Consider the following 115,455-nt stretch of genomic DNA (forward strand, 5'->3'; position numbering starts at 1 on the left):
TTAAAATTGCAACCTAACCTTTTGAATTATATGATATGCACCTTTTCTGTATTTAACAAATCGGTTTTCATAAAAAAAAAAAAACATCAGTTTTCAATCAATTTACAATGTCACAATTAATGTAATGACCTATTTGAAGAGTTTCAGTCAGGCTTCAGAGCTCATCATAGCGCCCAAACAGCTCTGGTGAAGCTGAAAAACTAGTCCATGCATTTGTTACTTCAAGGCTGGACTGTTGTAAGTCTTTACTATCAGGAAGTCCACAAAATGCAATTAAAAGCCTTCAGCTGATCCAAAATGCTGCAACAAGAGTTTTAATGAAAATTAAATTGGCTTCCTGTTAAATCAAGAATAGAATTTAAAATTCTCCTTGTCAGGTATAAAGCCCTTAATAATTAATTATACATCAGAGATCTGATTACCCCATATGATACTTCGCTCTCAGACTGCAGGTCTGCTGGTGGTTCCTAGAGTCTCTAAAAGTAGAATGGGAGGCAGATCCTTTAGCTATCAGGCTCCTCTCCTGTGGAACCAACTCCCAGTTTTGGTCCGTGAGGCAGACACCCTATCTACTTTTAAGACTAATCTTAAAACTTTCCTTTTTGACAAAGCTTATAGTTAGAGTGGCTTAGGTTACCTTGAGCTATCTATTTAGCTATGCTGCTATAGGCTGCTGGAGGACACCAAGATATATTTTGCTCACTGCTGAGTTCTCCTACTGTTCTCCAATGTAAAAAAATGCAACAAACAATGTGCATTGTTTGTTGTTATTTACAATTTTCAACTTTGTGTTCTCTAAAGAAAAGGTGTAGATGGGTCAGCTGCCATTATCGTATAACATAGAAATGATTTCTGGATCTGTGCTTTTTATCTGTCATTGCTCTGTCTTCTCTAACCCTAACGCCCAGTAGGTCAAGGCAGATGAGCCTGGTTCTGCTGGAGGTTTTCCTCCCTGTTAATGGGTAGTTTTCCTCTCCACTGTCGCTTAATGCATGCTCAGTTTGAGGGATTGCTGCAAAGCCATGAACAATGCAGACAACTGTTCCCTGTGGCTCTACGCTCCTTCAGGAGGAGTGAATGCTGCTTGTCAGACTCAATACAATCTACTGGGTTTCCCTAGTAAGGAAACTTTTTGACCAATCTGTCTGATTTGATTGAATTTGACTTTGCAAAGTGCCTTGAGATGTGTTGTGAATTGGCGCTATACAAATAAAATGTAACTGAATTGAACATTGGTCTATATTGTGAAGAATTAAGTTTACGTCAAGCAGCAGAACCAATTTTCCGTAGTTGTTTTCCTTAGGAGCCAAACTATCAATAACTCATATAAAACAGAGAGTAAACATTGTAATGTTAGCCTAGCACTTTATCAAAATCCTTTCATGGATTAGTTGTATCAAGTCAGATGTGTATCTATCTTTATACCCTTGTCACACAATTGTACCACCTGCCTTTTATTTTATTGGAGTAGATGAAGAGCCTTATGTACAAAATACTCAAGCATTCAATTCCTCTATGTGTTTGACGTAATTTGATCAGTGTACCAGATTTCTTGCACGTTTAAAAATTGTTAAGATAAGCCAGGTGAGAAGAATGCAGCATGTAGGCTGTGCAATACCGTGTGATGTGTAATTTACTGCACAATAAAGTTACTTACTTTTCAAACACAAGCAGTGATTACATTTTACACATTATCAAAACAGATCTCATATCATACAATGGCTATTCGTAAATTTCTCTGATCAGTTCCACGGGAAAAAAAATTATGATTGGGACACAAGTAAATGAGTTAAGAGTATTGCCTCTACTAGTAAATGCAATAAATCAAATGGATATCTTTGTGTGTTTTATCATTCAATGAGGCAGGTAGGTGATGCAACACAAGCCAATACAAGGTTGCTTGAACAAAACTGAAACTGTACATACATATCTGTTTTTTTGCTGCAGGTTTCCAATAGGCCACATCTCACACTTTGATATGAAGGTCATCTTATCTATTTTATGTGTGCTTCTCCAACCAAGCATCTGCACTTAGCGGGTTCTATTTTTCTTTTAAAACGGATATTAGATGTGATTTCAGCTCCATTTCTAGTCGGGAAAACTCATGCACAGTGCTGTGAGACAAGCGTTTCCCACATGGCAGATTTCTTCTTGTGTTATAAAATTTAAATGTTTTAAATTATCACACACATTTCTATACCAGAAAGAGATCAAGTGGCCCCATGTTTAAAAGATTTTTCCATCTAAACCTAATAACTGGTTGTGCCACCCTTGCAACAGCTGCAGTTATAAATTCATGATAACATTCAATGAGTCTTTTACATTTCTGTGGAAGAAATTTATTCCCTCTTGTTTGCAGAAATTTCTTATTTCGGCCACAACATATGGTTCAAGAGCATGAAAAACCTGTTTAAGGTGACATTTTCTATTTGGGTGTCTGTTTAGACGTTAACTAGGCCACCTTTAATCCTTCATTTTAATCGACATTTTGAGGGGGACTTCCAGGTTTGCTTAAGAACGGTGTCCTGCTGCAAAACACAAGTATGCTGCAGTTAATATCATGAACCAATGGACAGAGGATTTCCTTCAGGATTTATGATAGAGAGCAGAATTAATGGTTCCATCAATTATAGCAAGTAATCCGGGTTCTGAAGGAACAGAGCAACCCCAGACCATTAACACCACTACCACTGTGTTTGACTGTAGGTGTACCTTTTGCTGAAATGGTGTGCTAGTTGTGCACCAGACGTAGCAGAACCCACCCAAACCTTCCAAAATCTGCACTTTTATTTTGTCAGTCCACAGAATAGTTTCCTAAAAGCTTTGATGAGTTATTTTTTAGATCCTCCAACATTTTTGAATAAGTAACACCTTGGTAAACACTTTTGTGAGCCGACCTTTTGAAAATTGAAACAGCATAACTCAGAAAAAGAAGGAAAAAAAATAGTTTTAACAATTGGCACAGATTGATTGGCCAAAAGGTGAGGTGGAATTATGCATCGCGGTTTTACCAAGAAATTTCATTTACCAAGTTTCAAATTTTAAAAAATACCAAAAGTACCCAGCTGTTAAAATTTTAAGTGAGAAGTTTGGAGCTTTCCTTCCCGCAGCAACTTCAAAATCCAAAATGGCTGCCTTGTATTCAAAGCTCGTTAACAGCCACAGCCAATTCCAACTCCTTTGCATTTCTGAAAAAGCTATCTCATTAAATTACTCGTACAACTTCTTTTCGTGAACATGTTGCCACGGAGTTTGATTAATTTGAAATAAATGGATAATATTACATTATTACAAGCTTAATATTGTTTAAGCTTGTATCGATAATAAAAGACGGTGTGGTGTATGCAGGTCCATTTATTAGATCCAACTGGTTCTCTATCGTAGCGCACATAGTCATCAACATTTCATCCCAATTTACTGTTTCAAACACATTACATTTGTATTTACTCTGTAAATAATTTTTACCAACATTTCTTTTGAATGTCTGTAAAGACAGCCCAAGTACCACCAGTACCACAGTCTCTTTAGAACTGTGGATTTAGGGGATTCCATGATTCAGCCGGTTTGGCACTAACCAGGTTTAGATGTGACTCATTAAATTAAAACTCAGCTTTTCAAAAGATGTTGCCAGTCACAGTTAATTCACAAGACAGGAACTAATGGTGTTTATTTTTTGCACATAAAGCCACTTTGATTTATGATGGCTTTTTACTCTTAACAGCTGAAATCATCCTTTGATAGCTACATTTTATATTCTCTCTGTCTACGTTTGTCTGACATTACAATTTACTTGATGATGTGACACCTGTGAGTCTAACAAAAACAGAAATATGTAGGGGGGTTAAAAAAAATTCACAGCACCATAGGTTTGGGTAAAAATTCTGAAAGGAAACAACAAACAATTGAAGTAGACTTTAGCCTTTCTGTCCTAATTAAAAATATAAAGTATTGCTCAAATGAAAATCTATCAATGTCAATGAATGTTAACTTGACTGAAATATTTGCCTATTTACTGTCAGAATTTGCCACAACCTCTTCCCTCTGTATACTGGGGGAGGTCTGGAAAATAAATGTCAGTGGAGGCAGGAAGCTGGAAGCTTAACAGAAGCATGAACCCGTTATTTTGATCTGTCCATCACCTGTCAGTGGCAGGCTACTATGTAGAGTAACAAATACGCCTACATGTGGAATTGTAGTGGCAGACCTCCATCCCATCTTATTTCAGTGATGCAAAATAATATAAGCCTTTAATACATGCAAGTTTGGAACAGTGCAAAATGATTTTTGGCAGACATTTCTCCGTCCATCTGGGTGTATTATCCTCACAATGCATACAAATACCCTGCAGGATTCAAAAGCCCATAGTTCACACTAAAAGGAGTCATTACCACAGACAGCACCATGACCGGACTGCTTCAAACACCTTGTTTGTGGTGTGGCTTTTCTCCAGATGCTCAATTGTAGCATGTTTCCACCCCTCAAAAATTAAAGCACGGTACTCTCTGGTTCAACTCAGCCCACCCCTTCCCTGTTTAATTTATTGTTTGGAGAGAGAATCATCTCGACACGAGTCACAAAACATGTTATTTTCAGCAGATAGACAAATCTTCCCTTGATAACATCTTCGCTCCACTCGGCTTCCAGGTTGTAACTGCATAAGTCCTTTTAATGCAAGGGAAGGGGTGCGGAAGGATAACATCAGTTTGCCTGAACCTCCGACTTCATGTCATTTCAGCACCATTTCATCAGCATTCCTGGAACTTTGCTCTCAGTGTGGGAGGAATAGTTACCTTTGCTGAGACTCAAATAAAGGCAGTCTAACCATCAGATCATGGATTCTCTGTTCTAAAAAGAAGAGAACATATCCAGTTCCAAATTTAACTTCCTCATGCCATGTTACCACAGATTTCAATGTATGTTCTTGGAATTTGATAGACCATCACAAAGAAGTGCATAGTTGTCAAGTGAAAGGAGCAAGATACATTTTTTTTTTCTTCAAATTTACAAATACAGTCCTGAAATATGAGGTGCGTTTATATTCAGTGGCTGTAAGTCAACACTTTATAAAACCGCTTCATTTACAGCCACATGTGCTTTGGAGTATGTATCCACCAGCTTTAGACATCTACAGATTAAGAATTTCTCCCATTTCTCGTGTTTCAAAATTACTAGGGCTCAGTCAGATTGGATATAAAGCTTAAGCATTTAAAGCCTTGCCTTAGATTCCTAATTTGATCTAGATCAGGACTTTGACTGGGCAATTCTAACACGGCTGGAAGGTGATCCCGGTTTTGTTAAGGATCGTTCTCTTTTAGTTCAATCCAGTTTGCGGTGGCGTGCATAATAGTAATACTGCACTCCTTAATATTCAACTGATTCTCTCCTCTGAGCTGTGGATTCCTGCAGCTCCCTCAAAGTTAGGTTCCCAGTTGTGTTATGCATTTTTCTTAGTTTTGAACTGAGATGTTTAAAGATTGGGATATGGATTATGTTTACCCTGACGCTGTTTAGACTCCCACAACAACTCTCTCTCTGACCTGTCTGCTGCATTCAGGTAACGTCCCTATGAAACATCTAGCAATTTCTGATTTCTGAAATATTACATATTATGAAAAGTGTCAAGTGAATACTTTTTGAAAGGCACTGCACATGCCCTATTCAGATGGAGCACCAGAATCTGAGCCTCGTCCGTCTTGCTTGAGAAACAAATTATGATGTTCTCATTGAAGGTCTTACATGGCCATGCTGTGTCGAGTGTTCACATTGAAGAACATGAAGAGATCATCAGTGTCACCCACTGCTAACTGAATCCAATATCCGACAATTTGAAATAACCAGGCATCTTGTAATGGCTGTCCCAGTGCTTCTGAGTCAACATTTGAAAGACAGCACAACCTAAAGCTTTGCTGAATACTTGGCCTCCTTCTGTCAGTGAGATGAAGGCGGACGCCGTGGGCTGTCATAAAGAAAACACACTGGGAGGGAAAGTGTCATGTGCTTTATGTAGGAGCAAAGGGTTTCACTGAAGGTTGGGAAATTGCTTTAGATGTGAGGCGAAATCCTATTTAGACCACACAAGCCTTTTCCCGAACATTTTTAAGCCTTCGGTTTTTATTTATAGCGATATGACATCATGAGTGCTCTTTACACTTTTTACCGGTTTGACCTGGAATGTTCAAACCATTTATTGCAGGAAATATTGTTGCAGCGTTCTTCTGAGCAGCTTCCAAGTCTTCAATATGTGTTGAAGTCCCTGTTATTTTCTTGAAGAGAAATTTACTTTCTGAAAAAAAAAATCATTCTTTCTCACCTGTAGAGATTAGGGATGTAAATCACCAGCGTAGTCACATTATTTGCAGATATAACAAAGTGTATTATGATGAGATATTATCGGCCCATCTAACACTATATTTACCTTAAGATCAACTCACTATATATATATATATATATATATATATATATATATATATATATATATATATATATATATATATATATATATATATATATATATATTAGGATGCACCCCATTTATTCCCACCTAAAGAGCATTGAAACCAAACAGAGCCATATTATTTAAGATAATACATGATTCAAACCTGGTTACCATTGTCAAGGATGTTTGCTGGAACCTCAGACATTTAGTTTGGTGCTCCTGACTGCCGAAGTGAGACTGAACACCATAGTTGCATCCACAGAGCTGTCTGAGATCTTCGCAAAGAACATTGTAGCAACTTATGAGTCCCACAGGGGATTTAAAGAAGCTCTAAATTAATTTGAACTCAGACATTGTTGAGGAAATAATCATATTTATGAAATATGTGATGAATTAAGTGTCTGTATAAAGCACACAGACTTTTTACCTAAGAGTGATTTTTAAATGTTCACATCTCATGTCAAGATCACTCTGTGTTCCCTTTAATGTCACTCGGCCAAGGCAATAACTCTTATGAGTTCACTAGGCAACTCTTAATGGTGGCCTAATGGTTAGAGCACAGAGCTTCGGTCGCAGAGGTTCTGAGTTCAACTCCCACAAGCTGCCATTCTGGGACCCTGAGCAAGACCCTTAACCCCCAATTGCCCCCCAGGCGCCGCACAGTGGCAGCCCACTGCTCCCCAAGGGGATGAGTTAAGATGCAGAAGTGAATTTCTCCATTGTGAGGTCAATAAAGTTCAATTATTATTAAATGGCGTCAAGGGTGTTTGTCAAGAATGTCATATGGTGATACGATTTATTAAGATGTAAACAACTGTCTAGAATCCTTATATAAACCTCTGTCCGTATTACCTTTGGGGAGAGACCAAGAGAACATTCTGTGGAGTTGTGAGAATTGTTTTTGAATGGCATATGTGAATAAACGGTCTCTCTGGAGAGCCTGGACCACCTATGAAGCCTGGTTCCTGAAGTATTTATTTATTTATTTTTTTGGGGGGGATTTTTTGCAGCTCTAGTGGCTCGCCTTTTCTGAAAGTAGGCTGACAGGAAGGGGGGCGGAAGAGGGGGAGAGACACGCGGCAAAGGACTGCGGACCGGACTTGAACCCGGGTCGACCGCGTCGAGGACCAAGGCCTCCGTATATGGGTCGCGCCACCCGCTGTGCCACAAGCGCGCCCCCTGAAGTAATTTTGTTGATATATTTAAGAAGAGATTTCTGCCTGCTCCTGCACCTTTTCGGACCACACTATTCAATAGCACAGAAAGTACTCTACAAGTGGAGGACATTCAAAACTACTGCCAACATGCCCAGCTCCGGTTGTCCAAGCAAGTTCAACCCGAAAACAGCTACAAGATTTAAAAAAAGTCTCCAAATACCCAAACATGCCTTTACAGAATCTAGAGCATATGCATGTTTATACAGTCAGAAAAAGTCAGTGCAACTTCAACTTTCATGGGAGGTTTGCTAGGAGGAAACCTTTGCTGTTTAAGAAAAAAACATGAAGACGAGACTGATGTTAGCCAGAGAGAATGTGGAAAAGATTTAGAACCTCTGTAGAAAGGTACTTTGGAGAGATCGTTGGCCATATCTTGATCTCATACAGATGCTGTTGGGGGACATGAAACGCGCTGTACATCCAAGAACCCCCCTCAGGAGTGGCCCAAACCTTCATCAGACCAAAGTCAGAGATTAGATGGCTACCAGAAGCTTCTCATTGAAGTTAATTCAGTTCAAGGGGAGGATCGCTGACTGTTAAGGGGTAGGGTATCCTAAGTTTTCCCTCCACTAGAAAATCCTTTTTTGTTGATATTATTTATAATTAATTAAGAGTAAAACAAGTCTCTGCATCTAAGAAATCTTGTGAGCTGGTCCTTTGGGGCTGAAAATACAGAACTCAACTTGCTGGGCTCCTTCATCTGTATTCACCCTCTGCAATGTTTTGCTGATAGTTGCCTTCAAGGCTCTGCAACCTTGTAACTATGGCCAACCAAAGGCCATTCCATAGCAACCTGGCATCCTAAATCTGTTTATCTGACAGTAAGTAGACTCTGACGTCATTAATTAAAGCCCCAAAAACAACTCTGTGTACAACAGCTTTTTTTTTTTTTATTAATACAGGCTAATCTGGAACTGGGGATACTGTAGATATTATTTTTAATTCAAGGTTAATTAACCAAATAAATAGATTGCACATATGAATATAAAACAAGACGCAAATACAAAGCTTGTTTTAACAATGGCATATTTCCTTCATAAAAGCCTCTGCACAGTCCAACCTCTGCTACAACTGTGGTCATTTGAATAGCATTTACAATTACACATTGTTGGCCTGCACACGGTTGCATCCCCCGTATCAGGAGTTTGATGCAAGCTCATGCTGGTTTTTGAGTAATATTAAAAGCGTCTGTGTTTTGTGAACACATATCACATTTCCACCACGTTTCACACAAGTAGCTGTCAGTTTACAATTCTTGTGCAAAGTTAATCAGTGCTGCAGTGAAAGGCGTCAGTAGATTTGAATACTGGCTTCACATAAATAAATGGGAATAGGAGTTCATGAGGGAAATGATAAAAATCGGTCCTCAGAATGACGGGTAATTGTCAGTCAAAACGTTGCCGATCCCTATGAATCCACGCTGCTTTTGTCTTCCACGTTGATGTCGCATACGCCATGAACCTGTGTGAGCTGCTTGCTGTCCAAGGAAGCCAGTAATTTCCTCGGTCCGGGAAGGCTGGGGACAAAGTGCTGAGCGACAGAGACGGATTCTTGGCTGCCAATATTTCTGCAGGGGAGAACAGGAAATGACAGTAGCAGTCACAAAAGAGAAAGATACACCAGGTCATAAAAAGAAAAAAACTTCAGGATCAATATTAAATATATGGTTTTCTGACTCACCCAAATTCAATCTTTCTTGCAGGTAGAAGGCCTAGTCCTTCTATGTGAAATATTACTTCTTTCAGCACCCGGGGTAGAGGGTTCGTAAAAGAAATCTCCACTTTCATCTCCTTCCCTACTACAGCCTTCCCGATTGGCTGTGTAAAGGTAGACACAACAAAATCAGAGCTGGAACTGGGTCTTCCGTTTAGCCATGGTTTCATGACCTTCTGTGTTTCTTACCTTGATGATGAGATCTGGGGTCCTGAGTCGGAAGCTGAACTGGGTGACCAGGACTTGCTGTGTTTCTCTAACCCTACCTGAAAGGGTTAGCATCAGGGCACCCTGATCTATCAGCTGGTCCTTGTACATTTTGTACTCCATTGCCCAGGTCAACTCATTCTCTGCAGGCAGAAATCGGGCAGAGAGAAGAGAATCAGTACTTAGGTTGGCAGGCTTAAGTGGAACTGCAAAGCTTTGGTCTGAATTCCACATTAATTACCCACATCGTTGACCCCAGTTCAGAGGGGTGAGTTCTTTTAAATCTAAAGGAGGACTTTTACCCCGAAGTAAAAAATGGCAGACAGACAAGATTGGTAAGCTGGACCTCCATGACCGTGTTTAGCTGTTCCGCAGCAAATACTGGGACATAATTGTTCAAGAAACATAATAGAAAATAGAGAAAACTGAACAGCTTCATAAATATGATCCAAAAAGACTATAAAGATGTCTACGCAGCACCTGGACATAATAAATACAAATTTTCTGCACTCTTAGGGACTCCAAGTACACAAAAAATGTGTTTAGGGGCGTAAAAGTGGATTTTGCATGATATGTCCCATTCAACTTCCAACCAGGATGCCACCCTGATATGTTTCCTATGGAGGATGAGGTAAGATAAGATAGTCTTTATTGATCTCACATTGGAGAAATTCACTTGTCACATCAGCTGCAGATGTGACATTTCACATCATGACAAGTGAATGTCACACCATTCCTTGTTAGTTTCCCCCCCACACAGCATTTTCCTCGTGGGCTAAAGCGTACAGTTTGGATTTCAACTGACTAGAGCATTTTTATCCACGTATCCGCATCACAAGTTGTGGCACACTTCAACCATGATTATTCCTTCCTCTTAACAGCAATCATGTCAACAGATTGTCCCACCTGAGCTGCGGATCTCACCAGCTCAGGTGGTAACTCCCTAGAGTTATCAAGGGACTCCTTGCTGCGTCTCCTTGCCTGACTGTCAGCTTAAGTCATGGCTTGATGAGATGTGCCATACCATTTCCATTTCCTGGATTTAACAGTACTCCATGACATGTCTGAAACTTAGAGTCTTATAGGATATAGTCTTAAAATCTGAGCTCACAAGAAACCCTTTTACCAAGCAGCTGTATTTATATTATGATGAAAGTACACATCTGTGGACTTTGAAGACGATTGCTTGCTTTCAAATTTTATTTTGAGTGTGTAAGAGTAAAGAGGGCTGAATATAAATACGCACCACACTATTCAGCTTTTTAGTTCTAAAAAAAGTACGGTTTTCCTTTCACTTTACAGTTATGTACCACTTTGTGTTAGCGTATCATAAATAAATAAAATTATTAAGTTTGTAGCTGCAATGTACCAAAATGTAAAAAGGTTCAAAGTAAATGAGCACTTTTGTAAGGACTTTACAAAGAACCCCAACTCACCCTCGTTAGGCAGTATTTCCACATCTGCTTTGTCCCTTTTCACTGTGGCCTTGTGGACTCCAGTGTAGTACATGACGGCTAGCTGGCTGTGCAAGGTAATGTTACGCTGCTCCGAGCTCTTGTTCCTCAACTTGATGGTGAGCTCTGCATCCTCCCCCATTTTGGGACCATCACCCTCCAGGAACACTTCCAACGTGACATCTTCTGTTGTTGGAGATGGGAACGCGGCCGCCTTTGAGCCATAGCTACAGGCAGTTTCCACGGCAATACGTTCCTCCTCAGAGCCTGATAAAGAAAAAGACCTTTTAGGCAAATCCAAAATACACTTTGGCAGTTCATTAAGTTACATGAGCCTGTGGCTTGAGCCTGAGTCGTATTTCTTTGATAGTTGGTGCTTTGACTTTACCTTCTGGGTGCTTGTAAAGGTGCGTGATATCAAGGCGTTCATCTGAGCCCACAGCTTTGGTGCTGATGGCGTGACCCACAATGTTCTTCTCGCTGTAGATTTGTCTGAATGTGCCATCTGTGGTCTTCTGCCAGTATATTTTATCACTGTTCACCTGAAAATGTGCAGCAAGAGGTATGGGACTAGATCAGTCCTCGATAAATATGGCAATTTTAAACATCTTTTTTATTTAAAATCTATAGATCCAACAAACCTCAGCAAACACAAAGGGGCTGTCATGCTTAAGGTAGACCTGACCATTGCGGACAGCGGTGAGTGAAGCCGGGCCACAGCAATACGTGCCCTGACTGGTTTCCTGTGGGGTGGCATCGACAGTCTGCCAGCCTCCGTAGCCATGAGGCAAGTCTGGACGGGCCATCCAGCAATCGGTCCATACGTGGAAGTTCCTGCAGAAAAAGGCAAATGGACTAAACAGAGCAGTTTGGGGGTGTTGTGAAGAAACAACGTGTATTATAGAGCGGGTAACGAGGCATACCAGGTAGAGTCTGCGTTCAGGTGGGTTATCGGCTCAAAATTCTCATCCAGGTAAACATCGGTTGTCAAGGAGACGTCGGTGTCGTGTGCAGAGCTGAAGTTGGTCACTGTCCGAGCAGGAATACCCAGACACCGTAACACTGAAGCAGCACACCGGTGGTTAGTATCACTGCTTCTCACAGATTGTTGTAGATCAAACAAAAAGAACGCATCAACTGACCTGTAGTGAAGACACCAGCAAAGACCCAGCACTGGCCGTACTTAACGGGTGTTCCCTTGTTTTTGTAGTATTCCTGCAGGATTTCCACACTTCCACTCCACACTGTGGGGGCAGTTCCAAGTGAATAGTTTCCATCCCACCTTCCTTCCAAGACACCAAGGTCGTCCGGAGAGTTTACCTAGAAATCGAGATATAATTATCATTTATTTTGATTTAAAGACATATTTCCGCGTTGCGCCCAAGTTATTATGAGTGTCATTACTTTTTTGACAGCTCTGAACTAGACGATGCTGTTTGTAAATGGCAAACTGGAAGTGAGTGCTGCTCACCCCGGTGTCATATAAAAGCATTGATTTAAGTCAAACATTCAGACTCTTATAGCTTTCTGGTGATGAAAGGGCATTTAAGTATGCAAATGCAAGAAGTTATTTTGGAATCTGGTCATTATAAAATACAGTTCATGTGAGGAAAAGCGAACAAAAGAGAATTAAACAGATAAACTGAAGCCACCAAAACCCAGCCTGCAATGACTTAATCAAAATTCAAAATGTGTGTGGGTGTGGCATTGCAATGTCCTGGCATCTGGACCAGGGTACAGCACGTCTTTCTCTAAGACTGTTAGAGTTTGGGCCAGCGACCCTGCAAGGATTTGACATAGAAAGTGAAAGCACAGAAACTATTGTGTCATTTTGCAGAAACTATGAACCTATCTCCAATCACACATGGAGCAAAATAGCTGCTGTGACTAAAGCCATGTTTTTCTATCAGAGTTTGGGAGGGAATGGCTTTCAAAGAAGTTGGAATGGGGACTTAATGTAAATAGTAATACATATATATATATATATATATATATATATATATATATATATATATATATATATATATATATATATTTTTTTTTTTTTTTTTTTTATCAAACTGTATATTGACATCAAACTGGAACAAAGACTCCATTTGAAACTCTGACACCTAAATACAAAGCTTACCAAATTAAGATAATTAACAAAAATAGAGCCTATTAAAATTAAATGTGCTTTAATAATATGTATAATGCAGATCATCCCAGAATCTTCCTTATGGATGGCTGGATGGGTTTTAGTATTCAATGGGTAAAAATGAGTGCATGTAAAATGCAAAACAGTTTAAAATGGCGTTATTTAACATTAAAGCATTCAGCATATCCAGAGAATGTCTCTACACAGGAGACAAGTCTGAAAAAATATACTCAATGCTTGAATCTTCCAGCCCTCGGGCAACCTTGCTTTAGAAGAAGACAGGGTTCTGAAGTGGAAATCACTCCTCAGGCTCAGAAACACTTCTAAAGACCATGGGGAGTAAATCTCACTGTTGTTCACAACCGAATGTCAAAACTCTGCCTTGCAAAGAACAAAAACTGGCTCAAAAAACACCACATATACAGTTTAAATGCTGTTTTCCTTTGGAGGTGTAGCTGTTCTGATGCTGGACTTTCTTTCTGTGCAGTAAAAAGAAGACTGCTCCTCATCTGGTTGTCTTTGGTAAGTCAAACTTTAGGTCTGTACACAGTGAACTATTTTGACGCAAAGCTACAAAAGTAGTAAGTGGAATGGGTTTGTCTGGAAAACTGAATATGAAAGAAGAGGGTGCATTGGATTAGCTGTTTTTCTCACCATGGCTGAGAGGATTCGTACCACATTGACTGGGTCCCCCCACCCAGAGTTTGGAGTCCGACTCTTTTCCAGTAGAAAGACGCAGACAGCAAGGATCCCATCACTAAACTGGGAACAGCACAGAACACAAGGTGGTTGTGATGGTTTCAGCTGTTCGCTTTGCCAAACAGTGATACCGCAGACAATCCCGCAGCCCCCTTACCTGCCCGTAGTCCCAGGTCCTCTCTCCAATCTGATGCTCTGTGCCGTAGTAGATCCGTCCGACATCATTAAGGACGCACTCCTGCCTCTCTGCTTCAGAGTCCATGTAAACCAAGTCATCTGGGAGGTTGAGGGAGAAAAAAATTAGCCAAAATGTGTAGACCTCAAAATATTGCATAACATAAAATGCCCAAAATCCATTCAGTCGTTAGTTTAAACTATTTGGCCAGTCAGTAAATATTGTACACAGAGCCTGCCATAGACCAATTTGGACATTTATGATGTTTTATTTTGGGCTTTCTTGTCACTGGGATTATGCTTCATCCTATGCTCCAGACCGCTTTTGAGCATTTTGTTTGAATTGTTGCAGAGCAGATGTCCTAATTATGCATCATAGAGAAATGTAGTGCTGTTGCTGCGACCGGATGAAAAGCCTGTGAGACGTTCTTCGAGGCACAAAGGCCCACACCGTCACAGCCGATATAGGGTAAAACGTCTTTCAATGGGTTAAACAGTTTTTTCATTTTGTAGTTATCACTGCTTACATTTTTCATCTAGAAATATAGGAAACATGGTATTAATAGCTGTCTGAAAAAAGAGGACAGGGCGGTTGCTGTGTCGAGGTTCCCATTCTTCACGGTGGTAACAGTGGAGCAAAGATACCTGTCTCAAATTATTTTCATACTTACAAGTTTTAGTAGGATTTCCTGGAATAGAGCAACACTATCTAGAGCATAATTACAAACCTTAAGGAGAAGGACACATGGCCTCCAGGTGGATCTAGGTGAACACTTTGACTAGAACCCCTCTAACACATAAATGGGCCCTGATCTTTGATTTTACCGCTTGCTATATGTGTAAGGTGCTTATCCTGCTGGAAGGTGAGCTAGAAAGTCCTCTCCAAACATTGTCCCATATTCAGCTCTCAATTTTCCCTGTATTCTGTGACCAGCATCCCTGTTCTTGTTGAGAAAAAGCCTCCCCGCATCATGAGACTGCCAGTGCTATGTTTTACGGTGGTTGATCTGCAGTCCCAGTTTCTTCTCTCCAGTAGTTCTTGCATATAAGCAATAGGTGACATTTTGGTCTAACCTGACCAGAGCACTTTTGTTCCCATATACTAGATGTTCAAAAGCTTTGGATAGTGCATTAGTCTAACTCTGCTTTATTCTACTACACACATATAAAAGTGTTGGTGTACTTACAGTAAACTGTAGTGTTGCCATACTGTTACCACTACTACCTGGGTGACATCTGTAAGTAATTTGTTGCACTCTGTTTTATGTAGGGCTATCAGACTAAAGGAGGAATGCACATTTTTAAATATATTTTTGATAACCACGCTGCAACTTTGTGTTGGTCTGTGACATAGAAACCACAGAAACGTGTGGTACATTGAATTCATACAGCGCTCCTCTAATCATACAGACAGGTGAAATTTGAGATCACTCCATCGGCGGTGCCAAATTGTCTTGCATTACCGTCACACCAGGGGTTGAACAGCATGTAGATGTCGTTGGCAGGGTCGCGTGTAGAAGTGTACGGGCCGTTGGCACAACTCGTTCCCACAGTGAGCTGGTATCTGCCGATGACGGCTGTGGGCGGGGAATTCACCGACAGCTTTAGCCTCCTGTCCTCCTGCTTGACGACCGTCGCCTCCCAGCGACCGTCCTCCAGGTCCTCCACGAGAGGGACAATGACATGGGTTCCCTTGGACACTTCCGGGAGGAGCCCTAAACGCAAACAAAACATATACATATAGATGTGTGGAAGGTATTAGGGATTTGCTAACATGTTGAAACACAATCAAAGCTTTTGTTTGGTTCAGCTCAGTTAGGCTGTTGCACCTTTTCACCCCCCATTAAAGCCACACCTGAATACCTTTTGTGTTTGGATAAACAGCAACCAAACGGGCAGTATGCTGAAAAAGGTGCACGCACGCACGCAGGCCTACACGCATGCACGCTGTGACAAATTAACCTCAGAACTGCTCTCCTAAAATGTCTGAACAAAGCACGTAATCTTCTCCAGGCTAGTATTTCTGTGCTCTTATGCACCTCATTGATCTGTTTAGACACTGCAGGTCTTCCGAGGCATCTTCTTAAATTAAATTCTGTAATACGCCTTTGAAAGCTGACCGAACACAGTGTTTCTCTCTTTTCTTCAATAAATTCCCACACAGTTTTGTAGCTTAAGCCTTGTGTAGTGTGGAAAAACTGCAGCTTTTCGATTACTCCCCCCCCCGGTTTCCCCCAAGGGTGTGAGCTTGTCTTAATTAGCTGTTTTCAAATACCAGGAGAAAACCTGTTTGCTATGTTTCAGACCGGTCAGGAAAGGCTCCGTGTCTTCTCTACTTCAGTGATGGACAGGCAGGTAGTGGAAAAACAGAAAGTTGCTCGCGGTAAAATGAATAAAGCAAATGAAGCAACCTTTGTGCCTGAAAACACATCAGCTGCTGGATTACAGTGAGAAAGAAGCGGGAACACTGAAGGGAGACACACAACAGATTGAGCCGCCGACTCACAGTATGGCAGCAGTTGTGCGCCACTAGGCAGAGGAACAAAAAGGGGCTTTCTGCTGGGAAAAATCATTAAAATGGACACCGAGCATTGCAGAAAAACAAGCTGGCCGAAGCAGCAGTCTGGTCAGCGAGGTCTGAAAGTGCTTGGAAAGGTTAAAGTTTTTTTTTTTTTTTTCTGTAATGCCTGAACGCTGTTCTGAAATCTAGATACAGTGCATAATGAAAGTTTGCATGCTCCTTGAACATTTGCATATTTTCTGACATCCCGACCACAAACTTCACAAATGATTTTGCTGGTAGAATCATACTCCAAAAAGGCTTGCGGCTGTAATTGCAGCAATACTGAGCAGATGTTTATTGGTTAAAAAAAAAAAAAAGGAAAGCAAATTTTGTCCCTCCATTTCCTGATTTGGACTACTTTGTGTTTGTCTCTCACAAAATGCCAAAATGAATACAATAAAGGTTGTGAATGCAATATGGGAAAGATGGACATTTCTGCAAGCCACAGTATTTTCTATGTTTTGATTTATTTATTTTTTTCACAAAAATTGTTGGTTGATTGCTTCAGATTGAGCTATAAATGACTACCACCATAGCGACTTGACTACTATGGAAAAAAAAAAACACCCACACCACCTACCCCCAAATGGTAAAATCAGTATTTGACAGTGCGATGGAAGATGTGTGTAAGTAGAATCAAAACTATTCCCCCTCTCTCCTGACATCCATCAGTAAGAAACTGCTGGCGGGAGTCCATTACCTGTCCCATCAACCAAGCAAGACTGTAAATAAAAATACTCTTTTACAAGACACCCAGTAAACTTTCTTCATGCACGCACACACACACAGATCTGTGTTTTAAATACAAAGTGAGGACCCTGCCTTGGCTTCGATTAATTTTCAGCCCTTTCTATGGTCTAACACTAAACCTAACCTTTACCAATGTATACTAAACCCTAATGCTAACCCTAATTGACACCTTAGTCCTGAACCTAACCCCTAGCCCCCAAAAATGTGAGGACCAAGATAAGGTCCTCGCTTTACAAGTAAAATGCACACAAAAAATTCAGCTGCAAGTAAAAGTACACACACACACACACACACACACAGCTCTAAAGCCTAAATGCCAGCTTTGCATACAGCAATACTTCACATCCTCATGTCCTGTCTCATAATCCACCGACACGTCCATCAAAAGATTCAGAGAACACATTTATCTTCCCAGGGCTGGATTACCTATTTTGTCCGTGGCATTTTTTTATTTTTTTATTAAGAGTCTGTAAGTGCACAATTGAGGCTACCTCTCACTTTTACCACGTCAGATATTAAATGAGATTTGGAGCCACTCCGGGCTGTTAGTGGGGGGGTTTCGAGCCTCTGAAAGCAGCACAAAGCGAGGCAGAACATTTAGCTGTCAGTGCCTTTCACCTGGGTTTTAGAAATAACTGTGTTTGTTTTTAACATGGCCTGTGATCTGCTTTCCTGCAGGGTAGCTTGTTTCTGAGAGCGCAGAGTGCTTGGAGTGAGTCCTGCCTGCTGCAGCTTCTGCAGGAAGCAGAGTTCTGGTTGAACAGGGATGTGGCTGAATGAACATTTTGAATGTATAATCCGCCTTACTATATGGAGCTTACGTCACGAGATGGAGATTCCCCGTAGGTGTTGTAACGTTTATGTGTCATGATTTGGGTTTTTTGTTTGTTTTGCCTTTGGACTTTTCTGGACTTTTCTTCAGCCTGTCACCTCTCAGCCACCAGCCACTATCCAATCAGCTGTGCCCCAGTCATTTAGTCCACATCAACTCCACCTGCTGCCAGTAATTCCATTCAACTACATCCATAACCTTATGTATATCTAAAATATGGACTTAATAGGTTTTGATTATACGCTTCTCGTCTAAGACTTGCAGACAACTATCCATAACCTGTTTTCGTGGATGAGTGCAGGTGATGATGGTAGACTGACAACATGCTGGGCAGCCAGTGCAAGCTCCTGTAAATATCCTACCAGTCCTTTTTATACTGGGTTATGACACCCCTTTTTAAGAGTTAAAAAGTGCTAAAAATATGGTGAAACTTTAATATAGATTACGTGTTGGAAGGAAAATGCAATTCATTATCTGTCCACTAAAAAACACACTGGTGACAGTTGCTGCAGCAAGGAATGAATTGATTTTGTGATCTGAGCATAAATTAAAGACTTTTCGTAAACTTTTTTTGTAGGTTCGGACAATCATGTGAGGGGCAATTAGACCATTTGTATTTTGTAAAGCTAAAGTTCTAAATATGACAGATCTGTAATAGTAGTAGAGCTGCTAGAAAGATTTAAATGAGTATGATGCTAGTGAAGGTCTCTTATAAGAAAGATGGGGGATATTGGTAATTGGGCAAGAAAATGTTATTTATATAGCAACTTTGAAAAAAAATGTCTTTCTCCGGTGCTGAGGAGCTGCTTTAGTGCAACTGTTAGTTGGGCTCCGGCTCAAACACGCCAGAATGCAATGAATGGCTCATTACCGGGCCGCTGCAGAACTCGATGACATGCTGGTTATGACATTGCTTATTTCACTTCTTTTACTTGATTAAATCATCAATAAAAAATTATCTTTGCATTTACTCAGGTTTTCCTGCTTACATGGCAAAAAAAAAGTTGTCTATAATAACCAAACCCTGTCTACACAAACATCAAAACAGCAGTCCAGATTTGCACAAATTGCAACTATTTGTGGAGAAAGGGGGAAAACATGACAGATATTTAGTATTAAGCACAAAATTAGCGTCTGACGTTTGTTAAAACTCAACCCGCAGTGATTAACAGAACACATGTATCTGCTCTATTCACGGAAAATAGGATAATGGGTTTTCAAAGCAAAGGCTTTTCTAATGACCACACACACGCGAACCAAACGGTTAAACACAGCCTTTCAAACGCGTAAGAGCCCAATTTGAAGCACATTAATCAGGTAAAAGCATAAGCACCATAAAATTGGTCGGCGGTGAGCTCACCGGATTGTAGCAAAAAATAGATGGAGTCTGAGGAAGGGGAAGATGAGAGAGGGAAGTTCAGAGACGAGAAGAAACAAGGCAGAGGCTGATGAACAGACAGAGGAAGCCTACAGAGACAATATGCAGGAAGAGAAAAAAGTGGTCCAACGTCATTAAATGAAATCTGTGCAGAACGGGCGAGTGGCTGCTGAAGGAGGCTGAGCTGAGTCTTCTGCATCATTGATCAGACCTGGTGGACAGATTTTTCTTATCTACAATTTATAGAGGTTCACTTGAGAATGAGTGATAAATTGATATTTTCAGAACTCTGTGGCAATAATGTTCAGCTTTGTTTTTGGACATTGGTATTATACCTCTGTGGAGTAATCATGAAGAAAGCGAAAGAGCATGGCATGTTTGAATTCTTGCCTATGAGCTGTTAAAACAAGTTTTAATGGTGGGTGGAGGTGAAATTGTTTTTTTGCTTATTTTTTTTTTAAAAAAAAGGTTAATTTTTCAAAAGTTTGCCAAACAATCCTAAACAGTCCACGCACACAAACACGCACACGCGCATTAATCTGATAACTGAGATTGGCAAAGCACAACATTTGTTCTGACACAGTTTTGCAGAGCTTTATCACTTGATTTATCAATGATGCTTTTTTTGTCTGTTTAATGCCACACTCAACAGGGGGACGTAGGAAGCACCAGAAGAGTGAAGATAAAGAGCTAAACGAGGCAGAGATGAGACAGGAGAATATGGAGAGAAGAGGCTAGCAATTCAGGAACAAGGATATGTATTACTTTTTTGTTGAATACACAGACTAATATTGGAGAACAGGAAAATGTCTGTCACTTAATATTTCCATTAGTTCCCAATCTCTATATGTAGTGTTAGTTTGTCACATATATGTTTCATAATATGAACATGTGTTATCCGCAAAAGTAAATTTCTTTCTACTGAAACAGGACTGAGGACACTGCCTAGGTGAGATTGTCATAACTCATGTTTAAGGGGCAAATTGAATATGAAACAAAAACACGATTTTAAAAACATCCTTCAGATGACTTCATTTGTAAAGTAACACTCACTAAATCTTTTTTTTAATATGTACATGTAATTATGCTGCAATTTCATATCATGCACAAACGAGATGTTTTGCACATATTTATTAACTGTTATTCTAGATTTTTATATTTATATTTATTTATTATATTTATATTTGTAGACTATATTCTGCACGTCTGCAAAACATAAACCCAAAATAATACACATGTATATATGTGCCGCGTTGTTCTTTCTCTGCAAATAGTTGTATTATTTTTCTCTATTCTTTTATCATTACCATACAACTTGCATTTGTTTATTCCACAATATATATTTCTACATTTATTTATGCCAACCGCATGTTTGTCTATACGTAGCACCTGATTCTGTACTCCTTTATCGTGAAAAACGAAACATTATGAGCAAGCCTTCAACCTTTGGACAGATCCATAGCCTTTCCTACAGTAAAAGACATGCCGTAATTATTCCCATCCAGTGTCCCAGCTGTAATTGAGGGGTCTATATTTGTCTGTGTCCTCCAGCAGTTACACAAGGCAGAGGGAAAACATGAGCAGCTCAGTCCAAAACACCTGCTATTGGGAGCATTCATGGCACACTTGCAGCAAAGGGGGTTCTTGGGCTTGCAACAGACTGAATAACTGTATCTTTAAAACACAGGAGCATAGCAACAGAGCCGTTACCAATGGTAACCAAAAGTCCCCCTTCCTCTTCCCCTTCCCCTTTTATGTAAATCTACTGTATGTCGCAGAATATAGGTCCTTGTCTTTCTTCTGAAATCATTTGAGCCACTGTGGGAACCGTGGCTACAAGCATTTAACTCTAGCGGTGCTCAATTAAAACAATTTTAAGACAGTTGTACCGGCATATTTGCTGGTAACCTTACAAATATTACTAAATAAACTGTAATTTACGAAAGTTTGAACGTATTTATAGTTGTTTATTTGCTGTTTGATGCAAATCAAGCTTTGATTTACATTGTCGATTCATGATCTGCAAAAAAAAAAACAGCAAAAAGCTGGTGTTTCTAGTTTAATATTGTATTGCAGCCACTTTAGAGGTGCTTCTGTACCTCACAGTGAAACGTTTGCATCTGCCAACAGGTTAATCCAGCCAATTCTTCTTAAGCAAACTGCTTAAACCTTCGCTGGATGGAAAAGTGGTGTCTCCAAGCAGCCGCTTTGTAATCTTTCTTAAGATGCTCTGTTGGATTAAGATCTTGGTTCGGTTCCTCCCAGAAACTTTGGGGTTGGTCATCATGTATGTTGGTGAAGTCCAGCCTCCCTTCTCTCCTCTCCTTCAGAGGTGGAGGCCTTTTTACTTTCCATCCAAGGAACCTTCACGGTTGAAAATGAGGCTAATGATATAATCATTAGGGGCACACTCGAATGTTGGGGCTCAGCTTGAATGCTTTATTTTCTTCCTATGAAATCTGCTCTTGTTTTTTGGTCACATCTAATTTAGGTCATAGCTTATTTAGTCTGAATCGAACACTTTTATTATCTGTTTTGCTATTGCGTTTGTAACTTTTGTGTTCTTGCTTTTTTATTTTTATCAAAAAAGTTATTTTATATAAAAACATATATTGGATCTCAATGAGACAACTTGTATAAATAAAGCTTAAATTACATACATTTCTTGTCCACATCCCAGGAGTCTGACTGAGGTCTCATGGACATTCCACCTTTTGAAGAGGCTCTTGGAGATGGGCTTTTTTTGTCGTGGAGAGCTACAATCCTCTGTCTAAGCTCTTCACACGTCTTGTTTTTGATCTTGTACATGTTCGGGATGACGCACACAGATGCCAAATGACCCAGCAGGATGCTTGTTCCTTTTTAAATAGGCTGAACGCAAAAGATTGAAAGGATCTGTGATACTAATTAAGGTTAAACACTTAATCCAAAACATAGCTAGAATACTAAATAAAATCCCAAATGTATTTGTTTAGTCCACTATCGCATGTTAAAGGCATGCAGGTATACCATGAACAAGGCATTCTCATTAGGAAATTAAACATTGTTTCAGTGATATGGAAGGGAACCAGCAACCTTTCATCTGTACTTTCACAGGTTCATACAGATTGTTTTAATTTTAAAAAAATGCGGATAAAGCTAGTGGAAACTGCTCATTTCCTCTGATGTGTTATTTCAGGCAGTTAATGTAAAAAAAAAGCACCCTGAACATACCACCCCCACCACAAAACATGGAGGTGGCAGGATCAGGCTGTGAGAACGCTTTTCAGTATTTATTTAATTTGTATTCATTTGTATTGCTGTAGCCCTAAGAAACGCACCAAACCAAGACATTCCTCTCACTGCCAGCATTCTCTATCTCCTTCAGGGGGACCCCAAGGCGTCAGACGGCCAGCGAGCATCCTGATCAGCTGGCCAAACCACCTCAGCTGGTTCCTTTCAATGCGGAGAAGCAGTGGTTCAACTTTGAGCTCGCCTATGGATGGCAGAGCTCCTCACCCTATCTCTAAGGCTGAGCCCTGCCACCCTAAGGGGGGAGCTCATTTCGGCTGCTTGCATCCAGGATCCCGTTCTTTTGGTCATGATAAAGTATTTCTGATTCTGATTCTGATGATCCCGATCTTATGACCATAGTTGAGGATTGGAACAAAGATGGACCGGTAAATCATGAGACTTGTATTTTTGCATTACCGCAGATGCAGCCCCAATCTGTCTGTCCATCTCCTGTTCCATCCTAGCATCACTCATGAACAAGACGCAAGATACTTAAAATCCTCTTGAAGCAGAGACTGATCCCTGATCCAAAGGGGGAAATCCACCTTTTTATGGTTGAAAAAGTAAAGAGGATTTTCAAAACGTAGAAACAGCTATGTAATGTAATGTAGAAGTTCTTTTGTGTGTTTCAGAGAGCTGACTCTGAAGAGTACAGGAGTGTATAGTAGAGTGCTGAACGATGCCGAACAGATCCTTGAGTGACTCTTTGCCCAGCCAAGACTCACCAACCAACAACCATGCCCAACAGAGTCAACAAACTAGTTTGATCTTCTTGTTTAAAATTCAATTTCTTTGTTATAATTAAAGGTATGGCAAAGCTGGCTAGTGGCTGACACGTTTGTCAATAATTCCTGCATCAGTCCACTGGGAAGTTAAGGAACTGCAGCACGGTCGCTCTTCGCTTGACGTTCAACCTGTGTTGGTTGCCAGTAAAATCCTGGATCTCAATTCAAGTTAAGGCAGGAGATGAATGGAAGATGACCTTCAAGATCCCACAGGAATATTTCCAACATCTAGTTCTGCCTGATGGACTCAGCAATGATACTGCAGTGTTTCAGTCTTAAGTGAAAGATGTACCCAGAAACGTCCTTAATCATTGTGTGTTTGTTTGTCTAGATGACATCCTTGTCTTTTCTAAGACCATCAAAGAGCACAATGAACACATCCCTCTGGTCCTTCAACAAAGAACAACCCTAAAAGCGCTACATCCCTGGGTCTGTTCGATCTCGTCTTATCGGATGTTAGAGATTAGGTTCTTGTCAGATCTCCGCTAGGAATGAAACACGAAATCAGCCCCCTAATGGACTACTTCAACGTTTAGCCATTCCCAACTATGACTGGCCGTATTTTCACCATCCTGATGGGCGTGTTGTCCCTTCATCCTGTTTCTCTGTGCTGTGAGTCATCTTTTCCAACAAAGAACCTCTACTGGTGGGCGTGGCTGCCTTGTGACTGACAGTACACCTGTCAGAAAATACTTCATCCGCCCATGTGGGATTCAAGGAGCTGCAGGACGATCACTCTTCACCTGATGGTGAATCTATGTCAGTTGCTGTTACCACTTTAATCCTGGATCCTGCTGATCCTGTGGTACTCAAGCTCATCCGGCTCAAACCTCGCCAGGACTCCTGCAGGAACTCACACCAAACATCTCTCAATCACCAAAGGGTTCTCCGCTCGCCCTTTGACATCTTCCATCATTTTTCAGACTCTAAGCCACTCGATTATTTATCGTGCCCGGAGAATCCCAGTCCAGAAGCCCCTCTCAGTTGTACTCATTGATCATTGCTGTAATCTTTACAATAAACCTGTTTAACTTACCTGCTGAACTCCTTGTATGATTCTGGTCAGAAAACTACAACAAACATGACAATAAGACTTCTTAGATTTGTATTTGTGAAAAATGTTAAAAGCTATGTATCCTTTCCTTTTGTTTTGCATTACTTTGTGTTGTTCTTTTGTACAAATCCAATTGCTCAATCACATTATTCAGTGAATGCAATGATGTTTGTTGTTATGTGACAAAGTTAAAAAAAATAGTTCCATCAATACTTAAACAGTCTTAATACTTTTGCAAAGTCTTGTACAATATTAAGATACAAAAGCATCTCAGATTTTTTCTTCCGTCCTGCAATTAACCACAAAACAAAAGCAAGTCTGACACCCTCATTTAAGAGGCTTTTAAATGCAAATCAAAAACAAATCAAAGATCTCTCTCTGAGCCACAGGAATCATTATGGGGAAAATATATATCTGCACCTCCAGCTTTGATTCCAAAACAGAGCAATTAGCTGCTCAGCAATTTAAAGTGTACGTTCTTGCTAAATGTCAACTGTGTGTCCGGAAAAGTTGTAAGATGTTCTGTTTAAAACTTCTGTTCTTTTCTAATTGGTTTTACTGTTAATGTTTAATGCTGCTCTCTGTCTCAGATAAGAATGCAAATCCATTTCACAGAGAACAAAGGCATCTAGTTCAGTTATGCTTTCACCACAAATTAATTCACTTTCTGTTGCTGACAGAAAGATCGCACAGAGCTTTAAAATGTTCCATAAGGGCTGGCAATTTTTCTGATTTATTAATTTTTTTTCACTGAATTGCCCAAAACTTGACAACATTTACATTTTGATTAATGTCTGAATCACAGGGTTGTGCATTGGTGCTGTTGGTTGCACTGTTGCCTTGCAGCAAGACTATCGTGGGTTCAAACCCCAGCCTGAGATCTTTGCATGGAGTTTACATGAATGCATGGCTTTGCTCCTGGTACTCTGACTTCTTCTCACAATCCATAAACATAAATGTTATGTTAACTGGCTTCTCTAGATTGCCCTTAGGTGTGTACACAAGAGGGAGCTAAAAGTAAGTGAAATTTTCTTGAAATCATTGTAATTTTCCTTGATTAGAGCATGTAAATAAGACTATTTGCCAATGGAATAAGATTTGTACGCTTAAAATAGGAACAATTCATCTCTATTGTCTAATTTCAAGTGCTGGATATCTAATTATCTAATTTTAGAGATGAATTGTTACTATTTTAAGTGTAGAAATGTTATTCCATTGGCAAATAGTCTTATTTATATGCTCAAATCAAGGAAAAATACACTGATTTCAAGACATTTTTACTTATTTTTAGTTCCGTTTTTGCAGTGCATGGATGTTTGTTTGTCCTGTGTGTTTCTGTGATGGACTGGCAACCTGGGTGTACCCTGCCTCTCACACAAGGACCACTGGAGAGAGGCACCCAGCCATCCTGTATGGACAATGAATGGTATGTCTGAAAATGCTTTACCAAAGCTGACGAAACTTGTTCAGTCATGTTGTTAATTTGTAAATAGAAATGGAGGATACATGTAATTTACACCTGCGATAGACTGGCGACCTGTCCAGGATGTACCCCGCCTCTCGCCCATTGACAGCTGGAGATAGGCACCAGCATCCCTCGCGACCCCACAATGGATAGATATTGTTAGATAATAGATGGATGGATGGATATAATTTACACGCAACTCATTTTTTAAATAAATACTTGTGTGACTGCAAACCTTTTTTTATGTTGTGTAAAATGTCTAACCCTCTCTGGTTGCTGCGGCAGCTAGAGCCCATTATCAAACAATCACGAGTCCTTACATTCATATACATATTACAGTTTTAAAAGCTAGATTTGGAAATGCTATTTGAGTTTCTTTCTAATCTGACCTCCCCCTCCCTGCAGTCAGAGAACCCTCAGTAGTCATGTGTTGCTGTGCACCAGGTTTCAGAGAAGCATGTGAGTGCAGCTTGGGCCAACTTTCACATATGGCTTTTGAGGAGTCAAGTTTAGGGGGAGGCTCGGCTAATTAGTGAGCAGGGGGATTGTCTCTGACAGGGGTGTCATTTTTAGACGGCTTCCCTTTTAAGAAAGCCTGTGCGAGCACGATCACATATGGTGCCCTGCAAAAGCATTTATAACCCTTGAACTGTTTCAACTTAAATGTGTTTTATTTGGGATTTTATCTGAGAAACCCACACAAATTCTAACTAGTAAGTGAAAGTTGAGTGTAAGGGATTTATAATGTTATAAAGTATTTAGTTTTTTTACAAACAAAAAGGTGTGGAGTGCATTTTTTTTTTTATTCAGCCCCATTTACTCCGACAGTGCTGATGCAAACTGGTCCAGCCACATCCTCCACAGAAGTGACCAAACTAGTGAAGGGTCTGCCTGCATGGAATGTAATCTCAGTTTACATCTAGCTGATATGTTAGGGCCTCAGTAGTTTACAAGAGAACGTTACACACAAGCATCATGAAGAAGGTTTGGAGAAGGTTAAAGCAGAGTTAGCTTAGAAAATCAGAAGAACAATCCCCTTCATCTTTTTGAAAATGGTGAGATTATAGTGCAGCTGCAAACCTACCAAGACATGGCAATGATCTAAAGCAGGAATCACCAACCTTTTTGAAACAGAGCTACTAGCCCTTCATACATATGGTCCTTGGGGGCTACCTGGTGCTCACCGGCACCATGTTGGTGACCCCTGATCTAAACTGACAAGAAAAAGGAAAGCCTTTTTCAGGGTCTGACCTAAAAAAAATCCCAAGGCAACACTGGAGGAGCTGCAGCAGTAGCTACCCGCCACAAGCCACTGCTCAGACTGTCATCTGCAGCCTTCTGTGCACCGACTCATCATCCCCCTGGAGCCACCTGCTCATCCTTTCCATAAGTCAGCCATCTAACCTGTTGCATTGCCTACCTGCTTGCTGTCAGGGATCATCCCTGTTTATTCCTTTCTCCACAGTCAGCGACCAGAGCCCTCCTAGTTCCCAGGTGTTCTCATTTCCCCAGCTTGTCAGTAAAACCTTTAAAATGTTTATCTTCCTCTGTATTTGTGGTCCCATTCAGAGACTTGATGGAAAAACAAAACTTATGGGGAAATAAGTTCTCTCTTGATATGCAACATACCCCGAATGATCTGCTGCTGACATTACAGTAAAAAGTGGCCCTAGAAGGTGTTGTGTCAGGGGGTTTCAGTGCAAATGCATGATATACGTTACAGCGTTTTTAGAAAAAAAACATTAAAAGACCATATTTCTTTTTTTCTTCCACCTCACAGTTATGCATTATTTTGTGTTGGGCTCTATTTGATAATTAAGTGACTTCTGAAAGCAATTGGGTGTAAACATTCAATACGGGTTTCTCGTTACGATGTGGCAAATTATAAAGTCTAAAAACCGCAAGGGGTTGCGAACACTTGGGTAAAGCTTACTGTAAAGTCGAACCTGTTTTTAGCTCCAGATGAAGCTTGTCTGTTAGGGGGTCAAAAGGCCGAGATAAGGTTATCCACATCTGGAACGTTTGTCCTCTGCGGATTATCAACTTGTCACTCTGGTAGAGGTCTGTGTGATGCTCCTGAAGGTTGTGCTCTGTTTTGCGTTTCATCAGATCTATCGACTTAACTGTCAGGAGAAGTTCTGTGGAAAACAAAACAAGCACTTTTAAAGTTGATCTTGGGGCTGTACATACAGTATGTATTTATTCTAACTTGCAACACGTGCTTTCTTATTACCATTTAGATTGCCTTCCCCAGTAGTTGGCTTCTCTCCATTCCCCTCCTCCCCTTTATCTGGATCCTCAGCCTCTGTGACCACGGTCTCCGTCACGTCGTCGTCGCCCGGCTGTTTATAACAGCAAGCGCACGCCTTACGCCACCACTGTTGACAGGCGTTCTCCTTCTTAACATCGTTGGCTCCCGGTTCTTCTTTTTCCTCCTCAACATCCTCGACAAATGGAAAAGTGACAGTGGGGAAGCGGCCCACATCAGATCTGTCTCGCACCGGGGAAATCACCGCCGGCATCCTGAGAAGACAGACACAGAACGGAAGAAAATTCCCACGTTGTCATTAGTTAGGCACGAGCTTCCTAAAAGGTAGACGGCTATTTGTCAGAACGGAGACTGCTGCGGAGCGTAATTTTCTTTGTGGTTCCAAGGCACAGCTGATGCTCGAAAGCATCACATCTGATTAAACTACAACAGTTAACTATTCTAATTTATTGTCCAATTAATTTCTGCAGGGAGGAAATTGGCTTTCCTTCGGCGCTGCAGCTGAGTTTAGCTTCATTTTTAATTCTTTGAATCAACACACAATCCTCTGATATGGACTGACAGGTTCATTACCGAAGACAACACGAAAGGTTTTCATTGAAAGGAAGAAACTCTGATCAACTGCGACTATGTTATTTTATAATATCTTTCACCTACAATGATCACTATATAGCAAACACATAATATAGACATATTTCTTATGCTTAAATATAAATGGGAAGTGTGACATGGATGAAAACTGGAGCACTCATTATTTAAATGCTGCCTGGTTATGTTTTTGTGCCTTAGTCTGACGTTTCTTAATCTGTTTGAAGCATCAGTTTATTTGAAAGTGGTGGAGGGGACAGCTCAAGCTCCGAAAACAAGCACTGACTGTCTCTCTACTCGTTCTTTTTTTTTTTTCTTTTTTTTTTACAGAGAGCCTTAGATTCATCTATTGACTTCCTGTCGTCTGTTTGTCCAGAGCCTGTTTTCGTTCCCGGTGTAGATGAAAAACGTGGTCCACTTTTACCTTTCTGTTTAGCCACTGTCACACTGGGTTTTCTTATCTGTCACATATGTAGGCGTATCTAAAAATGTGCAGGACTAAAAGTGAAGAAATGAAGCACATTTTGTGGTCCTGCCATGTCTCTGTAGTGTATTCCTCACTTCTGAGGAGAGCCTGTCCTATATATTGTGTGTAATTTGGGACGAAGATTCGTGTGCTCCTGTGTCAGGACAGAGGAAGTTACTCTTGCCACGATCTCATTCATCTGATGGTAAACAGTAAATGAATGGCACCCACATATGCGCTCAGATTACTACAACCATATATAGTGTAGGTCGTTGGCAACTTAAGGACTAACCAAGCACTAATATTTATAATTTTATCTTTTTATGTATTGATTTTCATTGGGAAGAAATTATCTGTGCAATCATGCATCTCTGGCTACATTTTACCTGAATTATTTTTTCTCTGCTCTGACTATGCTGTTCTCAAAAACATCTTAACATGCCTTAAAAGTTATTACCTAGAGTATTTTTTAATATATATTTTATAAGACAGAAGGTCAGCGCATGACAAACTTTAAAAAACATGTGAAAAGAAACTTCTTGTTACACCTCTGAGTAACAAGAAGTATGCTCAACCTTGAGCATACTTCTTGTTACTCAGAGGTAAACACTGAAATATTCTGACCGAGAGAAGTCAAAATACCTTACTTATAGACTGAGCTCGATAATCTTCTTTTCCAGAAACTATGCTCTTAAGATTGTCCAGACATAATCTCTACTTGATAGAACATTTCTAACTACCCAATTATATTGAATTGCATCTGAATACCTGTCAAAAGTAATGTTTAATTATCTTTTTTTTTTCTTTACCTGTGCAAATTCTCAAATATCCGGGTCAGCAAACAGGCTTAAATCGGAGGCAACCGGATATTGGCTCAGTTTTACTGTTTCGACACTTACGCGGGAGTCTTTTTCATTCTGGCAGATCGCATTTGAGCAACCTGTAGTTGGTGCGCCGCTATTTTTAAAGGACACGGAGGCCCATCCTCCAAGGCACATTCTAAGTCAGATGCAAATCAATGAACCACCCGCTGCTCAGCTGTGGTTTGGGTGTTCTGTCTTTGGGATGAACCAGTTTTTGTCTGAGAGCGTTATTAGGTTTGGAATGTACTGGTATGTTGCATTTTGAGAAAATTCTCCTGAGTTTCTCAGAATCTCCTGACTCATATGGAATGACCATGTTTCTGCTTCTCTCTGTTTTCTCCTCTGTGTTAGAGGCAGTGTTGTTTTTTTATCTGACAATCATTTTGACCGACTTGACAAACGGCCAGTTCGGCTAACCACAATCTTGCAGGGATTTCTTGACATGCCTGTTTGCTCTTTGTTTCTCCTCTGTGGCAGAGGGAATGTTGTGTATGTAACGGAGAACTTGTGTTCCAGTGAGAGATAGGAATCAAAATACAGATATCAATCTTTTTTTCTAAAACTAAAATTCACTCTTAAGAAGGCAGTCTTGTATTTCTTCCCTTTGCTGAGAATGTTTCAGTGCATGTCTCAGTCCCTGAAGGAATACGATGCGTTCCCAGGATGATATGCTTATTGTCTATTTAGGACCACTGTTTCTTAAAGATAGTGAGTTTTTTTGTGTTAGAATTTATTTAACAGCTATCAAATGTAGAAATATCAAGCACTCTCTTCTGTGTGCTTTCTAGCTGAAAAAAAGATAAAGAAACAGCAGCGCAAGCCTGCCCAAATCTGTCTATCTTTCTAATAGCGGCAGTGTTACCTTTCTTGAGTATGATGTGCTTCAATCATTCATAAGGTTCCATCGAAAGATGTCGCTCATTTGGTTTTAAGTAAGGCAAACACAACATATCTATTGTAGCATCAGTGAATCTGTGATTGACCTCATGGTCTGTTGAAGAAAGCTGGGGGTGGGCATTTACCTGCAATAATTAAACCTCTGTTCTGATCTCACTACGTCAAGTCTGGCTTTATCTCTTATCCTGGATTTCTAAATTCCACTTTTGTGAAACAGTCATCTGGTCTATTTCCTGTTTGTTTTGGGCCGTACATGCAAGGGGCTTTTGGGTTTTCGTTTTTTTCATTCACCAGGGGCCATTTATGTAAAACAGTCCTAATAACGTGTGGGACGTTGTGAGGGAAAACTGCAGTACCACTCCGGTCCAGCGGGTGGCGGCAAGAAGACAGCGATCAAACAGACAAAGGCAGAGAAATTGTATCCATATCAAGATTTTCACATTTGATATTTGTTATGCACAGATATCCCCCACTAACTTAGTAAACCTTTTAAAGTGACTTTTTAGCCACGACGAACAGATCCAGTCTGCGGGAAATCACAGATGGTCTGGCCGACTAAACGCTGCAGCAGCAGGGGTTAAAACTGCAGTCTCTCCAGTGAGACCAGCCTGTCAGCAGGCCTCTGCTTCCTTCAAATCCAAGTTGGATTAAATATTGGCTCATAATCCTGATGAACTGACTGCACAGATGAAGTTTGGAGATGTACTTTCTCGCCTAAAAACATCTTACAACAACTTTTTGTGATAAACCGAGGTTATAAAATCGCTAGGTTAGTAAAGTCATCTCCTTACCGCTCCTTACCCCACCCTTGTGACACAGTTTTTCTTGCTGAACGCAACCCACAGAGTGAAACCCATAATATAGTTTAATTACACTCAGATGCTTTTCTGCTTACAGCTAATAAAACATGGCATTTAAGATTAGAATATTACACCAGACCAATGAAATCAAAAACAAATTTAATGCAGGCTTAAAGAAATTTATGCTTAAGGTTTGTAGTTTTTGAAAGCTGTTTTTAATCTGACAAACGAGCCTTATCAGAATTCCTATCATAATTGACTGAGCGTGACTGTATAGTCAGAAATGTTCCAGGAAAAAGAAACTGTCCAAACTGGACGGGGTTGTCAGTCAGCAAGTCACAGATATTTTTCATTCATTATGCGTCAGCGTGTATTTCTGTGTCCCAGAAAGCAAAAACCATCTCAATCTTGTGGCACACTCAGCTGTTTGGTTTTCTAGCAATGATGTTGTTGTAGCGGTGCAGCAGATACACCGTAGACATTTCTTTACAAACAGCACGCATTGTTTCTCGTGTTTTTCCATATTTGACAGATTTGGGCCTTGACTTGGGAGAGAGGTCATCCTAAACCACATTTTCTTGAAAAACTTAAGGTTTAAAGCTCCCTATATTCCACTTGGCCTCTTTTTTGGGGAAAGATCCTTTACTAATGAAAGTTAAAAAAAAAATTCTATTATGAGAAAACTGCACTCCAGCTCCATAATAAGCATCACGCCATCTTGTCTTCCCGTGTCAGCCTTGTGTCTTGACCGACTCTTGAACCAGCTGAAAGCATTTCCCACACACGCGCCAAACATTCCTCTCTGAAAATGTGACAGCCAACCAGGTCGAGATGAAGCAACAAGACTGACAGCGAGTTCACGCCTTATTCACATGTCGATAAGGCTGTGGCGGGCGGCATGAGAGATCGCAGACAGATGCTGCAACGGGGAGGCGAACGTCTCCTCCCAGCTCAGGATTGTGCCGCTCTGCTGACAGACGAGCCGAGGAGAAAACCGACAAAGCAGCAATCTTCCGAGCTACCGTCATGTGTTTTATGAAACAAATGAGACACCTTTATGACAGGAGAGCTTACACCCCAAAGAAACAAAGCTGATACTGTTGATTAAATCATTTTCCCCCCCTTCAGGAGTCATAAATAAGACTGAATATGTAAAATGGACTCATAATCACTTAGCCAGTACACGATAGGTAGCTACAGCTCACTGTTGCTGTTTGCTTTTCATAAAACGCAGTTTAAAGGGTATATTTTATGACACAGACAAGGTAATGAAGGAGCTGTAAAATGCATAAAAGGCGTATCTTGTCCCCGCACATCTTGATGCTGGGATGAGCTGAGTTAAACAAAAACCTTATTGAATTATAACTGTGTTGTACCTGCAATACCCCGCGCACATGTTGGGACGTATAAAAAAGTGAAATATTTTTTTATTGCAGTCTCACCCTATCCACCTTATTCCTAGTGGCTGCTGCTGGATGATTGATTATGTTACTTCCTGTAAGATAGCAGCAGCTGCACCAAAGCAGTGGGTTTTGGTTTGTAGGAGATGTATTAAGATCTAAAAAAAAAGGATGTTCCCACATGTTGTTCACGTGTATTCTGTTAATTCACATGTAAAATGGAAGACCGGCAGCTGCGGACAAAATTAGCTCTAAATTGTTGAGCAGAAATTTTGTAATCCGTGACTTCTTGTTTAGCATGAAGTGACACAGAGGCTCAAGACAAGAGAACATGCCATTTAAATAAAGCAGATGCGTGTTGATATTCACGAGTCAGGAAATGACTCCAAGAAGATGTCTCGCCTCACCGACGGCCAGAGCAGCGATCCAAAAGTTTAAAACGGCCAAAAACTGTGACAAATAAGGCTGGACGAGGACTGGAGCTCATCTTGCCGTCACACAGGGTCAGGGTGGCTGTAGCAAAAGGGTGGCATTTTCGATTGCACACCGTAATAACCATTAGACACACACCGGGAGGTTGTTTGGAAGCGAAGGCAGGAAAAAAAAAAGCTTTTTCTGTCCTGCCGTCACAAACACTGATGTGTTGAGTGTGTGAAATTGATCTAGGACTTTAACTGGACCTGTGCGCTCCGGTCAGATGAGACCAAGGTTGAGCTTTTCAGCAGGAAACACTCCAGGTGGTTGGCTGTAAACCAAGAGATGGACATAGTATGGTAAAGTAAAGTATGGTAAAGAGTCTGTGATGCTGTAGGTCCGCTTCCCTTTCAAAGCTTCTGAGAACTTCCTCAGACTGCACGGCATTGTGGGGACTTTGGAATTGAATCGGCTCATTTCTGGAACATATCACCAAATCACAGAAATGGTTAATCGATCACAAAAATCAACCTTCTGTCCAGGAGCATCTCAGTGGCCAGACCTAAATCCTTAATCCCACGGGATGAGTTGAAGAGGAGAGTCTAATAAAAAATAAAAAAAAATCTATAAACAGTTCTTTAACATTTTCAATAACGATGACGATACATGGGAGCATGTATGGGGTGTGGGTTTATTTGTTGTGACTATTGGCTCTAAAGTAGATTTACAGTAGAGCTAATTTGTGTCATTATTGAATTTAATAGTCAAATGAATCTAGTCAAAGGCTTTTTTTTTTACTTTTATGATGCAAGAACTATGCTGGTTTGGGACCTGCTGGACATATTGATGAGGTTCAAACCTGAGCAATGAGGCTGAATCAAACCGACTTTATGGTTTCTTTCTTTGGTACTTGACCCTTTTATAAAGGATTTTAGTGTGTGTCCATCTGTTGGACACAGTTGGGGAAAAGAATAACTCATTACCTTATTATTTCTATTTAATTTTTAACAAATACATCATCATTTATTATTATGATGATGATGTATTTGTTAGGGCAGTTGGTGTGAGAGAAGTCGATGCAGAAAAACAGGGTTAGATGGAGACAGACGACTCGCTGTGGCGTCCCGTGGAAGGGAACAGCCAAAAGAAGATGGATTTGTTACGGTGTAACATAGTAATTTATTAAAATATCTGAAGCAGAGTCAGCTGTAATGGCCAAAACTATGTGGTCAATAAAAAAGGGTTTATAAATGTATGTGCAATTTTTTTCACTTTGATTCGTTCTTTTCACGGTTGCTGACTGGAGCGCATTGTGAAGTTTGTTTCATCTGTAGGCCCCATCCATCAGATTAAGCGGGCGGGTCCAACATAAGTCCAGTCAGTATAATTGGACTTAAGTCGTCTTGCTGTGCAGGTTAACCAATCATACGTCAACCAATTATATGTTTAAATTGTTTTAGAGTACACTGGATAAACATAATGTTAGAATTATTTTTATTATTCTCTACGTGTTTTATTTTTATTTACTATGTTAATTGCATTTATCACATATTTACTCATTATTATTAGAAAGGTTTTAAGGTTTGAGTTTATTCAGATATTAAAGTGTTTTTCAGATGACTAATATCTCTCTGATGTATTATTGTGTTTGTGTTTATTAGTATTGTCATTTATTTACTGGAGCATCTACCATTATTCATCTTACCTCATTCTATGTGTTTCAACTGTCTCTCTTATCATTGCAGAAGGCCTGCAGAGATAGGACTCTTTTCCAAGAGCTGAACTGAACGGTGTGAACGGCGTTGTATTATCTTGAATGTCACATCATTACGGCGTTTTCTAACTTGGGACCTCCCTGAACACAATAAAGAGAGAGGAAGCGCAGGGTGTGTTGTAACTGAGCACATCTCTCAAATAAAACCAAACTAACGTCTATTGTGTTTTCTTCCCTTTGTTGTTTAATGAATGTTTTAGGTGTTTGAACCTGACACATAATGAAATAAATACATAATGAGATCATTTTAATTTCACCGCTAAATTTAAGGTATTTTATTGTTATGTAATTATGCATTGAATTGTTGACACATGCTAATATTTCTGAAGACTGAATTTTTTGTTTATTTGTTATTCATATTTATTCACAATTCATTATTATTATTATTATTATTATTATTATTATTATTATTATTATTATTATTATTATTATTATTATTATTATTATTATTATTATTTACTCTATGTTTTCCTTTAAAATTGCCTGATATTTTCTTAATTTATAATCATTAGGACTGGGTGATATGTACCAAAAATAATATCTCAATATTTTTCCGCTAAATGCCAGTATACAATATTTATGTTTTTTTTTCCATAAAGTAATTATAAAAAGGCATCTCTGAGCATCTCTGAGCTCATCTCGTACCTACCCAATGGTTCTTAAATCCTATGATCTGACTCATTTTCTGATTCTAAATCTTTTATCCTCCAGTGTGATTAATATGAAATATTTTTTTTCTTTCACTCAGACAGTTCCTCTGCTTTATTCCCACAACGCTGATGTGGAGATTTCTGGCTAGCAATTTAATACCATGGAGAATCTCCTCTTTCTTTTATCAGTGTGATGAATTACGGATCCCTGCAATCTGATAAAGAGTTTATTTCAGTTGTGTGTTTTATCTAAACTGGATAAGTGTTCGGTCATTGGTTATTATTGTCGTTTTTTCCACAAGAGATGTAACTTTTTAAAAGAAACCGGTTGATTTACAAATGTAATGCTCGTTAACAGTTCTCATGGCCATGATTATTCCTTCATTGATGGATTATCTTTTGATTTTGGGCTAAAACTGTATTTTCTTGATTCAAAGCCTTTGCTGTCTCTCTGTTTGAAGTTCATATTGTGTATTTTGATTTTTATTTCTGTTATAAACGGTTGGTTCAAGTGCAGATCAGACTCCCACATCTCATGTTTACCTTACAGTTGATTATCAGCTATTAAAACTGTTGACGCTGATGAGAGGGCTATTGGTTTTGTCCACACTGGATCATAAGTCAAAGTATGCACTGTGATATCTGAAAAGTTTTGAGTCTTCAACTGGGCTCTGACTGCATCCTGAATCTAAAACAGAAACAGATGAAAACGGTCATTGCCTCTGTAAACTAAAACAAAGCTTTTAAAGATAACAACTGACTCATTCCTCTGATGTCTTTCGTCCATCCATGCATCATTTGCTGGAACATTATACTTAATCAGGTGACTGTGTCTGCCCTACAGAGAGCTGCGCTCGCTGAAAATTGCTTAGCTAAACGTTGCCTGGTGGCCACCGGAGTTAAATTAAGTCTGCAGGATGGATCTGCTGCACAACACCTGCCTCAGTGCCAAACATCAGAGCTTGCTGAGAAATTCATCAGGGAACGAAGCTGTATCCACAGGCAGCGATTAGTCTCCTCACCGGGTACCTTATGTCCAGAAAATAAAAATGAAACTTCTCAACGCTGCCTCAAACAATCTGTTACGTGAACGCTGAACTGTTTCCTTGAAACAGTGCGTGACGAGGAGGACGAGGACGCACAGCAGCGAAGAGTGAGACTGTGTGACTCAAGATGATATTTGCTTCAGCCCGTCATCCACTGTGGTACGCGGCAACTAAACAGGGCACAGTTTCAGTGGGTCCCAGCGGTCTGTGCCATATCCATATCAGTAAGCAGATTATTGCCATGCTGTCTTGGAAATATGATTTCTTAGCTCTTATTAAAATATTTATGTGTTGGCTGCATGATATAATCAGTGCAAGGCAAGCTTCAACTGCCCCTTTCCTCCAGTCCTGTTTGTGCCATCGGAGAAAGACTGGCTGGTTTGGGACCCACAGATCATAATCTTAAGGATTCCTTTGAATGGTTTACTGTGAGGTGGGAAGCAGCAAGGATGCTAGTCAGCTCCTCCAAGTCCAGCCCCACAGTTCCCGGCCCAAATAAGTTGGACGTTTCCCTCCTGGTCAGGGACGAGTCTTCATTAAATGGAAGATTTTCTTTATTCGAGTTCAAGTTTAGATCATGCATATTGGTAGGATGCGGTTTGGACTGGGACATTGTCTGGATAAGTGCAGATGCTGCTTGGGTCTGCGGTGGTAAAGAAAGAAATGACCTAAAAAGCAACGCCCCTGATTAATCCACCTACTTTCCAAACCTCGCCTTTGGTCATGAGATATGGATCATGACCAACAGAACGACATGGTGGATACGAGTGGGTAGTTTTTCTAGTTTCACTTCAACGAGTTAAGACTATTTTGTGTAGATCCATCTCATAAAATAATTACAGTTTGAAATCTGACTGAACAGAACACCAAAGGGGTGATTGATTGTGCAAAGCATTGTATGTATATATATATATATATATATATATATATATATATATATATATATATATATATATATATATATATACATCCCTGCTGGCCTGGGAACAACTTAGGATCCCTCAAAATCTGTCTGAGTCTTCCAGAAGTGCATTTTTGAGGTCCATCACTGACGTTGGACTACAAGGTCTCACCTGCATTCTATGTTTTAAGGGGGACATATCATGTAAAATCCACATTTTATCCCTTAAATACACTTTGTTGTTTACTTGGAGGGCAGAAAACGCGTTGGAGTGGATCGCTCTGCGACCTGGACGTGGGGTGGGGTGTGAAGTGCCTCCTTCAGATTTAAAGGAACAGCACTAAAACAAGTTGCTCTCAGACAAACCTCAGAACAGGTGTAAAAAAAGTAGCTGTGGGGTAACAATGACAAGGAATTCAGACCACAGCATTGCAGTTCCACTTTATATAGACCACAACTGAAAGGGGTGGAATTAAAATGAATTATATTTCCCCTTTAAGTCAACACAAAGGTGCTCTGTGGGCTGAGTTGAGGATCCTGGCAGACAAGTTCTTGTGCAGGAAACTCGCTCATCCATGTCTTTATGCTCCTTTCTTTGTGTCATGTTGTCAGGTTGAAAATGAGCCACCCCAAAACTGTTCCCATAAAGCTGGGAACATCAACTTGTCCAAAATCTCTATTGTTGTTCATTTTACTAGAATGAAGGGATCCGGCCTAACTCCTGAAAAACAGTCATGATCCTCTTTAGGCCAAACTTTACATTGGACTCAGTGCAGTCAGACCAGTTCTCCTGTTAAGTGCCAAGCCCAGACTTGTCCATTAGATTGCCAGACCGAGAGGCATTGTTCACTCCAAAGTACATGATTACTACTGCTGTACTGTCCATTGGCAGTGAGCTTTACATCAGTGCGTCCAACACTTTGCATTGCACTTGGTGATAAAAGGCTTCAGAGAAAATTTGAAGGCCACGTGAATTTCAGGGGTTTACGGCTGTAAACTGCAGAAAATTGGCAAACTTCTGCCTCTTTTTTACCCCGGTCTGGGATTTTTTGGCATTCCACTTTGTTGCTGTGTTGCCATCATTGCCTATTGCTCCCACATCCTTTCACTGAGTGACCCATTCTACTGGATTATTTGGATAGGAAAAAGATGTAAGTGGAGAACAATAGATTTTAGAAGTTTTATAAATATTCTTTACCGACATGTACAGGGTGAATTTACGCAGGCGAAAGAGCAGAAGACAGATCCATAGAAACCTGCACAGTTTCATGCCTCTTTAGATGCCAAGCTCGAACCTTCATACATGATTTTAGGCAGATAATAGCCTGGGTTCAGTCTGTCGATACGAACCTGTTCGCACTAGCATAAGCTTTAAATCCAGGCGGCATCTTAAACTGTGAAAGGGTGTGGCCTTTCTATACATTTTACTGGAACACATGAGAACACACTCTTTACAGCTACACAACATGCCAGTGAAACAAACAGCAAAGTAGGGGCAGATTTTGACTGGTTGGAAAATGAAGACACTTCACAATTAATCTGAGGAATAAAAATACATTTTCTCTGGTGTTTTGGTTCTTGAATCAGAATCCGAAGAGCAGATCACATCTAAGAAATCATCTTAGAAACTAGAAGCATTCTGGACACAGCACTCAACCTAAACTTTTGTCCTCATGAGATTTCATCTCTAAAAAACCAAAACACCAATAAACCCTTAAATCCCTCTATGTCACAGATGGGTTTGGCCATTTGGTTTTCCTGTAGCACTATCACAGTTTTTCAGCCGTTCCATTGTAAACAGTGTGAGTTCATTTTACCAGTGAAATCCGCACCTTTGGTCTTTCTTACACATGGAGAAAATGAGACATTAAATATCTTAGATCTTGTTCTGCTTTAAATGCAAATTGCATGTGAAAGTAACCCTGCGACCTGTTATGCTGGCAAAACTCCTGCTGTACCACTTAAATGCTGTAAAACTGAATAATGCTCTAAGTTATTATCAACAGGAAACCAGTGGCTGGAAAATTTCGGGGGGAAAAAATAGATAACGTCTCTTCATTAAAATACACTGAAATAGAGGCTTTGAATTATATTTAGTCAGGGGATGATTTTAACGTTGCTTCTGAAATATAGATGTTTTTTTTATTACAAACGCTTTGGATCTTGAAAGTTTCCTTGTAAATTTGTATATTTACAATGTTTACAAAATGATTTATGCCCAATTTGTTGTGTTCATTCTGAGGAGCATGTCCACTGTTAAAACAATGCAGTTGTACCATCATGCTGTGGGGAAGCTGACCTGGGATAGCGGCATTAATGATTTATGAATACTTTTGCAAGCACAGTATATGTTTTCTATAGGTGTTTACAGATTTATCTGGTATTGGTAAACCAGAATTATTTCAATATTGTTTCCTTATTTACGGTTTTAGATGTGGGTGTGCCTCTTTAAATGAGTATTTGCAACACCTTGATGATTGTCTCATTGGCCCTTTTTATTTGGTATATCTGTTCAGCTGGTTGTTAAAATGAATTGTGAATCAGCCCATCACATCGTAGCAACTCAGTGCATTTGGACATTTTTTGACGGGCTGAAGACTACTTAATGAAGTTCACACTAAGCATCAGATTGTGGAAGTAAGATGATTTATGTCACTTTTAATGTGCCGTGGCTGTTGGTGCCACATAAGGCCGGTCCGAGTATTTCAGAAACTGCTGATCTACAAGGATTTTCACAACTACCGTATTTTTCAGACTACAAATAGCACTTTTTTCATAGTTTGGCCAATCCTGCGACTTATAGTCAGGTACGAATTATATATATCATTTTAAGTGGTAATTCATATTGACCGTCTATATTCACAAGAGGGCTCTCTAGGTTTGTGCAAACTATATCCTGCTATTGGAATACTTAACAATTAATTAAAACATTATCTTATTGACAACAAAGACTGAACACGTTTGTTTGTTGTTTCACTGTTTCAGTATGCCTTCATGCAGGGGTCAACCTCCAAGTACGTTCCATGTTGTTCAGCCGCTTTTGGGTGCAGTTGTGTGATTGAAAAAATTGCTTTACCAGATAAAAAATCTGATTAAATGTAATATTCTGTCTTGGTTCCTGTTTATGATTTGGTTAAAGTTGGCTTTTCCCTGCTTTTTGGTTTATTTGTGTTTTAGGTTCTGTCATAGTTGGAGTTCTGTCTTAGTTTTGGTTTGTGTCTTAGTGTGAGTTTTGAGACTTCTTTTACAGTTATTGTTTTTAGTTTGGTTTCTGATCTGGTCTGTTTTGAGCCTCGGCACTGATGTCTGGTCTAACTACTTATTCTGCACACCTGCCTAACTCCACCCCTGCTGCAATCACCTCTCACCGGTTTCACCTGCTTCCACCTCCATATAAACTGCTGAGACCAGACATCAGTGCCAGGTTGTCCTGTTGCGTATGGGTGAGTCTCCTCCTGCAAATTCTGTGTTAGGTTTGCTTTTTGGATTTTTTGACCCCTTTCCCTCCAGAAACCTGAGCCAGTCTGTCCAGTCTGTTCCTGCCTTGTCTGCCCTGCTCGTTTGTTTATTTTTTGTGTCATCTTTTTGTTCAACAGTCTGTTTGGATTTTTTCCCCTATTTTTTGAGTTGGTTATTAAAGAGCTTTTTTTAAGAAACCTCTGCTGGTCTGGTTGAATTCTGGGTCCTTTTCCTCAGATCATTACATTAAAAGTCAAGTTAGTCTTGGATTGTGTGAAATAAATTTCTAAATAAATGCGATTTATAGTCCGATGCAACTTATATGTTTTTTGCCTGTTTATGACTAATGCGACATATATTCCGAACCTATTTATGGTCTGAAAATTATGGTATTTTTGGATTTACAGGGAAAGATTTTGGAAGAAAAAAAACATATATATATATATATATATATACATCCTTGCTGCTGTCCAAGTAGAAAAAAAAATATTTTAAATGAAAAGCAAAAGTACCCCAAAACATCTCATTACATCCAAGGTATGGATAGCAGCTCTAAACACACTCTAAACAGGTTAAAACTTCAAGCAGATGGGCTACAGCAGCAGAGGACTGCTGCCATTTAAGAACAGGAAAGAGACCACAATTCACAAAGGCTCATTGTAGTTGGAGAACAACAGATGAGTAAAACGTTGCCTGATGAGTCTAGATTTCAGCTTCAGTGTTTCGACGGGTTGGTTAGAATCTAGTGTAAACAGGAAAGCTCAGATCCATTCTGCTTTGCAACGCTGGCTTATTTTGGTGTTAGCATAATGGTGGTCGATATTTTTTTGGAACACTTTGGGCTCATTTAGTATCAACTGAGATTTGTGCCACAAGCTGGCTGTGTATTGTCGCTATAGTGTACCCATCTTCTGGTGAATACTTCCAGAAGCATAATGCAACAAGTCACAAAACTTTAAATGATTGTCAACGAGTTTCCAATACATTGGCAACAAGTTTGCTGTACTCCAGTGGCCTCCACTGGCAATCCAAAGGAGGATTGGAAGAAAGGACAATTTCCTTCAATCTGAAACGTGTTGCCGTCGTGTTGGTAGAAAACAAAATGTCAGAGGAATGTTCCTGAAATTTGGTTGTAATCGATGCCTCAAAGACTTCAATTTGCAACCTGCTTCTAGCAAGTTGTTCCTCATAAAGTAGCCATTGACTGTACATCCTTTGGTTTTTGTGCAGATTGACTCTTTGCAATCAGTTTTTTGTGGGGCTGCATGGATTTGAAGAAATGAATGAATAATTTATTTCAGACAATCCAGTGAAATAATGAAATGAAAACACATACAAACATTATGTATAAATAAGAATATATATAATTATATTAAGAATAATATATAACATCATTTTATGTGTATAATTTAATGATTATGTCTGAAAAGGAGTAAGAAGAAGTGAAACTTTAACATAAGTTAAACATGTGAAAAGTGTTTAACTTATGCTGCAAGGGACAAAAAGGAGAAATCAGGATCAGAGATGCAGAAGGAACAATGGCATCCTCTGCCTTATCTGCAGCACTGCAGCCTGCCTATTAGGCTGCAGTGCCTTGTGCAGAGATGATCAGTAGAGACAGACAGATGTACAGATGAAGCGTGATACATTGGTCCGTGACAAGCTTTTGGTGCTGAAAGTGACGCAAGTGACAACCATCATCTGGTGCCAGAAAAACAAAATAAGCCCTAAATACTTGTTCCCTTTCATGGTGTTCCAAAAGCCCCCAAGTTCTTATTGCCGCATCCCTGCTGTTAACAATATTTAGAACATACAGAAATAATTCAACAGCGACGTGATCAGAAATGTTTTTTTTTCTAACTCTGCTGGATCACACAGGATTGAAACTGATTGAAGAATGTGGATGCATGAGGTAAGCATGGCACATTCTTCCTTTATAAAAAAAAACTGATTATTTCCAGGAAATGATATAAGAATGGCTTCTCGACCAGTGACCGTGTGCATCTGTCCTCTGGGGGCTTTGATGGAGTGGGGGCTGCGGGTGGGCGCCTGAATTATAATCATAAGGTCTGCACCGTAAAGGTGGTCTGGGAGTTTAGTGAGCATGGTTGTGTTGGATAATTGTTGGATTCACGTCATGGAAAAAGATAAAAAAAAAAAAAAAAAAACACTTCCCAGAGGTTGGAAATGCCATTACTAAGATCATAAAGATGAGACTTGATAAAGAAAACGTAAAATACAAAAGCATTTATGCACTTCTGCAGTACAAAATGTTTAATTTGCCTACTTGATGACCAGAAGAACACAAAGCCTGGAGCATCTAAAGGAATCCAAAGGAAACAGCCTTGTTCAAAAACACATGAAGGGCAGTGTGATAAAAAAAACCCAGCCAGGTCTTCCTTGATGGTTTAACAAAGCACAGGAGCAGCTGGCTGAATTTCCATGTAAGTAGTGATAATATCATTGAAATTCATTCAACGAGTGGACCTTGTAGCACAAGGACAGTGGCACTGTTTTTAAGTAAAAAAAAAAAACAAAAAGAAAAGAAAAAAGAATCCATAATTCTGCAGTGAATGAGTCACCTGCTCTCAGTCTAATCAAGCTGCATTCACTAAGCCTCCTAAAAACACGGACTGACGGAAGGTCCCAGATATCCTGAATGAAGCCAGCTGCAGTGAAGGTCTAGGAGAAGAACATTCTCCGCAGATCTACATGTGTTCCCTGTTTCCTGCTGCCATTGGCTCTGAAGGACCCTTGAATCATTAAAAGATAAATGGCACTTCTACCACAGCTACCACTGTATACCAGATGTAAACAGAGGTCCACCGCCTCTTTTAAGCCTTCACATTTTGTCCCCTAACAAGCTTTAATGGAACTCTTTGAGATTGCCTTTGAGAGGCCTGGACAAAGCACGGCGTGACTGGAAGGGGAAAATATTGTTTTTACATTTTGTTTTACAAAGGATGAAGTCTGAAAAGTGCGCCAAATTTTACAAGTACAAGAAACTTCAGAGGCGATCAGAAAACGAAGCGAAATATGAGGCAGCTCTGGGAAAACGTTTGTCGCTGCAAAACACCTGAGACTGAATTTGGAGGCTTGCCCTGCAGCAGGACAACGATCCTAAACATGCAGGCAGAGCTACAATGGAACCGTTTAGATCAAAGCCGTTAATTTGTTAGAATGGTCCCATCAAAGTCCAAATGGGAATTTGTGGTAGGAGCTTAAAATTGACGTTTACGGATGACCTAAGTCTGATCTGGCTGATCTTGAGTTATTTTGTAAAGAAGAATGAACAAAACATTTCAGAGGTGAGACGTGCAAAACTAGTGGCCATACCCTTAGACTTGGGGCAGCAATAGTGGCTGTAGGGGACCTTGATTCTGCAGGGCTCAATACAAATACACGCCTCACTTTCATTTTCATCTCAGAAAAAAATATTGAAAAGCAAACGATGTAGAACATTGTTTCACACTTCCCAAATATTGACCAATTTGTGTTTCTCCATCCCATTAAATTCCAATAATAGGCAGTTTTTGGTAGTGATGAGACCAAAATGTGGAAAAGTTCAAACTGGACGAATCTTCAAGGCAGTTATGTTAACTAAAGGCAAGGCAAGGCAAATTTATTTATATAGCACAATTCAGTACAGAGAGAATGCAAAGTGCTTTACATGATTAAAATATAGGAAAATAAAACAGAATAAAAGCAAGTAGGGATAGAATGTAGAAACAAAAAAGAACATTAAAAAAAGTAGAACAGAGTAACTAGAACAGTCAAAGGCAATTTTAAACAAATGTGTTTTTAATTTGATTTAAAGGAACTCCGGCTTTTTCGCACTTTTACAGTTTTCTGGACGTTTGTTCCAGATCAGTGGAGCATAGGAACTAAATGCTGCTTCTCCATGTTTGGTTCTGGTTCTAGGTATGCAGAGCAGGCTAGAGCCAGAAGACCTTAGTGGTCTGGCCTCTCAATTCTGAGATGAAGATTAAGTTTTGTTCTCTCAACACCATCTGTTGCGCTGATGTTAATAAAAGTCAGATTACGTATCCTGCACAAGGGTGCTGATGCGCATTCCTCATGCACTCATGATCCACTGCCTTGAGGAAACATTTATTGCAATCACAAAGAGGCCACAACTGAATAAAGAGCATGCAGAGGGTCCTTCTGAAACTATCTTTCCATCTGGCTGGGGCTTATCAAGCAAAATCCAGTTTGAAATATACTCTGTGTCTGTTTACACCAATTTGAATGAAGGTTGAGAATTCATTTTAGAAAATCACATCAAATCAAACAAAAATGCGATGTCAAACAAAAAAGAGACACCAGGATATATACAAAATGTACAAAAATGTACAGTGAATGTTTCATTTAGAAGAAAAACAAAAGTTACACCGGCTGTGAAATTTACTTTTAAGGGTAGAAGAGACTCTAAATGAGTCTGAACCAACTCAGCAATAGATCTTTGGTAAAACATAGAATTAAATAAAAGTTTAGGAACAAAGCTCAACAAAAACAGAGAAACTCACTCAGTTCAGTCGGCGCAGAAACGTAACAAAGCAGACCCGAGGAACAGCTTTTCTGCTTGCTGTGAACCTTGCTTTAGGTCAGGAACTCCTTTAAATACTTGGCTGCACTGTGAGGACACACCCTCCTGGCACGGAGACTCAGGCGGTTCCAAAAGTAACATTAGAAATCACTCAGGAATGGTCGCAAGCAACCACCAATAGTTCATAAGAACACAAACACAATGGGACGTAAAACCCTGTTTGCATTCGTTGATGACAGACCACAAAGTAAGTCAGTATCTTCAGATCCTTTTTGAATTAAAAGTCCACAATAAATTCAAATATGAGCATCGTTTCCCGTTTTTAACAATAATGCTGCATGTTGTATAATGCTTCCATTAAAAACTCAAATTAATTTGACTTCATGTGTCTGCCTACTGTCACAGCAGCTTTCATCTTTTAGCCGTCAATGATTATAATTAATACGTGTAATTGTAAGTAAAATCAATTTTCATTTGTGAATGCAGCCATTAGGGAAGATTTCTACCAACAACATAAGCTTTGCTGGATGAAGGTAATATTAAAGCTGACAGTGATGAAGCTGCTGAATGGAAGGAGATCGTCATTAAGGTAATTGTTCCTTCTACTGCGCCGCCCAAAATGGGCCATTCTTCACACCTCTGGCTGCTATGCCCACGTATTAGTCACCGACTGGGTTCAGATTTCCTGGAAGGGAGTGGACATCCTCATATTTGATACAATACTGACTGGTTCCATCGATTTTTTTTTTAACTATATAATAGATCAATCTCTAACAAAAACAGAGCTATTGTGTCAAGGTGTTTTTTTTTTCTTTAGCAAATGTTGGGTTTTTTGCTCAGCAGTGGGTTTGGCCTTAAACTCAACCAGTGACGGCATCTTACTGAGTCATAAACTCTGACTTTGACAGAGAAAGTGAGGCCTGAGGGGCTTCAGATGGCCTTCTGGGTTCTTTTGCGACCTTCTGGATGGCTCGGCGATCCGGTCTGGGAGTAATTACGGTGAGCCGGCCGCTACTGGGAACATTCATCGCTGTTCCAAGGTTTCTCCATTCATGGATATTGGATCTCACTCTATAGTTTGCTGGAGTCCTAAAGCCCTAAAAAAGGCTTTGTAACTCTTTCTAGACTGTAAGATATCAGTGATCTTATTTGTCATCTGTTCTTAAGTTTCTTTATGAGGGCATTTGCAGTTGCTTTTTGAGATATTTTAGCCTACTTCATGCTGTGAGGCAGGTTCAGGACCATTTTGGTTTGCATATTTTAAGATGACAAAACAAAACAAAAAGAAAAATCGAAGAAACCCAGAAGGGAGTATATTATGTAGTGGGCAAGTCAGACTGACCCGTGATTCTGACTCGGCATTATGGACAAAAAAAAAACTTTATCTGAATGTTTATCTGAACTACAGTTTGACATAAAACTATGTAAGCTATTGTAAGTTGAATTCTTTGTATATGTCAAACCTTTGAACGCCTTGTGACGGACTGGCGACGGGGCGAGGTATTGCCTTTCCTCTCCATGACCCAGCCAGGACCGAGTGGAGAAATTGGGATAGAAGCCTTTGAATTAATTTTACTTTGATATTAGGATAATTCAGAAAGATTTCAAATCCTGTCTGTGGTGAAGCAAACACTTAACTCTTTTAAATCTAAAAAACAAAAAAATAAATTATGTTTTATTTTTATTTTTGCCATTTATAGCATGAGTTCATCTCCTAAGCAGACCTTTACTTTTACACTGCTGGAACAGAGAAAACGTATTACCAGACAGTCCCAGTCCCGTTTCCGTGTAATTTATTTCAAAAGTGAATAGCAACATTCAAAACATTTCTGATGATCCGTGTTTAACCTGAAGTCGATGCATTATGTCTTAATCTCTGTAATCAGATTATGTTGTTTCATGTTGAGTCAAAAGGTGTGCCACGTTGTTTTGAATAGGACACTCCCAAGCAGCAGGTTTTCTCTAAAGCAGTTCTGCGTGAAAAAATGCTCTGACAGTATAAAAAATAAAAATTGGATGTGTCGCAACATTGAATTCCTTCCAGTAAAAAGGTAAACAAAAAAAAAACAATGACAGTGTTGCGATATGATGGCAGACTATATGACACACCACGAGGCACGCCTTTTTTTACAACTGATGGCAAACAGGCATTACATCTAATGTCATTTTCCAAGATTCTGCAATCTGCTTGAAATGGTGACATTATTTTAGTAGTAAACTGTAAGCGCTTCTATAGTACAAGGCCTCATAGACGTATTCACATGATCCTTCTCACCATTTGTCACTTTACAACCACAAACTTCAATGTGTTTTACTCAGATTTGATGCACTATACCAACACATAGTAGTGAACGCTTGTGTATGAATAAACATCAGAAATAGGAGGTATTTAACTGTTATTTAGAGTCATTTACGTTGATGCACTTGAATAAAAGCTAATACAACCAATTAAGATCAGAAATGTCTGCCTAAACTGAGTCTACCTGGTTAACTGGAAGATGGATGGAGCCAAATAAAAAGGATAATTGTGAAAGCAAACTAGATGACTGGACAAAAATGTCAGTCGCCAGCTGCATAAAGCCGATTGTTATACCAAAGAAGACCTGTAGACGTAAGGGCAGCGAAAGGTGTTTCTGCAACGGATTGACTCAGGTGGGCTAAAGACAAAAGATGTTCGCAAGATTTTTATTTGTAAGAAAAAGAAAAAAACGACATATAAAAACCACTCCTTTCTTTTCATGGCTACCCGCCACCTTTATGCTCCTTCACATAAAATACCACATTTGTGTTTGTAACATGAATCTATCTGAAAAAGGATAAGGGTTCTGCATGTTTTGTAAGGTATTGTGTGCCTCAAATTAGTTTTGAAATATCTGGCCAGATAGAAAATGCTTCCACAGCTCAGATGCATTCAGGAAATTATATATAAAAAAAAAAAACTGGAAGAACACAAACGAAGGCTTGCTGGAAGGCAATGACACAATGTGTGCTGTTCTTTATTGAATCTACTGTGCAACAGTATATTGTCGTTTAAATGTTTCGGGTAACCGTTAAAAACAGTGAGAACGAGAACTACATGATGCTCCAATCAACCTGCAGGAGCCGTGAGCCAGCATTGCCGCACGCCGATCCATATCCACTTCACACCTCCTCCGTGTTTCTGCATGCATTACGAGACGGGACATCCGTACAGAGCGCACGGACCAAGAAACGCGTTGTGCGTTATCGTGCATTCACTCCCTCACATTAAAACATTTGACTGTAGACTTAAGAGTGAGACTTAGAGTGAGACAGGTGTTAGACGAATCCGCTCTGAACCATCCTGCTGTCAGAGCTCGGAGCGTTGGCTGTGACTGACAGTCTCCCAACAAACAGAGGCACGAGACACTTAATAAACACTTAATAAACAAAATAATAAAAAAAAGAGCGCGAGAGAGAGAGAGAGAGAGAGAAGACTGAGGTTTTCATTCTGCTACCGAACACAGCCGAAGACGGACAGACGAGTGAACGACAGGGCGCTGACGGCGGCGCCTCTGATCAGAGCAGGAGGTCCGTGACGGAGGGCAGCAGCTCGGCCAACTCCGACTCCACGTTGGCCGTCTGAGTGACGGGGTTGCCGCGGAGATCAAGGCGCTTCAGCTTGGGGCAGGAGGCCAGAGGCTGAAGATCTGCCGGCGTGGAAATCTCTGCGAGGTTTGGGTTAATGAAAAATAAAAACACAGAAAGAGGCCCCGCCTGCAACGGCGGACAACACCGGTGTAAATGTTAAGAGCCACGCGTTGAATCCGACGCTGGGATGTGAATCGAGGTTCCCCCCCGTCTAAAAGCGCGGCTGTCACTGCAGAGACGAAGAAAAATAGCCCGGGTGTCATGACCTGCAAACCTCATTAATTCCTCTCCTGCGCGCAAAAGGAAGCGAAGCATGAGGAGGGATGGGCTTTGTGGCAAAGACGTGTCGCTAAGTGTCTCCTCTTCTCTTAATGTGATGCCCCCCCCCCCCGCAGCATTTAATTACTTCAAGTTTCACGTGACATAAATTATGCATGCGCTGAGCTGAAGAGAATGGAGATGAGCGCCGATTTCTACCAACGCTGTCAACAGCGGCCGCCGAGAGGAGAATTCGTTTTACGTCACCCTGCACCAGCTACCCCGGTCTCTCTCTCTCTGACCGGCCCGGGATTTCTTTGGCTTCCAAAAAACGGGGACTCTGCATGCAATCGCCTCCCCGTGGCTCCGCTGCCAACAAAGATCCAGAGCCGGATTGTCTCCAACAGGCCCGCCGCTGCATATTAATCTGAAGGTTTAAGGATACGGTTGTTCTTCAAGGAGACTTCCTCCAGTTTGGGAAGGTGATAAACTCCCTCCAGGTTCTCTATTGAGTTGTTATCAGCCTCCACAACCTGCGAGTTAAGACAGCGATTTAATTGCAAGAAACAGGCAGCCAAAAAAAAAAAAAAAAAAAAAAGTCTCCCCACTGCTCCGGCCCGCTGACGGCAAAGCGAGGAAAACAAACAGCTCCGCTTTAGGAGGAGGCAATTAGACAGGGAGTTGGTGGCGCTCTCACCTCCAAGCACTGCAGCATCGCAAACTGCGGAGGCAGCCGCCGCAGCTGATTGGACGACAGGTTGATGTGAGTGACTAATAACAGCTGGTCCAGGTGGCATAACGTGGTCAGGTTCTGGTGGACACAAGAGAACAAATTGCTTTTCAGCATCTCCTTTGACAGAAAACTTTTTTTTTGTCCCCCTTATTGCCTGTTTAAAAATTCAGGACCAACCCTGTCGGAAATGCTGAAGACTCGCACTTCGGCGTACTCCATTTTCAGGATGGTGTTCTCGATCATGAACTTGCTGCACAGGTCACCGTAATATGCAGAGCGCATGGAGTCCACTTCCTGGACGTGGGAAGGGGAGCGCGCTCAGTCAGTCAGTCGTCTGAACAAACACGCTTAGAGGCCCGCGCGGATGGTACTCACTTTGAGTGTCTGGAAATGAGCGAGGGTCTCCTTCTCGTACCCAAGAGGGTCTAGTGCCCTCATCAGGAGGATAATGGTCAGCAAGCACCCTTCAGAGGAAACCAAGGATGGTTAGTCAGCGTGTGAGGGTGGCAACGCCAGCGGCCGGACACTTTAATAGCTGGTGTGTGTTTTTTTTTCACAGTGCCAGTCAGACGATTACATGCAGTCATTATAGGAATGGATGTCCTGATGTTGGGCTAGGAGTGACGCATTTAGGGTCAATGACTCGATGCAATCTGCTGGGTTTTCCTGAGATAGAAAATCAATTTGAATAATAAACTGAACTTGACTGCTTGATACGTAGGATTAATTGGAATGGAGGCATTTGACCTGTAAAGTGCCTTAAAACGACACGTGTTGCGAATTTGCTCTGTGTAACTAAACTGGACTGGGTTGTTTTTATTCCGGATTTGAAATACTATACACTCGGTTAAAAATTTAGAAATACTAAATCCACTCCCTAATATGTGGGGTAAATGTCTCTTAGGATTGTTCAGCTGATTACACCCAAACGGTACTGGAAGGTGATGGCAGGGAAAAACTACATTCCTTTGTCTGACTTGGACACACTCCCAAACGGGATGGCGTTTCCTCAAGTGTCATCAGAAGAAGAATGTGTCACCAGAAGGGTGTTATCTGAATTTAGCATCTGAACTCTTATGTGTGTCTTAAGTAACTAAATAAACGCACGCATCTAATCCACACAGGGCACATGTCCCAATAATCAAACCTACTTTGTTTTACGATCAGTTGAACAAATTCTTACTTTTAAAAGGCCAAACAATGCAAATATTCAATGAACAAATTATTACTAGGATGTTGCAGAGAAACCAGACCCTTTTTTTTTTCCTTTTAAAAACAGGTTGGTCTTCCGGTACGGCCCTGGTTTTCAATCCTGGTAAGCTTCCAAAAGGTTTAAGGTCAGGTCAGTCCAGAAGCTTAAGCTGGTTTATCCACCCAAGATCAGAAATTCAGGTTTCAGCAGTAGCTGTTGAGTTAAGGAGGAGATGAAGAATTACGAGGTGGTTTTTCCATCCCCTCTGTGGGAATATGCCTGTACCGACAGCAGCAGCACAGCCTGAGGAACAGAGCCAGATGCTGCCGCCACCATGCTCAACAGTGGTACCGTGATCTTTGGTTCCAAAGCCTCGCCTTTACTTCTCCAAACCTTTTCTGCTTGTCACTGTGGCCAAACAGTAAGGAGATATTAAGGCACGCCGGTGTAGAGGACTGCAAATTTCAGTCCCGCTGATATGTGCGGATTTATTTTTACCGGCTTTTCTTTCTTTGCTGGGACCGTCTAAGTCCATGTTGATGTTGATGACAGCGGACAGAGACACCGTTGTCTCAATACGGTCCACTTCATCATCGGCTTGATCCCTGGTGGCTTTCATCTGATGTTGACAGATCGGGGTCAGGGTGGTTGAACTTTGCACACAATTGGGTGTTGCAAGATGACGATGATCTTCAACACACATTAAAAGCTCTGGCCTGACTACACTCTGACCTCAATCCTTTGAAAAGTTCAGGAATTATGATTAAAAGCCAGGAAACTAACCGCTCTGCTATTTCTGAGACAAAAAGTGGCTTAATATCCAGCAGATAATGCCAGGACTCAAGAAACTTTGAATTAAATTTAATTCTTCTCATAATGCTGCATCATGATTTGACACTGGAAAATAAACCCTTTAAATGCATCATTAAAAGCCCACAATGAACTGGATGTTCATATTGACGATGAGCGTTTTGGACGTTACAGATTTGAAGTCTGCACCTACATTTATTCAGGGGCTCCAGTTCTTGTAGCTGGTTGACGGACTGCAGCTCCGACTGCAACACCGAGGTCTTCTCTACAGAGAGTTCGCTCCTACACAGGGAGACGGCGCCATCAGGTCTGCCATCTTAAAGAAATGCATCTAAAACTTGCCTAATTGGCTGCAAAAAAAAACAGTACCTGAACAGTTCGAGGTCTGTAGCAGTGTCCCGGCACCAGCTCTCGCTCCGGCCTTCAGGTGTAAGAGGTTCACAGTGAAACAATGGGAAATATTAATAAAAAAAAGCGCAGAACGTGACAAGTCCAGAGAGTGGTCTATACGTTACCCGTGTACAGGGCACAGTCCCGGTGGGCGTGTTTTTCAGTCCAATGCACGGTCAGATTGTGTTCGTTGGTGATATCGCTTATCGTTCCTGGAGGAAGGTCGCAGATCTGAGCAGATGCTAAGGTCACGAGGGGCACAAGGCATGAATTATTCAGTCCACACGGAGGGGGGGAATAAAATCAAACCGTATCTGATTCAGACGGAAATGTGTCACTTTTGAACGGACCTGCCCAGAATCAAGGTGTGAGTGAGCAAAATCAAACGATGGTCTTATTTCCAGAAGCGAAACACGGTGGAAGAGCAGAGCACAGAGCCAGCGATAGGTGAGAGAAAAGAACTACAACTGTCTGCGTTCAACGGCTCTCTTGGAAAGGACTTGTAAAAAGCAGCACACTGTAATCATTTTAGTGCATTAATGTAATGGGGGAATGCATGTGAAGAAGCAATCGTTTTAAACTCCCCAGTGCAGCATTTACTGGCACCCCTGTGGTCGGTACTTTGTCCAACCACCTTTAGCCAGCAGGACCATATTTAGTCCTAGCTCTTAAATCATGGACTGTTCCTCTTATTCCACTAATTTTATCTCGATTGCCCAGATTTCTGAGTCGTCTTACGATTTTTTTCCTCTTCACCTCAGTCTCCAGGTATTGCAAATCCCTCGTGATGCCGTGCACTAACGATAGAAAACCAACGGTCATGCCATGCGCTGCTTTTCCCCTTATTTATCCTCGGTTTTCCACCAGATGCGCCCGCAGCGCATCTGGTGGAAGTCAAAGCTTAACGTTTTAAAGCACACCGTTCCAGTTAGAAGATCAGTAAAGTTGAGCAAACATGTTTCCAGATGTCGTTGCAGGACAGATGTGGCCTTTTTTTGTTGCATCACTCGGGATGTAGATGGCATCTGAACGTCATGGAGACACGGAAACGCCCTCAAGATATCAGAATTTGCTGCAGTTCTCCGACAGTGAGATTTGGATTTCAAAATATGGATTTAAAAATTAATAATTGTAATTTTCTACTTTTATTAGTGCAGAACTACAAGTACACTAGTGATACTTTTTTTTGTTTAAAAAGGAACATCCGTCTGCCGACTCAGACGGAGATAAAGAGCTCTGATCAAGGAGCCAGCAGAGATAGTATCCTTACTGTGAATGAGTGGAAATGGGGGAACCGCTCATTGCAGCTTGAGTAAAAGCGTGAAATGAGGCTGTGCAGTTATGCTGCACATTTAACCCCAGAGCTGACGGTCTGATGAATAATCAGAGAAAACGTCCAGCGAGGTTTGCTCTCGGCTCACTTTTGAGAAGTCTTGAGAGCCCCGCTCGGGCTGCAGGCGCTTTAATCAAGTGGAGGGGCCGGAGAACGTGCGCCAAGGGGAGTTGTTTATTTCCTCTTTTAAATAAATCACCATAAAACCATTTTCTGGGTTGTTCTCAAACACAACTGTGAATATATAAAGCAACCGGCTTGTCTGTGCAGTTCAGAGACATAACAGCCGTTAAACGTTTCATCTGAAAAACCTCTTCCTGATGACATATGTGCTCTATCCCAGCATCTAAACGTTGAGCCAGACCTGAAGGGGAACGACAAACTAATGTTAAACAAAACCAACATAAAAGAGCAAGAAATGTTCCCAGCAGTGTTATCATTAACAAACAGGCAGCAGATAAAGAAAAGCGTTGGTGCATTAAAAAAAGGATACCCAGACTGGACTGTGTTTGAAGTGTGGGTGGACGCTGCGCCACTCCACTCTCTGAGGCTGGCCGTCAAGGACCAGGAGCAGGACGCCCGACCGCGCCTGGAGAGGAGAAAGCATAAAGACGGGGCGCTAAGCGGAGACATAATACCCGCGATTATCATCAGGCAGACACCCGGAAAGCACAGCAAGTTCGTCCAACTCGCCGTTTCACAACCAACCTATCAGACCTGAATAAGAAACAGCAACTGTAATGCAGCTTTGTGGAGAAAGGGGGAAGACTTGTTGGAGAACGTGTGACCCTACGCAGAGACGTGCAGCACGAACGCAGACAGCGACTAAAGAAAGAAGAGAGATACTGACATTGACAGGCCTGGAGAAGGCGACGGCGACTCTCTCCTCCTCCCGACTGACGTACACACAGCTGATCATCTCCTCACGCTCCGCTGGTAACAAATTCAAAAAAGAAAACACACACGCGTCAAAACTCTTGTTCAAGGAATTACAAATCAAGAGTTCAATGACGTCCTCCTAAAGGAGTAAGGTCTTTACTGTCGTGCCAGCAAGGATGCGAGCCGTCAGGATCGTCCAGATGTTTTGAATTCCAATCAGGTATTGGTTGTTCTCTTTTAGAGTCCCAGCTTTGGTACTGCCTTGCAAAGCTCAGAGGGAAGACATGGCCTTTGAGGACATCTTTGGGTCTTAAAGTTCTTTGGCCACAGATGACAGGAAATGAAAGATCTGATGGTTATGTGGTGGCGGTCGGCATCACTAGGGCCTTAAATAGATCTGTAACAAACCTTGAACAGCTGTCCAACCTTGCTTGTGATGGTGCATTGTGGGAGGCTTTGCTCGGGCCGCTTGGCATTCCTGCCACGTTAAACAACAGAAAGTCTTTTTGCCACCAGGGTGTGGGGCTGAGAGTGTAAATGCCTGACAGAAAATGAAAATGATCCGTGCTCACATTTTATTTTTTTGACACTCAAAGGCCAATGGTGTTTTTTTTTTTTTTGTTGTTGTTGGTTTAGTGAGCTGCTCAGTGGAGCAGATGGTGGAACTGTAGAAGGTACTGGGTTTGATTCCTGGCCTGGTCTCTTTCTGTATGACGTTTGCATGTTCTCCCTGCTTCCTCCCACAGTCCGAAAACACGACTGTAAGGGTCTCTCCAAAGGGCCCTCATGTATGAATGTGGTTGGTTGTTCTGTGCCTCTCTGTGCTGTGATGGACTGGCTGCCTGTCCAGGGTGCACTTGACTTTCACCCAGTAGGATGGATGGATGGATGTGTTGTCTCTTCCTCCTGTTTTTTTTTTTTCTTTCCCTCCATTTCAAAGCGCTCCTTACAGCCTGGTAATGATCCAGCCAGCACAAATTGTGACTATGTCTCATGTCTGTGCCAGTCTAGCATTTTGACAGTGACTGTATTCTACCCTTAGCTTAATGAGAAAAATGAAAGGCCAGTTTCAAAAAGCATTGTAGTTAAAATATTTAACAGCTTGTTGTAGTCAAAGCTTTGATCTTTTTAAACTAAAAAAAAAACAAGAAGAGGCCGTCTTATCTTGACTATAGGTCAAGATTATAGCTGTCTATACATATCTTTAGATAGATAGATAGATAGATAGATAGATAGATAGATAGATAGATAGATAGATAGATAGATAGATAGATAGATAGATAGATAGATAGATAGATAGATAGATAGATAGATAGATAGATAGATAGATAGATAGATAGATAGATAGATAGATAGATAGATAGATAGATAGATAGATAGATAGATAGATAGATAGATAGAATCTTGACTTATAGTTATATATAATCACACAGCTATTTATTTGGCTTATTTATAATACTTGAAAATCTATATATGCACATCTATATCCAAATACATTAGTCTGTACTGTATGCAAGCTAAAAACCTTGACGTGTGAACCTGCGCCCAACGACGCGTCTACGTATATGATGTCTATGGTGCTGCCGCTCAACTCTGTGAAACTATGTAGCGATATTAGTGCCTTCTGTTTGAGCGCGCAGGAACCAATTCAAGCGCGCAGTGAGACAACTCTCAACGCTCAAAACCGCTCTGGCGCGCGCTCAACTCTGAAAAACTTTTCTCATTCTTCTGTCCTCACGCTCAGTTCCATCTTTGCTCGAACGCACCTGCTCATTCCACGCTCAACACCTCAACAGCTGTGCGCTTGCTCGGCTGTCTCTGCGCTCGCGACTTCAAAAACTGTCCACCTCACCAGCCAATCACAGACAGGTTATTTTCCCCATCCAATCGGAGTATGGCTTGCAAATACTGCATTCAGATGGATTAAAGAAATTACTAAACATCACAGAGGGATTGAAGAAAAACAAATAAAAAGTGTAATATTTTAGCCTAAAATATTTAGGCTAAAGTATTAAGACTAAAATATTAGAGTTACTAAGTGAGGTGTGAAAAATGTTTTAGTCTCTTTTCTTTCCAGCTTCTGGGAGGTGATGCAAAAATTTATTCTGATCATAATCATCATCATTGTCATCATTATCTAAAGAGCACTTTAACACGAGGTAAAACAAAGTGCCAAACATCAGAAATACATCAGATAAGAGATAATGAAATGCTTGGTTGTTAAAATAGCAATAGGTTTAAATTGTGTATAATTAGCCTAAAAAGTAAATCGGAATATGGAACGTGTTGGCGTCTTTTTTATTATTATTTAATTTGATGTCTCCTGTTGACGTGAATTCAGTTTGACATTGGCATCTGTTTAGTTCAGTGTGGGGGGGGGGGGGGGGGGCGTGGTTATCTTTGTTTCCTGCAGTAGAGGATTTTCCATCATACCGTATTCAGGTTTATTTTTTCCATCTGAAAAGATATTTTTGTAGACATGATGTAATGTTTGCTTCCTTTGATGAAGGACCAACGGCGCTTTGCGACCGGGGAGATCTTCTTAAACTTGTCAACACCTATTTTGCTAATCGCATATTTGGTCGCAGCAGCCGAGAATCTCCTAAATACTGAAGATTTGTCTCTGAGCTCCACGGATGGAGGGAGCTTCCCATCCCTGAATCTGGGTTCAAGCTGCCTTTTGAACTCCTCTAGAGCCAGCTCCCACAGGACGCTTCCATAATCTGAGCTACACCCTCTGGTTGAGTTTGGTTTGGGAATGAAGGAGTCGCTGCATAGAAGCAAATCTTCCTGTAAACGTTTGGATTTAGGCAGCTGCTTTTTTTTGGGGGGCGCGGTTTTAGAGGAAACGGCTGTGCATTGCACAAGTATTCACACCCCTTTAACTCTTTCCCCTTTTTTCACATTGCTAGCATAAGAAAACCAGAGGTTGTATGTTCGGTTTTCCTCCCACACATTGTTTTGCATGTATGTTGCCATGAAAAAAAAAAAGTTTTTTCCCCTTTACACACTTAATTTTTTTTTTCCTTACTAAATGTCGCAGATCATCAAACACATCTTCATATCAGACAAAGATAACCTGAGTAAATTAAAACAATTATCAAATGATTTCAATTATTGAACCGTTTTCATTCAGCCACATGGAGGGGGTGGGGGAGCTCTAATGTTTACGGTCACAACACATCTCGCATCATAATCACATCTATGTCCAGACTTTGACTAGGCCACTCCAAAACCTCTGCTTTAATTTTATCTGAAGGCATTCAGAGGTGGCCTCGTCGGTGCGCTTCAGACCGCTGTCCTGCTGGATGACGGCCGGACTTTCCCCGCCGTGATGTCCTAGTAGCAGAATTCACAGTTCCATCAAAATCGGGCAACTTGTCCCAGTTCAGAAGAAACAAACAGGCCCTTAACAAAATAGGTACGATGATTTTTTTCTGGAACGCTACATTCGCTTTAAGACATGAAACACATCATCCAAAATACTCCACTTTTGTCTCATCGTTCCAGAGAATATTCCCAAAAGTCTTCAGGATCATCGAGGAGTTTTTTGTTCTGGCAAATGTAAGACGGGCTTTTGTGCGATGTGTGGTCCAGCAGTGGTTTTAACCTTGGCACGCTCCCATGGTTCTAATTTTACCAGTCTCCTTCTTAAGGTTGAATTATGAACATTGATCTTAACTGAGGCGAGTGAAGCCTGCAGTGCCGTCCATGTTTTTCAATGAGTCGTTGATGTGCTTTTGGAGGAGCTTTGGTAGGCGGGGCCACTCCTGGGAGGTTCACCACTGCTCCATGTTTTATCCTGGAGGCTTTGTAGCCCTCTCCAGGGTGATAGATCTACATGATCTTCATCCTCATCTGTCCTTGAATTTCCTTAGACTGGGAGATGGTGATCTTTGGGCCTACTTCATATCATCGCACAGGTTCTCTTCAACTGACTGCTTGATTCTACGGGATCTGCCCGTAATCAGGGCTGGGTGTGATTAGTGAAAATTAACTCAACAGTTGCAACAAATCTGGCTAATTACAGTTAATTTATGATTTAATGAGGAGGGCAATTACTTTTTCCACTTAGGTTGGTTTGGATCCCCCCCCCCCTCTCCCCGTTAATAAGGGAATTCCTGGTTATTTGTATACAATCACGTTAAATTAAAATTTGTTTGATGATCTGAAACATTTAAGTGGGACAAAGCAAAAACGTAAGAAATCAGGAAGGGAGAAACAGCTTTAAAAGCACATTGTGCGTATTTTAAACATTTTATTGGTTATGCGTTGAAGATCTTCCTAACCAGGCATCCTTTTCCTTCCACTTAATAAACATGCTCTACCTCTTCTTGCTGTATCACATAAAATCTAAATAAAAACAGCTTTTTGTGTTGTTGTCAGTCCTATTAATCAATTTCTAGTCATTTTTATTTTTTGCCAGAACTTTTTTTTTTGTTACAAAATTCCAAAATAAAATAAAAAAGCTAATATTTTTTGAATCTATGCCTCTTGGACACCTCATCAACGGCAGTGATTATGAGTAGCTCCAACATCTGAATGCCCCACTGTTTTAAAGACACATTTAAAGTCACATACCTCTGCCTAGAAGCCAGCGGTAATAGAACCAAGCGCTCTGGTCATTTGGGTCGGTGAAAAAGGCGTTCTGCACCAGCTCATACTCTGAAACAAAGGCATGGCACATCAACACGATCAGCTGAACGCAGATATTCAGGCTTAGACTGCCCCCTGTCTGCTGCCGCGCCGCATTGCTCTCAGCGCTCTCACCTTTGAGCAGCTGCTCCTCGCACACCCGATGGGAGTGGGTCTGGGGGCAGGGCGGAGAGGGGGAGTGAGGAGGGTCGCCTCGCTGCGAGGGGCGCTCGGGAGACTCTGGGTGGAGCAGCGGCAGCAGGGTGCTGCGGTAGTGCCAGCTGGAATAGTTGGAGAAGTTGGAGCCTATGAGGCGATCGGTGAACTCCAGCTCCTGCTTCACCGGCACGTCGGACATCTTCACGACCATGCGCCGGTAATCCCAGCAGTGGACTGGGAGGGAGGGGAGATCATGAAAAGGGGGCAACGATGAAGCGGGGATGTAAAGTAAATGGGAATTATACAAAATATTGACATTTTTAGAGTGGAAAAAAAAAAAAAAGCGGCTTCCACGTTTGACTCACAGTTGCGGTCGTCGAGGCTTAAGCAGCGATCGCACAGGCTCAGCTCTCTGGCCCAGGCCGGGCGAGGCAGACGGGCTGAGACCCAGCCTCGGTGGTGCCAGCTGCCGTAAGACTTTGGATTCACTTTCAGGCAAGACTCCAGGAAGGACAACTCGGCCTCATAGATCTTCTGCACCTCATCCTCGTCCCTGAATGAGACACGGAGAAACAGAGTCGTCATTCTGCTCCTACGTCTCTGATGGCTCGGCCTCCGGACACGGAGAAGAAGCGCGACAACGGGAGAACGGCTCACTTGACAGTTTCCAGATGCGTCAGGATTTCCCTTCGGTAGTTCCAGAGGGTTGCAAAGTCAGGGTTCGACGAAAGGAGCTGCTGAGTCAGCTGCAGAGCCTCGTCGTCAAAGACGGCGTCCTTCCTCTAACGCGGTGGAAGCAGAGACGAGGAAGGAGGAGAAACAGAGTGGTAAGCATATACCGCGCTGTAAATAAATTCATTAAAAAAAAAACAGCACTGTGTTCCTCATTTTCTCACTGCACTTTAACCTCACCTATATGGTCCATCCACATCTGCATAACTAAAGGCAAAGGATATTTGATTTTCAATTTCAGAGTGCCATGTAAATGTTTTCAGCCTATTTCAGTCCATACTCTGCAAAACCACTTTTCTTTTTGCCACAGTCTCTCAATACCAGCATATGAACTTTGACTGGACCACTCAAACATATAAACAATCAAGGGTTCTCTTATATTTAGCTCTAAACATCTTCCAGTCAAATTTGACCAGTTTTCCTGTCTGTGTTGAAGAATAGCCTTCCCACAGCATGATTCAGTTACATTTTAAGCAGTTCAATTGTATTTATATAGCGCCAATTCATGAAACATGTCATCTCAAGGCACTTTCCAAAGTCAAATTCAATCAGATTATACAGATTGGTAAAAAAAAAAAATGTCCTGTCTAAGGAAACCCAGCAGGTTGCATTAAGTCTTGATAAGCAGCATTCACTCCTGGAGAAGTGTAGAGCAACAGGGAGAGTCGTCTGCATTGTTGATGGCTTTGGAGCAATCCCTCATACTGAGCATGCATGAAGCGACAGTGGAGAGGAAAACTCCCCTTTAACGGGAAGGAAAACCTCCAGCAGAATCAGGCTCAGTGTGTATGCTCATCTGCCTCGACCGTTAGAGAAGACAGAGCAGAGACAAAATAAGCTCAGAAGCACACATTGATCCAGGAATCCTTTCTACGTTCTATGGTAATAGCAGATGATCGGCCCCCTTGGATAATGTCACAGCTAACAGAACGACAGACCAGGTGTACCTACTATGAAGAAAAAAATGACAGAACAAAAAGGTCAAAGACGAAATAATAATAAAGGAATGCAAATTGGTGAACCGTAGAACTCAGCAGTGTGAGAAAAATAGACCCTGATGTCCTCCAGCAGCCTAAGCCTATAGCAGCATAGGTGATGCTGTCATTACTATGTTTTATGGGGACGGGTGAGTTTAGGCTGAAGTGCGGCGTTAACTTAAAGCCACAGGGGGGCGGGAGCCAAGCGGGACAAAAAGCTGCTTTGGTCTCATCTGGGCTCCTTCTTTCACAGACTTGCACAGGCCCCCATCGTGGCTTGCCACAAACCTTAATCAGGACTTCCAAAGAGCTTTTCTCAGTAAACACTTTTAAAAGCCAATTATGTTTTAAACAGCACTACGTCTTTCTTCCTGCTGTGTTCCTTTGTCTTCATGACGCTATTTGTTCTCTAAAGTTCCCCTAACAAGGCTCTGAGGCCTTCACAAAACGGCTGGATCTACAGAGATTAATAACGCCACCAATAATAATAATAATAATATGTTATAGATCTCAGTGTTAAGAGTTTTAAAGAAAGTACAATTTAAGCAAATTACAAGAAGGCTTTCTATTTAAACATATAGGATTTATTTAAACAGACGGTGTGGCTGAAAGCACCTTGGAAAAGCAGGCGTCGCGTGCAGCCACATAGATCTTCAGCTTCTTCTCCCGCTCCTTCCTTTTCTCCTCCTCCTGCTGGGCTGTAGTTTTAACCTTCACGCGGCCATGCTGTCAGGAGCAGAAACAGGAGGAGGTGTAGTAGATGAACGTTACCTCGGCCAGCCAATCACATGAGCTCACATCCCAGCAGTTTGAGATGTTGTCCGTCGTTTACAGCAACCATGGGATGTCAGTGTGAGAGAGATTCATTTGTGACACTTTGCTTGGTTAGATCTTAAAAGATTTTTTTTTTTTTTTTTTACCCATGTATACTTAAAGATTACAGAGAATGATTCGAAAACCAAAAAGCAGCCAATGGGCACACGGTTATCTGGAGAAAAAGCCCGCTGGTGATGGTGGAGGTCAGAGCACTTTATTAACTCCTGATACCATGTGTGCAATAGGAAAAAATAAACTACTAGAGCTGGTTAATCAGCAGCTTTGAATTAATAATATGCAACAGCTTCAATGCCTTTTATCATTAATTGAAGCATAAACAGCCATGTGGTTGAAATTTATGCTGCTGGATGTGAGCAGGTCCTCTGATACCAGCTCCCAGACGTTTAACATGCCAGACAAACTCCATCTACTCCGTGGCAGGCTCCCTTTACTGGCGTAAATAGTGTGGAGCACCAGGCTTCTCTATAATAAATTTTTAAATATATCTTCTAAAGCCCCTTAAGGTGGTATTTGTTGTAAGATATATATGCAATGTAAAAGTGCTTAACTGAACTCGCTGTTTTCAGGATGTTGTAGCTTGAGGCACGTGTCCAACCTTGTATCACCATTCCAAGTAGTTTTACAGTGAAATTTAACTGTTTGGCTGGATTTATTTTTTTCCTTTGCTTGTGTCGATTTAGTCCATTTGTATTATTGCATAGACCTCTTATCAATTACAATACAACTAATATGCAGGATTCCAACACCTTTTTCACGACAAATTTCCATTACATCCATGGAAGTGGTGAATGGATGGATAGATAGATGTCATGAATGGATGTTTATGCCAACACAACAGGGAAAGATGTCAGAAATGTCACATTTTTACAGACTGTGTCAGAACCCTGGCCCTTATGGACGGCAGAGGAATGCACCTAAAGCAGTCTGGCTCATTCATATGCTGCAGCAGTCCTTTAATGCTGAATGACAACAACCCTCTAATTAAATCTTCTGTTACAGTAACTATTATAGAATCACATGACTTTATGCAGAAATGCATGTGTTGAAAGCAAACTGAAAAAATTGTCTCTTACCATTGCTGCTGATGGTGTGGGGAGGGGACGCCTTCAGAAATCTGTTTACATATGGAGAGAAACAGGATCAGGCCTGGATAATGACCAAATAAACAGCAACAGAGAGTATTACAGGCTAACAACGCAGTAGCGAACAACTAGAGCATAAACTCTGAGTCTGATTGCTGAGATCGGTTCACAGCCTGCCTACAAACGGGGAGCAGACTGACCCAGTGGTGTAAATGAGCTCAGATGGCAGTGAGCGCCACGGGGCAGGGCTCATTCACAGCTCCATGAAAACAGCACGCTTTGACCGAAAGCAGCGGAGGAATATCTAGTTCCAACACCGCACAACAAACAGCGGAGGATTACTCCAACCAAAACCTCACCTGCTCGCTTCCTAGGCAAAGAAGATGTTGAATCACTGTGCGATTTGACTTGTCATGTCAGGGTCTGTAACAACTACAATTACTCCTCTTCCGGCTCATGATAGTGACGTCAGGTTAGGCGTCTCAATTCCGGAAGGTGAGCAGCGGACAGCGGCGCGTTGTCTCCCTCTGGTGGAGAAAACTATACACGGCAGGTGGCGGGAGTGTCAAACTGACCGGCATTTGGTTTTCTTTGTTCTTTATGTCTCCATAATTAAAACACCAGGCTGACTACATCTCCCCTTGAAACATTTTGAACAGTAGGGAACTCGCAGGTTTGCTGGAAAGGGCCATTATTCCACGCACACGGTGGCTTTTAGGAGGAGACTGAGCAAAACAAGAATTGGATCTATATGGTGCCCGTTTGCCTGCTCATTCAGTCAAATATATACCAAAGTAGGCCAACAACAAATCTCTTAAAATATATATATATATATATATATATATATATATATATATATATATATATATATATATATATATATTTATATATATATATATATTGTAGTTAGACAAAAACTGGTCTATTTATAAACCAGCTGCTGCTTTGTTTCTGAAGACGGAGAATTGAACATTGTAATAGTTGTAAATTGGAAAGATATATATATATATATATATATATATATATATATATTGTTTGCTTATAGGTGCTAAAAATACTGATTATATTATCCGTTTTAGTGTAATTTCTAGCCACAAGGGGGCACTAGACCTGTAATTTTCAGGTTTAGCGCTGCTGCAGGCCAATGGCAGCACTTTTTTTTTAAATAAATTATATATGACATACAACATAAAGTTCTTTGTTCAATGAGAGCAATAAACACAACGTTGACACATAAATAATAAACAACCACGTCAGTGGTATGTATCATTACAAGTACTAGGGGATTTTAACAGACATGGGTCAGGGATTCTGAATTTGTCAAGAATTGTTTTCATCTGCATAGCTTTCTTTGTTAGGGATGTGTTTGATGCTTGAATTACAACTAAAGACTTCTTGGAGGAGGTAGTCAATTCTTGGTATGGAGTCGGTCCATTTGACTTTGTGGATGGGATATTTCCCGAGAAGTCTTTGTCTATGGCTTTATTACTTAAGTGGATAATGTCTCTCTTATCAAGTGCAATCCTCTGCCCAGTTTTCTGTTGTATATAGTGGTGCAAGTCAGTCCAAAATATTCTACTGTAGGTACAATGAAAAAAATAAACGGGGAACTGTTTCCATGCATGATTCACAGAAAGAAAAAGTGTAGTCAATTGTCAAGGATAAAATGTTCTAATGTCTATTTTACATGATAAATATGCTACATTTTGAAATAATTCTCCCTTACCTTGTAATTCAGGCATGTTTTTCTCCAGTTAACCAAACTAGGTTCCGGTCAAATTCACCATACAGAGAAGCCCAATAGGACCTTCCAGAGGGAAGAGCTACCTCTTGTAAAAGTAATTTTATAATTCTGTTGGAGTATTTCTTTTGACAAAAATCAACACCCCCATTACTAACTCATTTCTAGGTAGAGTTATAGTTTTATCAGTTGAATGTCGGTAGTTGTGGCATGCAATCGGGTGTAGCGTAGAAAACAATTTCATATTCTCTTGCTGTAACAGGCAATCAAAATTTATATAAAAATTCCTGATAAGAAAAGAGATTTCCTTCATCATCAAGCAGCTGTTTAACCAGTGTGATATTATGTTATTTCCAGTTCTTATGAAGAAGAGATTTCTTTTCTTTGTAATATATTTCCATTATTCCAGACACCTTGTAGGAGGGAAATTAGGTATATAAATAAGTTTCCAGGCAAGAAGGGCTTGTTTATAAAAGCAGGATTATTTCTGTTTCTCAATTTCATAATCATATTGTGACTTTTCTGGGCATATCCAGAGATAAAGATACATAGATGGATATAGAAATATCTTCTGCCTTAGACAGCAACCCTATACCATGTTTTGGGACAGATCTCTCATCATCCTGCTAATGGCAGCAATATATTGTTGTCAAATGAGTAGAATTACATGAATAAATGAGTTGGAAATGAAAGTCAATAGTTGGAAATGAAACATGATCAGAAACCCATATTAAATGTAATATATAGCATAAGTATACAGTATAAGAAACCGTTGATGTTGTGGAGCCTGGTTTTGAAACCTCTCAAGTTAGAAAGTTATGTTTGCGTGAGTTAATGCATGCTCTTAAGTAGCTCATTATTTTCTAATTTGTGTAGATTGTAAACTTAAATCATCACTGTCTTCTATTGAACTTTACAGAAATACTGAAACAAAACTGGGTTTCTTGTTTGCAGTTTTATTGCTGGAGGCCTGATGCTGGTTTTGCTTTATGTGTGGGAACCATATTATCTTCCAAACGACTAGAGATGAAATGGGGGGATCGTAACAGGAGATTTGCTCTTGCATCCTTCCTTAAAAGACATCTTTGTGGAGGACCACATTAAAGAGTTTTCCTGTCAGTAACAAACTAAAACACAAATTCACTAAGTTTTCGCCTCTGCCCAGAGCCTTTACAATAACTGGACTCAGCACCTTCACAAACCCTTGTTCTTCTGTTCAACAGCAGCGCCACCCAGTGGTCAGCACATCGGCTCTGGACTGAATAGAGCAGGGGTCACCAACATGGTGCCCGTGGGCAACAAGTGGCCCCCGAGGACCACATGTGGTGCCCAGGAGCCTGCTCTAAAAGAAAGCACAATCCACCAGTGAGCTGCATCTAAAAGGTTATTTGATTCCGTTACTCTACCTTTTTATTCACATTTGCATTTACATAGATTAAAAACAAGACAATGTCTATAACAAACCATGAAAAATGTGTTTATTTTACATAAATTTAAGGTGAACTCGGACTCTTCGAGTTCAAAGATCAGTACTGGTAGCCCTTCGTATGACACAACACCCATGAAATTGCTCTCAGTTTCCCACCAGAGGAGGTTTTTTTTACTTTTTATTTAGTGTTCTTCAGGTTTGCATAGAACAAAAAAAAAAAAGAAAGAAGGACAACAAAGGTCGCGCAGGTCTTATGTAGTTTTGTCTGGTGTTCCAGTCTAATTGAGGGTAAGTCCTTTCCGATTTATGTAATCAAGCCATTTTCTACAGTGTTATTTCATGTGTTTGGACTTGATCTGTAGGCGCTAGGTCATTTTCTCCATAGTGAAGATTTCCTCCACTATTGATATCCACTGCGTCAGATGTGGAGGATCACTTTTTAACCATTTTCTGGTAACCGCCTTTTTAGCTGCCACTATCAGGATTTTGAGGAGATAAATGTCTTCCCTGTGTATCTCTTCACTCTCCAGCCAGCCCAAGTAAACAACAGGTGGGTCCTTGGGTATCTTGTAACCAATAATTTCTTCTATAGCCTGAACAACTTTGTATTTTTGTACATTGCCAAAATATATGAGAGTGACTGGCATTCATCTGTCCACATTGCCTCCAACATTGTTGCTGAGTGCACCAGAGGAGGTCTTAAGAGACACTGGAAAATGGAACGCTTCCTCATGAACATCTTCCTGCTGCTGGAGGGTCAGCTCTAAAACGAGGCAAGTGTGACAATTTCATCTGCTCCGTTTTATAGACGCTGCCAAATTTTTGGGTGTTTTTAACCAAAAATGTCCATGCCTGCATGTTTATTTGCTCATTAACAGCTGTTTTTGAACCATCATTTGAGAGTTGTTGCTTCTATACTTGAAGCTAATACTACACCTTGTCAGGGTCACTGTGTGTTGTGCTAGGTGGAGAAATTTGATGCCACGCTGCAGGTTTGGTAGCTGCTGCTCACTTTACACATTTTGACCTGAAGCACCTCTGCTACGCTTTGCACCGGTGGCTGCCTGGAACCTCTGTCGCCTCTGCCGCGACGGAGCAGCTCTCACCACAGACCAGGCGCCTGGCTTCAGAGATCGGAGCAGTGTGAGTGCATGGTTTTATTTTTATTTTCCTGTTCCAGGTAACTCTGACTAAAAAGGGAGTTTGATTATGCCCTGCACTGCAAAAAACCCCACGGTTTGAGGTGGATTGCTGGATGTGAGGGCCAATCAGACACAATTGGCTCTGAGGGAGCAGAGAAACATCACTACGGTGTTTTTCCTGCTTATTCCAGGAACTCAAAGAATGAGTTCTGAGACTGAAGTTCAGCAGCTTGACTAACACTGGTTTGATATTTGCCTTTAGACCGATGGGGTTGCCATAGAGATCAATATTGTTCAGCTCGGTGCAGGATGCCAGCGGCTGAAAAGGAGTCAGGGGAGATATTCCTGTGTTCGGGTTGTTGTAAAATGCTTCCTGCATATTATGGTGACCACATTTGAATCTAGAGATCTAAAAAAAAATCTATAAATAGTAATGATCTCCTTGTTTGTGAAAAGAGAAATATCTCAAATGTTGTTGGGGGGGTTTTCTCCATTCTATTATGACCAGAGATGAATCAAAAGCAACATTTAGAACATGTCTTCCAACACAACCTGTCGTTATCCTGAATCCCATTCGTCCACAAGATGTCTGAGTCCATTCCATTTGACTTAATGAGCTTCTATTAACATAGATACAATATTTAGTTTAAACCAAATAGGAAGGAGAGTACAGCAAAGGATAGAAGATAATATAACTATTATGGTTAAAGCAAATTTGATAAGTTTGATCCATAACTTACAATGAAATGCATTGAGCTGAGTAAAATATTATCCTTCTAAATGAAAAAAATAGCTTCCAGCATCCAGTATAAAAAGTATAAATGTGACCATCTGCCCATCTTGTTCATCAGGTGGATCATACCTTCAAGTCACCATCCCCATTGTCCATTCGCTGCATAAACAAATGGAAAGTGTTTTGTAAAGCTAGTCATCCACAATGGAGACCTTGTCATCGTCCTGTGGTGGCAAAGATACGTATCCTGACGTTTGCGTCAGCTGGTTCTCCGGATTTTCGTCAAGTTTGGACAGCCAGCCCATAACTTTGTCAAAGTTGCTGTTTGATGTTTTCTGGTCTGATGAAGCTGACTGAGCTGAACTGTCGCCAGCCACTGAAAAGGAAATAACGGCACATTTATCAGTAACTGTATCACTGTGGATGCAGCGAATGATAGCCACATGTTTTTACTTACAATCGGGAAACAAGGCGTCCATGCTGCTCCGAAGATGACCTGAGGATTTCATTATCTCCTTATTCAGCTTCTCGATTTCTCTGCCGATTTTGGCTTCTAATGTCTCCGTCTCATCCTTTATATCGTTTTGTCTATGAGAAGTAACATTGGTTTTCTTGATGGCCAGATCATCAGCTATCAATAGACAAAAAACATATTAAGCCTATACATTACAATGACACACATATATGTGCATATGTCTTTGTCTTCATTGCATTATACATACTGGCTAATTTGGGTTTAGTGGCCACCGCAGAAGTTTGTATGTCCGCTTGGAGCTCTTTAAGGGTTTCCCTGAAGCCCATCATGAGCTCCAGCTCTCTCTTTCTGTACTCGCTCGCCAGTTCTTGCTTCAGCACGTTTTTCAGCTCCCTCCTACGGGCTTTCTCCAAGATTCTTTGATGGGTCTCATCCATGTCCGGGCAGAAAAGCTGGCCTCCGTTTCCCGCCACCATTTCCTCTATCTTCTCAAACAGCTCTGTAACCTGAGCCGTATCGCTTTTCCTCGCGTTGCTTATCGTGTGGTACCTGTTCTCACACTGGTCCACCAACCAGCGCAGAGACTGATGCTCCCCCTCCATGTGCTCCTCCACAGACCTGTCCGCCAGTTTATCTCCATAAGTGAACAGAACTATTGTGTGTTTCCAGACCCCGGAGCCAAAAAGGTTCACGTGTTCTTTCACAGCCTCTTGCTGCAGATCTCCGAAGGGCAGGGATAAAGGAACCACCAGCAGAACTGCGTGAACACCTGACGGACTCATGGATAGGCCGTTAGCTATTTCTTTGTCCAGCGCTTCGGTGCAGCGGGACAACTGTCCGCACCAACCCGGTGTGTCCACCACAGTGATCTGTCTGCCATCTACCATTCCAATCTCTGCCCGGCACTGCTCGGTCTCATGGGACGCGAACGCTTCTCTACGCAGGATCGTATTTCCTGTTGCGCTCTTCCCAAATGTCTTCTGGCCAAGCAGAACAACCTTCAAAGCATCCAACTTCTTCCTGGTTCCTGAGGACGAAAACAACAGTGACCGACTGCAGAAGTAAAGACAAGAATCAATTTGGTTATGAATCTGCAAATTGAAAGTGTTTCCACAGGTACAAGTGGTTAAAGTTGTCATCGGAGGAAGCCGTGGAGAGTCGGTTGGCCAGAAAACAACTGTCTTTGAATCCATTCGTTAAGAGGTGCTCTTAATGAATGGCTTGACATCAGCTGAGTTACTTTCCTGAGAAACCACTGCAGCTTTCTTTATGGAGTTTTGTTGGAATCTGTCCTGTATGATAAAGAAAAAACCCTCTCTGGCTAATTTAGTAACTGGATGAGAATGACTGAGACATACCTGCAGAGTTCCTCATGGCTTGGACCTGCTCCTGCCTCAGCCTTGCTGCCTCCTCCACGCGTTTCCGTCTCTCTTGGATGGTGACAAGCACTTGCTGGTCGGGAGCAAAATAGCTCCAGCCATTTTCAGCCACAGTTTCGGTGATTTTCTCCATCAGTTCTGTAATTTGCCTGCTATCGTTTTCTTTCTTGTTGTTGATGACATGGTATCTGTTTTCACATTGGTCCACTAAAGACCGTAGGGCCTCCCCCTCTCCTTCGATGTACTCCTCTATGGATTTTGCTCCCAGCCAGTCTCCTCTGGTAAAAACTATCATGGCGTGCTTCCAGACTCCCTCTCCGAGAAGCTGCAGGTGTGATCTAACCGCTTTTAGGTTTTTGTTGTGGAAGGATGCATCAGCATCTATCACTAACAGGAAGATGTGAGGTCCAGGGGGGCACAGGAACAGGCTGTGGATTATTTCTTCTTTGATGGCTTCTGGAGTGTCACAGGCAGAGAAGCCTTTCCACCAGCCCGGCGTGTCGACGAGAGTAACGTCAGTTTTATCTACAAACCCTCTGCGAACGACCGAGTTCGCTGTCCGTTTCCCGTCTTCCTGTTCTTTGAGGCCCAGGAGGGTGTTCCCCACTGAGGTTTTCCCAACGTTTCGGCTTCCCAAGAGAATCATCTGGAGTTTGGGGATTGACCTCTTCTCTGTTAGTAGTCAAAGCACAAATTAAAATTCAACGAATCATGAATTTAAGAGGTAAACAACAAAAACTTTATTTACATCTAGGACAAAAATTAAATACTTTGTGAGACAGTCGATTCATCTATCAGCACTTATAAGGTAGCAAGATAACTGTTTATAACTTTGCAGCTAACTAGCCAATTCATATCTGAAGAAGAAATAACTTGTTCAGGAAAACGCAGCTTTACATGTTTAACATTAGGATGGAGCCTTCTTGAGTAAATCACATGCAGTGGCAGCAGGGTAGAAAACAGCTTGATTGTCTAGCAAATAAAATATGCTTCTGCAGAAGTATTCTTACCCCTTTGAACTTGTCCTCACCTTCCAGTGTATTTTATTTGGATTTTATGTGAAAGAACAATAGAAAGTAGTATGGAAATGTAAACCCTACCAACCCTCTACCCACACTGTGAGGCTGAACATGGAGGACATCATGCACAGTAACATTGGGAGTTGAGAACCTATGAAAACTATGTTGGTGACAACATTGTGCTGTGGGGAGTTTTTTTTAGCAGGAATAAGAAAGCTGATCAGAGAAGATGACAGCAGCGCCTCCCTAGGCACTAAAGATGTTCCTTTTTTCTCATGTTGTAACGTATTACAAAAAATGTAACTTGCTCAACATAAAAGGTTACTGCTTTTACATGGAGTTGTTGAATTACGGATTTTATCTCTTCAACTATTTATCTACTAGCTATTAAAACATACAAAATACTCTAATTTGGAAGTACAGGCAGTCAGTTTTAATCTAAGCAAGTTTTAGTGAAATGAACTGTTTGAATCTCCTAAATCCCATTAAGCTGCATTTCAATTACTGACAGTACAAGTAAAGCAAGAAGCTGTTTTTTGTTTGTTTTTTAAGTTTACCCACTAGGAAAGGTTTTTTTATGTTAAGCAGCTGTAAGCCTTTAATATTTCCTCCAGTTAAGATGAAATTTTGGAGACATTTACAAAGAAAAACCTGAAAGCTACTTATGTTTTGGTAAATAGATAAAATATCTCAACTTGTGTCTATTGCTAAACTTGTATGCATTTATCAGAGTGGAGCTACAGTCATGGTTACCTGGAATAAGATTTATCCTGTGTTGTCTTTGCTCCTGAGCCTTTGTCTCTCTCTCCTTCGCCATCCGGGCGACAAGTTGCTGCTTTTCTGTGATGATCTGAAACATCTGTTCATCTATTTTGTAATAAGCTCCACCGTTGTGCTGCGTCATCTCGTCAATCTTCTCCAGGAGTACCGAGACCTGAGACGAGTTGGCTCTGTCCTTGTTATTGAACACATGATACCTGTTCCCACACCTTCCTATCAGCCACTTGAGGGCCTCTCCCTCGCTCTCAATGTGCTGCTCTATAGTTTTCTCCCCAAGGTAATCTCCACAGGTGAACAGCACCATGGTGAATGGCCAAACCCGCTCCCCCAGCAGCTTCATGTGCTCCTCTACAGTGGTCCTCCGCTCCTGCGTGAAAGCTGAGTCGATAGGGAGGACCAGGAGGAAAACGTGAGGCCCGGGTGGACTCTTGGATGCGTGTAGTTTAAAGCTTCGTTTCTCCCCCTCTGGGATGTCGGAGAGGGAGAGGGAGCTGCTCCAACCCGGAGCATCGACCACGGTCAGGTTCCTGCCGTGAACGAGTCCCTGCCTCACTTCTACCTGAGTTGTTCTGGCTCGTCCACATTCAAACCTTTCCCCTCCCAGAATGGTGTTACCAGAGGAACTCTTGCCTGCCCACCGGCCACCGATCAGGATGATTCTCGCCTCTGGTAGGACGGCACTACCCGTCTTTTCTGAAAAAACAAAGACAATCTACCATTATTGAATACTTTGATGTGCAGAGTTTCTTGTTTCTTTATACTTTCATTCAAACTTTGTTATATTCTTCTAAGATGTTTTGGGTCCCTAGTCCAGAGTGGATTCGGGAGATCCTTTCACTCGATCCCCCTGAGGAGCAGGAGAGCAGGCAAGACGATCTCGCACGTGTGCAGTTATTCAGAAATGGATCTACATACGTTTACCTACAAATCATCCACTCTGCCTTTAAAATACTTTAATGTGTAAATCACTGAATGGCTTATAGCACGAAAATACACTAAAGATGTGTTTCAAACCACCAGACCACTGCAGGCCTTCTGGTTCAAGCCTATTCTGAATCCTCAGAATCAGAACCAAACATGGAGAGGAAGAGTTCTGGTTTTATGCTCCACTAGTCTGGAACAAACTCCCAGAAAACTGCAAAAATACTGAAACTTTAAATCCAGGTTAAAAACTATATTTTTTTAGTTGTCTGCGACTGTTGTATTCATACTATGACGTGAAACATCATTATTTCAGTCTACAGTCCATCTTTTATTTCTTTTCCTTTATTATGTCATTGCCGTATACTTTTTAAATGTATTTTCTTTTATGTCTTTATTACATGAAGCATTTGGAATTATCGTGTTGCTGAAACGTTCTGTACAAATAAACTTGTCTTGTCTAAAAGTGTTGAGCGTAAACAGATCATCATTCATCCCTTGGGCTTAGCAGTCTATTTTATGCCTGACTGATTCACAGGTCAGAGTTAAGCGGTTTGTCAAATCAGGAAAAAAAATATTCCTCTGAGGATGGTCGGGTTTTCAACGGAAGATTTCTGAGGAAAACAAAGACTAAACTGTCTTCAGAGGTTTCGGATTAAGACGACCACTTGTAAAGATTAGTAAACATGTGTCCCCTTTAAAAGCAAAAATAAAGAAATGTGGGACGACCTGAGCCGACTGCTCATTTGAAGCGTCCTATTTTAAGAGCTCGTGTGGCATCAACAAGGTGTGTTTCCACCAAATTACCTTCTTAGAATAGGCTGAGCAACGTTCCTCACGCTGAGTGGCACAGTGTTGCTTGTCAGTTGTTGCTAAACCGGACTTTGATGTTTTTAAAGACTGACACAAAAGAAATGCTCTGGGGAAAGTTGCAGTTATTTTTTGGTTCGCTCATCAGAGGCACGCTCTAATGAATATCAGCAAGAGGAGATGAAACCGAAGCAGTGGTTTCATTTTTAGACTGAACCCTGAACCATAACGAGAAACTAAGCAGCAGAGGACAAAAATAAAAATGTATTTGAACAAAATCTGCGGAGGATTATTCAGTCCAAAAGACAACCCATGAGCATCTTGCTTGTTTTGCAAGAATGTACAAAAGGTCAACAGACTCTAACGCCAATGCAACTTGCAGGAAAAAAAAATAAGACATGGGTTGGGGTGCAAAACAATGACACCAAAAGATAAACCACATCCTCATAGTAAAGCACGGTGGTGGCAACCTCATGTTGTGGGATTGCTTGATTTTGGCTGGGAATTAATTAGTTGGACATGATTGAAAAATAAATGGAGCTGATGGTGGGGTTTTAGTCTTGTAGGGCGTTGAGTCTGGCACAGAGGTTCACCCTTCAGTGGGACAATGATGCTGAAGGGCTGGGGTCTGGTCAAATGTGAAAAATGGTTTTTTTTAAAAAAAACCTCTTGGCTGAATTGCAGCAAATATTAGACATCACAGAGAGGGGTTGTATGCCATTTAAAAAAAAGAGTTAATGCTGTGTGAAAAGCTCTTTCAAATATAAGCACTTTATTTTTATTTGGTACAATGTATAAAATCCTAAAATAAAAGTACGGGTTGTACAGAAATGTACAAATTGCACAGTTCTGTAACTTCAAGCATTAATTGCACAGTATTTTATTGCCTGCATGATTGTAAAGTGTTTGCGTGACACTCTCATCTAACTGCAGAGTAATCTAGATCATCTCTAAAAAGACTGCTATCTGGCGTTTTGTCTCGGACATGAGTCTCATTAGATGCTAATAACTATTTGCATGCTTTACGCTTTTGAGGAAGGGTTGTTGGTCAGAGCAATCAACCAATATCATGATGAAGAAAAGTTTGGAAACATGGTTTTGGTTCTCGGGATTGTAACACTAAAATTAATAAATATGTGTGCACCTCATTCATAAAAATATAAAATGTTTTCTGATTAAATTTTGGAAACATTCAGATGATCTTCGTCTGTGACTCCACAGCAAATTGGCACAGATTGAGTAAATATTGTAATATAAATTCTTGATATGTATTTATATTTTTTCTTAATGCGGGAGATCTGCATTATTTGCTTAGCAGTCTGAAGGTGTTTTTGTCCCTCTGATAGAGAGTAAACTAACCTCCGGTCTAACTGGTTTAAATTGTTGAGGCATTGCCGTGTTTCCCAGCACTACTGTACCTGTTTCCTTCACAGGCAATTTAAAATTAAATTAACTGTTGTTGCCTGTTGCTCAGGTTAGCTGATTTTATCCATAAATTAACTAATAGTTCAGATTTTTTCATGACCAGTTGAAATTCAATGATAATTGACAAATCTTCATTCTTAAATCTAAACATTTGCGCTCTTGTTTTAGCTAAAAACAATAAAATCAGACAAAAAACAGAGCATAGATTTACATTTGTACCACATTTTTACTACAAATTAAATAGTGTATTTTATGCTGCTGGAACAGCAGGAGGAGGGGATGAAAACAAGATTTTAAACAAGGAAATGGAGACAGAGAGCATTTACCGTCACACTCTCTTCTTCCTGCAAATGTCTACTGTTTGTTTTTGTGTACATGTCTTTAGATTTTCAGAATCTACCTTTCTTAGCTTTTGTTAACCATACAATATCTTTTCTTGTGGAGATCCTGGAGATTCTTCCATCAGAAACTGGTGGTAAAAAGCTGAATTATCTTTAACAGCAACTTATTAACTCACCAAGACGGCTTTCCATTTTTTCTTCCATCTGGTCTTCTCTTTTTAAAATGTGTCCTTTGGTCTGCTCTGCTCAGGTCTGAGTGCAAAAGTTATATGGTGTAAAAGAGTAGAAGGAATAAAACGTTTTTGGGCATATTTTGCTGCCAAGTCTCCACCGTCGCTGTGCGCAGTCAGGGAATAAAGCGTATGTGTGTGCCTAAAGAAGTGATCCAAAGGAATGCAGTCTGACTGGTTTGCTCTCCTCGCTACAGCAGATTACGGTAAACAAAAAAAAAAAAAGAAAACTCTGGCAATGGTGACAGGAAAACTGTCCAACTTAGAAAACTGCTCCGTTCTCTAAGTTGCGCCTGTTCATGAAGGCCAGGGGAGTCCCAGCATCACATTGGAGAAGATGTGAGTTATCAACAGATTCATTAAAAGTTCAAGCCATCAGATCTACATTAGATGACAAAATATTCTCTTTCTTTGTCATATGAGATGTTTAAAAAAAAAAAAAAAAGATCAAGGTCCTTTATTCATTTTTTAAACATGCCACATCTCAAAACAGTCAGAATATACAACAAAATGCCCAATAAGCAAAATGTGTGCTGTGCACATAAACCCCTGCTAAGGACTATGAAAAAAAAGCTTTCGCTTTTGCACAAGACAGCAGTTAAAAAATCTGGAGGTACATTGTTTTTATCTTAGTTTGTTAAAAAAACTTACTTTTTTTGGAGTATTTAACCTGATACAAATAAAGAAAATATGCTTAAAACCAAGAATCAGGTAAATAAAAAAACAATATTGTCTGCATGTAGAAGAAAGTCTGCTCAGTGCCAGATCGTCTCGTCAACTCACTTGTCCTTTGCTGCCTCGGTGCGCCCAGTCCTTGTGTACTTCCATCTGGTCAAGTCTGGTTCTGCCTGCAACTCCTGGTCTGTCAGCATTCAACATTTTAAATAAACCTTTTTAAATGTACTTTGTGTTGGCTAATTTTGGGTTCACACCCCCAAACCTCACATGCTGATCACGAGTCAAAATTGTGTCCAAACACAAAAAATGAAAGTGAAAAGACAAACTAAACCCAAGTGGGGGAAAATTGGGGGGAAACTACCATTTATTCAGTAAACATCTTTTGTTGTAAATTGGTATACGTTTTCTTTAAAACATTTATATGTATGATTTTATTGATAAAGGCGAGTATATTTGTATAGCACATTTCTGTAACAATGGAGTTCAAATTGCTGTACATGAACAGATTAAACTGTTACAGACACATCAGCGCTGATGGGCTCTTGATCGGCAAGAAGTCCCGATTGCTCATCACACAAACATTATATAGGGATCTAGGTACACACCCATGCAAGGGCTGTACGCTTCCTGTGTCATCAGTAGAGAAACTGTGTCACCTCCGGGGTGGTATCTGATAGATATATGCCAATCTTTGGGTCGGTGCTATCTAAGTGTGCCATGCATCTCCTACGTCAAGCTGGTCACTCCACTGACCCAGTTGATATCTTAACAGCAAGCAAGGGCTCCTTCTGACAGAGGTTCGTAACAGTAGACATTTTTATGATTGGTGACCCAAAAAGATCACCGTGATCAACAAATTAACACTTCTAGGTCAGAAATCGTTGTCACACTTCAAAGAAAGTAAGAGGCTTTAAAATGTTGGAAACAACGTGTTTTCTACTTCTACGTGTAGCGGGTTGTAGTACATTTGGCGTGAGAGCACAGCTGCCCCCTGGAGTCCAGGAGAATAGTGTTACTTCAGAGGAAGAGCTGCACGAAATGACTGTTGTCAAGGCAAGGCAAATTTATTTGTATAGCACATTTCAGTACAAAGACAATAAAAAAGTGCTTTACATGATTAAAATATAGGAAAATTAAAATAGAATAAAAGCAAGTCGGGAAAAAAAATGAAACAAAATAAAAAGGAAGTAAATGCTGTTTCTCCGTGCTTGATTTCCTTTTTCTAGGTATGGATTGGAGCTAAGGGCAAAAAAGGGCAAAAAAGGCTACGGGCAAAAAATTCTCACAAGAGTAATTTTGTTTGGCTCTGAATATGAAGTTCTGCTGTTGCATTTTTGACTGAATATTCTGGAAAAAATATGGTTGAAAGGAGGACTCTTCTTGAAGCTAGGTTTAATTTTACTGTTTTGTAAGGTCAGTTGCACTGCCTTCATCACGTTTTGAGATAAACACTGATTTAAAAAGAACACACGCTCTATTATTTACATTTAACATGTATTTCGACATTGTGAAAGAATCGAAACGACTTGAAATTAGAAGTTTCATACTTGGGACTTGACAAATACCTGTTTTAACTTGAGACTTGACTCGGGACTTGAGGATAAAGACTTGAGATTTACTTGGGACTTGCAAAACAGTAACTTGGTCCCACCTCTGCACAACAGTTAAAAGGCCTTCATAGAATCAGAGAATACTTCCAAAAAAGAGAGAAAAAAAGGAGGAAAAGCCGACCGGAGCATAAATGCTACAGACGTTGAGTCTGCAAGTCTAATTTCTGCGGGGAACGTACGTCTGTCGGGCATAAAGCAACCTTTAGTGAGGATGTGGGCAGCAGCATTTTGGATCAACTGCAGCTGTCTGATCAACTTTTTTTGGCAGACCAGTGAAAACACTGTTGCAGTAATTTAGTCAACTTAAGATAAACACATGTATTAGTTTTTCGAGATCCTGCTGAGGCATTAATCCTTTAATACCGGAAATGTTCTTCAGATGAGAGAAGGCTGACCTTGTAATTGTCTTTAGATGCCTTTGAAAGTTCAGGTCTGGGTCAATCACTATTTCGGGCCTGATCAGTAGTTACTAGCTACAGGAGCTGAAGTTGTGTACTAACTTTGGATTGCTCCATCTTTGTTCTAAAAATTATTGCTTCATCTTTGTTTTTATTCAACTGAAGAAAAGTTTGGCACATCCATGCATTGATTTCATCTAAGCATGTACTCAGCGCTTGAATGGGTTCATAGTCACCTGCTGACATGGTGATGTAGAGCTGTGTGTCGTCTGCATAGTTATGGTACCTGATCTTGATTTTTTTATGATCTGAGCTAGAGGAAGCATGTAGATATTGAACAGAAAGGCACCCAAGATGGACCCTTGGGGAACCTCGCATGTGATTTTTGTGGTCTGTGATGTAAAGTTACCCTCTGACACAGGGAAGTCTCTGTCCTTTAAGTAGAATTTAAACCAGTTAAGTGCTGCACCAGAAAGGTCGACCCAGTTTTCCAGGCGCTTTAACAGAACAGAGTAATCAACTGTGTCGAAAATGCTGCACTCAGGTCCAGTAGCACCAGCAATGTGTCATTGAACACCTTGACAACTCAGGAAAAAATACACTTTCCTGAGAAAGCAGCTTGGCCAAATTAAAAGACTAATTCGATCCTAAATCTGGTAGAGGTTTGAATAGTTTGGTATTAATCTTTTTAACTCCTAAGACCCCACAAGTCAGGAAATTTCACAATGTGACAACCCAGCCTGATGCTAAATCCAAAATCTGAACCCTATAAATCAAGTCAAGTCTTGTTACTCCTGCTTGGAGCATCTATGGGGTGTGGTTTATGCCTGGAGACCTCCCCTCCCTGTTTTAACTGTCAGATGCTTCAGTAGCTGCTCCACTTGAGAGAAAACCACTTGTGTTTTCTGGTGCTTGCTGTGGATGTCCCAGTTACAAGCCGGATAATGGGCATGCCTATCTCTGGTCTTTACATGTAGACTAGAACAGAGCATTTCTTCTGTGCAATTCACTTTTTCATCAGAGGGTGGATACTGTGGCTGGTTGTACTTGTTGTTCATAACCTCTAGGTGACCCTCTATGTGCCAGGATACAACTGCTTATCCAACAGATTAGACATCTCCATCCAGGACAGGTCCCACTGCACCTCCGTCACATCCTGTTTGGTCGCAGGAAGTGGTCCGGCTGGGACGTTCTCTTTAGATAGCGGCCGGCAGCTTTGAGTGCAAAACATCCGGTATCTTTAAGCAAACAGAATAACCAGTAAGGGGATCTATCAGTTGAATAGCTTTGCAATTCAGTGTGTCAAATAACATGCACAGAACAGGCTGTTGGGGGTGAGGAAGGCTGACCACGACTATACTGTACCTGTAGCGATGAATGAGCCAAATTAGGGGAACCAGGAACAGAAACACAACACAGCACGATGCAACAATCCATTTCCATGCATCTGTTAAAAGACAAGGAATTTTTGCTTTTGTTTGATGAAAAGGGTCAGCATAATCGTTGTGTTGCATGTTGACACTATCAACACATGGTCTAACATAAATGAAACTTTATTTGAATAACTAACTGCACTCTTTTGTTGTCGTCCAGAGTCTAATGCAAAGGGACTCACCGCTTACTTTAATGTTGACTGAACTCCACTCTGAGGATGGAGAAGAAAAAAGGAAAAAAAAAATCTCAACTGACTGTTTAGACTTTGGTTTATGATTTTTTTCAGATACTTATTGGATAATCCTAAACCCATTTTTTTTGTCTGCAGTTTGACACAGCCTTTCAGGGTTATCTGTAGAGAGGCAGATTCCTGTAAATATGCTTGTACATACAGACGCCTAATACGTGAATATTTTTTTTTTTGGGAGGGGGGGGGTTACATTTATACACAGGGGCATCTTAAGAAATGATTGTGTCTTGGAAGAGTCATTCATTTTTAAAAGTGAAGCTCATATGGAGTATTAGACACATAGAAGGAAATGATTTTAGCTAGGCTTACTAGCTGCTGGTGCTCACCTGACACATTGAGCGTGATACACCCCACCATGGGGGTGTCGCTCCCGTTATGCTGAGCTTTGCAGCAATACCTGTCTGCGTCCTCCATCGTTACCGCAGTGATGGTGTAATTGCCATCAGAGACCACGTGCCTGGGGTTTGAGACCGAAGCATGGTGTGGTTTGCTGCTATTCCACTGGTAGGACCAACCGTGGGTGAAGTTCGTCTTTACTCTGCACTGCAGCAGGACACTTTCGTTGAGGTAGATTTCTGAGCCTTCAGGCCACAGGGACACAATGGTCTCTGGAGGAGCAGAAAAACATCGCTATGGTCTCTTTCTTGCTTTGGCAAACATGCTGTATGAACGATGTGTAGGTGCGACCTATCTCTCTGAATCTCGTACCTTCAAGCGATGCAACATGGAGAATGAACACAGACACACCTGAAACATACACAAAAGCTGTTATACACCAACACACACACACACACACATCTCTTCATAACCTACAACAGGTTTTCCCACAAATAGATGGCAAGATCACAGTCAGCAGCTCAGACTGTGCAGGGTACATGGCTGATTTTGAGATACGCAGTCAAGCAACGTTTAAAAGTTCTTAATTGAAGGCAAGAGAAATAGATCTAAGAGTAAGATGCTTTCATTTGTGAGGCATGACAATCCCTCGCTCTGCCAAGACAGCACTTTGAAGACCATGGAGGCTGCATTTTCACCTTCCTCTCAGAGACACAGCAATGCTGCACAGCATGTCAGCGAGCCCAACTTCCCATTCCTTAATGAGGCCGTTTAGACCGTTATCCTCCCCGTGGGAGCACGAGGAATGTACAAATATTTGCTGTATTTTCCTGCTATAGACGGCCACTCTGCACGGTAGCGTAGCACAGCGCTGGGATGATCACAAAGTTTTGACACATGGCTACAGTAGCTACGCTTCTGTCAGGGATGGAACCGCCGACGCAACAGCTTGGCAGCCGTGTCCAAACCATTTCCATTAGCTCCGTTCGGGATTCTGGCTGGTGCACATCATTTTAATTTAGCACTGCCTGAAAGACCAAGCCGCAGGGTTATAGCCTGGTTAAATTTATAACACTGGAAAGCGTGATATCTGCAGCTCAGCTCTGGGCTGCGTCAGTCCTGCTGCTGACAGCATGTCTCCTTAAGTACTCTGAAACAATGTGCCCTCCGGATTTTTTCAGGATTAAAAGCATAAAGCGAATATTGGTGAAGCTGTAAAGCGGAGGCTTTTTTTTTTTAAGGTTTACAGTGATAAGTAAGGTGTAATTTTGTGATACTCACCCAGCAGTAGCATATCCACCATGATGCTTTTTTCTGCCAAGATTTAGGTCTCCAACATTTGATGTGCACCTTGTTTCCTTTTTCAACAAACCTAAACATAAGAAGTATAAACTAAATAAACAGTATTTTTTAACCGTTTAGAGTAGTTATGCTTGTTTTTTAAACCAGCCTGATTTGTGCGTCTGTGAAGCAGACACAGCGACGGTGTCTGTGTGGAGGAGGGACTGTCACAGCAAACCGCAGATAGAGATGGTCATCTTGGTGGAGACATTTCCTTCCTCTGTCAACTGGGTAAAAGCGCAGCCATGTGACAGGGGAGCGGAGCGCGGACAGAGGGGCAGAGAGCCTGGATTTCTAACCCCAACACAAGCGGTCACGGGCAATCCAGCTATTTGACATTTCCACTGTTTTTTATAGGTTTGTCTGCTTATTAGGATGTCCTTTAGAGACTGGGCTGAGCAGGAGGCTTGAGGCAGAGATAAGGTGCAGACCAACCAGGTGCTTATTCACCGACACTGAACAGGCACACACACACACATACACAAACCCTGACATCTCAGCAGCAGCTGAAATGATCTCAACATGCAGCATTTTATAACCTACCCTTCCTTAATTTAACAACGCTACAATAAACAGGGGCAACAACAATCAATCTGCACAAATAAACAATTCCAAAATGACCAAAATATCTAATCACTACCATATCAAACATTAGAAAACTTTTTAACAAATTTTAGTTTCAGATTTTAAATCTGCAACACTGAACCCAAAGTTCAATTCAATTCAATTCAATTCAATTTTATTTATATAGCGCCAAATCATGAAACATGTCATCTCAAGGCACTTTACAAAGTCAAGTTCAATCATATTATACAGATTGGGTCAGATTATACAGATTGGTCAAAAATGTCCTATATAAGGAAACCAGTTGATTGCATCAAAGTCCCGACAAGCAGCATTCACTCCTGGGGAACCGTAGAGCCACAGGGAGAGTCGTCTGCATTGTACATGGCTTTGCTGCAATCCCTCATACTGAGCAAGCATGAAGCGACAGTGGGAAGAAAAACCACCCATTAACGGGAAGGAAAAACCTCCGGCAGAACCGGGCTCAGTATGAACGGTCATCTGCCTCGACCGACTGGGGTTACAGAAGACAGAACAGAGACACAACAAGACAGACAAACAAGCACAGAAGCACACATTGATCTAGTAATCTGTTCTACATTAGATGGTAGTAGCGGGTGAGCCGTCTTCTCTGGATGATGTCACAGTTAACAGAACGCCAGACCAGGTGTACCTACTATGAAGAAAAAGAGAGAGAGCAAAAAGTTAAAAGCTGAAATGACGACAGTCATTTCAATGTAATACAATGCAAAACTGGAGAACAGTAGACTGAAGAACAGTAGAAATCAGTAGAGTGAGAAAATTAGACCCTGATGTCCTCCAGCAGCCTAGGCCTATCACAGCACAGCTATAGAGATAGCTCAGGGTATGAGCCACTCTAACTATAAGCTTTGTCAAAAAGGAAAGTTTTAACATTAGTCTTAAAAATAGATAGGGTGTCTGCCTCACGGACCAAAACTGGGAGTTGGTTCCACAGGAGAGGAGCCTGATAGCTAAAGGATCTGCCTCCCATTCTACTTTTAGAGACTCTAGGAACCAGCAGCAGACCTGCAGTCTGAGAGCGAAGTGCTCTGTTAGGAACATACGGGGTAATCAGAGCTCTGATATATGGTGGAGCTTGATTATTAAGGGCTTTATACGTTAGAAGGAGAATTTTAAATTCTATTCTTGATTTAACAGGAAGCCAATGAAGGGAAGCTAAAATTGGAGAAATATGATCCCTCTTGTTGATTTTCATCAGAACTCTTGCCGCAGCATTTTGAATCAGCTGAAGACTTCGAACTGCATTTTGTGGACTTCCTAATAGTAAAGAATTACAATAGTCCAGCCTTGAAGTAACAAATGCATGGACTAGTTTTTCAGCATCACTCCTGGACAGAATGTTTCTAATTTTGGCGATATTCCGGAGGTGAAAAAAGGAAACTCTGGAAACCTGTTTAATATGGGATTTAAATGACATGTCTTGGTCGAAAACAACACCAAGATTTTTAACTTTATTACCAGAGGCCAAGTTAATGCCATCCAGATTAAGGGATTGATTAAGAACTTTATTTTTTGAAGACTCTGGCCCAAAGATTACAACTTCTGTCTTGTCAGAATTTAAATGCAGGAAATTTAAAGTCATCCAGCTTTTGATGTCATCAAGACATGACTGCAGTCGAAGTAACTGATTGGATTCATCAGGATTTATGGATAAATATAGCTGAGTGTCATCAGCATAACAGTGGAAATTAATCCCATGCTGTCTGATAATTTTGCCAATCGGAAGCATATATATAGTAAATAGAATTGGTCCAAGGACTGAACCCTGTGGTACTCCACAAGTGACCCTAGAGTTTGAGGAAGATTTATTATTAACATGAACAAACTGGAATCTGTCCGACAGATAAGATTTAAACCAGCCTAATGCTTTTCCCTTAATCCCTACAGTATGCTCAAGTCTTTGTAGGAGAATATTGTGATCAACTGTATCAAATGCAGCACTGAGATCTAACAGGACAAGTATAGACACAAGTCCATTATCAGAGGCCATGAGAATATCATTAGTGACCTTCACCAGAGCTGTTTCAGTGCTATGATGAGCTCTGAAGCCTGACTGAAACTCCTCAAGTAGGTCATTACTTTGTAAATGTTCACATAGTTGATTAGCAACTACTTTCTCAAGAATTTTAGATAAGAAAAGAAGATTAGATATAGGTCTGTAATTTACTAACTCATCTTGATCAAGAGATGGTTTCTTAAGTAAAGGTTTAATAACAGCTACTTTAAAAGCCTGTGGTACATATCCATTTACCAAGGATACATTAATCATGTCTAAAATAGGACCACTGATCAGAGGGAATACCTCCTTAAACAACTTGGTTGGGATTGGGTCTAACATACAGGTAGAAGGTTTAGATGAAGCTAAAATTTTAGATAGCTCAGAAAGCTCTACTGCTTTTAAACAGTTCAGACACTGCGCAGGTTCTAAGGATTCCTCCAATGCTGCCTCACTTAGTGAGGATGAGGTAATCATGTTTGGGAGGATGCCAATTATTTTATTTTTAATGGAATCAATTTTATTTATGAAGAATCCCATAAAATCATTACTGCTAAGAGCTAAGGGAATGGATGGATCAACAGAGCTGTGGCTCTGAGTAAGTTTGGCAACTGTACTGAAGAGAAATCTAGGATTATTCTTATTCTCCTCAATTAATGATGAAAAATATGCTGCTCTAGCTCTGCGAAGGGTCTTGTTATACAACAATAGACTGTTCTTCCAGATTAGGTAGGATTCCTCTTGGTGTGTAGAGCGCCATTTTCTCTCCAATTTCCTAACATTGTGCTTCAAGGAACGCAGCTCTGAATTAAACCAAGGAGCCAGCTTCCTGTGAATAATCACCTTCTTTTTCAAGGGAGCTACATTGTCTAATGCAGAACGCAATGACGAAGTCATACCGTTTACAAAGACATCTATTTGTGAATTGGAAGAAACAACATTGCTGCTATCTGCAGGGCATTTCTGCAATACGGAGGATATTAAAAAGGGGACAGACTCTTTAAGTTTTGATACAGCATTATCCGATAAAGATCTACTATAATGGAACCCTCTTTTGGGGGTGGAGAACTCAGTTAGATTAAACTCAAATGTTATTAAAAAATGATCAGATAGGACAGGGTTGTGAGGAAATACTGTTAATTCTTCACAATCAATGCCATATGTCAGAACAAGGTCTAAAGTATGGAGCCGAGAGTGCGTCGGTTCATGCACATTTTGAGCAAAACCAATTGAATCTAGGATAGTTTTAAAGGCTACACTAAGGTTATCACATTCTGTGTCAACATGGATGTTAAAATCACCCACTATAATAGCCTTATCAGTATTTAACACCAAATCAGATAAGAAATCTGACAACTCATCCAAAAACTGAGTGTAAGGGCCTGGTGGACGATACAAAACAACAAACAGAAGAGGTTTTATTGCTTTGCAGCTTGGATGAGGGAAACTGAGGGTTAAATGTTCAAAAGAACTGTAGTTATTAATTGGCCTGGGACTAATTAATAAATCAGACTGAAAGATAGTTGCCACTCCTCCTCCTCTTCCCACAGATCTGGGAATGTGGAAATTTGAATAATTGGAGGGAGTTGACTCATTTATACTAACGTAGTCCTCTTGTAGCCAGGTTTCTGTGAGACAAAACAAATCAATCTGTTTATCAGAAATCAATTCATTAACTAACAAAGTCTTTGGAGGGAGAGACCTTATATTTAATAGACCACATTTAATTGTTTTATTTTTAGGTTCAAGGTGAACCGTATTGATTTTTATTAGGTTTTTATGATTTGTTCCTTTTAGATAAGTTTTTGATCTGTTAAGTTTTGGCCGTGGGAAAGACACCGTCTCAATAGGATAATGGATGGGTAACAGTACAGAAGCTGCAGAGAGGTGTGTTAAACTACGGCTCTGCTTCCTGGTCTGGACCCTGGATTGTCAGCATTTAGGAGGACTAATAAATCCGGCCAGATTTCTAGAAAGAAGAGCTGCACCATCCAAAGTAGGATGGATGCCGTCTCTCCGGATCAGACCAGGTTTTCCCCAGAAAGTTCTCCAGTTATCAATGTAGCCCACGTCGTTTTCAGGACACCACCTAGACAACCAGCGGTTGAATGATGACATGCGGCTAAACATGTCATCACTGGTCAAATCAGGCAGGGGACCAGAGAAAATTACGGAGTCCGACATTGCTTTAGCAAACTCACACACCGAAGCAACACCAACTTTAGTGACCTCCGATCGGCGTGATCGGGTGTCATTACCGCCAGCGTGAATAACAATCTTACTGTATTTACGCTTATCCTTAGCCAGCAGTTTTAGGTAAGATTCTATGTCGCCCGTTCTGGCCCCTGGCAGGCATTTAACTATGGTCCCTGGTGTCTCTAGTGCCACGTTTCTGACTATTGAGCTCCCAATAACCAGGATCGGCTTCTCAGCGGGTGTGTCGCTGAGTGGGGAAAATTTATTTGAAACGCAGACGGGTCGGTGGTGAACTGGGGGCTGAAATCTAGAGCTATGCTTCCTACGAACTGTCACCCAGCCGGCCTGCTTACCCGGCTGCTCGGGTGCTTCTGGAGGACCACTAAGTGAACTAACGCTAGGTCTATGTGGCTCCGCGCTAGCAGAGGGGCGGCTATCAGCTGGTCTTTCCATAGCACGGAGCCGGGACTCTAATTCTGACACCCTCGCCTCCAAAGCTACAAAAACACTACATTTATTACAAGTACCATTATCACTAAAGGAGGCAGAGGAATAGCTAAACATCTGACACAGAGAGCAGGAGATAAGGGGAGACTTAGTCAGAGACGGAGAAGCTGAAGTAATAGTAGGAGAGGAAGCCATTGTGGAGCTAAGGCTAGGCTAGGCTAAAGCTAGGCTAGCGCCCTTCTACCACGCCAAGAAAGCAAACCGTGAAACACGAGGAGTTCCCAAGCGTGATGTGCAGCAACAGAAAATGTTTTAAAAGTGCTTATGTGTTAGAAACAGATGTTACAGCAAAGAGATTAAAGATAAAAGCGAGAGAATCTGGAGCAACAAACCGTTGCTCACGCAGTGAAAACAGGAAGTGATACAATACGCCTTACCGCAAACAGGAAGTGACGTCAGTCAGAGCCGTCCCACAGACGGGACACACAATGAATGACCGGTTAATCTAGCGTACATGCAAGTTCAGGTTTTTATTACTAAGCCCCTTCTCCATCAACACATGGACTCCTCTGGGACCTTTCAGTGATGCTCAGGACCCCAGGGGATGATTTAGCCTACAGAGGAAGGACTGAGGTAAGTCATCTGCACACGTCAACATTACAATACACTTTAAAACACCAACCTCTGACAACTCCATTCAGAGATTATTATTTACAGCATTACTCGTCGGTTTCACACATATGCAGCTTCCATTACATAAGCATGTTAGATACACACCTTACATAGACACATGAACGCATCACAAGACACTTGAACATATTTTTGGCACAAATGGAACCCCGTATCCAACAACCATCCGTTCAATTGCTTTTTTTACAGGGCCGACCTCAATCAGTGAGAGCTGAACAATAAAATTCTTTAATGTGGATCTCATTGTGTTATTATTCCATCCAGTGTAACATGTCAAGCAAATCCTGAAGACCTAGATTACACTGCTGCAATGCTTATGTGATGTTACTGTCAGAATCCCCAGGACTTTAGTCTGTTAGTTCCAGTTCCTGTCAAAGTCAGTTTCTGTTCATTGTCATTTAGTGTTAGGCTCCTGCAGTTCTGTTTAGCTTTGCACCTTCCAGTATTGTTTATTACCTGTAAATTCTTGTTTCTGTCATTGGTTTAGTTTTCTGTTCATCATTTATGTTAGTACATTCATGTTTCTGGTTTATTCCCATTTTTGCTTGCATGCCCATTCTCATTGTAGTTATTCTTTTGGTCATTCTTCTTACATTCCTGTAAGATTCTGTTCTCCTGCCTGATCTCTGTCAGATCACCGCTCTCTCTCTCTCTCCTTCAGTCTTATTACCTTCACTCACCTGACCTGCATTAATTATAGTCTACCTGTTTAGTCTCGTTCAGTGTTAGGTCCTCTGTCAAGCTACCCCCGGTTCTGGTCACTCAAACTCATGTTTTTGGTTTCCGCCTTCCTGTCTGTAGGTGTTTTCTGCTGTGATTCACAAAAAAAACACCGTTTACCTCTTCATGCAGCTTTCCACCTCCTGTTTGTAATTCGGTTCGTTCTCAACAAACAGCAGCCTGACAGTTACCTGCTTCAAATGTAAGCATAAGTTGTTTTTTTTTCAATGTCCAGTGTTCAATTTTGACATGTACGTAGGTTGTCGACTGTCTTTGTTATTATTTTATTATACCTGTTTCTAGCTGCTCATTTTATTCATTTTAAGTTCTATCGGTGGTACTAAGGTATTGAATCGGGTAGGCTGAGAACACAAACAGACCACAATCTTGTGGATTTTGTCAATAAAATTATTTGAAATCCATGATTCCTTTTTCCTTCCATTACAGTTCATTTTCTATTTTGTATATACCCGTTCCACAAAAATTCAATGATGGTTGATGAATTTTAGTGGATATAGATCAGCGTCCTTTCCTGTGACATCAAATCTTTTTTTCTCTTTTAGATATGAACTGCCTTCCTTTAAACAGAAGTCTACTGAAAATGTTAAAGCACATAAATAAGGAAGCACCTGGGTGAAATGAAAAACAACAATTTTCTGAAGCTGACATGAAGTCTTCTTGTTGCAGTAATTCCAATATGAAACCAACGTCTGTTTTGTGGTTTTACAACAGATACTGAAGGTTTGCTTTTATCCCGGTGTTATTTTCTATCAGTAAAACATGCATGTCATTCAGAAGGGCCTGTTTTTATTTTGGAAATCGAGGCTATGGGGATTTTGCCCGCTGCTCTCGGCAAAACTGCTCTGTATTCTGCAGGTTGAACAGCTTTCCTGTAGTATCACAGGTTCACAGCAGGAAAATCTTTGAACTTCACCAGGACTGTATCAGATGCGATTTTATGTACCTTTAAAACCATGTGAGAATTGTGCAGCATGTTTTCCCTGATTATTTATCTGGTGTTAAGCACCATCTATCATTTGATCCTTTTTGTCCAATAATCCAACATGTTCAGCAGTTTTCTCCAGATACTTCTCACTAAATATCACTTACCCTTTCTTGTATTTCCTCTGAGCACTCCTCTTAGCTCTGTGAGTCTCGGTGGTTCCGTGAACAGATACACAGCATCTTAAAGACTTAAGTAAATGCCTACTAATACTTTTTAATGTTACTAATGATCTAATGTGCATAGACCAATAATAGAAGGTCAAGAAGAGCGACTGCTTCGACGGGTCAGGACCCGTTTTCCGCATTGTCCGTCACGTGGCCATCGAGATGCTACGCATGAATAATTATAATCACTACGAGATACTGGCAGATACAAATAAAAGCCTGATAGAAGGTGATAGAAGAGCGGCTGCCTAGCTGGCTGTGCATAATGGGCCGAAATGCTAAAGTGATGCTACCACAATTTATACTGGTGAGCGGGGTGGTCAGTGGGGTGGCCAGGACATGGCAAGGGGTGGCTGTGGCCACCCCTGGCCACCCCCTGGTGGCACCATTGTTTATATGCATTTGTTTGAGAATGTTGTGCATAAATCTATAAATTATGTTTATTTTGCACCTTTTGTATGGGTTTCAGGCTGTTGAGATTTCCTTACATTGTGTTATCTTGCTTTGAAAAGTAGCAAAAATGACCTCTAAAGGCTTCATTGCAAGGAGGATGAATACATAGTTTATATAATTTATTTGGTCAATTTTAATATCAAGTTCATTTTAAATGTATTTTTAGCTTTACGGTGATAGACAGATTTCTTGGACCATTTATATTTCAACCTCTAAAGATCTGAGAGCTTTACTCCAAACATTGGCTTTTAGACACTTGGGGGAGAAAAAAAGGCTGAAAAAGATCCATTTATCTTCATATATATTTTTGATTAATTGTCATCCTCATTTACAGATCTATCAGGAGAAAGAAAAATATGTTTGAAGAGAAACTGATAACCTGGCGTAAATCATCTGGTCTTAGGAGGTTAAAACAGAAAAAAACTAATGTATATCGCACCGGTCACATGGAAGAGCTGTGACAAGTCAGCGGTCCTGGCACAGAACACCAAGAGGTCTCCCTCTGGGTCTGGTACCTGTTCTTTAGCAACGGTCTCTTGGTATTGTGAGCTATGTGGGTCTGACCCGTTGTGAATCTAGCTTTGTTTATCTCATTTAAAAAGTGTGGATATTGATGGAGAGCTGCTTAAACGCAAGAAGGGCTGAGGGGTCGGGACTGATTTACCGGCAGGACTGTTAAGTTTAGCCGGCAAACTAAGATCCATGGGCATGACAGCATTCAGATTTCCCATCACAGCATTACATTACAACAAACTTTGAACTATTAATCATGCTTCCTGCCCTCAATAACACCGTAGTTTTTTTCTGCTGTTCCACCTCAGGTTTATTTAACATAATTTAGTTTCTAGCTCAACCTTAATGCAGATTCTTATGGCAATGTGACACGATGAAGGCTCTGGATTATAAATCACTTGATGTACCGCTCGGTCTCGAGCAAATGACAAACATATACGGCGAACACACCAGGCGTCTCTCCATCAATGTCGCGTCTGTTTCTGAATGACGCAGAAAACGGACCCGTGTCTTTGTCACCATAAGTCATGCGTTTACGAACCTCGTTTTCAACAGATAAAGCCACTGATGTGATGTGTCCTGTATCAGAGAACAGCTCCTTTCACCTGTCCTACTGGATGCAAGGAATGCAAATGTTGTTACAAGGAGGAACATCTTAAGGTCAATGCAGTCTGATTAATCTCTGCTTTCAGCTCAGCATGTCGGGAAAACTTACCAACAGGGTCCAGATGCGTCAGCCTTAGTTGTTGAGTGTTTCTTACTCTTTTAATGGAATTAAAGCTGTGACTAAAACAGCCACCATGATCTGAGCTGAACGAGGAAGATCTCCGACAGACAAGTTATTAATAGTCTAGTTGATTTCAGCTCTGGCCAGACAATGGTTTGCTGAATATTTTAGATGTGAGGGCTCTTGGATGTTGGTTACATGATTTTGTGCCGCCGGAAGATAATTAACACATTTAGCCGTATTGTGTGTGCAATCTGACCCCTCAACACCCGAAACATTTAGTGTAATTGAAATCTATTCAGCTGTATCCGGAATGCAATTTAATACAATTCTTCTTCTTGCACAAAAGGCATCAAGTAATCAATCTGCAACTCATAATAAAACATTGATTGCTCCGTATGCTTTTCAACCTCTGGAAAACACTTTGTGTTGACACGCCGGACTGGACAAAAAGTCCCTGACAAATAAAGCGGATGCTCCCAGCAGAGCTATTGGTTCTCAGACTGCAGGTTGACTCGTGGTTCCTAGAGTTGGCAAAAGTAGAGTTTTTTTTTCTGTTTGTGTGGAACCCTATCGCGTTTTTTTGTCCGTGAGACGGGGCGCCCTCTCTACTTCGAAGACTATGCGTGAATCAGAGCCTCTTAGTCTTATGTCATGTTGTGTCATGTTGCTCTAGGCTGTTGTCTCAGGCTGCTGAAGGATATACTCATCATCCCTGTTCCTCTCACTGGTGTTCTCTCCTGCTGTTGAATGTATCATTTGCAATTATTGCTGTCCTTAAGCCAAGCCACGCCGAGCCAGCTTTATTTATAAGCCCTTTAAGCACAGCACAACTGACCAGAGTGCTGAACAGATAGATTTAAAAAAAAAACAACAACACACAAATACATGAAGACACATAAAAGATGTTATAAAGCAACTCGAACAAATAAAATAATTTTTCTCGTGCTGGGTCAAAAGCCAATGAAAAAAGGATGAATCTGAGAGCAGATTTAAAGATATTCGGGGACGAGGCTTGTCAGATGTGCTCTGGCAGGGAATCTCAAAGCCTTGGAGCTGCCACAGAAAAAGCTGTACCCCCTCTGAGCTTCAGGGGCGACCTCGCACATCCAAGAGAAGCTGGTCCGCTGATGAGGCAATGAGGTTGAAAAGCTCAGAGAGGTAAGACCAATTAAAGATTTTAAAACAAATAAAAGAATCTTAAAATAAACCCTAAAATGAAATATGGAGCTTAAGCGAAAATTCAAACTGAAGAAACTCTATTGCCTACCTCCATCAATCAGAGACTCATCCGCCTCCGCCGCAAGCCAATCAGCTTTGAACTGCTCCTCCTCAATGCCAATCAGCATCCTGGGATCATCTTAAAAGAACTCCACATCCTTGTCTCGGCCTTCTGCTCAGCGAGCAAGCGGTGGCTGCGCCGTGTCCGGTTTGGACTCTGTTGACCGGTTTCAACCCACCTCCATCCCCTTCTCCACCATCGTAGCAGCTTCGCCTGGCTTTCCTACGGTGCTCCTTCAACCTCGTCCCTATCAGAGTGTAATTCCTCCTGGACTCTTGTGGAATTCCCTGTCACTCCTTAAAACGGTCCGGCAGAAGACCGCCATGCTGAGCCTGGTTCTGCCAGAGGTTTCTTCCCATAGGGGAGTTTTTCCTCTCCACAGTCGCTTCATGCATGCTCATCATTGACAGTTCATGCAAACCTGTGTTTATCCAAGTTGGACATCTAGCTCAAACAGATCATCATATGGACTGAACAAACTTTATTTATTTCTCCACTCCACCACCAGTTTCAGACCCGGGGGGAAATATCCCTATTCTCATACGCCTGCTTATGCATATTGAAGTATAATTCAGCGTGAATTTTCCCTGTCGAGGTCTGAGCGCCAAACTCTTAAAATATAGTATCAATAAAATTCTTCGAATTGCCTTTTCTTTCTGTGTGAGTTTTTCAGATTGAAATGTGTACTCTTAATTTTGCCCTGCCATAGAAAATACCCCTGTTTCAGTGATTTCTGTGTTTAGTCCTGTGTCTTTTTTTTTTGGACATAGCTAACTGTGGTGCTATAGAGGCTGTTATTGATTTTAATTTTGGGGGGAAACGGATCCTACACAATGACACATTAACAGGGTTTATTGGTGTTGTGTGCCTTGGGATGTCTGCTAACGTAAAACGCTAAATTCAAATTGAATGGAATTGAACTGAAGCTAAACTCAAACAAATGATGTGTATGGGTTTGGCCTTATGGGATCTTTTTTTTTATAAGAGTGAGAAATGCCAAAGAAATCCTGTTCTTGTTTTGGATTGTTTGCCAAGCAAAAGTTATCGCTGTCCTTGCCAAAACTTTCCGGCGGCGGCGTATTAAAATACGGTGCAGCTGTGATTTAACCCATCATACAATATATTTTTTTTGCTTTTAATCGCTTCAAGCTCCTCCTATATTCACCAGTCCATTGTCTCCTTCTCACAGGTAACTACAGCAGCCTCCTCGTGGCTCCTCCCGCCTCCCCCCTCCTCCTCCTCATCACCATTATTCCTCCCCTATATACCTCCCCTTTCTCTCACATCCCGACTCCCCAGGTTCTCTTCCAGCAGTCGGATGCTCTGCCGGAATGCCTGGGAGAGAGAGCATCCTCACTGTCAATTGCTGAGAGCGAGAGAGAGAGAGAGAGAGAAAGAGAGAGAGGGAAGAAGAGAGAGAGGTCCAGCGGGGAAGAGGTGGAGGAGAGAGGAAGAGGGGTGGCGGTAGGAGAGAGGAGCAGACATGGCTTCTAAAGAGATCTCAGCCCCTGGTTCTGTCAATGTGACCAAGGATATGACAGGTGGGTACGCTCCGTGGTTTTTGCCGCCCGGCTTTTCCCCCCCGCCGCCGCGTGCGGCTGGGCGCGCGTGCGTTCGGTGCTCGGGATGCTTTTATCCTCCGCGCGGCGGTCGGAGGCTGAGAGACCGTGCAGACGCATCGGATGCTCGTCATGAGCTACACCTTCGCTGTTTTGTCCCGGAGCTTTCCGGGGCGGCTGTTTCATTTAGCAGGGGCAGGAGAAGTAACTGATGTGAAGGCGAAGCAATCACACAAGCGCAGAGACAGATATGCTGCCTTCCATTATGTGAGCCGCTCTAACTGGCCGAGGCAATTAAAAAAAAAAAAAAAAAAAAACAGCCTTAGGCCATAGAGGGAAAAGGGGCGTTGTGGAAATGGTTTGCACTCATGTTGTTTCCTTGCACGCTTTTTTATTATTATTATTATTATTTTTACAAATGCATATTTTTCGGAGTGCCATTTTCCACTGTAACCCCGCGCCCCTGTAGTCATAGATGTCATTTCTATTTTGTAAGCCGTTTATGTTTATTTCGTGCACGCAAAGGGGATCTGACAAAACAGATGTTCACCGCGTCTCACCAATTTAAAAAAAAAAAAAAAAACAAATGTATACCCTGGCCAAACCGAGCAGGGACACGGGATGCACAAATATTTATTTCTGTCTCCATCAAACAGCAACAGCTTACATATGTCCAAGTCATGCGGCTCTGCTCGGATTTCAGTGCCCCGCGAACACACGCACACGCACACGCACTGCTGCACAGATGCTCCGGGTATAGCAGGGACTCTGCTGCTGAGTTAATTACTCGTAATGGCTCTATTAGGCGCTCTGTGATGATTAATCCAGTGGAATCCCCGCTCCTGCGTTCAGTCACCTGCCGGGCTGCGCCGCCCCCTGCAGCCGCGCCTGCGCTCATTGTCAGGAGGAGCACCTGGTGGCCTGCGGGCCCGCACAAGGTCACTGCTTGAGTTACAAATATGGGCGAACTGTTTGCACAAAGGTGCTATCAGGAGTAAGGCGTGCATTTCACGCCCCTCTCTAAGTATACCAACTGAAGATGTCTAAAAAAAAAAAAAAAGCGATAAAATATGCTATTTCACACTGGACGATCTACCATTGATTTAAGTGCATTTGCCTTTAATTGAATAAGTTGTTAGCAGTGCAGCGTGGAGTTTTCATGTTTCATTTTGTAAGTGTGGGTACTCTCCTGATGCTCCCTACTTCCTGTCACAGTCCAAAAGACAAACATCTTGAGTTAATTGGCTTCTCTAAATTGCACTTTTGAATTAATGTGTGTGCGCACATCCTGGGTGAATGGATGGACGCATGTTTTTAGAAAAATCACTTATTTCAAAGAGGTTGTGATGCCACACACCCTTATGTGGTTTTCAGTGCCTTTGGGAAGCAAACTATCCCACAATATCACACTTCCTCCACCATACCTACTAACAGGTTTGCATGAGAAACTTTTTCCCACAGTTATGTTTTCTTTTACACCAGACCTGTCTGGGGTGTTGCCTAAAATCTTCATCTTAGTCATATCTGACCAAAGCAAACCAGTTAAAATTCCTTGAAAGGTTGGCAAGCTTTGCTTATTTGTGTTTGCTGTGTTTTGACAGAAAAGCACTTTTATTGGTGTGTCTTCCAAATCACCAGTAGACATGTAGATAATGCTGAATGGTTGTTATACAGACCTGGTGGCGCTGAGAGGCCACTCTTTGGCTGCAGATTTCTCACATTGAGTTTTTATTTTCACATCCCTTACCATCCTGCTCACTTTGTAGGACTGATAAGTCCTCTTCCAGCCTAGTGTCCTGGAAGATGTGCATGTGTTATGTCATATTTATACCCCAGGGAAACTGAAAAGTCATGAATTATAAATTAGGTATAAGTTAATAGTAACTCTGAACAAATTAAGACAAGTACAAACAAAAAATGGTTCAGTTACTGTGCATTTATTTCAATAGCACTGTTGGCAGTGCCAGTAATTGTGACACTCGTAATGGGATATTTTTCCCCCAACTGAATAAAATAACTGAAATTAAGCTTGGATTTTTGTTCAGTATAAGATTTTGCTACTGCAATACAATATAATTTATTAAAGATTATATTGAAAAAGATTTATTGCACATCTTTACCAAGAATGCAAATAAATGTCTCCTCATATACAGTGTAAAGCAGCTGACAAGGAGGATGTAGAGGGTTGCATTTTCTGCAGGAAATGGAATAAAGTGCTCATTAAAAACAACAACAATAATTCTCCATCCAAAGACTCATTATGCACCTGAAAGAATTGGCTGTTTCCCAGGTCGGTGTGACTGCATGAACTTCAGAGCCAAATCCCAGTGCCTCCAGCTTTGCTATCGATTTCCTCATAAACTTGCCAGTCAGAATGCTGAGCAGCTACTGTAATTGAGACCCCGGAATCATGTAATTCCTTCCAGCGAATGTGCGCTTCTGTGACAGCGTGTGACTGCCGTGTGCTCCCACCACCCGGTGATCGGAGGTGCCGGGCCTGGTGCAGCAGGCACTAGGTCAGGGAGCTGTATATGTACGAATCAGAGGTCACAGCACAGACCGTGATGCTGGTTGACAGAAACAGTTCCCAGTGAATCATGGACGGTGATGCTCTGAGGTGTTATGTTTGCTCTGTGAGGAGGAATACGAAGCATATTCAGATTTTTTAAACAAACTCTTATGTAAGGCAATCTTTTAGAGCATTGTGATGTTATGCTTCTCATTCAGTCAGGAATTCATTTAAAAGTCTTATTGCTGTCCAACACTCCAGTTGCTTTGTGTTTTAAAGCAAAGCCAGAGCCAGTCAAAGGCACAGGGGAAACTAAGCCAAAACTTGGGGCCACCAGAACAGCAGGCTACCTCCAAGAGCGCTTTATTTCTCACAGCTTCAGAAGTTGAAGCTGCAGCCTGGGAATGACTTCAAACCCAGCTGCAGATTAAAACTAAACCAAGACGACAGTTAGTAGTATTAGCAAAGCTGGAACAGCCCGTCTTAGTCCACTGTGACTAAGATGTGAACTTAAAACCAGGTCTTTCTCCATTCAGCCAATGCACCGCATCAGGGTGCTAGCAGATCATGGTAACAGCAACCCTCTTCGGTGTAGATGCTGTTACAGAGGGAAGAAGACTTTTTTTCAGTGTTGGTGAGTTGCTTAAAACAAAGTCTGATGTCAGAGAAAGCTCAAAGGTGTAAGGAACATGAGGTTTTCAGCAGATAACAGGAAGGCTAAATGTGCTGCTGCAAAGCTCTGTTATCCTTTGGAGCGCTCATTCTCGGTCAGTGATGGAAGAGGATTTGGAAACGTTAGTACATTTCAATGGTAGAAGGCCTACATCCTCTAGAAAATATATATAGAAAGGCGGCTGTTTCAAAAATACTACCCACTCTCACCGTACAAATATAAAATGCCAAGGACAAAATGCAAACTCTTTAAAGAATGTCGGATTAAATAGTTTTTTTACTAATATAAATATTTAATGACCACTCACTAGCTTGGACACAATGTTTTTAGGGCTGCTCCTATGTCACCCGGTACTCTCATGCTTAAAGGGGGCATATCCTGCTCTTCAGTTCTTCCTTTTCACATTGAAATCATTCAGTGGTGGTCTATATAAAGTGGAACTGCAATGATCTTGCATGAAATATCCCCTTTAAATAGACATTGGAATTGACTGAAATCCATACCTCCAGGTCAAAGCGTTACAAAAACTGGAGATCAATGCATCACTGGAGTTCATTGCTGGCTAAATGCTCCTAGCATAATTTGGGCTGAGTGTTGCTGGTGGGGGATGGGCTTGGCTGTAAGTGGGCTCCAAAATCCAAAGGGGCCTCATGTAGCCGTGGACTGCTCCTGAACACAGCCTTCAGGCCTATCTGCCATGCAGCTATAGAAATGTAGATATCTATAGCTTTCAAACACATTCATAATCTTTCTTTATTGAATTATCTGAAATACCATGACATACAGTTAAATGCCAAGCTTGACACAAGCCTTAGTCATTAGATAAAGATGCGGATGCAGGTCTGAGCTGCTGTTTTACTGGCTAGTTTGATCGGATTGTATCTAGTGAGATCAATTTTACCCTTCAGGTGTATCCTGCCCAGTTGTTTCCGTCTTGCATTCTTGTGGGCAGTTCAGCTAAATTTAAAGCAACATCTGGAAACAGCAGACTTGTCAAATAAATCTGCACAGCAAACATTACGTCTCGTTTTCCGTTCACCCAAAATAATACAGCTGTTACAGGCTACAGAAGCGTCTTACAGCGCCGACGCTGTTTTATAACTAGGCAGTGATGCGATTCGCCAAGGATAAATGCAGACATAATTTGTTCTATGATGAATAGCCTTGGAAAGATTGAAAGACTTAGTTTTTTTTCTATTACAGCACATTGAAAGAGTATTCATAGCCCTTGAACTTTTTCGCATTTTGTCACATTTCAGACACAATCTTCCATGTATTTTTATGAGGGTTATATGTGACTGACAAGCACAAAGTAAGCATAAAGATTGATGTGTAAGTAAGTCTGCAAGGAAATCAGTCTTCCTAAAAAAAAATTTAAACTGCATTTAGGTGCGGGCTTTAACTGTCACTCTAACACAGCTATGCTTCAATCTGAACAGTTCTAGCGTAGCTCTTGATTTAAGTTTACAATTATTGTTCTGATAGAAGGTGAACCTTCAACCTGTCTCAAATCCTTTGCAGCCTCTAACATGTTTTCTTCCAGCAATTGTCTTATATTAGTCACCAATCACCCCCCCCCCCCCCCCCCCCCAGTTGTGGATTTTCGTTCTCCCTATGCATGCAGGCCAAATGTTTGCATTTTAGACTCACAGTCTTGCATTTAGAGGACTTCTAAAGGTTGCAATGGATTTTATTTATGGGGTATCAGATTAAAGGGGGCAGAATGCAAATGTATGCCAATCTTGATAACCATGCATCTTTTTCCTTCTGTTGGTCTGTTACACAAAATCCCAGTGAAATACCTTGAAGTATGTTGTTTTGATTGGACAAAATGTGGTCCAAGGCAAGAACTGCAGTGGATGTACCAAATGTGCAGTTTCTAAACAATTTTAAATGTCTAATGAGTCTAAGATTAACAATGTGGGGTTGTGTTTTGTTTTCTATTCACAGAGAGCATCAGGAAGATTATCGATAAATCCTCCATAAAGTTCATTTGTAGCATTAAGCTCGACACCAAAAACGGCAAAACAGAGGACAGGATTCTGGTAAGTTGCCTTTCTTCCTGTCTCTGTGGCGACTTAATGGGCATTTTCTTTTAACTTTTGACTTGTGAAGCCGAGGAGCAACACCCCATTACGTAGACATCATGCATGTTCTGTGTCTTTGATGTGAACATCCTCCGCAGTGCTGCTGGATCTCTGTCAAACTGCTGATAACCACGCCGGCATGAGCAGATCCTCGCTGTTTACCAGCAAGAGCGCCGCCTGCATTGCTCCTCTGGTCAGATGCTAACTGAATTAGGTTCAGTGTCCCACGTCAGTGAGTGCTGTTGGCAGCCTGGCAGGATAAATATTGAGTCTACAGTGTCTGTGGAAGCGCCTATGGATCCCCTCTGTGTCCGTGAGGCACAAGGATGAAGCAGTGGGGATGCTTAGGAGCCTTTGATTCTGGGATTCTTTCATCAGAGAATATGGGGCAGAGAAGGGGAAATTTCAACTGGAGTGAGCCAAGCTGAGCCAGCTATCCAAACAAAATCTGGGGCAGCCGTCCTCTTGCACTGTGGACCAGAACTTTGACTGGACCAAGGATTAATGCTGCCTTTTTTTTTGCAAAATTCAGTTCTCCTCCATCTTAAAGGGTGAGCTGGGACGGTATCCATTGAGGAAATTACAGATACACAGTACTGAGAGGCTGTAGGTCTTAGCACGCGGCAGCTAAAACCCATCTTTGTGCAAGAAAGATAGACGGCTTCTGGCGAAACAACAGCAAAATCAGTGCCGTTTCCCTCTTGTTTATGTGGGACGCCTGTTGCTTCTTCAACCCTTAAACCGTATGAGAAAATGAGCTTGTTCGCCTTAGCTGCTCAAGGCTTCACTGAATGGACGTTTTAATGAATCATCGTGTGGCGAGAATGGGCCGTTAGGAGAGTTTCTGTATGCACAGCCTTTGATATTAAGACACTTTGATATGTGCCCCCCCCCCCCCCCTCCCAAAAAAAAAAAAAATCTTTCTTGTAGTCTATTTCCAATCCGTGTCTCATTTACGGCTTCCTTTTAAAATCTAAACTGGAAGGCAAGGTGGTCTCACCCCCGCTGGCCGCACGCAGAAGACAGGAAAAAGATTTGAGTTCTGTCACATGTACTGGCTTGGTATTTGGGACGGATGGATGGATGGATGGATGGATGGATGGATGGATGGATGGATGGATGGATGGATGGATGGATGGATGGATGGATGGATGGATAAGGAAGGAAGGAAGGAAGGAAGGAAGGAAGGAAGGAAGGAAGGAAGGAAGGAAGGAAGGAAGGAAGGAAGGAAGGAAGGAAGGAAGGAAGGAAGGAAGGAAGGAAGGAAGGAAGGAAGGAAGTTTCAGTATGGGAACTTACATTTTTTTCTGAATTTTCAGACAACAAAACATTAGAATATCAGTCTAGCCGCAACGCTCCTGCAGGATTTTACAACACAGTAACCATGATGAATGCATGGTCTCTTCTTTTAATGCAAAATCCTCAGACAAGAGTCTCTCTCTCTCGCCTGCTGCCTCAGCATGATTTACCTCTATTTACTTGTACGCACTCTCTTAACAGCCCACTATAACCCAGACTCATCACCCTAATGTGATCCAATCTGGTCTTTCTAATCAACTCCTTTAGACAGCCTTTGAAGCGAACCGCAGAACCCCCCCCCCCCCCCCCCCCGCCTCACCCCAACCCGCACTCCTTCTCTCCATCTCACATGCACTTTTTTTTTTTGCTGCGTAGGTGTAAAAGGCCTGTCAGCGCATGCTTCAGACAGACCCGTGTCAAGCTCCTCTCGACAGAAAACAAGAGAGCTGAGCAGGAGAACACCGACTTAATTATTGCTCTCCAACGGGGATGGACAGCGTGGGGTCGATTTGGGTGTGGGTCGGCACGCTTTGCCCTCAGGGGGTGTTTTAGCGGGGGCCATCGGAGAGAATGGAGTAAATGATTGAGAGCGACGGAGCAGAAGAGGAGAAGAGAAATAGCAGAGGGCAGTACTCAGGGGTTGGCGGAGAGCAGCAAAATGCCAAAGAATCACTCCCCTTTGTTTACCTTGATGGAGAGAGACACTGACTTGGAGACGCTGACTTTTTCGGAAAGGTGCGGTTGCAATAAAATACAAGCTCCGTTTCCCAGAGGCATGATCAGACGTTCTGCGGAGGGTCCATTACACAAATGTGTTTAGCTAAAGAATTCATAACCCTTGAAATTTTCCACATTTTGTCACCACAAACTATAATGCATTTCTTTGGGATTTCACATGATGGACCCACAAAACGAAGCACAGACTGGTGAAGCGGGAGAATCATGAATGAGAATCATTTATGCTTTTCAAATCGTTTCTATAGAACTGTCCTGCAGGAATGTGAGACTACGCTCCAGTCTCAAGTCTCTTGCAGCCTCTAATGAAATGTCTTCCACTTTGACCCTGTATTCAGCTCGGTTCATTTTCCCATTCATTCTGACCAAAATCCCATCCCTGGGTGGAGAAAAGCATCCCCACAGCATGATGGTGCCACCGTTAAGGGTTGCTGGAGACAATCTGTTTGCAGTTGTTCCATGCTCTTTTAGATTCCAGATAAAGGACTGGACAGAGCTTGATGAGATGAGGACCTTTAATTCATCCATCATCATGAGATTGAATCGTTGGGGGCAACAGATCCAGGAGGCAAACCCAGACATGCCTCTCCCCAGAGGCATAGATAGATAGATAGATAGATAGATAGATAGATAGATAGATAGATAGATAGATAGATAGATAGATAGATAGATAGATAGATAGATAGATAGATAGATAGATAGATAGATAGATAGATAGATAGATAGATAGATAGATAGATAGATAGATAGATAGATAGATAGATAGATAGATAGATAGATAGATAGATAGATAGATAGATAGATAGATAGATAGATAGACAGACACCTTAGGGTCATGACACGGGGTCTCCTCCCAGTGGGATGTTCCAGGAAAACCTCCAAAGGGAGGTGCTAAGGGGGTATCCTGCTCAGGTGTCCGAACCACCTCAGCTAAGTCTTTTGGATGTGGAGCAGTGGTTCTACTTTGATCTTCCCCCAGATGACAGGCTTCCTCGGCCACCCTCTGGAGGAAACTCATTTTGCCCACCTGTATCTGGGATCTTGTTCTTTCGGTCATCACCCAGACCTCATGACCATAGGTGTGGGAGGGCTTTTTGTTTGCTGCTTAAAAATATTCAATATCCATTTTACTTTCCTGTCACTTCTGCACCACTTTGGTTTATCCAATTAAATTAATATAAAATAGTGGATCACTCCTCCACTTCACTTTATTCGGGCATTCCAACCACAGCCACGGCCACAGGTGTATAAAATCATGCATCTAGGCAATAAATGAAATTCTCCAAAGGCAACTGTTTGTGATAGTCAGAGTGTGCAGAGGTCACCAAGTTTCTGCAGAGTGAGAAGCTACAGAGCTCCAAACCTCATTCACAAAACAGGTTTCCACTGCCGAGCAGCTGGATCCACGCCTTATGTCGTCAACAGCAACGCAAAGTGTCTGATGCAGTGGTGTGATCCTGCTGCTACTGGACTCCCACAATCCTTTGTATGAACATGACATATAAGCACAGCCCACCTCATGAAAATTAACGAAATCTTCCCGAGAGAAGAGAGCGCACACTTTGTAGATATATTTTGGAAGGCAGTAGACCCAGATTTGATTAGAATCATCCATGTGCGTTTCCGTCGACATATGAGTTAAAGGCTGTCTGAAATGGGCAGAGCAGGCCGAGACTCCTTTCCTTCCTACCAGTTCTTACTGTTGACTCCATGAAAGGTCAAGGAACAGGAGCTAGGAGCTATAATTAGACGTTTTCAGATGGAGCCATGGATAAGTGAGTTTGGTATCAAAGAACTTGACCTGTTACACCACCTTTAGCATCAATTATAATGGCAGCTGTGAGCGAAGCTGTCTCTTCCAACACTTTAAGTGCGCACCTGAATTAAAAGTCAAGTTTTCTCATCGACAAACTCATAACCCTTGTAATCAGCCTTCCAGGAGGAGATGGAACTGTTCTGGCTGCATGCGGTGGTTCGACACCATACTGAAGGTTTTGTATTAAGATTAGGATATCATTAAAGTTCACGTGTTTGTGTATTGGACAAGCGACCCATTACTTGTGGCAATATAGAGCACTTTGAAACTTGTGGTTGTAATGTGACAACATGTGAAAAAGGTGTATGAATAATTTTGTGAGGCTCTGTATCTAGTGGATCCAGGCACAGAGGAGGTTTAGTCATTCATACAGATGGAGAAGCAAAGATCAGTTGTACATTTCCACATACGCTCTCCTCTTAAGCTGGCATTGATCTTAAAATGGTAATCTGGTATCCTGACACTGCATAAATGTGTTTACTATTTTAAGCACAAATGCAGTGACTGGATGGTTGGAGGAAGATGTGTGTTGTTGTTTTTTCTAGGTTCTGAAATTTTACATTTCTTCTCATAGCCCTGGGAGAGAAACAACACAAACCAAAGAAAAATATTTAGAGCCCGGAGCCACGCTCCCTCAAAATAAACCCACATGGCACCCCTTTGATTGCCTACAGCAAAGTTAATGCAGCACTAATACGATTCCATCTCGTCTAGGAGTGCGTCTGAAATACCGTAAGGCATCACCGTTTCTCAGCCTGTATCGCAAGACGTTAACGTGTCACTGACATTGAGGGCTTTTAGCCGGATCAATACGGGAGTGTATGCCTCCCATCATTACCATGGAAACTCCTCGGACCATTTCCTCCCTGTGGGGAGTGTGAATGTGTGGTGACCCTTTTCTACAATTTTCATTCAATTTGATTTGCCTTTTTCCTCTTTCTTTTTTTGTAAGGTCCTCGCAACATGGCGTCTCTATTTCCTGGCTCCAAAGATTCCAGCCAAGGTACTCCTCACAGCTTTCTCAAGTAAATGTTGCGTGTGACGTCTTTTTGTTTTGTTTTTTTAGCCTTCATTTCCAATGAAAACCTTAATTTGTGACATGTTTGAGCACAGGTAGAAACCACGTTCAACTTCCTGGAGATTCGCGCTCTGAATTCTCACCCTGATCACCAGGTGAGTGTCCCGAGCACATTACTGCCGCCGTGTTGGAACTCTTACGTCACGCCGGCCTTCAAGGCAGGAGCACATCACTTATCTGGAAAGCAGAAAATCCTTTGTATTTTTTGTGCAGGAATGTGATGGGAGCTCTTTTTTTTTTTCTACTTCTTCATTTTCTTCCAACGTTTTTTTTCTTCTCTTCTTAATGTAGAACAGAGCTTTTTATTCCTTAAAGTTTCAACCCGATCCTCCGTCGCTTGCTTTGAAGCTGGGTGCTTGATTGTTGATTTTTTTGGGCTCCACTCAGGAGGGGGCAAGAAGCAAAAGAGCTTTTTTGACATGCAGCAAGCAGCACAGTGTGTAGCGCAGCGTGAAGCGTGTTAAAAGTTTTATAACATTTCCATTGTAACTTGTTAAAGAGTAAGTAATGAAAATGTTCTGCTTTGCCGGGACCGAGTTGAAGGCAAGGACAAACTTACAAAATAGAATACAGTGGTTGTTACGGCTGGTAGCAGCTCCAGATTAAGGGTTGTTGAGGAGCTATAGACAAAAGAAAAATAATCGCATCCAGACCTGAAACTGAAGAGGGAAGTGAAATAATGGGTTTCTGTTGCATGTCTTGTGTTTTGTGTGCAGGTTATTATCGACACTGATAAGTCCGGTTACACCCTGAGGTTCGACTCCCGCGAGCACCTCAATCATGTGGTCAGCCATATTAATTTCGCCCTGTCCCGAATATTCAACAACTCCATCTTTGCGTAAGTGCCCTCGTCCCGGAAGAGATAATCTGAGGGAGTATCAGGCATGGACTGGTATGGGACCCTCACAGAATGGGAACCTTGAGTTAAAAAATACCACGGTTTCATGGTACTACAGTATTTACGCAACAAACATTTCAAGCTGCTTATGACACTATTTAGTGTCATAAGCCTCATGCTGGTCCCCTTACATTTTAAAAGTATGAGTATATATTTTGATAAGCACCCATTCTCCCAGTACGCGTGGACTTTAAACAAGGGTTTGGAATTCACAGCGTTCTCCTTTATCAGGCCTATCTTCCTATTTTATGTTTTTATCTACTGATCTATTTTCATATTTAGAGGTTGCCTGACCACTTGGAAATAAAATGGCAATGCTCTTTAAGAGCCCCCAAGTGGTAGGACATATTTATGTTAAATCAATTTTAAATTCAGCACCAAGCATCCAGCATGCTGAGGTGAGTGAATCTCCATCAGCTCAGACAGCATGCTATAGCGTGAGATCAAGTAACGTCATTATCGGGTCTTTATTTTCCAATACAATTTTGTTTTCCTATACCCCTGAAAAACCAAAATAGTGCATTGGGGGGATAAGAGTGTATGGGGGATAGTGGGTACTACTAGTTCTGAAACTGGAACTTTTTCCATCCTGGGCAAACCTTGATACCAGCCCATGTCTGGTTATCACATCTCCCTGCAACGTTTGATACGTCGGATTTCTGAAGACACATGACCTTTATTTGCACAATTACCAGAAAGAGAGATGAGCCCTTACAGTATCTGTGTTTCTTTGTATGCCGGCAGCCCATCCATCTGTCACTCAGACAGCGACCTTTCGGACGGCAGCAGGAAGTATTCGCCCAGCTCCGAGAGTTCAGTGGAAACCCAGAGGGCCTGTGGTAAAAAGAGACATTATCATCAAGCACGGGGAATTTGCACACAAGCAAACATGTGGAGTCACACGCGGCGATGTGAGCTCGTGTGCATGGCTTTGGCAGGCTCAGGAGGAAGCTGACGCACACATTTCACAAATGCTCTCCCAGATGTTCTCTTTAAAGCCGTCGCCTAAATGAAAGATTGATAATTGGGACGAATGTTTGCGTGTGCATTTTCCTCCCTTTATAGCTGAAAGAAGCAGCTGTTCACGTCATCTCTTATTCCTTTTTTTTTTCTTTCTCTCCCCTCTTATTTGTTTTCCTCCCGCCTGCCCCTCTCAGGAGGCTTCTCGGAAACCTACGCCGCTCTGTGCGACTATAATGGCATCAGCTGCAAGGAGGAAGTGCAGTGGGTAAGAGCTGTGGGACTGTGTCGGTGCCACTATGAGGGGCTTTTAGCATTATGTACTGGATGGCACCGAGCGCAAAACGAATGGTCATACATTGCAGCAAAGAGGCTCACGGGTAATGTTGCTCCTAGGATGTGGACACTATCTATCACTCCCAGGACAGCCGGGAGTTTAACCTGCTGGATTTCAGCCACTTGGAGAGCAGGTCGGTGACAAAGGCTGACCAAACACACTATTAACTCCAAAGTGTGTGGCGACGTTTACTCTGTTTTCGTCTTTTGCAGGGATTTGGCGGTCATTGTTGCATCAATGGCGTATAACACCTGGTTCACCAAACTGTACTGCAAAGACCTTCGCATTGTAAGTGTATTAGAGTTAAACTGCTTTGAGCTATTTTATTGTTAATAAATCAACCTTATAAATCCTTCAAAGCACCGCATATATGGCACAACAGCTTTCAGTTTTACGAATGATGCATAAAGTCCAAAATCCCACAGACTATGCTTTTGATGCTTTCTAAAAGTAATGTTCATAAATTTATATTTATTTGAAGGCATCTTTCAAATAAAGGCCTTTAGTCTAAAGCAGGGGTGTCAAACATACGGCCCGCGGGCCGGATCCGGCCGGCCGAACAATTTAGTCCGGCCCGCTGGCTAAATGGATTATCATTAATCCATTTAAATTTTTTTTTTTTTTTTTTTTTTTTTTTCCCAGTGTCCTGTCTGGCAATGTGGCAATACGAATTGCTGTCTTAATGCCAAAAAGAGCTCATCAGATTTGACTTTCACAAGTGGAGCAGTACTGCTTTTGCTATAGTGCTCAGCTTGATTTATGAATGTGAATAGTTTTATTATGATTCATTCGGGGAATATCTCAAATGATATGGACACTACAATGGGAAAGTAGGAGAGGAAAGGAAGAACAAGAAGAATAAAAGAAAAGGTGAAAGAAAGAGGAGATAAAAGGAAGAGAATGATAAAACAATTGAAAAAAAACATGTACTTCGTTTAATTAAAAATCTGCAGTTCCTATATTGTCCTCGAGGGGCGCTGTGTTTTAATCAGCAGATGGAAGCACTGAGCTTCAGATGTGGAAAATTGATTTGAAATCATTTCTTAATTTTTATCTGTTTGATGTATTTTGTCATTCAGTGTTTTTAAGTTCCAAAAAATTTGAATAAACGTTTTCAACATTGTGCAATCACTGTGATCAGTTCTTATGCATAATGCACAAGTAAACGTTTAACTGAGTAAAAGTATTGTTGAAATTGCACATACTTTTCTTAAAAACGCTGAGGTTATTCATAATATATTGTGTAAAAGGGAAATTCATTTAATATAAAAATCAACAACAAGTCCACTTTTATTAGTTCTATTTAATCTTGCAATGAGTTTACTCGTGTGGCCCTCTTGAGATCAGATTAATCTGAATGGCTTTGTTCTCTGGCTGCTTCAACCAGAAAGATACAGAGAGTTTTGTTTTAAATGTTCTCCCTCTGAGAAGGTAAACACAGGTTTGAAACTGCAACAGCTCTCTTTTGACCTTGGTAATATACCGTGCTCTGAAAACATGTGGCAAAAAAAAAAATGCCTTCCATTTCTGTGTGCTGAAATCACAATGGACTGATCAGCTGACACACAGAACCAAGACGCTGAGCCCAACCACGGAGGATTTTGATCCACACGTTTAAGATGTTACTGTGAGTTTCTGTAATCTTCCCGCCAGATGCTTCTTTAAATCGCTTACTGTTCTACAAAGACTAAAAATGCCATGCAAGCAGCCAACAGCTCCGAAGCTGTGGAGTTATGTACCTCTGTGGGCAGACAGCAGCTGTGACCCAAGGCTGATGATCCGTTCAGCCAAGAGAGCTGGCAGAACCAGGAGCAGGAGGTCCAAGCTGGTACTGAGAAAGAAAACAACGTCTGATTGGCCAATCGTGTCCTGTCTTATGATAAGACTGTTTTCTTGCATCAGGACATGCCTGATCTTCAGGCCTTCCTCTGTCTGAAGCCCGACTTTTGTACTAAGACAGGTGTTTAAGTCCAGACTATGTACAGAAACTTGATTAACTTGAAGTTGAATGCTTATGCTTATTCTCAATTTCCCTTAGGAGGCATTTAAGTAGTTGGATTTAATGTCCTTTTTTTATTTTTACATCTCATTTTGTTACTTAATACATTCAATTACAATAGTGTGATTACTAATAGAGATATGTTAAGCTGAAAGGGGACATTTAAGACAGAGTATGTTTTCAGTCTTCTAAAACACCAGGGCCCCGTTTCAGAAAGCTGGATTTATGGATATCCAGAGTAATTTCTGGGCTAAATTTCTGCATAAGCTGGCTTTTCCATTTCAGAAAGCTCAGAAGCCTTTACCCTTACTCTGTGAAACAACCTTGCTCGGTACCAGAGTTGTTTGGGCAAACTCTGAGTTTTTCCTCCTTTTTAGCTGAGACCTGCATAAGGAGGTGTCGTAAAAAAAGGCCTGTCCTTTTCTGGAGGAGCCTGTATCCTGGAGCGCAAATACGGCACAAAAATCTGTCAGGAGAGGCTGATCAGATATGATTAAATATTTTATCATTTCTGGATTAATATATGTTCAAGCATCACCATTTTTCAACGCTGTCAATGATTTATCTCAATATTCTCAGCCCGCATATTGCTCCTCTAACACAACGAGGGGACGCGCTCAGTTCTGTACAATTTCTTTGTGCTATTCTTCGTTTTATTGCCAACGGCAGCTTTTTAACATAGGCGACGCAGAAAATATTTCAGAGGCAGCTGTGTGTCACGCTGTCATTAATGTCACTGTTGCACTCAGTTATAGTACAGAGTTTAATGTTGTTACATAATCAGAGATCCACAATATTAATAAAGGAACTACACAGAATGAAAGCAATAATTTATTCTGCATTAAATTTTGAGACTTTCAGCTCTAATTTTCTATTCATATATTTTAGTTTCCATTCATATATTTTTCCCCCAACACAGTTAGGCCTACGGTACAGTTCTTCACTTAAATAATGGCACCTGTACTTATAAATATAAAATATAAATATAGCCTATATGATTAATATAAAGTGAGGCTGGCACAAATTGTACTCCTACAAGAAAATATGTGTCAACTATTTTTTAGAAAGATGGGTGAAGCCAAATTCTTGCAAAAAAATGAATGAATATATCAGTTATTTCACACCATCCCATCATTTATTGCATATGTAGATTATAGCCAATTAATGCTTTAGCTGAGTACGGTTAAACACAAGAAAAACTTATAACTTAACCTTACCTGATCAAACTGTATTTTCATACTTCATCGTGGTTTGCTGCCATGTCCTTTCAATGCCTTTCGTGATCAATGCTCACCCCGCAACCCCACGTGATCTGATCAAACTCAGATCACGTTCAGAGTTTGACAAAAGTATTCCATATTTGAAGTTGAGATCCATTAAGCTGTTTCCAAAGTTTAAGGAATTCCAAATTTGCAAAATAAGAAAAACTTTCCTTATAAGAAAAACTTTAATATGTATCTACATTTCTATGTTTTACTGACAGGGATCAGAGGTCACTGAGCAAGTCCTGCACACGGTCAGCAAATCATCGAGCCTTGAGGAGATCACTCTGGAGAACGCTGGGTTAAAATCGTGAGTATTTCTTCCAAGCTGTGTTATTCTGATCACAGCAAAATCTTAAAGCCCCACTGTGTAAAATTTTCACACTGACACACCATCTAGTGGTGCGCTAGAGGAATTACAAATGACCTCCCCGTAATGGCTGCTACGGAAGCCTCGGAGTATAAGTATGAAAATGTAAATGTCCTCCGTGTATTAGCTAATGCTAATAGCTATGGTCATCATGTGAAATGTTTTTTGACACTGTTGTCAAGTCTGCTTGTTTTTTTTTTTTTCTAAAGTCGCTTTTAAATTCCGTGAGTCGCGGGGTTTTTTGGGCTCGTTTCTGAACATGCAGTCGCTTATTTGGGGCCCAAAATAAGCAACTATAAACACCAGTAAAGAGACCCAGGCGGTCTTGCTGCTGTACTATAGACAGTGAACAGGCCGGCCGATATCCCTCTGAGTACTGTACATACATACAAATCCTTCTTTTTTCTGAGAGAGAGGTGAACAAAATTACCCGTTTCTGCCTGGAGGACAGAGTAGTCGCTAGACTACACTGCCCTGTTTCTAACATAATGCCAAAAATAAACTTCACTGTTATATTAAATTAACCGCGCTCCCTCATGAGTTATTTTCACCTGGTAATAATAGCTATGTCAATATAGACTCTAATTTTTTCCCCAGGTATTAGTTTTACTTTTCTTGGTTATTTTCTCTTCCCTCTCGCTGGGTGAAGAGTATGAATGATCCTCCCTTTCAACAGAAAACGGCAAATAGAATGATCTACGAATGTCTTTGCTTGTTTTCTACTCCTCCACCACAGACGTCGCGTCTTCACATAGAAGAGAGATAGAAAACGCATATGACAGTTTGTCACCTTTCGTCTTCTGCAACATGGCGCCTCCCAGTGGGTGCAACGACACCCATGTATTTATAAACTACTAATTCTAAGTTATGAGAACGCTTTCATTTTTGATGTGATGTTATTATACTTCGCCGGAATATATATGTATAAAAGGAATACTAGATTTTTGCTAATTAAAAGCCAAATTAGCTAAACACTGTCCCTTTAGGATATAAAGTTTGTGACGTGAGCTTTCCAAAGATGTTGATTCAGCAGGCAGCAGGAGACTGCTATGGTTTACAATGATTAAGTTAAGCTTAAAAGCAGACTTTAAAAGTTGTTGGCCACTCTGAGTTGCTCTGAGGTATGAGTGCATGCATCACGGCTTGTGTTCCTTGGTGTTGCCCTGTGATGGACTGACTGCTTTATTTTACCCGGCAGTTGTGTTAGCTCAAATTTGTGAAGCAGCTGTCCAGAAAATTAGGAGTGTAAACATTTATCCCCTTGCTGGCGCAGTTTGCTTGATCCTACAAGGAAACAGCACTAGTTTCTGAAAGTTAAAGACCTCATGTCATCTTGTTGTTGATGCTTTGGATTGTGCGTCAGAAAGAATAAAGTCATCAGCAATGTCAGAAGTTGTGATTTGTATTACAGTCTCCTAAATCAAATATCTTAATGAATTAAGAGATAAAAATAAGTTTATGTTTTATAAAATAAACACAGGTCGCTGTCACTCTGATTTGTCTGTGTGTGTACAGAGACTTTCCTCTGAAGATGGCCACTGCTCTATCAGAGAACCCAGCATCCGTCATCCATTCCATTAATTTGGCCCACAACTCACTGGACAACCAAGGTATCAGGAAATACTTGTCTGATTCATGGCGTTGTCTTTAGATATATTAAGATTAAATAACTGAGAAGGGAACTAATGTTTTGTTTTAGCAGTTTTGATCCTAACTGGAGATGCACCGATCAGAATTGTGGGTCTGATTCTCTGATCTATGGTTTTTGTAAACCTTTGTAATTTCAATCAATCAACTTTTATTTATATAGTCCTTTACAACACACGAGGTGACCAAAGCACTGTACATAAAATGAACACTATACAAACAGAATTAAAGACATTAAAAGCAAGTACAAAATAAAATACAAAATATGACACTGTGCTACTAAACGTTTAAAGCCACTCTGGCCAGCAGGCTTAAAGTAGGTTTTAAGCCTGGCCTTAAAGACGCCAAAGTCGGTAGTGGTATGAAATTTGTTCCAGATCCTGGGTTCAATGACTGAGAAAACCTGATCACACCAGTTTTTGTACTCAGCTCTGGGGACTTCTAAAAAGAGCTGGTTTGTTGACCCTGGTTGGGTTATGAGTTCAGACAAGTATGGAGGGGCAAGTGCATTAAGGGCTTTAAAAAGAAATAGAAACTTTTTTAAATCAATTCTAAAAGAAACTGGAAGACAGTGGAGAGAAAACAGACCTGGGGTTATGTGCTGAACTGAAGACGGTTGATTGACGACTTGGAGACAACATTCGGTGCATTGCAATAGTCAGTTCTCAAGCTTATAAATGTGTGAATGGTTTTCTCAAGATCAATACGATTTAAAAAGGGTTTTAACTTTGTTAAGAGGCGTAATTTATATTAAAAAAAACTATCCCTGACCACACTAAATTTGCTTGTCAAACTGCTGTTAAAGATGACTCCAAGGTTCTTTACAGCTGCTTTAGATTTAGAGGGTAGAAAATAAAAAACAGATTTGGCACAATCACCAATCAAAGCATAGTCTGTTTTATCTTTGTTCAAATGAAGAAAATTTTGCCCTAACCACATCTTAATGTCTGAAATGCAGTCATTTAAGGTTTGAAGCGTTCCACTTGTATTTGGAAACACAGGGAGATACATCTGGAGATCATCTGCATAACAGTGAAAGGCTAGGTTGTGCCTGGCTCTAATAGATTCCAGTGGCAGCATATAAAGTGAGAGCAACAGTGGACCCCGTATTTTAGCTCATCTATATTTCTCTTTAAAGGTGCAATAAGCAAAATTATTATTTTAGATAGAACTATAAAATAGTAATGTGAAGAACTAAAGGTAATGATGTCACACCACATCTCTCTGTGTTTTTCTCCAGTCTCTTGTTTACATAGCCGGGCCGGCCGCGCACATGCATGTGAACAGCTGCCACTCAGGGCTTAGCCTCTCCCTGCCCTAAAACGCCATCGTCAGAGCAGCGCAGCCCCAGCAGATCAAAATGTTCTCTTGCTAGCAGCATTATAAATTTATGAGTTACATACTTCTTCACAAGAAATGTTCCTCTGAAAGATGATGGTGTTTTGCTGTGTTTTTATCCTTTACAAATATGTGCATAGGAGGCAACAGTTGAAAAGGGAAAGGAGGGGCTGGAGGCACGGCTTGTCACAGATGTTGTTTTGGTCTACAGACAGTGCTCAAGCACCACTTAGTGGTGAAATATTACTTATTGCTCCTTTAAGAACTATATTATAAAGAAATATAAAAAACTGTCTTAGAATATTTTTCTTGCATTGCTATGAGTGGTAAATAATCATTTAGATTTGGACCAGAAGCAATGTTACGGCACAGCGTTTAAATAGTGCAGAGCACAGGTGCAAGGCATGAGGATGGTTGCAGTGGAGCAGGTGGGTGTTGGGGGAGGCAGAGAGCAAATAGGCGCAATCATGAGAGTCTTTCACATCTTGTACCAGCAATTACCATAGCTAGACTAAAACAGCAGTCTCAATTTGTATTCCCAAGAAAGTGTAGATCCTTGTCTTGACTCTGAGTTAAACAAGTTTGCTGCAATGTTAAGCCTTCCTGTTAATCTGTTGAAAACGTTGCTGTCTCACAGCCTGATGGAACAACTTACAAGACCTGACATATTGTAGAAATTACATTTATTTTTCAAATAGCTTCCAACATCTCTGTTTTTCCGCAGGCCTTGTTTTTAAACATGTCACTAATACTAAAAATTGCTCACTTTGAGTCGTCTTCCCTAATTTGCAGCCTCCAATTCAAAGAGTTTTGTCAGAATGAACTAGAAGTACTTAATTATTGGATGTTCACTGATTAGAAAAATATTTTTCTGCAGGGTTTTTTTTTGACTGGCTGGTTCCAGGTCAGTGTTGATCAAGCTGAAAATTATCCAATTCTGATTCACAGCCAATTTTCTTTCTTTCAAAATCTTTCATCAATATAGCTCTCTTAATCAGATGTGACAATAAAACAATAGAAAAGAACCTGTTTCATCTGTTATTAAACTGTTATTTACATTTTTTGTAAAAAAAAAAAAGAAAAAAAAGAAGAAAAAAAGCATGTGTTATATCATTATTAATCTCATGATCTCATCCTTTAAGCTTTTATCTTACCATTATGTATAACGTATGGGGATAAAGAAATGAAACACCAACCAACAGAAACGGTTTTATTCTGAACAAGACTAGTTTTTTTGTCTCTTCTGTGAATGCTGCAGGTGTGTCCAGCCTAATCCAGCAGGTGTGCCGCCTCAGCAAGGGACTCCGTCTCCTCAACCTGTCCAAGACTTCACTTAGCTCCAAGGGTTAGTCTCTCCCTATTTTTCTCTTGCTTTGACTCCCACTAAGAAGCTAAGAAAGTAGGACCAAAGTCTTAGCTTGACGAAACTCAGAATCTCACCCAACGCTGTAGAAAAGGAGCTGATTTACCTGCACGGAGCTCACGCTGCAGGTTAGAGGAAGTAAAACCTTAAGAGCTGCAGATAATTCCCCCTGGGAGCTTCGTTATGTCACTTTTTTTTACTCCTGCCAGAACTCCCGGATGACTTGTGATGCTGAGCACTAACCCTGCAGGCTGCATGGCTCTGTTTCGTTTCCCTTTATCCAGTGGAGCATTTAAATATTGCATTGAATTGTTCTGCTTCCTATAACATTCACTGATACCATCTGCTCTAAAATCTGTATGAATAATGTAAGAATGTAAATGTTTTGAGAGCATTCCTAGTCTCTTAATATCATAG

The 115,455-nt window shown here is 41.1% G+C and overlaps 5 protein-coding genes across 7 annotated transcripts in view; 1 reads left to right on the forward strand and 4 right to left on the reverse strand.

Moving 5' to 3' along the window:
* Nucleotides 1-8,534: 8,534 nt before the first annotated feature.
* Nucleotides 8,535-47,508, reverse strand: LOC105928838 (protein-glutamine gamma-glutamyltransferase K). 3 transcript variants are annotated; one of them, XM_036141467.1, is made up of 14 exons: nt 46,195-47,508; nt 28,371-28,660; nt 28,084-28,275; nt 15,501-15,752; nt 14,021-14,139; nt 13,819-13,926; nt 12,170-12,347; nt 11,951-12,089; nt 11,669-11,861; nt 11,416-11,569; nt 11,010-11,294; nt 9,556-9,716; nt 9,334-9,470; nt 8,535-9,220 (listed from the first exon to the last, which is right to left on the reverse strand). In XM_036141467.1, exons 2-14 carry the CDS (start codon nt 28,657-28,659, stop codon nt 9,061-9,063), a joined length of 2,367 nt encoding a protein of 788 aa, XP_035997360.1. In that variant the 5' UTR covers nt 28,660; nt 46,195-47,508; the 3' UTR covers nt 8,535-9,060. The 3 variants fall into 3 exon arrangements, with proteins under 3 accessions (XP_035997360.1, XP_021174125.2, XP_035997361.1); XM_021318450.2 differs by having other exon boundaries at nt 46,191-47,508; XM_036141468.1 differs by lacking the exons at nt 28,084-28,275; nt 28,371-28,660; nt 46,195-47,508 and adding an exon at nt 19,543-19,759.
* Nucleotides 47,509-49,175: 1,667 nt separating this feature from the next.
* rabggta (Rab geranylgeranyltransferase subunit alpha) lies at nt 49,176-64,300 on the reverse strand. The gene is made up of 17 exons (XM_012866441.3): nt 64,196-64,300; nt 63,828-63,868; nt 62,533-62,643; nt 60,866-60,990; nt 60,574-60,761; nt 60,185-60,442; nt 59,996-60,079; nt 55,386-55,468; nt 55,029-55,124; nt 53,328-53,433; nt 53,182-53,233; nt 53,006-53,094; nt 51,186-51,274; nt 50,988-51,104; nt 50,775-50,888; nt 50,523-50,610; nt 49,176-49,896 (listed from the first exon to the last, which is right to left on the reverse strand). Exons 2-17 carry the CDS (start codon nt 63,828-63,830, stop codon nt 49,748-49,750), a joined length of 1,752 nt encoding a protein of 583 aa, XP_012721895.2. The 5' UTR covers nt 63,831-63,868; nt 64,196-64,300; the 3' UTR covers nt 49,176-49,747.
* Nucleotides 64,301-67,038: 2,738 nt separating this feature from the next.
* LOC105928821 (GTPase IMAP family member 8) lies at nt 67,039-76,394 on the reverse strand. The gene is made up of 6 exons (XM_021318396.2): nt 76,208-76,394; nt 72,508-73,227; nt 70,715-71,407; nt 69,604-70,383; nt 69,339-69,512; nt 67,039-69,257 (listed from the first exon to the last, which is right to left on the reverse strand). Exons 1-6 carry the CDS (start codon nt 76,233-76,235, stop codon nt 69,073-69,075), a joined length of 2,580 nt encoding a protein of 859 aa, XP_021174071.2. The 5' UTR covers nt 76,236-76,394; the 3' UTR covers nt 67,039-69,072.
* A 2,905-nt stretch (nt 76,395-79,299) lies between these two features.
* Nucleotides 79,300-82,335, reverse strand: LOC118564075. The gene is made up of 6 exons (XM_036140754.1): nt 82,249-82,335; nt 81,340-81,378; nt 80,958-81,239; nt 80,563-80,592; nt 80,313-80,394; nt 79,300-80,185 (listed from the first exon to the last, which is right to left on the reverse strand). The coding sequence occupies exons 1-6, from the start codon at nt 82,268-82,270 to the stop codon at nt 80,023-80,025; spliced, it is 618 nt and encodes a 205-aa protein (XP_035996647.1). The 5' UTR covers nt 82,271-82,335; the 3' UTR covers nt 79,300-80,022.
* A 12,058-nt stretch (nt 82,336-94,393) lies between these two features.
* The window catches only part of LOC105928820 (capping protein, Arp2/3 and myosin-I linker protein 3), a gene marked incomplete in the record, with an annotated part of 40,469 nt that continues 19,407 nt past the window's right edge, over nt 94,394-115,455 (forward strand). Inside the window, 12 exon segments of the mRNA XM_036141469.1 lie at nt 94,394-94,649; nt 99,800-99,894; nt 104,739-104,789; nt 104,900-104,959; nt 105,581-105,702; nt 106,507-106,601; nt 106,920-106,990; nt 107,119-107,192; nt 107,272-107,347; nt 110,542-110,630; nt 112,206-112,300; nt 114,934-115,020. Of these exon segments, the coding sequence (XP_035997362.1) occupies nt 94,592-94,649; nt 99,800-99,894; nt 104,739-104,789; nt 104,900-104,959; nt 105,581-105,702; nt 106,507-106,601; nt 106,920-106,990; nt 107,119-107,192; nt 107,272-107,347; nt 110,542-110,630; nt 112,206-112,300; nt 114,934-115,020 (973 nt within the window).

The sequence above is a fragment of the Fundulus heteroclitus genome, chromosome 9 (genome assembly GCF_011125445.2).
Source record: "Fundulus heteroclitus isolate FHET01 chromosome 9, MU-UCD_Fhet_4.1, whole genome shotgun sequence".
In the NCBI taxonomy this organism is placed as follows: Eukaryota; Metazoa; Chordata; class Actinopteri; order Cyprinodontiformes; family Fundulidae; genus Fundulus; species Fundulus heteroclitus.

Excerpts from the sequence above, each read along its gene's own strand:
- rabggta (XM_012866441.3), bottom strand. Across the intron at positions 53,095-53,181 it reads ACAGACCTCGAACTGTTCAG|GAGCGAACTCTCTGTAGAGA; the intron begins GTACTGTTTTTT and ends CTCCCTGTGTAG. Across the intron at positions 50,611-50,774 it reads CGATGCTGCAGTGCTTGGAG|GTTGTGGAGGCTGATAACAA; the intron begins GTGAGAGCGCCA and ends CTTAACTCGCAG.
- LOC105928838 (XM_036141467.1), bottom strand. The coding sequence starts at position 28,659 with ATGCCGGCGGTGATTTCCCCGGTGCGAGACAGATCTGATGTGGGCCGC. Across the intron at positions 28,276-28,370 it reads TGGGGAAGGCAATCTAAATG|AACTTCTCCTGACAGTTAAG; the intron begins GTAATAAGAAAG and ends TGTTTTCCACAG. Across the intron at positions 15,753-28,083 it reads TCATCTGGAGCTAAAAACAG|GGCTCCTCCCGGAAGTGTCC; the intron begins GTTCGACTTTAC and ends GTTTGCGTTTAG.
- LOC105928821 (XM_021318396.2), bottom strand. The coding sequence starts at position 76,235 with ATGGAAGAAAAAATGGAAAGCCGTCTTG. Across the intron at positions 70,384-70,714 it reads AGCCATGAGGAACTCTGCAG|GAACCAGGAAGAAGTTGGAT; the intron begins GTATGTCTCAGT and ends TTTCGTCCTCAG. Across the intron at positions 69,513-69,603 it reads CACTAAACCCAAATTAGCCA|CTGATGATCTGGCCATCAAG; the intron begins GTATGTATAATG and ends GTCTATTGATAG.
- LOC118564075 (XM_036140754.1), bottom strand. The coding sequence starts at position 82,270 with ATGGTGGATATGCTACTGCTGG. Across the intron at positions 81,240-81,339 it reads CCATGTTGCATCGCTTGAAG|AGACCATTGTGTCCCTGTGG; the intron begins GTACGAGATTCA and ends CTGCTCCTCCAG. Across the intron at positions 80,186-80,312 it reads TGGCTCATTCATCGCTACAG|ATACCGGATGTTTTGCACTC; the intron begins GTACAGTATAGT and ends GTTTGCTTAAAG.